A 141,854-nucleotide genomic window follows, 5' to 3' on the forward strand; every position below is an offset into this window, starting at 1 on the left:
ATTTCTGTTTCAGGGCCTTTTCAAAGCCACAAGAGCCTTTTCAGCCCTCTCACAGGCATAGCCTGAAAGTAAAGAGAATTAACACAGCCCTCAGCCAGTGGCAGTATGAGCCAAGGAATAAATGCCCCAGCCTCCCATCCTTCAGATGGACAATTCTGGGAGGCATTTTACACACTTTTCAGAGGTCTCCAAAAATCACATTCCCTGTGCTGGCTTTCCCTCCTAATCCTGCCTCACTCATTCCTCGACTTTAGACCTACTGTTCCCCACACACATCATCAATTCCCAAATACACAACCTGCAGGCAAGTCTTTGTCTCAGGTTCTGTTTTTGGGGAACCCAAACTAATACAACCAATTTCCCGATAATGAGCATTGGGTCATTGCAGGTTTCTGTTATTGCAAAAGTACTACCAAGAACTTTCCTGTAAAACCCACTGGTGCACAAGTGCAAGAATTTCTCTTTTGTATTTATATAGAAATAGAATTGTGGTGTCACAATTATATTGTGAATATTCAACTTTACAAGATAATTTCCAGTGGTTGACCAAAGTGGTTTTGGGATTTGTTTTGTTCTGGTTTGATTCTTTTAAAACCAATTTACAATTCTAATAACATTATATATGAGATTCTGTTGATCCACATCCTCTCCAATGGATTATATTGTCAGGTTTCTTCAGTTTTACCACTCAAATAGACATCAAATGGAATGTAAATGTGGTTTTGACTTGTACCTCTCTGATGATTAAGGAAGTCGAACATGTCCTTATGTATTTATTGAACATAAATCTTTCATACTCTGAGAAATGTCTATTCAAAGCTTTTGCCCATTTTTCTATTGGTTCATTGTCCTTTCTTCATTAATTTTACTGTTTTGGACAATTATGGGCTTTTTCTTTGAACTCAGGTGTTCAGAATTGAATTAATCATAATTTTCATGTAATTGGATTTTTCCCCCCTGGTTTCAAAAGTAATGCATGTGGCTGGGTGTGATGGCTCACTCCTGTAATCCCAGCACTTTGGGAGGCTGAGGCGGGTGGATCATGAGGTCAGGAGTTCAAGACCAGCCTGACCAACATGGTGAAACCCCATCTCTACTAAAAATACAAAAATTAGCCCGGCATGGTGGCGAGCCTTTAATCCCAGCTACACGGGAGGCTGAGACAGGAGAATCACTTGAACCAGGGAGGCAGAGATTGCAGTGAGCCAAGATCATACCACTGCACTCCATCCTGGGTAACAAAAGCAAAACTCTGTCTCAAAAAAAAAAAAAAAAAGAATAATGCGCACATGTTATGAAAGAAACAAGTAAAGAGTGCAGACATGTTGACCATAGAAAGAAAAGTCTTTTTTACTCTCAGCTCCGCTCACCTCCAGGCAAGAATAACTCCCATGGACAATTTGTCATTCCATGTTTTTAGATTTCTGTTTTCACATCTCTCTCCCTAATTAGACTGAGAGTTTCTCAAGAGTACAGACTGTGTGTATTCATCTATGTATTCCCAGCCCTAGGCATAATGCCTGGTTCAGATCAGGAATGAAATACATCGTTGTTGAATTCACTGCTAAAAGATGAGTTAGAACACAGGCTTTGAAGTTAGAAGACTTTGGTTTGCCTGGGGCAGAGGATTCAAGCAGGAGAAAAATGGGAGTAAAGTAAAATGGGGGTAAAGTGTGCTGGGCTTTGCTTACTGAAAGCTTTGGCTATTGGGCCAGAGTATTTGATTTTTATCTTGGAGGCAGTGGGGTGAGGGCATTCAAGACTTTTTAGGTAGAGGAAATTTATTTATTCATATATATGAGTATATATGAATAATTTGTATATATGAATAAATAAATACATATATTTTGTTTGTTTGTTTCAGACAGAATCTCACTCTGTTGCCCAAGCTGGAGTGCAGTGGTATGATCTCGGCTCACTAAAACCTCTGCCTCCCAGGTTCAAGTGATCCTTTCACCTCAGCCTCCCTAGCAGGCATTACAGGTGCATGCCACCGCACCCGGCTAATTTTTGTGTTTTTAGTAGAGATGGGGTTTCGCTCTGTTGGTCAGACTGGTCTTGAACTCCTGACCTCAGGTGATCTGCCTTCCTCTGCCTCCTAAATTGCTAGGATTACAGGTGTGAGCCACTGTGTCGCCTGGCCTATTCTTATGTTTTTACCAGCAGGAGAATTAAAACAAGACATTAACAATCTAGTCATCTACTGGCATTGTACAGGATGTAAGGGGGAGTGGAAGGGGGAAAATGAAACGAGACAGAAAAATGAATGAATCAAGCAGCTGCGGCCGAACACTGTGGCTCACACCTTTAGTCCCAGCACTCTGGGAAGCCGAGGCAGGCAGATCACTTGAGGCCAGGAGTTCAAGACCAGCTTGAGCAACATGGCAAAACCCCATCTCTACAAAATAATAATAATAATAACAACAACAAAATTAGCCGGGTGTGGTGGCACACAGCTGTAGTCCCAGCTACTTGGGAAGATCTTTTGAACCCAGGAGGTTGACAGAGTGATACCCTATCTCAAAAAAGTTATTAACTTTTTATGGACACAGACACCTATGAAAAACTCATGAGAACTGCAGCTTCTTTCAGAAAAGTAGACGTAAACCTAAGCCTCTACACTTCTTGAGAATCTCTGGATTAGTGAGTCATTCTAAGAGTGAAAGAATAAGAACCCACAGCGTGTATTTATTCAGTCAGACATGTTTATTGACCCCTTATTATGTATGAGCAAGGCACTGAGCTGAGTGCTGGGAACAGATGCCATCCAGTATGAGGCATGCAGTGTGGTATGGCATAGCAGTCAAGGGCACAGACCCCGAGCCCAGCTCTCTGGCTTCAAACCCCTGCCAGGTGACCTTGTTTAATAAAACACCTGTACTCCTTTGCTGTTTTATAGGGACACTACTGATACCATACTCAAGGGCTGCAGGGAAGATTAAATGAACGCTTCATGAGAGCTTGGGCTTGATGGCAGAAATGAGGGAGGAGAGAGAGGGCAGTGACTTTCAGGGGAAGTGAGGGCAAGGAAGAATTTTAAAGGATGACAAGGGGGATATAGTAGAGCAGGAGAGGCTGCAGGTGCATCACTCATGATCTGTTCTCTCACTTAAGGGGGACCAAATGGTGGGAGAGGAGATATCTAGAGCAAATGGAGAGGCTGGGTCAAATGGTGGAGGGGGGCATCTAGAGCTAAGGTGGAGAGGCTGGCTTTAGCTAGGAAGATACTTCCTCTTGTGAGCTGGAGGGGAGGAGTCAAGCGTGGGTGCAGGTGCTGACTCTAAAGTAACCGCAGGCAAGAGGGAAGGAATGTCACCAAAGGGAGGGGGGTGAGGAGAAAGGAAAAGTTGTGACAAACAACTTTTCAAAGAGGGATCCAGGAAGATGGAATTGTCAGGGATTATTCGGGACCGGTGAGCTGATAAGGGATACTGATCTGCCTGGTTGGGTAACTGCTGGTGGTCAGGGGAGCTACAGGAGAAAAAGCATTAAAAAAAAAAAAAAAAAAAAAGGAGGTGGAGTGGGGGAAGTGGTGAGTGCAGGATGTCATAGTGGTGAAATCCGGAAGAATAGAGAGATAGGGGAGGCTGGGCATGGTGGCACATGCCTGTAATCCAAGCACTTTGAGAGGCCAAAGCAGATAGATTGCTAGAGCCCAGGAGTTCAAGACCAGCCTGGGCAATGTGGAGAAACCCAACCTCCATAAAAAATTAGCCGGGTGTGGTGGCACGTGCCTGTAGTCTGAGCTATTTGGGGGTCTGAAGTGGGAATATCGCTTGAGCCCAGCATGTGGAGGCTGCAGTGAACCATGATCATGCCACTGCACTCCTACCTGGGTGACAAAGTGAGACCCTATCTCAAAAAAAAGAAAGAAAGAAAGAAAGAAAGAAAGAAAGAAAGAGATTTGGCATGGTGGCTCACACCTATAATCCCAGCACTTTGGGAGGCCAAGGCAGGCAGATCACCTGAGGTCAGGAATTCAAGACCAGCCTGGCCAACATGGTGAACCTCATCTCTACTAAAAAATACAAAAATTAGTTGGGTGTGTTGGCAGGTGCCTGTAATCCCAGCTGTTCAAGAGACTGAGGCAGGGAGAATTGCTTGAACCCGGGAAGCAGAGGTTGAAGTGAGCCGAGATTACCCCACTGCACTCCATACTGGGCAACAGAGCAAGATTCCGTCTCAAAAAAAGAGAGAGAGAGAGAGATTTGCTGCATTTGCCAACCCACTGGTCTTTACTGAAGTATCTTAAGGGTCACTATAGTGTCACAGTAGATGATGCATGGCAGAGAAGAAAAGGGAGAAAGAACAGTGAGGCAGTAAACCACATGCAGTCTGAGATCACTGACTCTGCAATGAAAGGGAAAAGTAAGATATTAACCAGAAAGAATAACAGAGTGAAGTGAGGCATATTTTTCTTTCTAAAGGTCAGGAAAGCTCTCCTTCTCCTTCTTCTTCTCCCCCTCCTTCTCCCTCTCCTTCTCCTTCTCCTTCTCCTTCTCCTTCTCCTTCTCCCTCTCCTTCTCTCCTCCTCCTCCTCCTCCTCCTCCTCTTCCTCTTCTCCTTCTGCTTCTATTTCTCCTTCTTTTAAGGTAAAGGCAGCAGTTTTAGAGCTGGCAGAGGGAGGAGTAGGGCTTCAAAAACTCAGCTGGAGGCCATGCACAATGGCTCATGCCTATAATTCCAGCATTTTGGGAGGCCGAGGTGGGTTGATCACTTGAGGCCAAGATTTCAAGACCAGCCTAGCCAACATGGCAAAATCCCATCTCTACTAAAAATACAAAAAAAGTTAGCCTGGCACTGGATTCCAGACTGGGTGACAGAGCAAGACTCTGCCTCAAAAAAAAAAATTGAGTTGGAGTATGATGCCAGTGTAATACCGTCATAATTAGCTCTCTGGGCCAGATGTTTTCCAAAGAATATGTTATTCCCTTGGAGGAAGCCAAGGCTCAGAGAAGGTAAGTCATTTGCCCAAGATCATGCTGCTAGTCAGTGGCAGAGGCAGGATTTGAACCCAGGTCATACGACTTCAAAACCCAAAGCTTACCTGCATAATACAAGAGACAAGCAGGAAAGTTAGCACTAAGAGGGAGAAGGGATACTTCTGTCAGCACTGAGGAAGGAAGAAAGGATTGGAAGAGACATGTATACTAATGATTTATGTTTATTGTTTAGAATTATCCTCCTTCCCACAAGAATATGTAAGAATTTAGATTTTTAAAATTTCTTTTGATTTGTTTTGTTTTGTTTTTCAGATGGAGTCTCGCTCTGTTGCCCAGGCTGTTGTGCAATGGTGCAATCTCAGCTCACTACAACCTCTGCCTCCCAGGTTCAAGTGATTCTCATGCCTCAGCCTCCCGAGACGCCCACCACCATAACCAGCTAAATTTTTTGTATTTTTAGTAGAGATACCATGTTGGCTAGGTTGGTCACAAACTCCTGACCTCAAGTGATCCACCCTCCTTGGCCTCCTAAAGTGCTGAGATTACAGGCATGAGCCACTGCACCCGGATGATTTTTTAAATTGCTTTTGAGACAGGATCTCACTCTGTCACCCAGGTTGGAGTGCAGTGGTGCAAACAGAGCTCACTGCAGGCTGAGACTACTAAACTTAAGCAATCCTGCCTCAAGTGTGCGTCACCACATACAGCTAATTTTTGACATTTTCAGTAGAGATTGGGTCTCACTATGTTGTTCAGGCAAGTCTTGAACTCCTGAGCTCAAAAGATTGTCCCACCTTGGTTTCCAAAAGTGCTGGGATTATAGGCGTGAGCCACTATGCTTGGCTGAAAGTATATCGATTTTTTAAGTTGGCATGACCTGTTTATATGACCAACTGCTTTAAAAAAAATTGGCAGTCTGAGGTGATGGCTCACGCCTGTAATCCCAACAGTTTTGCAGGCCGAGGTGGGTGGATCACTTTGAAGTCAGGAGTTTAAGATTAGCCTGATCAACATGGTCAAACCCCTATCACTACTAAAAAATTTTTTTAAATTAAAAAATAGCCAGGTGTGGTGGCAGGTGCCTATAACCCAGCTAAGTGGGAGTCTGAGTCAGGAGAATCGCTTGAACCCTGGAGGCAGAGGTTGCACTGAGCCAAGACCATGCCATTGCACTCCAGCATGGGCAACAAGAGCCAAAAAAAAAAGGGGGGGGTGCCAGGCACAGTGGCTCACACCTGTACTCCCAGCACTTTGGGAGGAGTACAGGTGGATCATGAGGTCAGGAGATCAAGACCATCCTGGCTAATACGGTGAAACCCCGTCTCTACTAAAAATACAAAAAATTAGCCGGGCGTGGTAGCATGCACCTGTAGTCCCAGCTACTCAGAAGGCTGAGGCAGGAGAATCGCTTGAACCTATGAGGCAGGAGTTGCAATGAGCCAAGATAGCGCCACCACACTCCAGCCTGGGTGACAGAACGAGAATCCATCTCAAAAAAAAAAAAAAAGAAAAATACAAAAAATTAGCTGGGCATGGTGGCAGGTGCCAGTAATTCCAGCTACCCGGGAGGTTGAGGCAGGAGAATGGCTTTAACCTGGGAGGTGGAGGTTGCAGTGAGCTGAGACTGTGCCACTGCACTTCAGTCTGGCTGATAAAGCAAGGCTCCATCTCAAAAAAGAAACCAACACAAAAAATTAGCATGATCTGGCCGGGCGTGGTGAGTCACGCCTGTAATCCTAGCACTTTGGGAGGCCAAGGTGGGTGGATCACCTGAGGTCAGGAGTTCAAGACCAGCCTGGCCATCATGGTGAAACCCCATCTTTAAGCAAAAAATAAACAAAGAAATAAAAAAAAATTGGCGTGATCCAGAAAGTCTGAAGCAAAGAACCAAGCTGACCTTCTGTGGTCAGAGAATAAACTGGACATGGCCAAGAATGTTAAAGCTGAGTATGTACAACAATGGTGGGGCTTAGTTCACCCAGCCTTCTACCCAAATGGTTGCTTCATAGGAGAATCAGTCCTCCCTTAATACTCCCTTAATTCAAGAGAATGAAAGGGAAAACAGTTCGCACATACTGGCAAGTTGTTTATTGCAACTACAAGGATTTTGTGATGTATGTCTCATCTATCAGTATTATCTGATGAGTGACTTCAAAATATCTGTCTAAAGAACAGACCTCATTTATTTTTGCCAAACTTCCGCATGCAAAAAATGCAGAGAAAACCAAAACCAAACCATAAAGCAAAGGGAACTGTCCAGTTTCATGGGCAGATCACAGGCTAGAACCAGAGACATAAAAACTGACAGCCGTAGTGAGCAAGCCGGGCAGACAGGACAAGGACATGGTGAGCGTTCACTCCTGCTATGACACCAATGCTCTAGTCCCAGGGGTTACACCAAAAGGTGGTGACAAAATGCTAAGGTTCCAGGGCATCTAGTAGACAGGGAAAAGACTGGAAAAGCAGATCTGAGCAGAAAGGAGGTAGCCATCTGACTCAGCCTGCAAATCAACCTCTACATGCCAAGCTCCCCTATTTCTCAGGAAAATCCTGTTTATCACAACATGCTTGGTATAAAAATATACCAAAATGGCCGGGTGCAGTGGCTCATGCCTGTAATCCCAGCACTTTGGGAGGCTGAGGAGGGCAGATCACCTGAGGTCAGGAGTTTAAGACCGAAAAAAAATTTTTTTTAACTAATTGGACCTGGTGGCATGTGCCTATAGACCCAGCTACTTGGGAAGCTGGGCCTGAGGCTGCAATGAATGAGCTTTAACCACATCACTGCACTCCAGCCTGGGCAACAGAGTGAGACTCTGTCTCTAAAAAGTAAATAAATAAGTTATATAAAAAAAATCAAATGAAGTTAATTTTAATAATATACTTTAGCTCAATATAACAAAACAATTATTTGCACAGCAAAAAAAAAAAATCAAAAGAGTGAACAAACAACCTACAGAATGGGAGAAAATATTTGCAGATTATTCATCTGACAAAGGACTAACATCCAGAAACTACAAGGAACTCAAACAATTCAACAACAAAAACAACCTCATTAAAAAGTGTGCAAAGAACATGAACAAACATTTCTGAAAAGAAGACACACAAGCAACTAACAACATATGAAAAAATACTCTACATCACCAATCAGAGTAATGCTAATTAAAATCACAATGAGATACCATTTTACACCAGTCGGAATGGGTATCATTAAGCCAGGCACGGTGGCTCAGGTCTGTAATCCCAGCACTTTGGGACGCTGAAGGAAGGATTGCCTAAACCCAGGAGTTTCAGGTCATCCTGGGCAACATAAGGAGACTGCATCTCAACAAAAAATAAATGTAATTGGCCAGGCATGGTGGCTTATACCTGTAATCCCAGCACTTTGGGAGGCCTAGGCAGGTAGATCACTTGAGGTTAGAAGTTTGAGACCACCCTGGCCAATGTGGTGAAACCGTCTCTACTAAAAATACAAAAATTAGCTGGGCGTGATGACACATGCCTGTAATCGCCGCTACTCAGGAGGCTGAGTAGCTCCGAGAAGAATCACTTGAACCTGGGAGGTGGAGGTTGCAGCAAGCCGAGATTGTGCCACTGCTCTCCAGCCTGACTACAGAGCAAGATTCTGTCTCAAAAAAAAAAAAACATTAACTGATTAATTAGCCAGGTGGGCTGGACAAAGTGGCTCACACCTGTAATCCCAGCATTTTGGGAGGCCAAGGCCAAGGTGGGCGGATCATAAGGTCAGGAGTTTGAGACCAGCCTGGCCAACATAGTGAAACCCATCTCTACTAAAAATAAAAAAATTAGCTGGGCGTGGTGGCACATGCCTGTAGTCCCAGCTACTCAGGAGGCTGAGGCAGGGGAATCACTTGAATCTGGGAATCAGACGTTGCAGTAAGATGAGACCATGCCATTGCACTCCAGCCTGGGTAACAGAGTGAGACTCTGTCTCAGAAAAAAAAAAAAAAAAAGAATTAGCAATCAGGCATAGTGGTTGGCACCTGTAGTCCCAGCTACTCTGGAGTCTGAGGCAGGAGAATCGCTTGAGCCTGGGAGATTAAGGCAGCAGTGAACCATGATGCCATCACTGCACTCTGGCCTGGGCAACAGAGTGAGACCCTATCTCAAAAAAAAAAAAAAAAGAATGATAAGCCAGGCACAGTGGCTCATGCCTGTAATGCCAGCACTTTGGGAGGCTGAGGTGGATGGATCACCTAAGGTCTGGAGTTGAAGACCAGCCTGACCAACATGGAAAAACCCCATCTCTACTAAAAATAGAAAATTAGCCAGGCGTGGTGGCACATGCCTGTAATCCCAGCTACTCAGGAGGCTGAGGCAGGAGACTTGCTTGAACCTGGGAGGCAGAGGTTATGGTGAGCCAAGATCGTGCCATTGCACTCCAACCTGGGCAACAAGAGAGAAACTCTGTCTCAAAAAGAAAAAAATGATAACAATGGGTATTATTAAAAAGTTAAAAAAAGAGAGAGAGAGGGAGATGTTGGCAAGGATATAGAGAAAAGGGAATGCTTATACACTGTTGATAAGAATGTAAATGAGTCCAACTTCTATGGAAAACTATGGAGATTTCTCAAAGAACTGAAGACACGGCCAGGCACGGTGGCTCACTCCTGTAATCCCAGCATTTTGGGAGGCCAAGGTGGGTGGATCACGAGGTCAGGAGATCAAGACCATCCTGGCTAACATGGTGAAACCCCGTCTCTACTAAAAATACAAAAAATTAGCCGGGTGTGGTGGCGCGCACCTGTAATCTCAGCTACTCAGGAGGCTGAGGCAGGAGAATCGCTTGGACCCAAGAGGTGGAGGTTGCAGTGAACCAATATCATCCCAGTGCACTCCAGCCTGGATGAAAGAGAGAGACTCCATCTCAGGAAAGAAAAAAAAACCCTAAAGACATAACTGCATTCTACCCAGAATCCCACTACTGAGTATGTGCCCCTCCAAAAGAAATCATTATATTAAAAAAAAAAAAGACACCTGGCCGGGTGAGGTGGCTCATGCCTATAATCCTAGCACTTTGGGAAGCCAAGGGGAGTGGATTGCCTGAGCTCAGGAGTTCTAGACCAGCCTGGGCAATATAGTGAAACCCTGACTCTACTAAAATACAAAAAATTAGCCAGGCATGGCAGCGTGTGCCTGTAATCCCAAGTACTTGGGAGGCTGAAGCAGGAGAATTGCTTGAAGCCAGGAGGCAGAGGTTGCAGTCAGCAGAGATGGCACCACTGCACTCCAGCCTGGGTGACAGAGGGAGACTCCATCTCCTAAATAAATAAATACATACATAAATACACCTGCACTTGTATGTTTATTGTGGCACTATTCACCATAGAAAAGTCATGGAATCAACTTAAGTGTCCATCAATGGATGATTGAATAATGCAAATGTGGCATATATACACCCTGGAATACTATGTAGCTATAAAAAAGAATGAAATCATGTATTTTACAGCAACATGGATAGAGCTGGAGACCATTATACCAAGTGAAATAACTCAGAAACAGAAAATCAAATAGTAAATGTTCTCATCTATAAGTGGGAGCTGAACAATAGATATGCATGGATAGAAAGATGAAAATTGGCCGGGTGCGGTGGCTCACTCCTGTAATCCCAGCACTTGGGGAGGCCAAGGCAAAATCACGAGGTCAAGAGATCGGGACCGTCCTGGCCAACATGGCAAAACCCCGTCTCTACTGAAAATACAAAAATTAGCTGGGCGTGGTGGTGTGCCTCTATAGTCCCAGCTATTCGGGAGGTGAAGGTTGCAGTGAGCAGAGATTGTGCCACTGCACTCCAGCCTAACAACAGAGTGAGACTCGGAAAAAAAAAAGAAAGAGAGAAAGAAAGAAAGAAAGAAAGAAAGAAAGAAAGAAAGAAAGAAAGAAAGAAAGAAAGAAAGGAAGGAAGGAAGGAAGGAAGGAAGGAAGGAAGGAAGGAAGGAAGGAAGGAAGGAAGGAAGGAAGGAGAGAGAGAGAGAGAGAGAGAGAGAGAGAGAGAAAGAAAAGAAAGAAAGAAAGAAAGAAAGAAAGAAAGAAAGAAAGAAAGAAAGAAAGAAAGAAAGAAAAGGAAAAGAAAAGAAAGATGGAAATGATAGACACTGGAGACTCCGAAAGCTGGGAGAGATGTGGAAGATAAGGAAGGAAGGCGAGAGGTGAAAAATTACCTACTGGGACAATGTTTACTATTTGGGTGGTAGGAACACTAGCAGCCTAAACCTCACCATTGTGCAGTATATCCATGTAACAAATCCATACATAATTCCTTGAAGCTATCATAAAAGAAGAGGAATGGAGGTGTACTTGAGAATAGTGGTTAATGAGCATTATTTTTCTAAATTGATAGTTTTAGAGCAATCCACTAGGATGAGCCCATGTCATATGACCAATTCCCCATCTGTTCTTTTGTTTTGTATTAAAAAAAAAAAAAAGTACTGCTGGGCAGAGTGGCTCGTGTCTGTAATCCCTGCACTTTGGGAGGTCAGGGCAGGAGGATTGCTTGAGGCCAAGAGTTCAAGACCTGCCTGGGCAACATACCAAGACCCTGTCTATAAATTAGCCAGGTGTGATGGCTAATATTGAGTGTCAAGTTTATTGGATGAAAGGATGTAGAGCATTGTTCCTTAGTGTGTCTGTGAGGGCACTGCCAAGGGGGGTTAACTCTTGAGTCAGTGGACTGGGAGAGGAAGACCCACCCTAATTTGGGTGGACACCATTCCTTCGCTGCCAGTGCAGCTAGAAAAAGCAGAAGAAAGTGGAATGAGCAGACTTGCTGTGTCTCCCAGCCTTCATCTTTCTTCAGTGCTGAATGCTTCCTGCCCTTGGACACCTTCAGCTTTTGGACTCCTGGACTTACCCCAGTGGTTTATCATGGGCTCCTGTGCACTGAAGTCTGCAGCTCTTCTACTTTTGAGATTTTGGGACTCAGACTGGTTTCTTTGCTCCTCAGCTTGCAGACGGCCTATTATAGGACATACCTTATAATCATGTGAGCCAATACTCCCCCACCTTTTTTTTTTTTTTTTTTTGAGACAGTTTCGTTCTTTTCGCACAGGCTGAACAGCAATGGTGCAATCTTGGCTCACTGCAACCTCCACCTCCCAGGTTCAGGCGATTCTCCTGCCTCACCCTCCCAAGTAGCTGCAACTACAGGCATATACCACCACACCCAGCTAATTTTGTATTTTTAATAGAGACAGGGTTTCGCCATGTTATCCAGGCTGGCCTCGAACCCCTAACCTCAAGCGATCCGCCTACCTCGGCCTCCCAAAGTACTGGGATTACAGGGGTGAGCCACCACGTCTGGCCTATTTTTACTTTTTTAAGATGGGGTCTGGCTCTGTCACCCAAGCTGAGTGCAGTGGTGCAATCTTGGCTCGCTGCAGTCTCCAACTCCTGGCTCAAGCAATCCTCTCGCCTCAGCCCCCCAAACATCCAGGACATCAGGTGGGTGCCACCACACCGGCTAATTTTTGTATTTTTTTGTAAAGATGGGGTTTCACTATATTGCCCAGGTTGGTCTCAAACTCGAGCTCAAGCAATCTGCCCACCTCGGCCCACCAAAGTGCTGGGATTACCGGCATGAGCCACCATGCCCAGCTGTTTGCTTACTTTTTAAAACCCAGGTGCACAGATTCTTTTGGGAAGATAAACAGGCAGGGGAATGTGATACAGGTGCTGCTGCTGAACACTCTTCTTTTATTCATTTCTTTTTCTCTCTCTTTTTATTTTTGGAGACAGGGTCTCACTCTGTTGTCCAGGTTGTAGCACACCTACCTATTTTTTTTCTTGCATTTTGTAGAGATGGGCCTCCCTATGTTGTCCAGGCTGGTCCCAAACTCCTGGGCTCCAGCAATCCTCCTGCCTCAGCATCCCAAAGTGCTGGGATTACAGGCATGAGCCATTGTGTCTGACCCATTTTTTTTCTCCTAATAGCAGTTACTGAACATCAACTATGGGTCAGGGACTCTACCTCAGGATAGCTTTACAGACATTGCCTGGCTTGTGAAGAGTACAGTTTAGCAGAGGAACCAGACAAGTAATGACAATAAAATGTGACAAGCGCTGTGATAGGGGAAGTATGAAGGGCTCACACTTCATACTTCCATTTTGGGAGACAAGAGAAGGCTTTGGGGGCTGGAGGTGGAGGGAATAATGTCTAAGATGGAACCTGAATATTGAATAAAGAATGGCTAAGCAAAGGGGAGAAGGAAGAGCTAAAGAATGCCAGAAAAAGCAGGTTTAAGGAATGCCCAGAGCCTTTTGGGGAACTGAAAGAAGTTATGTGTGTTTGGGGCCTCCAGGGCAAGGGGTGAGCCTGGTATTGTGCATTCTTCTCTGGGCAGCCTCATTAACAGTGGGAGTTGGGAAGCAGGATGTTGACAAATCTGGAAGAGGCAGGCCCAACACCGGAAGTACTCCACCCCAAAAATATTCCTTCGGCAGTTCAGTTCCAGTTCACCAGTTATAAACCCAAATGTGTTCATGAGCTTTTCTTTAGGACAGCAAGAATCTCTGGTCAGGCACTGATGCCTTATTTTAGATTCAGAAAATTGAACATGATAGAAGTTCCATGTAACAAGGGACATATAAAAGTACATTTAGGCTGGATGCAGTGGCTCATGCCAGTAATCCCAGCACTCTAGGAGGCTGAGGTGGGCAGATCACCTGAGTTCAGGAGTTTGAGACCAGCCTGGTCAATGTAGTGAAACCCCGTCTCTACTAAAAATACAAAAATTAGCTGGGCATAGTGGCAGGTGCCTGTAATCCCACTACTCAGGAGGCTGAAGCAGTAGAACTGCTTGACCTCGGGAGGCAGAGGTTACAGTGAGCCAAGATCATGCCACTGCACTCCAGCTTGAGAGCCTGAGTGACAGAGTGAGACTCCATCTCCAAAAAAAAAAAAAAGTACATATAAAATATAGGTCTTGGAAATATCCCTTGAACTTTGGTTTAAAATAAATACGTGTGTGTGTGTGTGTGTGTGTGTGTGTGTGTGTGTGTACAGGGGCTGGATGCGGGGCCTCATGCCTGTAATCCCAGCACTTTGGGAGGCCAAAGTGGATGGATCACCTGAGGTCAGGAGTTTGAGACCAGCCTGGCCAACATGATGAAACCCTGTCTCTACTAAAAATATAAAAATTTAGCCAGATGTGGTGGTGGGCACCTGTAATCCCAGCTACTCAAGAGGCTGAGGCAGGAGAATCACTTGAACCCAGGAGGTGGCGGTTGCAGCAAGCCGAGATAGTGCCACTACACTCTAGCTTGGGCATCAAGAGTTCTCAAAAAAAAAAAAAAAAGATAGCTAGCTAGAGAGAGAGAGAGAGAGAGGTAGATAGATATGGCCAGGCACGATGGCTCACACCTGTAATCCCAACACTTTGGGAGGCTGAGGTGGGAAGATTGCTTGAACCCAGGAGTTCAAGACAAGTTTGGGCAACATAGCAAGAACCTGTCTCTACAAAAAATAAAAAAAATTAACCAGATGCAGTGGCACCTGCCTGTAGTCTCAGCTATTTGGGAGGCTGAGGTGAGAGGATTGCTTGAACCCGGAAGTCGAGGCTGCAGTGAGCTGTGATCACACCATTGCACTCCAGCCTGGATGACAGAGTGAGACCCTGTCTCAAAAAAAAGAAAAAAGAAAGAAAGAAAAGAAAAGAAAAAACAAGTGTGGAACTAATGAAAAGGCAATTAACTCTGACTTGAAAAGGTCTGGACAGGCTTCACGTAGGACATGACAGCTAGACAGGGTCTGGAAGAGTAAGCAGGAGTTTGTTAGGCCTGTAAGTGGGAGGACATTCTGATAATAATAGCCATGATTCACTAGGTGTCAGGCACTGTTCTGGTGGTATTTTTGTCTTCTTTTGGTTTGTTTTTAGAGACAGGGGTCTTGCTGTATCGCCCAGGCTGGAATGCAGTGGCTGGATCATAGCTCACTGTGGCCTTGAACTCCTGGGCTCAACTGATCTTCCTGCAGGGCCTCTCTAAGTTCTGTGATTACAGATGTGAGACACTGCACCTGGTCTCTCTAGTGGGTTTTATTCATTTGCTCACTTAATTCCTTTTTTTTTTTTTTTTGTTTTGAGACAGGGTCTTGCTCTGTCCCCCAGGCTGGAGGGCTGGAGGGCAATCACAGCTCACTGCAGCCTCAACCTCCCAGGCTCAATGAATCTTCCCACCTCAGCTTCCTGAGTAACTGGGACTACAGGTGCCTGCCACCACACCTAACAAATTTTCGTATATTTTGTAGAGACAGGTTTCCACCATATTGGCTAGGTTGGTCTTGAACTCCTGGCCTCAGCAATCCACCCACCTTGACCTCCCAAAACTCTAGGATTAAAGGTATCAGCCACCGTACCCAGCCTAGCTCGCTTAATTCTAATTAAAAAAAAAAAAAAAAAAGAACCTGGGTGCTAAAATACCTGTTTACAGATGAAGAAACAGAGACATATAGAGATAAAAATAAGTCATCTAGAGTCACGCAGTAAGGATTAGAGCAGTTTGGCTTCAGCGATCAATTCTTTAATCCCTGTGCCATATGCTGGAGTATAGTTGGTTGAGTATGTCTGGATTGTAGGATAAGGAGTTGGCAAGGAACATCAGATATCAAGTTGATGAAAGAGGCAGTAACCTGCTGGGCACGGTGGCTCGTGCCTGTAATCCCAACACTTTGAGAGGCCAAGGCAGTTGGATCACCTGAGGTCAGGGGTTCAAGACCAGCCTTACCACCATGGTGAAGCTCCATCTCTACTAAAAATACAAAAATTAGCTGGGTGTGGTGGTGCACATCTATAATCCCAGCTACTTGGGAGGCTGAGGCACAAGAATTGCTTGAACCTGGGAAGTGGATGTTGCAGTAAGCTGAGATCGGGCCACTGCATTCCAGCCTAGGCAACTCAAAAAAATAAAAAGAAAAGAAAAGAAAGAGGCAGTAGCCAAATCACAGAGATTCAGCATGAGTGCTTTGAAGACAGGCTCTTATGAGCCTCTAGGTAAGTATTTCTAAATACCTGAATGTATATATAAATGATTGCTAATGAATGTGATTATATTCTGGATATTTATATACAGATTTTCACAACCCACATTTCCAGTGGTGATTCACTGCCTTAACAGATTCCTATAGGATCCCTTAATCTATCAAGAGGGATATCAAAAGCCAATTCCCTGTCATTAGCTTTGAGATCCAAAAGCTCAAAGTCAACTCCTTCAAGAGGGAGGAGGTGCAGGCCCAGATAGAAGGGAGAAGCTAAGGGTGTCCCCGTTCTAGATGTTCTACCCACACAACATTCACATTCACAACAGGGATCTGTCCTCTCTAAGGACTCACAAAACAAACAACAAGCTTTTTTCTTTAGCTAAAAAAGAAAGCAGTATAGTATGGTGTGTTCTCCCCAACCCCCATCACATATACACACATACCAACCCAGAAGGCTGGGGCTTCCCTCTCACAGCTGTCCCTGCAGCTGTCTAGGACTTTTTAAAGAAAGCTTTCCAAAAATCTTCCAGGAAGGCTTGGGTGACTCCAGTAATCTCTCTGCACAGAAGGTGCCTTTGATTTTTGAGAATGACATTTCTTTCTGTTACCCCATGCTATGCAGAGCTGCTGAATCTATTAAAACCTTGGTATCTGATGTCCATACCCACTGGGTTGATAGGCAGAAAGTTCCATCTCTGCATCCCCCTGACCTGACCTCAGGCCACCCCCAGCAAACTGAGATAGATCCTTGCAGGAGATGGCACCAGAGAAGAGCCACACCTCCAGTGCGGCCTGTGCACCGGCTTGCTGTGATATGCCTGGGCCACTTCCTTTTCTGGCAGGGTCATAGAGGACCTTCCGCTTCCACCCACCACTTCCTACATTGAGAAGGTGAAGGAGAAACTGGTAAGATTATAATTATTTTTAATGGGGTTTTAAAAACATGAAGTCTACTTTGCTTCTGCTGGTTGACACCCTTGATTTGTACAGAAGTGGTTAGCCAGGGCTCAGCCATAATGATGGACCTTCCTAGCGTAGAATTTGGGTATCAGTTTGAACCCGCTTCTTGTTTTTAATAATTATTAACATTCTTGGTCCATTTACCATTTGTCATTTATTGTGACAACAGCTTTATTTATTTATTTTATTTTTTTGAGACAGGGTCTCTGTTGCCAAGTATGGAGTACAGTGGCACAATTATGGCTCACTGTAGGATCAGCCTTCAGGACTCCACTGATCCTCCTGACTCAGCCTCCTGAGTAGCTGGAACTACGGGCATGTGCACCCACGCCTGGCTAATTTTTTAAATTTTCTGTAGAGATGAGGGTCCCACTATGTTGCCCCGGCTGGTCTCGAGCTGCTGGGCTTGAGTGATTGCCCACCTTGGCCTCTCAAAGTATTGGAATTACAGGCAAGAGTCACCATGCCCAGCCCCCGAGAGCTTTGCTTACATGTTCTATTTTGTTAAATCCTAGAATGACATAAATTCTTTTATATTCCTACTTTATACACCAGAAAACTAGGGATTAAAAAATTGCTTACTGAGTGGGGTGGGTTGTGACATGTGCCTGCAGTCCCAGCTACTTGGGAGGCTGAGTGGGAGGATGGCTTGAGTTTGGTAGGTTTTGGCTGCTGTGAACTGTGATCGCATCACTGCACTTTAACCTAGGCGACAGAGTGAGACTGTCTCCAGAAGCATTAAATTAAATTAATATTTTTGGAAAAAGAGTTAACTTATTGGTCCGAGATCAAACAGTTAGCAATTGATCTGTGATTCAAAACCAAGTGGGTGCAACTTAACCTCTATCCTAAGCTTTCTTCAGCGGGGCCAGCAGGCTCTCTATAAAGGAAAATGCCAGACATACCATTGTGATTGATAGGGCCCAAAGACTTATGTGTGAGAAACACTGGCATCCCAGTTGGCAGAGAAAATAGCATGTCCGAATCCCACGTTTGGAAAATTTAATTCCTTAGGCTTTACATCTATATCAAGTCTGGGATCATCTGTCCTAAAGATCTGAATTATTTTCATAAGACACTGTGTACTACAGGAAACCTCATTAAGCCTTTGCAGATCATCCTAGTTTATATCACTCTCCCCTGGTCCTGTTCCTTTCTCATGCATTCCTTTTTTTAAATTTTTTTTTTTTTTTTTTGAGACAGAGTCTCACTCTGTATCCCAGGCTAGACTGTAATGGTGTGATCTCGGCTCACTGCAACCTCTGCCCCCAGGTTCAAGAGATTCCCCTGCCTCAGCCTCCGAGTACCTGAGACTACAGGCACATACCTCCACGCCCAGCTAATTTTTGTATTTTTAGTAGAGATGGGGTTTTGCCATGTTGGCCAGGCTGGTCTCGAACTCCTGACCTCAGGTGATCCATCTGCCTCAGCCTCCCAAAGTGCTGGGATTACAGATATGAGCTACTGCACCTCACTTAATTTCTTATTTTCAGTAGAGAGGAGGTCTCACTTTTTTGCCCAGGCTGGTCCTGAACTCCTGAGCCCAAGGGATTCTTTTGCCTTGGCCTCCCGAAGTGCTGGGATTACAGGAGTGAGCCACTGCGCCTGGCCTGAGACCCTTTTTAAGCTCCACCCAAGCTTCTCCAACTAAATTGACTTTTGTCACATCTAAACTCCACGGGATTTTATGCCTCTCTTAGGGCTCTTTTCTACACTTTGCAAGAGTCATACTCTTCTGTGAGTTCTTGTAGCGAGAAAAGAGAAAACACATACACACACACCCACACACACACAATTCATACTCATTTACACAGTTGCTGATGCTCACTTTCAGATTTGAATTCAACATTAATAGGCATAGGCCAAGGGCTCTACTGGCCAGAATTTAGACTAGAACCCATATTTAATATTTATTAACAAATACTCTGCTACATGTCTGGTACTCTTACGGGAGCTGGAGATAAAGGGGTGGACAGGACAATGTTCCTGTCCTCACGGAATTCACATGTATTTTCTTCCACAGGTCTTTTTAAGTAGGATAAATTAGCAATTTTTTTTTCATCTTAATAAGTGTGGGGTGCCTAGAGGCAGCAGTTGTTGAAGATAACAAAAACACACACAATTTTAAATTGAACAAGTATTTACTGGGTACATAATATGTGCCAGGCTGTGTGTTCGACACTAGGAATTTAACAGACACCAGTGGTTTTTCTTTCTCTTAATAGCTTTATTGTGATATAATGCACATACCATACACTTCACCAAAGTAAAGTGTGCAATTTAATGGGCTTGAGTATATCCACATAGCTGTACAACTAGCATCCCCTAAAAGAAACTCCATACCATCAGCAGCCACTTCCCATTTTCCCCAACTCTCCCAGCCCTAAGCAACCACTGATTTCCATCTCTACAGATTTGTCTATTCTGGATATTTTATCTAAATGGAATCATGCAATACTTAGTCTTTTGTGACTGGATCCTTTCACTAAATCTGTTTCAAGGTTCATTCATGTTATAGTATTTCCTTTGGTTGCCAAATAATATTCCATTGTACCAGCAGAATTATCAGTACATTATTCCATATACCACATTTAGTTATCCCTTCATTAGTTGATAAACATTTCAGTTATTTCCACTTTTTAGCGAGTATGAATAATGTTGCTATGGGCCAGGTGCGGTGGCTCATGCCTGTAATTCCAGCACTTTGGGAGGCCAAGGCAGGCAGATCACAGGGTCAGAAGTTCGAGACCGACTAGTCTGGCCAACATAGTGAAACCCCATCTCCACTAAAAATACAAAAATTTGGTCGTGTGTGGTGGTGTGTGCCCGTAATCCCAGCTACTCTGGAGGCTGAGGCGGGAGAATTGCGTGAACCCGGGAGGCAGAGGTTTCAGTGAGCCGAGATTGTACCATTGCACTTCAGCCCTGGCGACAGTGTAAGACTCCGCGTCTCAAAATAAATAAATAAATAATGCTGCTGTGAACATTCATGTACAAGTTTTTGTGTGGACAAATGTTTTCAATTTTCTTTGGTATAAATCTAGCAGTGGAATTGCTGATTAATATGGTGATTTCGTCTTTAACCTTTTTTTGTTTTTTTTTTTGAGATGAAGTCTTGCTCTGTTGCCCAGGGTGGAGTGCAGTGGCACAATCTTGGCTCACCGCAATCTCCGCCTCCCGGGTTCAAGCGATTCTCCTGCCTCTGCCTCCCGAGTAGCTGGGATTACAGGCACATGCCACCAGGCCTGGCTAATTTGATTATAGGCGTGGGCCATTGGACCCAGCCCATCTTTTGAGGAACTGAAGCTATTTCCAAAGTGGCTGCACCATTTTACATTCCCACCAGCAGTGTATGTATGAGGGTTCCAATTTCTTCACATCCTCCCCCAAATTTATTGTCTTTTTTTTTTTACAGCCATCCTCCAATAAATTCAAGGTTTTATTCTGGAATGACTTTCCATTTAAAGAAATTCGAGGGTAGTACAAAGAGTTCGAGTATGTCCTTCATTCTTCTTTCCCTAATGGGAGAGAACGATTATATTGAAAGACAGAGAGGGGGGCGGGGAGAGAGAGACGGGAGAGAGAGAGAGAGAGAGAGAGAGAGAGAGAGAGAGAGAAATAATACCAAGTAATCTAGTCTTTGTTGACTGAAGCGGGTATTAGGAGCTTTGGCCAGTCAAAGCCAAAGGTAGCGAAAAGATAGTCATCAAGGTGTCAGAGTTAAGAAAACCAGGAGGTAGAATTCAAGACCATGTCAAATCCTGTCAGCAAAGTAAAGATCGTAAAGGAAGTCACTTCCTAACTACCCACACCACTGGTGTTCTCATCACATTGTTGCACCGTTTGGGTGTTTTCTAATGGTCTCGGGCTGTTTTCTTTCCAATCGAGAGGATTGTAAATTCCTGGCAGGTTCAGGCAGTGCTTTGAAGGTCTCTCATATAGTTCAACCTTACGCGAAAAGCAGTTATTGAAAGGACCTCGTCCGCCAAGTTCGGCGGCTCACACCTGTAAACCCAGCACTTTGGGAGGCCAAGGCGGGCGGATCATCTGAGCTCCGGAGTTCGAGACCAGCCTGGCCAACAGAGTGAAACCCCATCTCTACTAAAAATACAAAAATTAACCAGGCATGGTGACGCGCACCTGTAATCCCAGCTAATTGGGAGCCTGAGACAGGAGAATCGCCTGAACCCGGGAGGCGGATGTTGCAGTGAGCCGAGATTGCGCGACTGCACTCCAGCCTGGGAGACACAGTGGGACCCTGTTTCAAAAGAAGAAAAGAAAAGAGAGAAGAAAAGAAGAGAGAAGAAAAAGAGCACCTCGTCAGCTTTCCGTAGAGCGGAAGACTTGCTGGATCAGAGAACTCATGGACAGACGACCCGTCCATTGCCACACCCATATCCGCCCACACCGGAGAAGTTGCTCGCGATTGGCCTGGCGTGCACAGGGGCCCGCCTTGCGAAGCTGGCCGGGATGCCTCCCCACCTGAACCTGGGTCGCCACCTCGGTGAGGGGCCGCGGGGAAGATCCCAAGAGGTGGGATCCAGTCGGTTCTTGGCTCTCCTAAGAGAGCCAGAGCGGGAGAACCCTAATGTCAAAGCCCTGAGACATTAGACTTGGCGAGGCCAAGCCCTGAGACAGGACTAGCACGGTAGTGAGTCTCTTTGTCCGCTCTCCGCAGCGAAGGGGCGGGACCGTGCCAGACCCTGCCGGTTCCCGCCCCGGAAGCGGAAGTGCAGGCACTGCGGGGTCCTGTATAGTGTGAGCCCGACCCGAGCGCCAGTCGTTCCGCCCGCTGGTCATCGCGCCCTCTCCCTTGCCGGTGTCCTGCTCGCCGTCCCCGCCATGCTGTCTCTAGACTTTTTGGACGATGTGCGGCGGATGAACAAGCGGCAGGTGAGCTTGGCCGCTCTCTTTTTCTCCTGGTTCTTGTCCCTTCGAGGCTGCTGCTGCGGGGCCCGGCTGACCCCAGGGCTGGGGTGTGAGGGTCTGTTCTGGTCTGATGCCCGGGTCGTTCCCTTTCTTTGGAGTCTGTGGCCAGAGGCTGCCTTGCCCGCCTCATTATTTTTAACCCCCAACTGATTCAGGGCCTACCTGGGGCGGGGCGGGAAGCGGTGTCTACATGTTCCATCCTCCCACAGAGGCAGGGGAGCAAATGGAAACCGTACGCGCTTTGAAAGTGGAAGTTGGGGTTGCTTATTGTTTTAGACATTTTAACGCGGCAGACTCTTGATTTCTCCAGTCGCAGCGACTCCAGGTGGATTCTGGAGAGACGAGGTTTAGTCGGTTTCTGGGGCGCTCAGGAAGGCTATTGTAGGCCCCACAAAAGCTGTTTTGCTGCTTTCAGCTCCTTGCAACTCTTGCGTAGAGCTGAGCCGTAGTGACTGCACCGGCTTTGACTTGGACCACTCTGAGCTCCATCCGAGTTGGAACAGTTACACTACTTGCCCTTGTGTCCGCTTAGCACTAAGGTGGCAGCCCTGAGAATCTGTGGTTTTACAGCCCAATATCAGTGCCACGGGCATCTGGAAATGTAGGTCTCCTCATTTTGTCTTTACTGTTTACCTTGATCTTCTAGATCGTACGCCAAATAGTACTGAGAATACTGTTGTAATTATTTAGTCCTTAGAACGGTTGCAGTGTTTTGTCTTCTGCATCGTGTGTCTGTAGAGCCGAGTTTTGCTGCGTTGAACTTTTTTTTTTTTTTTTTTTTGAGACAGAGTTTGGCTCTTGTTGCCCAGGCTGGAGTGCAAGGGTGCAATCTTGGCTCACCGCAACCTCCACCTCCCGGGTTCAAGCGGTTCTCCTGCCTCAGCCTCCTGAGTAGCTGGGATTACAAGCATGCGCCACCGTGCCCAGCTAATTTTGTATTTTTGGTAGAGACGGGGTTTCTACATGTTGGCCAGGCTGGTCTCAAACTCCCGATCTCAGGTGATCACCCGCCTCCGCCTCCCAAAGTACTGGGTTTACAGGCGTGAGCCACTGGGTCTGGCCTGTTTGTTTGTTTGTTTGTTTGTTTGTTTGTTTGTTTGTTTTAAACAGTATTTTGCAGTTATGATTATCCTGATGTCACGATTAAGGATTTTTTTCCTTGGACTTACATTTTGTAGTACTTAAAACTGCCACCTAGGGAAGTAGATGTACCATCTCCCCTTATTTCCCCTTCAGACCTTAGCTAGCTCAGCGTCAATTTCATCAGTCAGAATTGAGCATTCTATAAAAATTGCACAAATGTTACTTTATGTCTGTAATAACACTTCAAATTTTTACTTGTATAGTGTTGTCTTTTTTTTTATAATCCATATGGGTTTCTAGATGCCACAGACATTCCTCTGAAGAAAGTATTTATTTTGAGTCTGCTATTTGTTGTACTCTATGCTAGGTACAATGAGAGAAATGCAAAGATACTTAAGAAAGACTTGGCCTTCAGGGAGTCTAAATGTTTAGAAAAGGACTAAGGCAAACAATAAATAACCTTTTTGAGCTCTTGCCATGTGTGAAGCACTTTATATACCTGTAAGGTAGGTCATGCTGTTCTTATATACAAAGAAAATAAGACTTCGTGAGAAGCAATACAGTGTAGAAGTTACGAGTATGGACTCTAAAGCTAGACTTCTGAGGTTTGAAGTAGTTCTGCTGCATACTGGCTGTGTGACTTTGATTAGATTACTTACCTCTCTGTGCCTGTGTTTACTTTTATTGTGATAAAAAGATATACACCATAAAATATGGCATTTTAACCATTTTAAAGTGTATACTTAGGTGACATTAGTTGCATTCACTGTGTTGTACAAACGTAGGGTCGCTATGAAGGTTAAGTGAGTTAATTCATGTAAAACACTCAGAACAGTATCTGGCACGTGATAAGTATTGGTTGCTCTGTGGTTGATGTCTTGTTAGAGAGCTTTAGTGATTTAAGTAGAAGGTAAATGGCGGGACTTGGATTTGATCTCAGGTCTTACTCCAAAGCCTGAACACTTGAATAAAAGAGGATATGACCCGTTTTAGCATTGGTGGGAAAATTGTGCGAGATTCCAGTCAGGGCATTACAAACAGCTTCAAGGAGAAACTAGCACTGAAGCTGGATCTTGAAAGACCTTGATAGCATCATCTTTGTGGGTTAGTTAGCATTCCTGTAATCAAAAGGGGAGGAATTCACTCAGCACGTGCAAAGCTGTCAGGCACTAAAGCTGGAGAGATACAAAGTACTCTTCCTGCCCACAAAGAGTTTATCAGTCTAAAAGAGAAACAAAGAAAAACATCAAATACTATACAACAGTGTAATCAATCCTCTAACAAAATGGACAGGAAGAGAAAACAGAAACATGAAGATAGAATGAGTAGGCTACTCTGCCCTGTGTTTCTCTAATATCGAGTTATTGTGCTTCAGAATTCATTGCATCCAGGACATTCAGGGTTAGTGGAAGTTTAAATGGTAAAATTATCCCCACTGGCCTCCCAGAGGTTGTTAGGAATGGATAGGAGGGATTGGATATGATGGGGTGAGGGAGAGTTATGAAATGAGGTCTTTATCTGTACATAATATTTGGGGAAAAGAATTGACAAAGCCTGTAGTTACTGAGAACAAATGAAAGAGGGAAACTAGAATTTTGTTTTATTCCTCTAAAAGTTGCTATCATTTGCATGACTTTTCTGCTTATACCTAATTACACGTTACATATATATTGTCTGATTATTTTGTTTGAGTTTTGCTTTTTTTCTTATCAGATCCTCAGACGAATACTTTAGTAAATGAATTCCATCCATTTAAAGTGTACTGTTTGATAAGTTTTTACACTTATGTATACTGATCACAATCAAGATATAGAACATATATATATCACCTGCAAGACCCCTTCTGGCCCACCTCTAATGTGCTTTTTATCAGTATAGAGGGGTTTGCATTTTATATAAATGGAATCATAGAGTATGTATTCTTGGACGTTTTAATCAATTTTTATGCTGGGCACGGGGGCTCATACCTGTAATTCCAATACTTTGGGAGGCCAAGGTAGGCAGATCACTTGAGGTCGGGAGGTCGAGACCAGCCTGGCCAACGTGGCAAAACCCCGTCTCTACTAAAAATAAAAATTAACCAGGCATGGTGGTGGGTGCATGTAATCCCAGCTACTCAGGAGGCTGAGGTAGGAGAATTGCTTGAACCTGGGAGGTGGAGGTTGCAGTGAGCCGAGATTGAGCTAGGGCAAGAATGAGACCCAGTCTCAAAATGAACAAAACAGAAGTTTTAATCAATTTTTTTCCTCTATTTACTTTTTTTAAGACTTACTTTATGTGTATGTAGTTTTAGGTTCATAGCAAAATTGAAAGGAAGGTACAGAGATTTCCTAAATACTCTACCCCTATACATGCACAGCCTTCCCCATTATCAACATCCCCCACCAGATTGGTACATTTGTTAGTTGATGAATCTACATTGACACATCATAATTAGTAAAGTTCATAGTTTCCATTAGGATTCACTCTTGGTTACATTCTAGGGGTTTGAATGAATGTATAATGACATGTATCTACCATTATAGTATTATACAGAGTATTTTCACTGCCCTACAAATCCTCTGTGCTTTACTTTTTCATCCCTTCCCCCTTCATCCCCTGCAACCATGGATCTGTTTACTGTCTCCATAGTTTTGCCTTTTCCAAAATGTTATATACATGACATTGGCTTCTTTGCTTAGCAGTATGCACCGAAATTTCCTCCATGCCTTTTCATGGCTTGATAACTCATTTTTTAAAGTTTTGAATAATATTCCTTTTTGTAGATGTATTACATTTTATCCATTCACCTATTAAAGGACATCTTAGTTGCTTCCAAGTTTTGACAATTATAAATATAAGGCCGCCATAAATATTCATGTTCAGGTTTTGTGTAGGCATAAGATTTCAACTTTGCTGGGTATAAATACCAAGAAGTATGATTGCTGGATTGTATGATAAGAGTATGTTTAGTTTTGGCCGGGCGCAGTGGCTCGTGCCTGTAGCACTTTAGAAAGTCGAGGCGGGTGGATCATGAAGTCAGGAGTTTGAGACCACTCTGGTCAACATGGCAAAACCCCGTCTCTACTTAAAATACAAAAAATTGCCAGGTGTGGTGGTGTGCACCTGTAATCCCAGCTACTAGGGAGGCTGAGGCAGGATGATTGCTTGAGCCCAAGGAGTTCAAGTCTAGTCTGGGCAACATAGTGAGGCCCCATCTCTTAAAAAAAAAAAAAATGATGTTTTCTCACTAATAAAATAAGTATGTTACACCAAATTATTATGTTACATGTATGTCACATGTAATTTTTGGAATCACTTCTCTGCTTGCTAAGATTTTTCTGTTGGCCGGGATGTGACTATTTTATTGGCCCTGTCTGAGCCCTGAAGGGACTAAGCAGACTCTCATAAATGTGTGCTTAGCTTCCCCCAGACCACTTACATTACTTCATTGAATTTTGCATTTCTCTGGGTTTTAATTATCTGTATGACTTCCTGCCTAAATGTAAAGTCCTTGAGACTTAATAGGATCCTTCCTTCTTTTCATATCTTCCTATCTCTTAAGATCACCCAACTCTTAACTGTTATTGCAGTGGTATCTTAACGATTTCTAGACAGCTTTTTCTTTTTCTTTTTTTCTGAGACAGCTCTCGCTGTTACCCAGGCTGGAGTGCAGTGATGTGATTACAGCTCACTGCAGCCTCAAATCCCTGGGCTCAAGCCATCCTCCCACCTCAGCCTCCTGACTAGCTGGGACTACAGGCGCACACCTAGCCTGGGTAACATAGTGAGCCTCCATTTCAGGCCTCGTTAATTTTTGTGTTTTTTGTAGAGATGAGGTTTCGCCCTGTTGCCTAGATATCTTTGATACTTTTTTTTTTTAACAAATTGTCCCTCTAGTGAAACATACAGAAACCTAGGAGGTTTTTCTTAGACATGGACCTAATATGAATAAATGTGAAGCAAATAGGAGGTGTATTCAAAACAGGATAAAGCCACTACTTTTCTTGATTATAGACAAGTAATCTGGTCTTATTTAGGATCATGAAAATATTACTGACAGGGTGTAAGATTTATTAACGAATTGCCAAGTTTCAATGTAGAAATATTGATATCAGTCTCCATTATATGCACAAGAAAATCACAAGTAAAATTTTATTGTAAACTGCAGTTCACATCAACAGGTATATATATATATTGATATGGAGTCTCGCTCTGTCATCTAGGCTAGAGTGCAGTGGTGCCATCTCACTGTAACCTCTGCCTCCTGGGTTCAAGCAATTATCTTGCCTCAGTCTCCTGAATAACTGGGATTACAGGCATGTACCACCACACCCAGCTAATTTTTATTGCATTTTTTAGTAAAGAGAGTTTCACCATGTTGGCCAGGCTGGTCTTGAACTCCTGACCTCAAGTGATTCACCCACCTTGGTCTCCCAAAGTGTTGGGATAACAGGTGTGTGAGCCACTATGCCCACCTGGTATTTCTGAAGAGCTAGAAATTATTCTTTATTCTGTGTAACTAAGTAAAATCTCGAATACAGTACCATAGTAACAATTAAAGATATGTTCCTCCTACCATTCCTTGATATTTTGTTATTTTTTCATAACATTATCTTCATAAATGACATAAAGACAAGGATGATTATTCATTTCCACAACCAGATGGCACAAGCCTATAACAGTAAATATGAGCTCTCCTTAAGCAGAAACTGTGTTTTTAACTCTTCTTCAAAAGGGTTATCTTTTCTACTGATGGAAGAAAGTGAGACGTATAATCCAAACAGTTAGGGTGTTTATAGGGACAAAAAATTTTGTCCGAAAAACATGGTTTATCCATCAGGGTTTAGTCTGGGAAGAAGAACTATTATGAATATTATTGAATAATTGATTTGTCATAGTAATAAAACCTCGGCCAGGTGTGGTGGCTCACGCCTGTAATCCCAGTACTTTGGGAGGCTGAGATGGGTGGATGAGGTCAAGAGATCGAGACCATCCTGGCCAACATGGTGAAACCCTGTCTCTGCTTAAAAGACAAAATGTAGCTGGTTGTGGTGATATGCACCTGTAGTCCTAGCTACTCCAGGAGACTGAGGCAGGAGAATTGCTTGAACCTGGGAGCTGTCAGTTGCAGCAAGCCGAGATCGTGCCACTGCACTCCAGCCTAGCGACAGAATGAGACTCCATCTCAAAAAAAACAAAAAACAAAAAACCTCACACAATTGTGGGAGAAGCTGGATAAGTAAGCATCTAAAAGTGGGAGTTAGAGACCCGGAGGAATGTCACTAAGCAGCTCTTCTGAAGCACTGGTTTGGGTGGACAGATCTAAGCTTGCCATGGAGTCTGGGACAGGATTCCATGTCTAGCTGCTGGAGTGAAACTGCAAAGAGCAGATGGAGAGATCTGCGGGAGGCCATTGCCTGTCTATCTAGTCTCTGAGTCAGCCAGAAGAGCTGGATTCTGCTAGCCCCTCAGTGTCTGTCTCACCACCTCTAACTACAGTGACCTTCTGCCTAATTGCAGCTGCTGCGCTTTACCTTCCAAATCTTGGGCAGATTTATTTTTCGCCAACTCTAATCTAGAACCGTTCAGGGAAGGAGTTTTGGGGAAACCTAGTTCTCACTTAGCCAAGCTGACAAAATACAAAACTGTGAGTCTGCGCTTTGTCCACTTGGCATCTATACACACCTGTTATGAACATATTAGTTTTTGAGTAAAGATAACACAAAAGTTACATTTCTGATATAACTATCCTTTGTTTCTATAATTGGTCACATGATCATAGCTGTTTTCTTTCTCTTCTCTCAGCAAGAACCTAAATTGGTCATAGTTTCTTGCCTGATGGGGTGACCTACCCTTATTTACTGAAGGGTTGTCATAAGAAGTCCTACGTGGGCCGGGCGCAGTGGCTCACACCTGTAATCCCAGCACTTTGGGAGGCCAAGGAGGGTGGATCACATGAGGTCAGGAGTTCAAAACCAGCCTGGCCAACGTGGTGAAACCTGTGTCTACTAAAAATACAAAAATTAGCTGGGCATGGTGGTGTGCACCTGTAATCCCAGCTACCCAGGAGGCTGAGGCAGGAGAATCGCTGGAACCTGGGAGGCAGAGGCTGCAGGGAGCTGAGATCCCGCCACTGTACTACAGCCTGGGAGACAGCAATACTCTTTTTTTTTTTTTTGAGACAAAGAAATTCTACCTGAATTGGGTTGTTGGAGTTTTCACTGACTTTAAGAAGGGCCTCAGAGATCCTCTATATCCAGTTACACTTGCTTCCCGTGGTGTGGTAGCAACCCTGTTTCTCTCTGGTCAGGGTCAATCACGCTAGCCAATTAGAACCCCGCTGCATTTTGGTTCTCTGGCATGAGGAGCCCAGAGTGACCAAACAGCAGTCTTTTTATTATTATTATTATTATGTTTTTTAGAGATGGAGTCTCACTCTGTCGCCCAGGCTGGAGTGCAATGGCATGATCTCAGCTCACTGAAACCTCTGCCTCCCGTGTTCAAGTGATTCTCCTGCCTCAGCCTCCTGAACAGCTGGGATTACAGGCATGTACCACTGCACCTGGCTTACTTTTTTGTGTGTTTTTAGTAGAGATGGGGTTTCACCATCTTGGCCAGGCTAGTCTCGAAATCCTGACCTCATGATCCACCTGCCTCAGCCTCCCAAAGTGCTGGGATTGCAGGAGTGAGCCACCGCGCCTGGCCCCAAGTTGCAGTCTTTTTTTTTTTTTTTTTTAAGAGACAGGGTCTCGCTATGTTGCCCAGGCTGGAGTGCAGTGGCTATTCACAGGCAGAATCCCACTACTGATCAGCACGGGAGTTTTGACCAAGTAGCAGTCTTAACATTTAGTTTAATCGAACCATTCTGTCCCCTGATGGATGGATTAAAACCTTTTAATCGAGTCAGGCGCAGTGGCTTACCCTGTAATCCCAGCACTTTGGGAGGCCAAGGCGGGTGGATCACTTGAGGTCAAGAGTTCGAGACCAGCCTGGTCAACATGGTGAAACCCCATCTCTACTAAAAATACTAAAATTGGCCAGGCGCGGTGGCTCAAGCCTGTAATCCCAGCACTTTGGGAGGCCGAGGCGGGTGGATCACGAGGTCAACAGATCGAGACTATCCTGGTCAACATGGTGAAACCCCGTCTCTACTAAAAATACAAAAAATTAGCTGGGCATGGTGGTGTGTGCCTGTAATCCCAGCTACTCAGGAGGCTGAGGCAGGAGAATTGCCTGAACCTAGGAGGCGGAGGTTGTGGTGAGCCAAGATCGCACCATTGCCCTCCAGCCTCGGTAACAAGAGCGAAACTCTGTCTCAAAAAAAAAAAATACAAAAATTAACCAGACATGGTGGTATGCACCTGTAATCCCAGCTACTTGGGAGACTGAGGCAGGAAAATCGCTTGAACCCGAGAAGTAGATGTTGCAGTGAGCTGAGGTCACACCACTGTACTCCAATCTGGGATTACAGGTGTGAGCCACTGCCCCAGTCTGGAAGCAGAAATTTCACTAGCAGATCATTAGGGGTAATAATGAGAGGAGTCACACCCATTCCCATTCTCTAATTCCTTGACTAATGAATCCTAGGTATAGAAAAAACAGCATCGGCCAGACACAGTGACTCATGCCTGTAATCCCCGCACTTTGGGAGGCCGAGGTGGGCAGATCATAAGGTCAGGAGTTTGAGACCAGCCTGACCAACATGGAAAAACTCCGTTTCAATTAGAAATACAAAAATTAGCTGGGCGTGGTGGTGGGCACCTGTAATCCCAGCTACTCAGGAGGCTGAGGCAGAAGAATCACTTGAACCCAGGAAATGGAGGTTGCAGTGAGCCAAGATCATGCCATTGCACTCCAGCCTGGGCAACAGAGAAAGACTCTGTCTCAAAAAAATAAAGAGAGAAAAGAAAAAACAGCATCAGATGTTGGTTGTCAATTCAGATCATATACAACATACTGGAGGACGTTGGACATTACCTCACAGTGTTGGCACCTAGCTGGTGCCATAACTGAATTCCGAAGAGGCCATTTCTGTCACCCAGAAGACAGTAACCATAGCAGTAATTGAACAGGAAAATCTAATATAAGTAACTGTTGTACTACTAAAAGATGCTTAACTACTAAAAGGGGTAAAAGAGGACTCTTGGCCGGGCTCAGGCTCATGCCTGTAATCCCAGCACCTTGGGAAGCCCATGTAAGAGATCACTTGAGGCCAGGAGTTCAAGGCCAGCCTGGGCAATATAGTGAGACCCTGTCTCTACAAGAAATTAAAATATTAGCCAGGTGTGGTGGTGCTCACCTGTAGTCCTAGCTACTCAGGAGGCTGAGGTGGGAGAATCTCTTGAGCCCAGAAGTCTGAGGCTGCAATGAGCTATGATCATGCTGTTGTACTCCAGCCTGGGCAACAGAATGAGACCCTTTCTCTTAAAAAGAAAGAAAGAAAAAGACTCCAGAAGTAGCATATAACAGAAAATAGCTACTATCCTCCAGGATGAGGGGGAGTGAACAAAGAAAGAACTAAGAAAGCACCTTACCCCAAACCCCTCCCAAGCCTGAGATTCAGACCTTTTGGCAAGGGTATGGCTGCCACAGGAGCATGTAACCTGTCATGGCAATACCATTTGCCAGAGTACTCTCCTGGAGCTGGTTTATAGTCGTGAATTACTGAAAGGTTGAGAAATTTGGCAGAGAGTGAGTGGGCTGGAGTCAACCTTGATGGTCACTGAGGTGAGTACTACCAGGCTTCCAACGCACAGATCCACTGGGTACCAGGTGGAATAAAATCATGTTGGAACCAGGAGGAGAAGCCCTCTGTTGCTTTGCAGTGGCCTTTCAATACCCTTTGTTAGTTAAATCTAACATTAAGCCAGCTGGCAGAGGATTCATATTTATAGGATTCAACTTAACACAAGGAAGGAGGGTGGATTTGTAGTTGAGAGATGATAAATCGAAAACTGGCCTACTGTTCTGTTATTTCAGGCCAACTATTTCAAGGTGTGAGGGACATAGTAAGACTAGGGAATTCCATGCTGCTGTGTTTCAGTTGCCATAAAGTAAGTCCCCCACTCAGAGGCAATGTTGTATGGGATACCACGATGAGGAGTAAGGCATTCTGTAAGATCATGGATGGGGGTTTTTGACAGAAATATTAAGGACATGGAACACCAATCTGTATCCAGAGTCTGCTCCTTTCATGATTGAAATGATTCAGTATGATCAGCCTGCCATCCGGAGTGGCGACAGTGTTGGTTTTTTGCTGTTGGCAGGCTAGGTACTCAATGTTGGCCAGAACCTAATAGGTCTTAGTGAGTGGAAGTCCATGTTGCTAACCTTTATCTTGACTGCTGCAGCCACTTTGGTCATAAGTCCATTGGGTAAGACAGGTGGCTGGGGAAATAGGTTGACTGACATCCATAGAAGAAGTCATTTTTGTTCACCCTGGTTATTAAGATCTTCTGCAGAGGTAATTCTTCGATGAGCATTTATATGGCACACAATTATTTTCACATTCTATATACATATTTGGAGCGCTCCATCCACATATCTTTTCCTCAGACTTCTTGTGTCAACTCTCCAGTGATGTCCCTTCCAAGTCGCTGTCCATCCAGCCAAACTGCTTGTCATTTTTGAATCAATGTAAATCTCCATCTGTAGTCATCTCTCCATCCAGGCAAAATGAACAACCACTGTATTGCTTGAAGCTGCCCATTGGGAAGATTTCTCCTCACTGTCCTTCGTGGTAATGCCACAGCTGTCTGCCTTCAGTTGGTGCTAGATGATTTATGTTGAACCATCACAAATCAGGCCTAAAGTTGTCCTTAGTCAGCTGTCACGGAGAGCTCTTCATGAGGCAGTAAATGCAGGATGAGAGAGGCTGCAGGGTAGCATCGATAGGAGCCATGGGTCTCTGAGTCACTTGCTCATATTTACTTGTGTCTTCAGGACATGCTGGAGCCCAGTCTTCTGTGTACCACTTATACTTGATGATGGAGTACTTACTGCTGCACATGCCCTACTTTATGGCTTGGTGGATCTGACACTGTCCAGGCATCTAGTACATGCCGAGTAGTTCAGGTCACATGGCAATTTGGCCCATGGTCAAGTTTTAGTCTCTACAAGAACTCAGTAGCAAACTAAAAGCAGTTACTCAAGAGGAGAACAATTCTCTGAAGAACAGCATAGCTTTGTCCCCAATTCCAAAGGTCTTGGCTGTCATTTACTTATACTGGATTGCCAAAGGCTCCATATAGCATCCCTGTCCATTACAGACACACCAGTTACCATGAAATCTGAGTCAAGTGGGTACTAATGTAATCCCAGCTACTAGTACAGCTTTCAGAGGTTGGACCTGTTGTGGAACCTTACTTGAAACTGGCTTAAAATTGGCTTACTAGATAGATAGAGTAAGTTGGGGAGTATTAACTTTTATGCAGTTTTCTGGAAGAGTTAGTGTGTAGAATTGTTAACATTATTTTCCTTAAGGCTGGGCATGGTGGCTCACGCCTGTAATCCCAGCACTTTGGGAGGTGGAGGTGGGCAGATCATGAGGTCAGGAGATCGAGACCATCCTGGCCAACATGGTGAAACCCCATCTCTACTAAAAATACAAAAAATTAGCTGAGCGTGGTGATGCACACTTTAGTCCCAGCTGCTCAGGAGGCTGAAGCAGGAGAATCGCTTGAACCCAGGAGGTGGAGGTTGCAGTGAGCTGAGATCGTGCCACCACTGCACTCCAGCCTGGCGACAGAGAGACGCCATCTCAAAAAAAGAATTATTTTCCTTAAATGCTTGATAGAGTTCACTAGTGAGGCCATGTGAGCCTGGAGTTTTCTTTGTGGGAAGATTTTTAATCCATAAATTCAAAGTATTTAAAAGATTTAGGTCTATTCAGGTTGTCTGTTTCTTCTTTAGTGAATTTTGGTATTTTGTATCAAGAAATTGATTTACTTCATCAAAGTTGTCTAATATGTAAAGTTGTATAGTATATTGGCATAAAGATATTTATAAACTGGGCACTGTTGCTTGTACCTGTAATCTCAGTTGCTCAGGAGGCTGAGGCAGGACGATTGTTGAGCCCAGGAGTTTGAGACCAGCCTGGGCAACATATCAAGACCCCATGTCTAGATTTTTTTTTTTTTTTTTTGGAGACAGAGTTTTGCTCTTGTCACCTACGCTGCAGTGCAATGGTGCCATCTTGGCTCACTGCAACCTCCACCTCCCAGTTTCAAGTGATTTTCCAGTCATACCTCCCTAGTAGCTGGGATTACAAGCACCCGCCACCACACCCAGCTATTTTAAAAAAGTTAGCTGGGTTAGGCCAGGTGCTGTGGCTCATGCCTGTAATCCCAGCACTTTGGGAGGCTGAGACAGGCAGATCATGAAGTCAGGAGATAGAGACCATCCTGGCTAACATGGTGAAACCCCGTCTCTGCTAAAAGTACAAAAAAATTAGCCAGGTGTGGTCTTGGGGGCCTGTAATGCCAGTTACTCGGGAGGCTAAGATAGGAGAATCGCTTGAGCCCAGGAGGCAGAGGTTTCAGTGAGCCAGGCTCACACCACTGCACTCCAGCCTGGGCGACAGAGCAAGACTCCATCTCAAAAAAAAACAAAAATTAGCTAGGTTATTGGTTGCATTAGTGTTTAGGATTTTTACATTCTTATTATGAACTTACTTTCCTATCATTATTAAATGACCGTAATTGTCCCGTACCATTATTTGTGGTAAAATCTACCTTGTGTCCAGTTTGCTTTCTTTTTTTTCCTTCAGTCTTCTTTTGATTAAAGTAAGCATAATATGTGTTTTTCTCTTTTTTTCTTTCACAATATTTGTGTCTTTAAAGTGCATTTTTTGTAGGCAGCATATAGTTAAACACTGTTTTATCTATCCAAGTGGACAATATTTACCTTGTAAGATAGTATTTAGATTATTTACGTATTATTTTTTCTTGAGACAGAGTCTCACTTTAAGGCTGGAGTGCAGTGGCATGATCTCGCTAAGTATCAAATGTAAGTATCTATAATGCCTATAATCCCAGCTACTTGGGAGGCTGAGGCAAGAGAATCACTTGAACCCTGGAGGTGGAGGTTGCAGTGAGCTGAGATCACGCCATTCATTACACTTCAACCTAGGCAACAAGAGCAAAACTCTATCTCCAAAAAAATTATTATTGTTATTGAGATGGAGTCTTGCTGTGTTGCCAGGCTGCTGTCAAACTCATGGGCTCAAGTGATCCTCCCACTATAGCCTCTTGCTAAGTAGCTGGGACTATAAGTGCATGACACCATGCCTGGCTCAGTCTATTTTTTTTCCTATTTGCTTTTTCATTTGAGATAATTTCTATTGTTATGACTTTAGGTTTGCTAAACTTTTCTTCTGAGGTGCCTAATCAGCTGTTATTTTCACCTGTCTGGTATTTATTTCAGACATTGTAATTTTTTTGTCTCCAGGAGTTTAAGTCTGGATTTTTTTTTTTTTTTTTTTTTTTTTGAGACAGAGTTTCGCACTTGTTGCCCAGGCTGAAGTGCAGTGGCATGATCTTGACTCACCGCAACCTCTGCCTCCCAGGCTCAAGTGATTCTCCTGCCTCAGCCTTCTGAGTAGCTGGGATTACAGGCATGTGCCACCACACCCGGCTAATTTTGTATTTTCACTAGAGACGGGGTTTCTCCATGTTGGTCAGGTTGGTCTCAAACTCCCGACCTCAAGTGATCCGCCCGCCTCGGCCTCCCAAAGTGCTGGGATTACAGGTGTGAGCCACTGGGCACTGGGCCTCTGGATATTTTTTCTGTCATCCACATCTCTACTTAATATGCTAAGTTTTCCTCTACTTTTTTTTTTTTTTTTTTGCTCTGTCACCCAGGTTGGAATGTAGTGGCGTGATCTCAGCTTACTGCAACCTCCACCTCCCAGGTTCAAGCAACTCTCCTGCCTCAGCCTCCCAAGTAGCTAGGATTACAGGCGTGTGCCACCACGCCTGGCTAATTTTTGTATTTTTAGTAGAGACAGGGTTTCATCATGTTGTCCAGGCTGGTCTCCAACTCCAGACCTTGTGACCCGCCCACCTCAGCCTCCCAAAGTGCTGGGATTATAGGTGTGAGCCACCTCACCCAGCAAATACCCCTTTCTACTAATCCTATAATCTCTGCTATTTTGGGGTCTATTTATTGATTTTTCTCATTATAGGTCATATTTTCTTGCCTCTTTGCATGTCTGGTAGTTTTATATTGGTTGCCAACTTTGTGAATTTTACCTTTTTGGGTGCTGGATATTTTTGTATTTATGTAAATATTCTTGAGCTTTATTCTGGGATATAGACAGGTTACTTGGAAATAGTTTGGTCTTCTCAAGCTCTTGTGAAGCTTTGTTATGTGGATCCAGAGCAGCCTTTAGTCTGCAGCTAATTTTGCACTGCAAGTGAATAATACCTTTCTGAGTACTGTAATCCAAAGCCCTGTGTGTTATGAAGATTTCCGCTCTGGTGGAAACCAACTATTCTTACCCCATATGAGCTGTGAGAATTGTTCCATCTGCTCCTTTTAGATGGTTCTTTTTCCACCCCAGTAGTTCCCTCACATGTGTGCACTGATCATTGCTTTTGCCTCCCTGAACTCCCAGTTCTTTTTTTCTTATGGAGAACGAGAGTCTCTCTATATTGTTCAGGCAGGTCTCAAACTCCTGGGCTCAAACTATCCTCCCACCTCTGCCTCCCTAGGAGCTGGGATTATAGGCATGAGCCACTGCACCTGGCTGAACTCCCCAGTTCTTTATCCTCAAGTCAGGGAGACTGCTAGGCTTTGTCTGCATTTCTCCTTTGCCCTGTGGTCTGGAAATTCTCTGACCTTTAAGTTGAGGCAGTTGTAGGTCTCACCTTTGTTTCCCCTTTCTAAGTAATCACAGTCCTTGCTACCTGAACACAGTCACCTGTCTAATATCTGAAAACCCTTGTTTCATATATTTTGTCCAGCATTTTATTTATTTTAGGCAGGAAGGTAAATTTGGTCTCTTTAACTCATTTTGGCTAAAACAGCATATTTCGGTTTTTGTTTTCTGGTGTTTTTTGGTTTTTGGGTTTTTTTTTTTTTTTGAGACAGGGTGTTGCTCTGTCGCCCAGGCTGGAGTGCAGTGGTGTGATCTCAGCTCACTGCAACCTCCACCTCTCGGGTTCAAGCCATCCTCCCACCTCGGCCTCCTGAGCAGCTGGGACCACAGGTACGTGCCACCACACCTGGCTAAATTTTGTATTTTTGGTAGAGACAGGGTTTCACCATGTTGGCCAGGCTGGTCTCAAACTCCTGGCCTCAAGTGATCTGCCCTCCTGGGCCTCCCAAAGTGCTAGGAGTGTAGGCATGAGCCATCACTCCTGGCCAGGATAGCATATTTTGGAAATTCACCTGTGTTGTATGTGTCAATAGTTAATTCCTTTCTATTCCTGGGTAGTATTTTATTTTATGGAAATACTACAATTTATGTACAGGTTGAGTATCCCTTATCTGAAATGCTTGGGTCCAAAAGTATTTTGGATTTTCTTTTTTAATTTTGGAATACTTGTATTTGCATTTTACTGGTTGAACATCCTAAATCTGAAATATCCAAAATCCAAAATGCTCCAATGAGCCTGTATTCATCTGTTGATGGGCATTTGAGTTATTTCCAGTTTGAGGCTATTATGAGGGAATCTGCTGAACATGTGTTTGCATATGTTAAATATGTTTTCACTTGTCAGATTTTAAAAGATTTAGCAGATTTTTAAAGTAAAACTTGTTTTAATGATATGCTTGTTTAGACTATTAGGGATTTTAAAATTATCATAAGATCCATTCCAAGACTTGCATTGACTTTATTGGATCATAATAATAGTGTCCATCTGAACATATATGAATTTTTTCAGCACCATCAGTTTCACTTCTAGCTGCTCTCAGTATATCTTTCTGTAATGCCTAGCTTCTAATTTCTCCTTATGTGAGATAGAAAGCAGGAGAATTGTGTTTATGGATTAATGAGTACCTTAGTTTGAGTTCTTCAGATGAATGGAATTTAAGACTTGGGCCAACTGCTATTTTGTAGCTGTAAGACACATTTTTGCTTCTGATTTCTATGAACATACCCTATATGTTGAACTTCAAATATCTCTTACGAGAATAGGAAGCACAAATGGTGTATTTGATAATTGTGATAGGTGAATACACAGGACATAGCTTCTAGATTGTAGCCTATTGTAGTATTTAAAATTATTATCAACTTTGATCTTGCTGAATTTTCTGTGTTATGTTTTTCTTAATTTTTTGTTATATATTACTTAGAGTGGATTATAAATTGTCTTGTGGATTATTCTAGTCACAGGACTTTGGGGGAGGGTTCTACACAATACTTCCTAAAAAGAATAAATATACACATACACAAATCCCTATATCACAGCTGCTGAGAGATACTATATAGAACTTCGACTGGTTTTAATACCATTCTTTTTTTTTTTTTCCTGAGACCAAGTTTCGCTCTTGTTACCCAGACTGGAGTACAATGGTGCGATCTTGGCTCACCACAACTCCGCCTCCTGGGTTCAGGCAATTCTCCTGCCTCAGCATCCTGAATAGCTGGGATTACAGGCACGCGCCACCATGCCCAGCTAATTTTTTGTATTTGTAGTAGAGACGGGGTTTCACCATGTTGCCCCAGGATGGTCTCGATCTCTTGACCTCATGATCCACCCACCTCGGCCTCCCAAAGTGCTGGGATTACAGGCTTGAGCCACCGCGCCCAGCCCTTAATACCATTCTTTTCTAGTTTCACCTTGAGCATTGAGGAAATACTGTTCTGGTCATTTCTTAGAAAAAAATAATAAGGCTATTCAGTTCTGTGGTTGTTATTTTACATATGTTGCAATGTCTTTATTAATAGTTAGCTTGGTTCAGTCAGGTGATATGAGAAGGTTAGGTAGCTGCTGCCTTATTTCTGCCAATACAGGAAGAGATAACACTTTTTTCTGCTTATATACATTCCTAAGCATTCAGACATAATGGTAAGAAATGTAGGAGCTAGGGAGGCAGTATGTTTGACTTCTGAGTAAAGATTGTTGGCCGGAAAAGACTGGTAAAAAGAAAGGGAGAAGAGTATGACACTTTTCAAACTTTTGCTCAGAAAGAATGTTTAGGCAAATAGTGTGCTTCTGTCTAGGTTTTGACTTGCAGATTGACTTGGCAGTATACAAATGGATACCTTTTAAGAAGATACCAGTTATACATAATCAGGAACTTTTAACCTGTTTCTCTAACAAAAATGAGGAAGATGATCTTGATTAGATACATTTCACAGTAATGATTCCATAGTAAAAGCATTATATGTCTGAGAAAAAGGAGAAGGATAATTATGGCTGGGTTAGTGACCTCCCTGCAGGGACATAGGAAATCATACATTTTAACTTGTTCGTTATTATTTTATTTTATTATTATTTTTCGAGACAAAGTCTCACACTGTTGCCCGGGCTGGAGGGCAGTGATGCAGTCACGGCTCACTATAGCCTTGACCTTCTCGGCACAAGCAGTCCTCCCACCTCAGCTTCTTGAGTAGCTGGGACTACAGGTGTGTGCCTCTCAGGTAATTAAAAAAAACTTTTTTTTTGAGACGGAGTTTCATTTTTCTTGCCCAGGATGGAGTGCAGTGGCGAAATCTTAGCTTACTGCAACCTCTGCCTCCTGGGTTCAAGCGATTCTCCTGCCTCAGCCTCCCAAGTAGCTGGGATTACAGGCATGTGCCATCACACCCAGCTAATTTTGTATTTTTAGTAGAGACAGGGTTCCTCCATGTTGGTCAGGCTGGTCTCAATTACAGGCATGAGCCTCTGTGCCCTGGCAATTTTTTTTTTTTTTTAAGAGACAGGGTCTTGCTGTGTTGCCTTGGCTGGCACTTTTCTTTTTCCTTAATTTTAAAATTTTATTTATTTATTTTAGAGATAGTGTCTCACTACGTTTCCCAGGCTGGACTCGAACTACTGGACTCAAGCAATCCTCCCACCTCGACCTCCAAAGGTGCTGGGATTATAGGCATGAGCCACTGCACCCGGTGAGCAATTTTTTTTTTTTTTTTTTTTGAGACAGCGTCTCGCACTGTCACCCAGGCTTTTCTTTTTTTTCTTTTTTAGACGAAGTCTCGCTTTGTGTGGTGCAATCTCGGCTGGAGTGCAATGGCGCAATCTCGGCTCATTGCAACCTCTGCCTTCTGGGTTCAAGCAATTATCCTGCCTCAGCCTCCTGAGTAGCTGGGATTACAGAAGCCTACCACCACGCCCAGCTAATTTTTATGTTTTTAGTAGAGACAGGGTTTCACCATGTTGGCTAGGCTGGTCTCAAACTCTTGACCTCAGGTAATCCACCTGCCTCAGCCTCCCAAAGTGCCGGTATTACAGGCACAAACCACCACGCCTGGCCACGTTTTTCTCTTAAATAGCAGTTATCTTATTAAGATGTCTTATTAAGTAACTTCTGACAACTCTACAAATGAGCCCTTTTAAAATTTTTTGGCTGGGCGCAGTGGCACATGCCTGTAATCCCAGCACTTTGGAAGGTTGAGGCAGGCAGATCACCTGAGGTCAGGAGTTTGAGACCAGCCTGACCAACATGGAGAAACCCCGACTCTACTAAACATATAAAATTAGCCAGGCATGGTGGTGCATGCCTGTAATACCAGCTACTTGGGAGGCTGATGCAGGAGAATCGCTTGAACCTAGGAGGCAGAGGTTCCAGTGAGCCAAGATTGTGCCCATTGCACTCCAGCCTGAGTAACAAGAGCGAAACTCAGTCTCAAAAAAAAAAAAGAAAAAAAATTTTTTTTTCCTCAAATAGATGTGAACCAATTGCCATATAGGTTTTATTTTTATTTTTTATTTTTTAGTGTTTATTTACTTCAGTGTGAATTTTTGTTTTGCTGCTGAAATCTTAATGTGTTTGATAATGGGATATTGCCTTAACCCTGCTAAGAATATATGTAACATACGGTACATGCAAGTATTACCTTTTCAAAATCACAGCCATTCTGAATTCTGAAACACATCTGACCCCCGAGCGTTTTGAGTAAGGGATTGTGGAACTATATACATTGTAGAATCCCACAACCCCTTCCTCAGAGGTTCTGAAGTGGGGCCCAGAATCTGTTGGCCTAACCAGTACTGTAGGTGATGTTTCTAATACAGAAAGTTGGAAAATTGAGTCTTAGCTGAATTCTTCACTGTTTACCTTCTGGTTGACATAATTGCATATTAGAAGCTAGTTTTCCTACTTCTATCATCCCCCACTCCACTTCTCCAATTCAGCCTTCAGAATAAAAAGATCCATTTTGTCTTTTCAAAAGCCGCCATCTTGAAGATGTAGAATTTAGGAGACTTGAGTTCTAATAGTGCTACTCTGCCTGCCAGTAGATATGCAGCCATGAGCATATCACTTAGCTGCTCTGTGCCTCAGTTTCCTCACCTGCAAACGTGTCAAAGTAGGTTTCAGATTACCCATGTGCTTAAATCATTCCATTACTCAAAGAACAGCAAGTATTTCTTTTTTTTTTTTTTAATTGCATTTTAGGTTTGGGGGTACATGTGAAGAACATGCAAGATAGTTGCATAGGTACAGACATGGCAGCGTGATTTGCTGCCTCCCTCCCCTTCACCTATATCTGGCATTTCTCCCCATGCTATCTCTCCCCAACTCCCCACCTCATGCTGTCCCTCCCCTGTTCCCCCCAACAGACCCCAGTGTGTAGTGCTCCCCTCCCGTGTCCATGTGTTCTCATTGTTCAACACCCGCCTATGAGTGAGAACATGTGGTATTTCATTTTCTGTTCTTGTGTCAGTTTAGAACAGCAAGTATTTCTAAGTGTTTGTGAGAAAATGTTCATATTTTCTTTTTTTCTTTGTGGAAATTGATTGATTACATTGAGTACACCATGCTTCATTGGAATCCTGGAAAAATAGTTGTGGCCATTAGCATGGACTTAAAAAAATAAATCTAAACAGTTGATTTCTAAACAAGTAATACTTGCATCTTGTAAAAACGTGAAGTATGTATATCGGAAAATATTTTCCTTCCACCCTGACTCCTGGTTCCTCTTGTTGTACCCAAGTGAGTCAAGGAATGCGCCACACTCTGAGATTGAATTATGAGTCCTTTATTATGCCGGCGACCGAGAGGTGGCTAATGCCCAAAATTCTCTCAGCCTCTAAGAAAAAGTTAGGTGGTCTTTTATAACCTAGTTTTGAAGGGGAGGGGGAACCTAGCTGAAGCAAATTTTTCACAAAAGCAGAGTAAGCAAAAAAGTTAAAAGAAAAACTGGTACATGAGAAATAAAACAGTGCCAGGTGAGAGGGGCAAAGTTGTCATGAAAGACATACAACTTATAGATAATGGGGCTCTGGGCGCTCAACAGCACCTGCATTCCCAGGCTCTGCTGGTACCACTTAACTCGGCCCCCTATCAACAAACGCATTCCTGGAGGTGCCCAGTGTCAGCCTGCCCCAGCTACATACTATAGTTACATACTTAATGGTGGGAAAATAACTAAAATGAAGAAGCTAAAATTGAGTCTGTCTGGCTCAAGGAGCTAACATAAACTCTGGCCAGCTTTAGTCTGAGAAAGAGAGAGTTAGTTTTAGCTAGCAAAAATCAGGTTATCACACTCTTCCCCAGTTTCCTGCCTGTCTTTTCAGAGATTAACTGTGCATTTATAAGAATATGAAACTTAAAACTTTTTTTAAACGTATGAAGGATTCTGCTTTGGAGGAGCTGAAAGAAAGAAAAAAAGTATACAGGAAAAACAGGTTAATTGTAAGGAAAAAACAGAAAATTGTACAAGAGAGCTGGATTCCTCATCACAATTTAATTTATTTTTTGAGACACAGTCTTGCTCTGGCACCTGGGCTAGAATGCAGTGGGGCAATAATCATAGCTCAGTTTAGCCTCTACCTCTTGGGCTCAAGTGCTTCTCTTGCCTCAGCCTCCAAGGAGCTGAGCTGAGCTGGGACTACAGGCATGCACCACCACACCCAGCTAATTTTTCTTTTCTTTTTTTTTTTTTGTTGAGACAGAGTTTCACTCTTGTTGCCCAGGCTGGAGTGCATTGCAACCTCTGCCTCCTAGGTTCAAGCAATTCACCCGCCTCAGCCTTCCAAACTGTTGGATTATAGGCATGAGCCACCACACCCGGCCTTTTTCTGTATTTTTTGTAGAGATGAGGGTCTTGCTTTGTTTGCCAGGCTGGTCTCAAATGCCTAGGCTTAAGTGATCCTCCCACCTTGGCCTTCGAAAGTGTTGGGATTACAGGAATAAGTCTCTGTGCCTAGCCCCTCATCATGTATTAACTCCCTAGTATGAAAGAAAAGAAACAATTAGTTTTTAGAACGATGGGGGTAAATATCAGAATAAATAGCTAAAAGCGATGAAAGTGGTTGTTGTAGGTGGCCTGCCATGGCTAGGATATTGCTGTAGTACATATTCTTGAACATATGTGTATATAATGTTTCAGTAGAAATAACAATTTAAAAAGGGAAGAAGCAGAAAATATAGATGATCAAATTGAAATAGGGCTGGGCATGGTGGCTCACACCTGTAATCCCAGCACTTTGGGAGGCCAAGGCAGGCGGATTGCCTGAGGATAGGAGTTGGAGACCAGCCTGGCCAGCATGGTGAAACCCTGTCTCTACTAAAAAATATACAAAATTAGCCGGGTGTGGTGTCAGGCACCTGTAATCCCAGCTACTTAGGAAGCTGAGGCAAGAGAATTGTTTGAACCCAGGAGGTGGAGGTTGCAGTGAGCCGAAATTGCGCCATTGAACTTCCAGCCTGGGCAACAGAGTGAGACTCCATCTCAAAAAAAGAAAAGAAAAAGGAAAAAGAAATAAATAATTGCCTAGTAGTACACCTCCAAATATAACAATTAACATTTTCTTTCTTTTCTTTCTTTCTTTTCTTTTTTGAAAGAGTCTTGCTCAGTTGCCCAGGCTGGAGTGTAATTGTGCCATCTCAACTCACTGAAAACTCTGCTTCCTGGGTTCAAGTGATTCTTGTGCCTCAGCCTCCTAAGTAGCTGGGATTATAGGCATGTGCCACCACACCCAGCTAAGTTTTGTGTTTTTAGTAGAGATGGGGTTTCTAACTTCTGGACTCAAGTGATCCACCCATCTCAGCCTCCCAAATTGCTGGGATTACAGGCGTGAGCCACTGCATCTGGCTTCTTCCATTTTTGCTATGCCTTTTTTTGAACTTTTCAGAAAAATTGAAAGAATATTACAGGAAACACCTGTAATCTGCCACACAGATCCAGTAATTGTTAGCATTTTTGCCATATTTGTTCTGTGTATACTTAATGTGTGTGTGCATTATAGGATTTTTTTTTTTTTTGCTGAATCACTTGAAAATGAGTTACAGATACGACAGTTCACCTCTAACTACAACTATTAGCTAACTACTACTAATATGCATCTTCTGTGATAAGGACAGTGTTCTACATTACCACAACACCATTATCGCATAATTTAATAAATTAAAGGCCCGGTGCAGTGACTCACACCTGTAGTCCCAGCACTTTGGGAGGCCAAGGCGGGTGGATTGCTTGAGGCTAGGAGTTTGAGACCAACATGGTGAAACCCTGTCTCTTCTAAAATTAGCCGGGTGTGATGATGCATGCCTGTTGTAATCCCGGCTGCTTGGGAGGCTGTGGCACGAGAATCACTTGAATTTGGGAGGCAGAGTTTGCAGTGAGCTGAGATCATGTCACTGCACTCCAGCCTGTGTGACAGAGCAAGACCTTGTCTCAAAAAAAAAAAAAAAAAGAATTTCCTAGTGTCATTTAATATTCAAGTCATATTTTAAGTTTCTTCGACTCACCCCAAAATGTCTCTTATAGTTGGAATTTTTTCTTATGTTCTTTGTTTTTGTTTTTTTTTTTTTTGAACCAAGATCCAGCCAGTTTGTGCATTATTAGAACTGAATGAGAAGGAAATAAAAAAACAACAAAGAAACTGAAGTTTGTGCATTTGGTTGTTATGTCTCTTATGTCCTTTTTAATCTAGAATAGGCTTCCACATTTTTACCTGTGGCATTGAATGACATTGGATTTTTTTTTTTTTTTTTTTTTTTTTTTTTTGAGACGGAGTTTCGCTTTTGTTACCCAGGCTGGAGTGCAATGGTGCGATCTCGGCTCACCGCAACCTCCGCCCCCTGGGTTCAGGCAATTCTCCTGCCTCGGCCTCCTGAGTAGCTGGGATTACAGGCACACGCCACCGTGCCCAGCTAATTTTTTTTTGTAGTTTTTAGTAGAGACGGGGTTTCACCATGTTGACCAGGATGGTCTCGATCTGCCGACCTCATGATCCACCCGCCTCGGCCTCCCAAAGTGCTGGGACTACAGGCTTGAGCCACCGCACCCGGCCGACATTGGATTTTTTAAGAGACTAGGACAGTTGTGTAAAATGTCCACAAACAAATCTTAAAACAACAAAAGTGACCAGGCACGGTGGCTCACACCTGTAATTCCAGCCCTTTGGGAGGCTGAGATGGGCGGATTGCTTGAGCTCAGGAGTTCGTGATCAGCCTGGGCAGCATGGCGAAACCTCATGTCTACAAAACATACAAAAATGACCACGTCTGGCTACTTAGGAGGCTGAGGTGAGAGGATTGCTTGAGCCCAAGAGTTGGAGGCTGCAGTGAGCTGTGATCACACCACTGCGCTCCAGCCTGGATGACACATTAAGACCTTAGTAAGACCTTCTGAAATTTTTGTTGTTTTTTCACTTTTTATTACTAATGTTTTGTTGGGTCCATAGTTTCAGTCCTGGGGTTTAAGTTTCTCCGTAACTGGACCTTAATGTGCTTTTCAGGTTTCTCCCAGTCCTTTCCAGTACCAGCTTTTTTCATTCCTTCAGCTCTTTGCCTTGGTATCCAGTCATCCTCTCTGCTTTTTCCAGCATTGGCCCAAAACAGCTCACTTTATTTCTTATCTGATTTTTTAATTTTTTTTTTTTTTGCCTTTTTCCACATGTTCTGAATTTTGTTTATTTGAAATTGAAATGGCTTCAGGTGTTTTATCTGTTTATTCAAGTCACAGAATTTTCGAATTTGTGGAGTCCTGGAAATTTAGTAACAGAAGGCCAACCCTCAAGTCTTGACTATGTGACTGATAAGTTGTAGGACTTAGTGAAGTCTCCTCTTTTTGAGACAATTTCCTTATCTGTAAAATGAGAGGGTAGAGTTATACGTCATTGCCTATCCCATGATTATCAAAGGATAAGTATGGCAAAAAAATAATAGAGGGCTGGGTGACGTGGCTCATGCCTGTAATCCCAGCACTTTGGAAGTCGGAGGTGGGCGGATCATTTGAGATCAGGAGTTCAAGACCAGCCTGACCAACATGGTGAAACCCCATCTCTACTAAAAATACAAAAAAATAGCTGGGCATGATGGCGCATCCCTGTAGTCCCAACTACTCAGGAGGCTGAGGCAGGAGAATCACTTGAACCCAGGAGGTGGAGGTTGCAGTGAGCTGAGATGGCACCACTGCTCTCCAGCCTGGGTGACAGAGTGAGACTCCATCTCAAAAAAAGAAAAAGAAAAGTAATAGAGGAGTTCAGAAGCAGAGTTAGATTACTGTTGGCTGGTAGGTAGCATGGCTGTGATTAAATTTAAACTGAATGATTATGGAGCCCAAATGAAATAACTTGTGTGAAAAGTTCTTAAAATAATAAGGTATTATATAAATGTAACTGATGTTTTACCAAACAAAATGGAGCAGAATGCTTTGGGTGAAAGAAGGGGGACTGTTTTGATATGCTGATGGCATAATTATTATAAAGAATGTCTCAGAACTTTAGTTTTCCTATTAGTACTGCTTGAAGCTTTCAAACAGATAAGGCTCTCAATTGCTTTTCTAAGTGGAGATAATGGTGGATCTGATCTCTTCTCCTTTGTTCTTGCAGCTCTATTACCAAGTCCTAAATTTTGGAATGATTGTCTCATCGGCACTAATGATCTGGAAGGGATTAATGGTAATAACTGGAAGTGAAAGTCCAATTGTAGTGGTGCTCAGGTAACAGTTTTTCTTTTCAAGACATGGAATTTCATGGTATTACTTGGAAGAAAAATTGAGATACAGAATAACTGGTATATCATCCCCTTCGAAACTACTCTTTTCCAGAAAAGGGCCTGGAAGAATAGTCCGTACTTCTCAATTGTAAGAAATTCTCAGGCTGGATGTGGTAGCTTATGCCTCTCATCTCAGCATTTCAGGAGGCTGAGGCAGACGGATCACTTGAGCTCTGGAATTTGAGACTAGCTTGGACAATGTGGTGAAACCCTGTCTCCACAAAAAATACAAAAACTAGCGGTGTGGTAGCATGGACCTGTAGCCTTAGGTACTCAGGAGGCTAAGTGGGAGGATTGCCTGAGCCCTAGAGGTTGAGGCCTGCAGTGAGTTGTGATTGACCACTGCACTCCAGCCTGGGCAACAGAGCAAGACTCTGTCTCCAAAAAGAAAAAAGAAATTCTCACTTTGTTAGGCATTTCCATTCAGAACCCCAAAGGGTTAATGACCTTTCTACAAAAACGTTACCATGTGAGAATTGTTTCTGGCACATCCCTTAAGAAGTTATCTCATTGTACTTTATTTTCCTGAAATTCTTCTGTCTTTTTATATTCCTTACTTTGATACACCACGCCTGATATTTAGTTGTTAGTTCATTAGATGTTATAGTACTTCCACAAATTAAGAATTTTTCTGCAGCATGTTCTCAATGTCAGTACAGAAGCATCACTAATTATTTCCAAGTTTCCTGCTGACCTTTAAATATCACTTCTAAACTAGGCTCCAGGAATTTTGGAGGCATACCACCTCTTACGGTGACAACTAGTACTGAATTTCTTTTCTCTACTGTGCTTCCTTCCCTATCCTTTGCACTCATACTCTTAGTGAATATTTTTGACAGGCTCTTGCTCTGTCGCCCAGGATAGCGTGCAGTGGCATATTCATAACTCACTGCAGCCTCCACCTACTGGTCTCAAGGGATCCTTCCATTTTAGCCTCCCGAGCAGCTGGGACTGCAGGGCTGCACCACCACGCCTGGGTAATTTTTTAAATTTTTTTGTAGAGACGGTATATTCGTCCATTTTCATGCTGCTGATAAAGACATACCCGAGACTGGGCAGTTTACAAAAGAAAGAAGTTTAATGAACTTACAGTTCCACATGACTGGGCAGGCCCCAAAATCATGGTAGAAGGTGAAAGGCATGTCTCACATGGGAGCAGACAAGAGACGAGAGCTTGTGCAGGAAAACTTTCCTTTTTAGAACCACCAGATCTTGTGAGACTTATTCACTATCACAAGAACAGCACAGGAAAGATCCACCCCCATGATTCAATTACCTCCCACACATGTGGGAACTCAAGATGAGATTTAGGTGGGGACACAGCCAAACCATATCAGAGAGGCTCTCACTATGTTGCCCAGGCTGGTCTTGAACTTCTGGGTTCAAGCAGTCCTCCCACTTTGGCCTCCCAACGTGCTAGGATTACAAGCATGAGCCACCATGCCCAGCACTCAGTGATTTTAAAACCTAATTCAGTAACTCATTTTTGGAGAATTGCCGCTTGACTGTTTAGTTGAAACATTATAGGCCGGGCATGGTGGCTCACGCCTGTAATCCCAGCACTTTGGGAGGACAAGGCGGGCAGATCACTTAAGGCCAGGAGTTCGAGACCAGCCTGGCCAACATGGTGAAATCCTGTCTCTACTAAAAATACAAAAATTAGCTGGGCGTGGTGAGAGGTGCCTATAGTCCCAGCTACTTGGTAGGCTGAGGTAGAAGAAGCGCTTGAACCTGGGAGGTGGAGGTAGTAGTGAGATTGCGCCATTGCACTCCATCCTGGGTGATAAGCGAAACTTCTCTCAAAAAAAAAAAAAGAAGAAACATTATAGTTCTGTCATATTTTGGGCTTAATTTGTAAGCCCAAATCCTTTCTGGAGATAATGGAGTGCAGATTTAAAATAAATTGAATTATGAACATTATCTGGAATCTAAGTAATAGTACTTAGATTACTCTTTTTTAACTAAGTTATTGAGATGTGATTGACGTACAGAAAGCTGTACATATTTAATGTATACAACCTGATTAATTTGGAGGTAAGTATATTCCTCTGAAACTGTCACCACAATCAAGTAAATGAATATATTTATCACTTTTGAAAGTTTCTTCCCTCTCTATTTTTTTGTGATAAGAACATTTAAACCAGGGCCTCCCTTCATCGCCTAAACTGGAGTGTGCCATCACAACTTGCTAATTTTTTATTTTTTTACAGAGACTGAATCTTGAATTCCTGATCTCAAGTGATCCTCCTACCTTAACCTCCCACATCCTGGGATGACAGGCTTGAGCCACCATGCCCAGCTCCCTGTTTCTTTCCTTTTCTTTTCTTTTATAGAAAGGCAGGGGAATGTGATGCCTGTGCTGCTGAATACTCATTTATTTTATTCATTTATTCATTTCTTTTCTCTCTCTTTTTATTTTTTTGAGACAGGGCCTCACTCTGTTGTCCAGGCTGTAGTACACCTAGCTATTTTTTTTTCCTTTCTTTTTTTTTTTTTTTTTTTTTTGAGATGGAGTTTCGCTCTTGTTGCTCAGGCTGGAATGCAATGGTGCTATCTTGGCTCACTGCAACCTCCACCTCCCGGGTTCAAGTGGTTTCCTGCATTAGCCTCCCAAGTAGCTGGGATTACAGGCGTGCGCCACCATGCCCAGCTAATTTTCGTATTATTAGTTGAGACTGGGTTTCACCATGTTGGCCAGGCTGGTCTCGAACGCTTGATTTCAGGTGACCTGCCCACCTTGGCCTCCCAAAGTGCTGGGATTACAGGTGTGAGCTGCAGGCTGAGATTTTTTAAAAAGTTCCTTAGGTCATTCCAGTGTGCAGCATTGAGAACCACTGCCATATCCCTTTAGAGGGAGGAAAGTCTTTTAACAAAAGTGTTTAGATTTTGTCCTTATTCCCGCATTGAATTTTTATTTCCTGTCTTTCTATTCTTATCTAAGCAGTTGCTATTGAAAACTGGAGCTTGAGTTCCTGAAAAATACTGATGGGCTACTTCTTTGTAGATAAAAAGGGTTTATAAATTAGTACAAATAACTTAGGACCTTTTTAGGACTTGGCGTAGGATAGAAGAAGTAAGAGGTAAGAAGATACTCGGTAAAAGTTAGTCTCACATTACCATAAAATTAAATCTTTTCCTGGCTTCTGAAATTCTTAGGCAAAAATCTCTGCTTATTCCTTGGTTTTCTTTTTTTCTCTTTTTAAAGTAAGTTAATTGATAACACAAGCGTTATCTCTGTAGCTGACAGTTCTTCTTTGACTTGATGAGCTGTTTTTCCTTTTAAATGAGTTGAACCTATAAGGTCATCTCAGCTGTTATCTTTATAAATGGCAGAGGAAGATGATCCCATTCTTATTTGCATATTTGAATATGTTTAGTGTTTTCAGATGAAGTGAGAATAAGGGCATTATTTTTAAAGTTCATTCTCTTTTATATTCTGTCATTTGAAATTTTAAAAGGTTAAGGAATTAGTAACACTGACCTTTTCAAGATTTAAGCTTCTTTGAATAGTAATGCTTGAATTGCAACTAGTTAGTGAAGGTTAATAATTTTTTTAAACATTAATTATTTTTTTAAAATAATTTTTTTTAAGTTACTTTGGTGTAACTTTAGTCTCAGGAAACCATATTTTGAGATCAATACACATTTATTTTGATATGGTTATTAAGAGTTATTGAGTATACTCCAAAAGTGGTATTTTTAAATTTTGTTGAATATCTAATTTTGAAAGTATATTTAATCTCATACTTTCTTTTTGCTAATATATTTTTCTTTCTCTCCCAGTGGCAGCATGGAACCTGCATTTCATAGAGGAGATCTTCTCTTTCTAACAAACCGAGTTGAAGATCCCATAAGAGTGGGAGAAATTGTTGTTTTTAGGATAGAAGGAAGAGAAATTCCTATAGTTCACCGAGTCTTGAAGATTCATGAAAAGTATGTGCAAATATATCATCTTTCTTTCTAAGTACTTTTGTTTAAGTGTTTGTAGTATTTAGTTTTGATAGCCTAAAGATTGTGACAGAGTGAGGAACCTCTAGGCCCTTCATCCAGTTCATTTTTATGAATGTTTGAAAATTTGATGAACATTTTGAAAACTATAAATAATTATGTATTAGTTCATTTATTTCCCTGAAAGTTTTTCTAGAGGTTCTTCTTGGTTCCCTTTGACTTCCCAACCTGTCAGTGACTCTGTATATAATTCTAAAAAATTATAACATAAAGAGAGAACCTAAATAGAATCTTCTGGTTGGGCACAGTGGCTCACACCCACAATCCCAGTACTGTGGGAGGCCAAAGTGAGGGAATGGCTTAAGCTCAGGAGTTGGAGATCAGCCTGGGCAACATGGCGAGACTCCTTCTCTATTTTTTTAAAAAAGAAAGAAAGTGAAGGATGGGCATGGTGGCTTACATCTATAATCCCAGCGCTTTGGGAGTCTGAGGCAGGCAGAGCACCTGACGTCAGGAGTTTGAGACCAGCCTGGCCAACATGGTGAAACCCTGTCTCTACTAAAATGCAAAAAGTAGCCAGGTGTGGTGGCAGGCGCCTGTAATCCCAGCTACTCAGGGGGCTGAGGCAAGAGAATCACTTGAACCCAGGAGGTGGAGATTGCAGTGAGCTGAGATTGCACCACTGCACTCTAGGCTGCGCAACAGAGCCAGACTCAGTCTCAGAAAAAAAAAAAATTAGCTGGGCGTAGTGGCATGTGCCTGTTTGGGAGCTAATTGGGAGGCTAATGTGGGAGGATTGTGTGATCCCAGGAGTTTGAGGCTGCAGTGAGCCATGTTTGTGCCACTGCATTCCAGCCTGGACAACAGAGTGCAACCCTGGCTCAAAAAAGGAAAAAGAAAGAAATGAAAGAAAAGGGAGGCACCCTAGAGGACACATAGATGGGAAGTGGGAAGTGAAAGAGTAGGCATGATTTTGATTTTTTTTTTTTTTTTTTTTTTTTTTTTTTTGAGATAAGTTTCCCTCTGTTACCCAGGCTGGAATGCAATGTAGCTATCTTGGCTCACTGCAACCTCCACCTACCCGGCTTGAGCGATTCTCCTCCCTCAGCCTCCTGAGTATCTGGGATTACAGGCATGTGCCACCATGCCCAGCTAATTTTTCTATTTTCAGTAGAGACAGGGTTTTACCATGTTGCCCTGGCTGGTCTCAAACCCATGGCCTCAAGTGATCCACCCAACTTGGCCTTCTAAATTGCTGGATCACAGGCATAAATCACTGCACCTGGCAGATTTTAGTTCTTAGATTTGTGTAAGCCTTCTGTAAATAGTATTTTTACCACCCTATAAAATAGTTTTTTTCCTCCGCTTCAAGAAGAGGAAACTGTCAACCATTGCTTTTTGAAATACCTGTAAACATTCTAGAAGAATTCAGTCTTCATCAGTGAAATAAAGATATGACTGCTTTTTTAAAAAAACAAAATCCTATATTAGTATGTATGTGGAAATACTGTAATTTAAAGTAACATTATATTATTGATTGGAAAGGAATAACTTTTAAGTTTTTAGAAATTTATTTTGGGGTCGGGAGCAGTGGCTCACGTCTATAATCCCAGCACTTTGGGAGTCTGAGGTGGGCAGATCATCTGAGGTCAGGAATTCAAGACCAGCCTGGCCAACATGGTAAAACCTGTCTCTACTAAAAATATGAAAATTAGCCGGGCTTGGTGGTGGGTACCTGTAATCCCTGCTACTCAGGAGGCTGAGGCAAGAGAATCACTTGAACCTGGGAGGCTGAGGTTGCAGTGAGCCAAGATTGCACCACTGTATTCCAGCCGGGGTGACAGAGTGAGAATCTATCTCAAAAAAGAAAAAAGAAGAAATTTACCTTGGTACCTTGGAATTATTGAGGTTTATTCAGCATATACAGTGTTTTCCAGATTCTCAACGTGGATTTGTGTTGTTTCATTCTCAGCAATGGCTGTTGTGAACAAAGCTGAATATATCAGAGAGAATATATATTCTCACCAACTTTCCCCTGAATATATCAGAGAGAATCAAATTGAGCCCAGGCCTTGTTTAAGCTGGAGGAGAAATCATTTTTATTTATGATCCTTTGAAATTGAGTGAGTTTGGCTGGGCATGGTGACTCAGGCCTATAATCCCAGCCCTTTGGGAGGTTAAGGCAGGTGGAGTGCTTGAGCTCAGGAGTTCTAGACCAGCCTGGGCATCTAGACCAGATGGTGAGACCCTGTCTCTACAAAAAAAAAATAGTTGGGCACAGTGTAGTCCCAGCTACTCAGGAGGCTGAGGTAGGAGGATCACTTGAGCTCAGGAGGTTGAGGCTGCAGTCAGCCAAGATCATGCTACTTTACTCTATCCTGGGCAACAGAGTGAGACCCTATCTCAAAAACAAAAAAAGAAAGAGAAAGAAATTGAATGAGTTATAGACTTCAGTTTAAAACTTTCTGTATTGTAAGAGCAATCAGGAAAAATAAAAATGAAAATAAAATAAAACTATTTCTGGGTTCATAGACAGATAATATGTTAATTGGAAATTTCTTAAATTTTAAAAATAATTTTATACAGAATTCTGACATTTTAAGATATATGGTACTTGTAATCTGGAATGACCATTTAGGTTTTTTGGTTTTTTATGAGGCAGAGTCTCGCTCTGTCACCCAGGCTAGAGTGCAGTGGTACGATTTTGGCTCACTACAACCTCTGCCTCCTGGGTTCAAGCAGTTCTCCTGCCTCAGCCTCCTGAATAGCTGGGATTACAGGCACCCATCACCATGCCCGGCTAATTTTTGTCTTTTTAGTAGAGGCAAGGTTTCACCATGTTGGCCAGGCTGATCTTGAACTCCTGACCTCAAATGATTCACCCACCTCTGCCTCCCAAAGTGCTGTAGTCCCAAAGTGGGATTACAGGCGTGAGACACCAAACCCAGCCCCATTTGGTTTAATAGTATTAACATTGCTCTTAAATATGGGGCCCGATAATATTCAAAATGTATGTATTTTAGCAAGTTCATCCTATAGGATGTGTATTAGTCTATTCTCATGCTGCTAATAAAGACATACCCAAGACTGGATAATTTATAAAGGAAGGAGGTTTAATGGACTCACAGTTCCACATGGCTGGAGAGGCCTCACAATCAGAAGGCAAAGAAGCAAAGGCATGTCTTACGTGTCGGCAGGCAAGAGAGCATGTGCAGGGGAACTCCCATTTATAAAGCCATCATATCTAATGAGACTTACTTACTATCATGAGAACGGCTTGGGAAAGACCTGCCCCCGTGACTCCACTACCTCCCACTGGGTTCTTCCCATGACACATGGGAATTACGGGAGCTACAGTTCATGATGAGATTTGGATAGGGACACAGCCAAACCATATCAGGAGGTATTATAATTTGACGATATACTCTGACATGTGATTAAGTATTTGGAAAGAGAAATTTTACCACTGGATGACTTAATCCTTAGCTTTGCTTCTCCCATGCAGATGGATACCTTATTCTGTACCCATTTAGCTTTTCGGGTCTTTTTTTTTTTTAAGACGGAGTCTCAGTTTGTCGCCCAGGCTGGAGTGCAGTGGCACAAACTAGGCTCACTGCAATCTCTGCCTCCTGGGTTCAAGCAATTCTCCTGCCTCAGCCTCCCAAGTAGCTAGGATTACAGGTGTGTGCCACCATACCGAGCTAATTTTTGTATTTTTGGTAGAGACGGGGTTTCACCATGTTGGCCAGGGTGGTCTCGAACTCCTGACTTTGTAATCCGCCTGCCTCGGCCTCCCAAAGTGCTGAGATTATAGGTGTGAGCCACCATGCCCAGCTGGGGTTTTATTTTTTCTTAATAGGTCTAATAAGGGCAGGCGGGGGTTGGCTCATGCCCATAAACCCAGCACTTTGGGAGGCCAAGGCATGCAGATTAACTGAGGTCAGGAGTTCTATACCAGCCTGAACAACACAGTGAAAACCCATCTCTACCAATAATACAAAAATTAGCCAGCATGTTGGTGCACGCCTTTAATCCCAGCTGCTCTGGAGGCTGAGGCAGGAGAACGGTTTGAATCCAGGAGGTGGAGGTTGCAGTGAGCTGAGATCACGCCATTGCTCTCTAGCCTGGTTAACAAGAGGAAAACTTGGTCTCAAAAAAATTAAAACATAAGTCTAAAAGAACTGGTTGCCATCAGAGAATATTTGTTCCACCATTAAGTAGATGAAGGATATCTATGCTTTTTCAAAAAAGCTCTAGTAGTGTCTCCTGATTACATCCCAGAAGGGGAAATTGGGTGTGTTAATATGTTTGTTTGTTTTGCCGGCAAATCAAGTCTTTGAGAATAGCCCAGAGACTTCTTTCTCTGGGGAGTTCCCCATTTCCTAGGTTTTCTCTCATATCTGATTTGCCTTTTCTGCATGTGTGGAGTTGATACTGTTGACTGGGTTGAATTCACTTTTCCTTCCTACTGCTCCTGACTTTCACTCTTGCAGCGAGCCCCTCCTAGCACCTGTCCTCTGTTACCCTTCAGGATTTTTCTGTTTCTCTTACTGAATTGTCAACTACAGATTATTTTTCTCTGCATATATTTGCATTTTTTTCTAACTGGAATCTTATTTTTAATGTGACTGTTTGCACTTAACCGTCTTTGGTGTTTGCAACACCTCCCAATTTAGTTTTCTCTGCAGATTTAGCACTAATGAGCCAGTTTCTGATTTAGAATCTAAGTGGATATTAGCCTTTAGAAATCTGAAGCTAATTTTCTTCTTTCTACTACAGTGGTCAATCCGAATGCACATGAATTAATTTTCAGCTAGTCTTTATCAACTGTAAAATACACATTTGCTTTCAGTTAAAGTTTAAAATTACTACAAACTTTATGGTTCTTTAGTAGAATTAAACTAATAATTTTTCGGATCAAGCAAATGCTGTTTTTGTAAACCCTGGCATGTCTGAAGAATTGAGGTATTTCTTCTTTTAAAACTAACATTTTTTCCTAATATAAAAGTAATACATGTTTGTTGGAGAAAAAAAGTAAGAAGATAAAGGTAATCTAAAGAAAGCTATGGACAGCCACTGCTTATCCATTGGTCTTTTTATCCATTGGTCTATATTATTTTAGGTATTGTCTAATACCTTTTTTTTTTTTTTGCTTTTATTTTCTGAATTTGGTGAGTTTCTGACATGCAGAGAAGAATATAAGGAACCCCGGTGTATCTATCACCCCATCCCACTGATGATTAATATGTAGCCAATTCTGCTCCATCTCTACTCCCACCTTTTCCCCTCTCCTGTGTTATTATTACTTGTTATTCAAGACAGTGTCTCACTATCGCCAAGGCTAGACTGCAGCCTCAGTCTCCCTGGGCTCAGGTGATCCTCTCACCTCAGCTGGGACCACAGACACATGTCATCACACCCGGCTAATTTTTTTTGTATTTTTTGTTTTGTTCTGTATTTTTTTGTGTTGCCATGTTGCCCAGGCTGGTCTTGAGCTCCTAAGCTCAAGTGATCCACCCACCTTGACCTCCCGAAGTGCTGGGATTACAGGAATGAGCCATTGCACCTGGCCAAACAATTCTTTAGTGTCATCAAGTTTTTGACATTTGTTCAAATCCCCAGTTGTGTTATAACTTTCTTAAACAATTTGTTTGAAACTTGACCCAGATAAAGTCCTCAGCTACAATTGGTTGACGTGGCTTTATAGTCTCTTGTTTAATCTGTAATTATTTCCCTAACTTTTCTTCATTTCTTGCAAGTCATTGGTTGGAGAAATTTGGTTATTCTGTAGTTTCCCATAGTCTGTATCTTGCCAATTATATCCTGTGAGCTAGTTTATTGTATTCCTTTGCCCTTTGTATTTCTAGAAAATTGGTAGTGTGTATATATTTTAATATAAAAATGAGATTGTACTGTACATGCTATTTTGTATTCTTTTCTTCATTTAATAAAATTTATACAATCTTGTCATTATTCTTCTATACCATTATTTTAATGCTTACATAATATTTGAACTCCTTAGTAGGAGTTGGATTTTTAGTTGGTTATAAACAACACAGCTATTAACATTCTTGTAGCTCCATAAATAATTATTTTGACACAAGAATGGTTTTAAGATACACCAGTTCCACAAACATTTTTGGTTAATAAGAACAGATTTTGTGCTTTAAATGCCATGAAAGTATTTGATGACTTGGATTTCATTTATTCTTTTAAGGCAAAATGGACATATCAAGTTTTTGACCAAAGGCGATAATAATGCAGTTGATGACCGAGGCCTCTATAAACAAGGACAACATTGGCTAGAGAAAAAAGATGTGGTGGGGAGAGCCAGGGGGTAAGTATAGCAGGGAGCATCTCAAACTTTTTATGTCACTTGAAGCGTGGCACTCTCAATTATATTGTTTGATCATATACAGTTGAATGTAGAGATTTGGTTCTGGTTCCACCAAATGACTCTTGTGTCCTTTGAAAATTGTTAAAAAGTATCTAAAACTTCAGGTATACTACTCCAGAGGTGAGGAACTGGGGTGCAATAAAAGAATTGAATACTAGTGATGAGATGGTGAATTGGATGTGACAGTTTAAAAAAATGTGTTCACTTGGATGGGCACTTTGGCTCATGCCTGTAATCCCATCACTTTGGGAGGCTGAGGCAGGCAGATCATCCTGGCTAACATGGTGAAACACCATCTCTACTAAAAATATAAAGAATTAGCCGGGTGTGGTGGCGCTTGCTTGTAGTCCCAGCTACTCAGGAGGCTGAGGCAGGAGAGGTGCTTGAACGGAGGAGGCAGAGGTTGTAGTGAGCCGAGATTGCACCACTGCCTCCAGCCTCAAAAAAAAAAAAGTGTGTTCACTTATTTGGTTCACTCAAGAAATATTGGGCACCTTCCATGTGCTCTGATGTCTATACTGTGCTAGGCTCTGGGGGTCTAGAGCACTATCAGCGCTGTATCAGTCTTGCTTTATGAAACTTACATTTCTTTTTTTTTTTTTTTTTTTTTTTTTTGAGACAGAGTCTTGCTCTGCCACCCGGGAGGCTGGAGTGCAATGGCACGATCTCTGCTCACTGCAACCTCCGTCTCCTGAGTTCAAGCGATTCTGCTGCCTCAGCCTTTCAAGTAGTGGGTTTACAGGAGCCTGCCACCATGCCTGGCTAATTTTTGTATTTTTTAGTAGAGACAGGGTTTCACCAGAAACTTACATTTCTTAAGAATTACTGAGTCAACAACTTAAAGTGTTCATCTAAATTAGTTTTATAATATTAATTTAATCCATAATATTTCTAGTCTTGAAATCGATGAGGTAAAATGAAATTAAAAAGTTATATTAAGCCTGTTTGTTTCAGATTTTATCAGGAGAACAGATCAGTGGAGGACAGGAATTGTAAGTTGTTGGAATTAAGGAAGTATGGCATTGTTGCTCCCTTAATGTTATTAATAGTATTAACAATAACTTACATTTATTAGGGCTTATTGTGTACCAGGGACTCATTTTAAGTACTTTACAAGTATTACCACATTTTAACCTCAGAGCAACCCTAATATTCCCATTCTACAGATGAGGAAACAAATGAGTTAGGTTGTGTATCTAAGATTATACTGATGATCATAAGTGGCTGGCTGCGTAGTCCACCTTAACCATCATAGAAAAATTACTAGCATAACATTTCTGAAATGGATAGTTGCTAATTCTCACTATTTAGATGCTACATGGCACTCCTGCCAATGTCAGAACCTCTGCTCCTTTTGACCTAGGACAGACGATGGATATAGAGTTACTATACCAGTGAGCAGGCCTGAGAAACACAGTTTCCATAGAGAAGGAAGTACGAGTTACTAAGTGAAACCTGCCTCGGTTACAGCATGGGAGGTGCTCAGTTTGGGGCCCAAAAGATCAGATCAGAACCAGTATCATTGTGCTTTGTCTGCTGCAGAGTTGGTTTTTTTTTTTCTTATATGTCCCCACTTTAAGGGAACTTTTCCTGTGATAGATCTGAAAATACTTTTATAATCCAAATTAGGTCATCAGTTCTTCTGAGAAATAATAGTCCCCATCTTCCTCAGTTCCCAAGATGCTGCTAATGTGGTTATTTAAACTTACCAATCTCTTTGAGTCTTTTTGGTTTTCCTCAAATTATAAATGTACAAATTTATGTAGAAACATAAGGAAATACCAATAATCAAAAAGCAAAGTAACTTGTCTCCTTTTTCTTGCTCTCCACAAATATTTACTATTAACTTTTGGTTTACATTCTATTAGCCTTTATGTGTAGAGATAAAAATATTAGTATGTACTTTTTTTGCCTTTTTTTTTTTTTTGAGACAGAGCCTTGCTCTGTCACCCAGGTTAGAGTAACAGTGGCATGATCTCGGCTCACTGCAACCTCCGCCTCCTGGGTTTAAGAGATTCTGTGCCTCAGCCTCCAGAGTAGCTGGGATTACAGGTGTGTGTCACCATGCCCAGCTAATTTTTTGCATTTTTAGTAGAGATGGAGTCTTGATATGTTGGCCAGGCTGGTTTCAAATTCCCAGCTTCAAGTGATCCACCCATCTTGGCCTCTCAAAGTGCTTGGATTACAGACATGAACCACTGCACCTGACCCTAGTATGTACATATTTATAAAAACATAAACTCATTTTGTGTATGAAAGGAGAATGGTCACCCTATCTTTTAACCCCTTTTTTACCCAAAAAATTACTAGTATATTTACAAATCAATATATTTATCTTCATATCATCATTTGCAAAGCCGTGTGCTATTCCACTGTATGAAAAGACCATATAGTCTACCCTATGGATAGACCATGTAGATTTTATTCAGTCTCCTGTTATTAGGTATTCTGATTGTTTCCAGATTTTTTATTGTGAACAATGTTATGATAAATACCCTTGTTATGTATATGTCAACACGTCTACCCAATCATTCTTCAGAGCAAATTCCTAGAAGTGGAATTACTGGGTGAAGGATACTCATATGTTAAGGATTTTGACAAATTTTGCCAAGCCTATTTTAATTATACTCCTGATAGTATAACTGAGTGTTCCTTTACCCGAGTCTTGATTCTTTTTTTTTTTTGAGGCAGAGTCTTACTCTTTTGCCCAGGCTGGAGGATCTTGCTCTGTTGCCCAGACTGGAATGTAGTAGAGCAATCTTGTCTCATTGCAGCCTCCACCTCCCAGGTTCAAATGATTCTCATGTTTCAGCCACCTGAGTGAGCTGGAATCAGAGGTGCATGTCACCACTCCTGCCTAATTTTTATATTTTTAATAGAAACAGGGTTTTGCCATGTTGGCCAGGCTGGTTTAGAACCCCTGGCTTCAAGTGACCTTCCTACTTCAGCCTCTTAAAGTGCTGGGATTACAGGTGTGAGCCACTGCACCCAGCCTGGGTCTTGATTTTTAAGTGTTTACTACAGCTCTGTCTATTCACTCTGGCCCTTTGATTGGGTAAAAGATTCATTATCTATGAAAGATTAGGGGAGCTGTGCTTTCACTAAAATAACTTGTCTCCTGGAAAATTTCTGAAAGAGTCCACACTATTTAATGCTTTTTTTTTTTTTTTTTTTTTTTGAGACAGAGTCTCTGTTGTCCAGACTGGAGTGCAGTGGCACGATCTTGGCTCCCTGCAACCTCTGCCTCCCTGGTTCAAGCGATTCTCCTGCCTCAGCCTCCCAAGTAGCTGGGATTACAGGCATGCACACCACACCCAGCCAATTTTTGTATCTTTAGTAGAGACAGGGTTTCACCATGTTGGTCAGGCAGGTCTCAAACTCCTGACCTTGTGATCCACCCGCCTCAGCCTCCCACAGTGCTGGGATTACAGGCATGAGCCACCACGCCCAGCCCTTTAATGCTATTTTTAAAATCCCAACATTGAAAATAGAGACCATTTTGGGCTTTTAATTAAAAATGTAATAGTCTAATACTCTGTGTTAAGAAGGTTTCCGTATAAATAAACAACTGAGACATGAACAGCAGGAGCACAGAATCATAACTATATAAATTTACTTTCCATTACTTGTACCTCTACTGAGCTTGACACATAATGGAACATATCACTTTCTTTTGTGGGAACTGTGTTCATAAGACACTAAACTGGTATTTCAAAGTCAGGCTGTACCCAAACTTTGAGAATGGAGCTTTTCCACAGGCAAGTCTGTTACTGTAGTACAAATGTCTTTATGCTTTTTTTTCCTTGAGACAGAGTCTCACTCTGTCACCCAGGCTGGAGTGCAGTGGCACAATCATGGCTCACTGCAACCTCCACCTCACAGGCCCAAGCAATTCTCCCACCTCAGCCTTCTGAGTAGCTAGGACCACAGATGTATGCCATCACAGCTGGCTAATTTTTAAAATTTTTGTAGAGATAGGTTCTCCCTATGTTGCCCAGGCTGGTCTCGAACTCATGGGCTAAAGTGATCCTCCTGCCTTGGCACCCAAAGTACTGAGATTATAGGCATGAACCACCCAGCCCAGCACCTTCATGTATTTGTTAAATTTTTTTGTAGGGACGGGGGTCTCCCTATGTTGCCCAGGCTGCTCTTGAACTCCTGGGCTCAAGCAGTCCTCCCAACTTGGCCTCCCAAAGTCCTGGGATTACAAGTGTGAGCCACTCTGCCTAGCCCACTGTGCCTGGCCTCCTTTATGCCTTTAAAAAAAATTTTTTTTTTTTTTTTTTTTGAGACAGGGTTTTACTACTCTTGTAGCCCAGGCTGGAGTACAGTGGTGCGATCTCAGCTCACTGCAACCTCCGCCTCCCAGGTTCGAGCAGTCCTCCTGCCTCAGCCTCCCAATTAGCTGGGATTACACCATGCATGTGCCACCATGCCTGGCTAATTTTTTGTATTTTTAGTAGAGACAGAGTTTCACCATGTTAGTCTGGTCTCCTTTTTTTTTTTTTTTTATTTAACAGCTGCACACTAAAACAATTTTACATTGAGGCCTAAGGCTCTATTTTAAAATAATTTAAATTTTCTTATTGATATATAATTTACATATATTAGAATATAAAATTCACCATCTTAAACAGTACAATTCAGTGGGTTTCAGTATATTCACAAGATTGTGCAATCATCGCCACTATCTAATTCCAGAACATTTCTATCACCCCAAAAATAAAACTCTGTACTCATTAACAGTCACTCCCCATCCCCTACTTCCTGTAGCCCATGACAGCCACTAATCTGCTTTCTGTCTTTGTGGATTTGCCTGTTCTGGACTTTTCATATAAGCAGAAGTGTGTCTGGCTTCTTTCACCTAGCATAATGTGTTTAAGGCTTATTCATGTTGTAGCATGGAATAAAAACAATTTTAGAAAACGAAACTAATACTGAACCAATTAAGTATTCAAGAAGTGATTTCTTTCTAAATTCAGGAAGCTGAAAAACTCAAGTGCACCCATTAGTCAAGAAGGAATAGAAAGCAACAGGAGAAAAAGAAAGACTGGCAGAGGACTGGGGAACAGAAATGCTGACTATGGAAGGAGTAGAGTAGTTGAGCTCTCTGTTGACTGAAATCAGTTTTATGGCTAAGACTTCTTGAATCTACTTTTTACTTAATTTGAAACAAGTCATTCTAGAAACAAGATGATTACTTTCTGGTCATTACATATTCTCTTACTCTCTCATTTAGTTGGCTGCTGGATTCCAGACTTCCCGGTATAAACCCCTTTTGACATTTGACAAAATCGTGCTGGGGTCTCTTCTTAATTGTTGTGGTATCTTTTCTTTACTCTTCGTTTGGCCTCTTGCCTAATGATCTCTATGAGCATCAGGAGATAGTGCTTTCTTCTGAGCCTACTTCCTCACCAGTACCATTCATCCCAAGAATTCCCAGGGAAATGTATTTAACCACATGAAATGCATCTTACGTTCTAGATATTAACTTGGCACAGGCTGGTGTTGGAGTTGGCTTTGTGGATGGCATTCATTTCACTTATTTTAAACCTCCTGCTTTTTAGCGACTCTGCTTTAGCCTGAGTTTATCTGCGCAAAATAGGCAAAAGTGCAAATGGTTTGAATTTAGTATGATGATAGCAGCATTATGCACTTGATTATCAACTCTTTGCTTATTTCTGTCCATGGAGGGTAACAGTACTACAGACACTTAAATCTTTCATTTGACTTTGGACTGCCTCGTCATATTCTGGCATCCTTAGGTCTTGCCTATAATACTTCCAAAGACCAAGTTGCTTTCATTTCACTTAGAGTGGGCAAAGCAAAGCCAACCTTAAAAAGTTTTGGGTTGTATGTGGTGTTTCACACCTGTAATCTCAGCACTTGAAGAGGCCAAGGTGGGAGAACAGCTTGAGCCCAGGAGTTGAGACCAGCCTGAGCAATGTAGTGAGATGCTATCTCTACAAAAAAAAAAATTTTAATTAGCCAGGCATGGTGACATGCACTTGTAATCCCAACTACTTGGGAACCTCAGGTGGGAGGATTGCTTGAGCCCAGGAATTCAAGGCTGTAGTGAGCTATGATCACACCACTGCATTCCAGCTTGGGTGCCAGAGTGAGACCATGTCTCAAAAAAAAAAAAAAAAATTCATGAATTATTTATTCACAAGCAGCCTATGGGCTTGCTGGGAGCCAAGGATTGTGGTTCTTCAGGCATAGATATCATTGCATGGAGGTAGCAAAGTCTCTGTGTATGTATGAGAATGGCTGCGTACTGATCATCCAATCAGAATTAGCAGCTAAATGTTTCAGTAGAAACCACAGATGCTTTTATAGCTCTTAATCTGCACTTTACTGTGAGGCATTTGCCATTATGTTCTTAAATTAGGTGATTTACTTTCACTGAAAGCTATTGCTTTTATGGGAGTGTTAAAAATGAGACAAAAGAAATAGCATTAAAAAGTTATTGCATTTAAAAGGAAAAATTATATATATAATAAAGATATAGAAAATCTTTGTCCATCCTCTTAGAGCTTAGCCATGCCATTCTTTAACGACTGTTAGTTTTCAGCTCTTCAAGATCCCAGGGGTTGATACTAAAGCATGAACCCTGAGGAGGGATTTTATTTGCCATCACATACCTATATGTGCTTCTCACACTAAAATCGTGCTTCTTGGATTTTCATATTTTGGGCTCCACCTTTCAGAAATTCCCTGACTTAGTCAATCTGGGAAAGATATAAGAATCTGGCTGTGCTTGCTTTGTCTCCCCAACTAGATTGGCAGCCTCCTGAAGGTTATGATGATAAACCTAACCCCTAGCACTGTATGAACATATAGCGTTAGAGTCACTAACTGGAGATCTAAGACCTTGGAGTTATCTGGTGCTGGTTCTGCCACATGGAAGCCATGTGCCTTGGGCATGATCATCTGTTTCCTCATCTCTAAAATGGTGATATTCCTAACTTTCCTATCACTTGGGCTTTCAAAAGGATCAAATAGGGCAGTATATAGAAATGGACTTTGTGAACTGAAAAGTTAGTATTCTATAGAAAAGACTGAATGGCAACAGCTGCTTTACATAGGAAATTCTGTGATAATCAGTTTCTTGTTTGTTTTAGATTTGTTCCTTACATTGGAATTGTGACGATCCTCATGAATGACTATCCTAAATTTAAGGTAAGGGCCTATATTGTATGTTTTGTTAAAAATGTGATCTTTTGGGCTATACGTGGTGGCTCACACCTGTAATTTCAGCACTCTGGGAGGCTTAAGTGGGTGGATCACTTGAGCTCAGGAGTTCAAGACCAGCCTGGGCAACATAGTGAAATCCCGTCTCTATTTGAAAAAAAAAAAAAAAACATTATTAGGCCAGGCACAGTGGCTCATGCCTGTAATCCCAGCACTTTGGGAGGTTGAGACAGGTGGATCACCTGAGGTCAGAACTTTGAGGCCAGCCTGGTCACCAACATGGCAAAATCCTGTCTCTACTAAAAATACAAAAAATTAGCCAGGAGTGGTGGTGCACGCCTGTAGTCCCAGCCACTGGCGGGGCTGAGGCACGAGAATTGCTTGAATCTTGGAGGTAGAGGTTGCAGTGAGTCAACATCGCATCACTGCACTCCAGCCTGGGTGACAAAGTGAGATGCTGTCTCAAAAAAAAAAAAGGAAAAATTATTTAAAGAAATATGGCCAGGCGTGGTGGCTCACGCCTGTAATCCCAGCACTTTGGGAGTCCGAGGCAGGTGAATCACGAGGTCAAGAGATCAAGACCTGGTCAACATGGTGAAACCCCGTCTCTACTAAAAATACAAAAAATTAGCTGGGCATGGTGGCGCGTGCCTGTAATCCCAGCTAATCAGGAGACTGAGGCAGAGAATTGCCTGAACCCAGGAGGCGGAGGTTGCGGTGAGCCGAGATCGCGCCATTGCACTCCAGCCTGGGTAACAAGAGCGAAACTCTGTCTCAAAAAAAAAAGTAAAAATAAAAATAAAAAAATAAAGAAGTATCTTTTGCTTAGTTTTGGAAACTTTTAAGTAGATTACAGTTAAAAGATTAAAGAATAATTGGATAGTTTAGCAATATAGTCACAAAGACCAGCTTGTTAATTAACTCTAAGAACCCCTGAACTTTTCAGCGTTTCTCTGACTCATGGTTCTGTGTTTATTTTCTAGTATGCAGTGCTCTTTTTGCTGGGTTTATTTGTGCTGGTCCACCGTGAGTAAGAAGTCTGCCTTGCTGTTCCTGGGAAGATGCCATACTTTCGTTACTGGATGTTTGGAGTAGATACTGGTCTGTGATTGGTGGAATGGAGAACACGCATGTCGGTGCTTCTTGGTAGCACTGGTTTGCATTAGTTTACGTTTCCACGCCAGAGTTTGTTTGGGTGGGCACATGTGCACCACAGAGTGCACTTGAGGGGACTTTCAATCACAGGATTTCATAGTTGTCATTGTCACACTTTCACATTTTTGTACATCAGTGACTTTTTTATATTAAAAGGTTGAGCCAAAGCCCCCAGTGTTTGTATTTTGAAGCCAAGCTTCACTTCTAAAGTGCCTACAGAGACTTGTAAATGACAATGCAGCTCTGCACGAGTTTGAAACCGTCATACCTCCTTCTAATAGGAATGGCATATACTGAGGTGGTCATAAGTCTTAACTTTTAAAATTTTAAATAAAAGACTTTGCACATTGAACCCCTTATCCCTGAATTGTATTTGTTGGGTAAGCTTCTGAAATTTGCCTTCCTTCGCTGGTTCTTAGTACTCCTTGGGGATATAAAGCCTTCATGTGAATAGTCCAGCTAAGAAGCTTGCTGTAATACTAAGAACCAGTTTTTTGTTTGTCCGTTGTGTGTGTGTGTGTGTGTGTGTGAAGCCATTGATATTCATAGGAAATCTCTTAGTCATAAAATAGATTCTTCACATGACTCAGGTGTGTATAAACCCAGCTAGTGTTGCTAAGAGGTTCAGAAAAATCTCACTTGGTTATAAAAAGTCATAACCCTTTCTACACCAAGGAAGTGTGTGAGCATCTAGAGGCAGAGGAAGGGGCTGGGGAAAAGCATTCTGCTTGTTATCTTTACACTCTCATTTGTCTGAACCTGTTCTCTCAAGTACCTGAATTTGCGTTTCTCTATGCAGACTTTAATCAGGCAGTTTAAAGTAGTGAATGCACAGCCCAATTGTATGTTTTCTTTTAATATGAAGGCAGTGAGGGAAAAATGGAGCATAGAGTAAACCAATATGTTTTTAGCACAAAATACTCTTAATTCTATCTGTTCTCTTGTAGTCATGTGAAATCTTTAAGTAAGTGAGTTTTCTGTGCGGGGCTACTTGAACGGTTCCTGTTATTTGTTCGACTGCAGGGGAAGCCAGTCTGTGCTGTAGTGCTAATGGCACGAGAACAGGGACAATTACTCTTCTGAAGCCCTCCCCTGTGGAGAATAGTGCTTTCCTAAACCCATTAACCAGGCTTTAGCCTTCTAACTTTGGATATGGGCTCCTAATATTCTCACAGAGTATGAAACTTGGCAAATCACTGCTAACAAATGCTTTTTTGAACCTGTCTGTGAGACTTATAGAGTACTTATATTTTCTCACGAGCCAGAGGCTGAACATTCCCTGTGTGGAATGGTAGAAAATTGCTGTTTATTCCATATTCCCCTCGTCACCTGTGGAAGATGCAGTTAGTTCACTGCTCGGCCTAATCAGTACACTGGTTTTTGTACCAACTACAGCTGGATGCTCTAGCTTCAAGCAACAACTAAATTTCTCTGAAAAGATAATCAAATCATTTAATAATATTTTAATCACTCCATTAGCCAAAAATTAAAAGATTACTTGTGGGGAGGGGTATTATAATCCCAATTTTTATCTTGTCTTGTTTAGTACTAAATTTAAGACTTGAAATGGGAGATTTTATTAGCAAATATATCCTAAAAGCTCTTTGAAAATGTAAGAAACGCCAGAGAGGTTTCATTTGCTAATTGAATGGAGTGATAAGCTCTTGGATCTGCAGGGCAAGTAGAGAATGGGGAAGGCTCAACCATTGTGAGTGAAGGGAATTGAAGAAGAGTATGAAAACTGTTCGAACTTGACATGAGAAATTGATAATGGGTTACCTCTTTGGCTGTTACTTGTCTGTCCTTACAACTTGGGTGAATAAATCTCTTTATATTATTTCCGGTGCCTGTCCTCAGCTCTGGTTCCATGTCTCTGTTTCCTCTGGACACTTCCACTTGATTGTCCCGTCTTTAAACTCAAGTTCCTGAACATTTCCCCTCCAAATTTCATGTTTTCTTTGAAGACATATTCATTAAGATTTGCCATTTCCCCACCATATCTAGTCACGGTCTAAGTCCTCCATTGACACCACTATTCCATTTTCATTGGCATCACCTGAATCCAGAAATACTTACTCAGTGGCTCCCCATTGTTTGTGTACTGGTCCCCTGCAGTGTGCCAGTCTGCCTATTTTGGATAATTACCACCTGTTATTAATAATTAGTTGTAGCCTGCCTTTTACTTTCAGAAATGCTTTTTTTTCCCCTTCTTCTTTATTTTCTCTTACACAGAAGAACAGAAATGCTTCGTTTGGATGATAAATTTTGTGTTCATCCTACCTTTTGCCTACATTGAATTCAGACTTTAAATCCCACTAAGGGTGAGCATCCTTATGAGTGCAGACATCCATGTATTTATGTCTTCATCTGTCTGATCCCTCCCCTGTATACACTTATTGGGAGGAAGACATTAATACTTTCCCTACTCAGACCAGGCACGGTGGCTCGCACCTGTAATCCCAGCACTTTGAGAGGCCAAGGCAGGCGGATCACTTGAGGTCAGGAGTTTGAGACCAGCCTGGCCCACATGGTGAAGCTCTACTAAAATTGCAAAAATTAGGCAGCTGTGATGGTGTGTGCCTATAATCCCAGCTACTTTTGAGGCAGAGGCAGTAGAACTGCTTGAACCCAGAAGGCAGAGGTTGTAGTGAGCTGAGATTGTGCCGCTGCACTTCAGCCTGAGTGACAGAGACTCCATCTCAAAAAAAAAACTTTCCTCATTCACAACCAGTTGTGTAAAAGTATTATTTTTCCTCCTTTGCTGAGTGTTTCCACTTGTATTATCTCAGTTTATTTCTGTTTATCTGAGTCTTACCATCTTCACAAATTCTGCTGCCACTCAGCATTTGCAGCCTCATACTGTTTGTGTAAGTTTGTGAATATGGCTTCACAGTTCCTGGCATATTGTAAGCTCCTCCAGGACAGGAGCCCCATTTCATAGACACTGTACTGTCTTTCCCCAGTGGTCTGAAATAGCGTATATTAAATGTTCAGTATAATCATGCACTGGAGCCAGAGGCAGTAGCTTCAGTTAGCATTGTTGTTGAGCAATTATTTAGAGGCAGAGCATATGAATCATTAAAGTGATCTGTACTTTCCTGTTATTTAGTAAGAACATTTTCTTGGTTTTGCCAAATAGAATCTGAAAACTTTCTCCACGGTTCCACTTAAACACCATGTACCCTTCCCAGATTTTTAAATGTTAATCCTTCCTTCTTTTTTGTGTACATCCTTAGACTCTTGTGTCTTCTTGATGGGAGAAGTATTGGCATTTATCATTTTTCTTAAGGAGTCACAGGCTTCCTTCTTAGAGAGCCAGGGCTTGGAAGAAAGTCTCTGTTATCCTGAGTTCATTTATTGGTATTTGCATAAGCTTTTGCCAAGTCCAGCTAACCTCTCAGAATGTGGCATGAAGGCTGATTTCAGAATCCGAGGGCCTGGCCTCTTCCTATGACATTTACCACTGTTAAGCTTGAGAGATGACCCAGCTGTTCCTAGCTAGGTAAATGGATGTTCATCAAGCAGCTCTTTCAGTCAGGATGGCCTATTCGGGCTGTTTTATGGCCAGATATATCTTCACCACTACTGTCTCTTGCTAGAACAGTCAGTAATACCAGGCAGGCTTTCAGAAGTAAAACAGCAAATATGACCCTTCACACACAACTGTGGTGGGTCTGGATGTAGAAAGAATGCTGTGTAAGAAGACGTTGTCTTCCACTTGTCATTCTAGGCTCTAAGGATTTTTCCAGCCTCACTTTCACCAGAGATCACATTCTTGCACCCTGGACATTAGTTTATAGTACAGACATTCTGTCTTTGCTTATGCTGGTCACTCTGCCTGGAGTGCCTGGTCACTTCCCCACCTACCAAAAGCTTTCACATACATTTAGCAGACTTTTTTTTTTTTTTTCAGACGGAGTTTCTCTCTTGTTACCCAGGCTGGAGTGCAATGGCGCAATCTCAGCTCACCACAACCTCCGCTTCCTGGGTTCAAGCAATTCTCCTACCTCAGCTTTCCAAGTAGCTGGGACTCCAGGCCTGCGCCACCATGCCCAGCTAATTTTGTATTTTTAGTAGAGGTAGGGTTTCACCATGTTGACCAGGATGGTCTTGATCTCTTGACCTTGTGATCCACCCACCTCAGCCCCGAAAAGTACTAGGATTATAGGCGTGAGCCACCGCACCCAGTCCCATTTAGCAGACGTTATTGAGCATCTACTCTGTGCCAGATTTTGGGCTAGGACCTGGGGATACAAAAATGATGGACAAGACCAGGTTCCTCCTGCTCTGCCAGGAACTCAGTACCTTAACAGGAGCAATGCACATAAACACATTTTTCCACATAGGATCTTAAGTATAATGATATTCCAGCAGTCACACACAAAAGTAAATAAATAAAAATAAGTGCAGTGATAGAAAGATGCTCAGGGAGCTCCAGAGAAGGGTGTTTTTCCTTTTTTTTTTTTTTTTGAGACAGTCTCGCACTGTCACCCAGACTATATAGTACAGTGGCGCTACCTCAGCTTACAGCAACCTCTGCCTCCTGGGTTCAAGCAATTCTCCTGCCTCAGCCTCCTGAGTAGCTGTGACTATAAGAATGTGCCACCACATCCAGATAATCTTTTTGTATTTTTGTAGAGACGAGGTTTCACCATGTTGGTGGGGATGGTCTCGATCTCCTGACCTCGTGATTTGTCCACCTCGGCCTCCCAAAGTGCTGGGATTACAGGCTTGAGCCACCATGCCCGGCTGAGGGGTGTTTCTTATTGCACATGGAGCTTCTGAGCCCGTGTCATGCTTCCTGCACCACACTGCCCCGCACGTTGTTCATGCTCCTCTCGAACATGCCCTTAGAGTGGTTTGCCTTATGTGTGTCTCTCTCCCCACCAGAGGGCCAGCTCCTGGAGGGCATTAAGACAGAGTCAGCCTCTGATTCATCCTTTGCTTTGCATATTTTATTTGTACTGTCTTGTTGTGTAAAGATACCTTCAGTACTATGTGATGAAATAGAAAATAATTGAAGAATTCAGGGTTGAGAGAAATGTGGGATAAGAAAAGGATGAAATCAAGGCCGGGCACGGTGGCTCATGCCTGTAATCCCAGCACTTTGGGAGGCCGAGGTGGGTGGATCACGAGGTCAAGAGATCGAGACCATCCTGGTCAAAATGGTGAAACCCCGTCTCTACTAAAAATACAAAAATTAGCTGGGCATGGTGGCACATGCCTGTAGTCCCAGCTACTCAGGAGGCTGAGGCAGAATTGCTTGAACCCAGGATGCAGAGGTTGCAGTGAGCCAAGATCACGCCATTGCACTCCAGCCTGGGTAACAAGAGCAAAACTCCATTTCAAAAACAAAAACAAAAAAAGGATGAACTGAGAGATGAGAAGGCCAGGTGCGGTGGCTCACGCCTATAATCCCAGCACTTTGGGAGGTTGAGGCAGGCAGAACACTTGAGGTCAGGAGTTCAAGACCATCCTGGCCAACATGGTGAAACGCCGTTTCTATTAAAAATACAAAAATTTGTCAGGTGTGGTGGCAGGCATCTGTAATCCCAGCTATTTGGGAGGCCAAGGCAGGAGAATTGCTTGAACCTGGGAGGCGGAGGTTGCAGTGAGCCGAGATTGCACCACTGCACTCATTCCAGTGTGGGCAACAGAGCAAGAGTCCATCTCAAAAAAAAAAAAGAAAAGAAATCAGAGGTGAGGGTAGTACCCACAGGACATAACAAAAGATTCTTGTCTACTGGAATAGATCCAGAGCTTTGGCTCTCAGCTCCTTAGCAGCTAATGCAAACAGGGAACTAGTCATTTCTATGCTTTATGGAATGGGCATAAAATGACAGTAAAAGAAAAACTTAAAATGGTATCTGAAAACCAAGACATTTCTCTTAAAACCGTGCTATGTGGCTTTCTCTTTTTTTTACAATAACCTCTGTACCGTTTAGCCTAATGACAGAGCTGTTTCAGAGAATGTGCCTTAGTATTGGTATAGTTTGGCAACTTCTGCAGAAAAGCTACTTCACAGAAGACCAGCTACCCATCTAAACTAGGAATCTTCAACTTTCCTGTAGAACTGCATACCTTAATCTTAAAACCCATGGCCTCTTTTGGGAAACAAAAATCTCATACCTCCTCTTCATTCTGAGAAACACCCTTCAACCACACCAGTCTATAATATCCAACCCTTTATCTTCATCAGTCAAGAGTATTTTATCTTGCTTTCTCTTGTTTGTATTATAGAGACAATAATACCTTCTTTCCCATATACAGTTATTATACTGAATATGACTTTCAAACTATATATCCTATCCTTGTACTACCAATCTTAGGCTTTTCTGAAATTCCACCTACTGTTTTTTTTTTTTTTGACACGCACTTTCACTCTTGTCACCCAGGCTGGAGTACAGTGGCGCAATCTTGGCTCACTGCAACCTCTGCCTCCTGGATTCAAGCGATTCTCCTACCTCAGCCTCCTGAGTAGTGGGATTACAGGCATCCACCGCCATGCCCAGCCTAATTTTTTAGTAGAGACAGGGTTTCACCATGTTGGCCAGGCTGGTCTCAAACTCCCAACCTCAGGTGATCTACCCACCTTGGCCTCCCAAAGTGTGAGGATTACAGGCATGAGCCACTGTGCCCAGCCAAATTCCCCCTACTTTTTTTTTTGTGTGTGTGATGGAATCTTGCTCTGTTGCCCAGGCTGGAGTGCAGTGGAGAAATCTCCACTCATTGCAACCTCCACCTCCTTCCATTTTTATCCCTAAGGGAAGGTGAGTGCTCTTATGTCTGTGGAAGTGCTCCCTTGCTGTTTTCTCCCAGGTCCTCAGAGGCCCCTTTTTTTTTCTGTAGTAGGCTGGCAGATCAAATCATTCCAAGGGTGTCTCGGGCCAGCCTCAGAGCTGTGGTTGCAACTGTGAACCCAGGCTGTGTCAGAGGAAGCTTGGCTTAAGTATAAAAAAACCTAGCAGAACTCAGTCAAGGTCCAGTCACCTGTGGAAGAGAGATGAAACTCAAAATGCAGTGCCCACTCCCTCTCCCTCCTGAGATACCTAAACCCAACTTGGTGCTGAAATCTGCGATGCCACAGTGGGAGTGGTTGTGGTTTAGGGGGAGCTGTATCTGCCTTGCACAGGTTTGGGGGCCTGATACAGTGGTCAGGACAGACCTGAAATCTGATTCCAGTGGGATGTCTGGGCAAGTGGCTTAATCTCTTAGCCTGTTCCCACCTATGAAATGAGGAGGGAGAGTAATGCAGCACTCAATAAATATCAGCTTCTGTGTGTTCACCCTAATTTCTGTATCCGTGGACTAGAGAAGACAGGATGGGGCATGATGGATGCAGAGGAGAGGGAGGGGTCATGGGAATGATTACCAGAAGGTGATAAGAGCTATATCTGCACACCAAGGCTAAGCTGTGATGAGAAAGCAGAGAGCTGTAAATGCCAGGGCAGGGGATGAAAAGCAAGGAGGTTGGGGGGAAAGCCAAGGTCAGAAATGAGACGTCCCTGTCCTGTGTCATGCTCCTGGAGGCTGGGCCTCCAGCTGGGCATGACAGCCAGTTTTTCATGTGAGCTTCCCCTTCTAGGATGGCGATCCACAGAGCTAGCAGCTTTGCTGAGCTAGATACTAGCAAGAGTCCCAGAAGCAGGTCCCATTATCAAACCAGTCAGGAGTAGGTTCTGGCACAGCCACGCTGTTCCATGTTCCAGGGAGGTATCCAGAGCCCAAGGGATGCTCTGCACCCCGCTGCTGCATCACCCTCTCCTTTGTGTACTGCCTCTCCAGTGAGGTGGTTAACTCCCATGGAGCAGGGAATTATCTGTCTCTCCTCTTTTTGTGTCTAGCACAGTGCTCTGAACAATGGGTTTCAGTTAATTAAGCAAACATAAATGTGTTATTCTGGAGCATAGTGTCTTCCTCTGCTCATTACATGATGCTGCTGATCCAGACGTTCTTTCCAAGACTGATCCAGACATTCTTTCCAAGACAAATCCAGACATCTCCTAGGGAGAACAAAGTGCCAGGTGTTAGGGCAGGTCCTACAGAACTGTTGCTTCCTGCCACAGAGTACTTACGCTAAAACATGTAAAAGTATAATTAGGGCACTGTGGTTATTCCCATTTTACAGTTGAAGAAAGTGAGGTTATTCAGCCGGGTCACAGCTCCCGGGTCCTGGACTCCTGGGTCCAGGGCTCTTTGCACTTCCGACCCAGAGGTCACCTTCCTGCCCCTAAGCCAGGCCCTATGGCAGGATGCCCATTCCTCAGAAGCGGCCCCTTTCCCACCCTTCATCACTCCGCATTCCCATCCTGAGTACCATGGTGTACCAGAACATTTCCAGATTGTGGTGCTGGCTGTGAGAGGGCAGAGCGCGAGGTGAACAGAGGTCAGATTACTCCAGAGGGTGGAGGTGATGGGGATTCGTTTATGGAACTCCTTTGGTTCCTGGCACTTGGCTGGACACTGTAAAAATGCCTGTGTTAGCCTGGGCAACCTAGCGACACCCGGTCTCTTGAAAAAAAAAGAAAAAAAAAAAAAAAAAAAGCCAGGCGTGGTGGCGTGTGCCTGTGATCCCAGCTTCTGAGGTGGCCGAGGCTTGAGCCCAGCCCAGGAGGTCGAGGTTGCAGTTGAGACGTGATCGCGCCACCGCACTCCAACCTGGGCGACAGGGCCGGACCCTGTCTCAGAAAAAAAAAAAAAGGCTGTTACGGGGGAGGAGGGCCCCTAGCCGGACCTGTACCCTCATGAAGAGAGGCTCAGAGGGCTGAAGCACCTGCTCGGCCAAAAGGCGTGGGAGAGGGGCAAAGCAGGGCCGGGGGAAGCAGCTTCCCCTCCGGGGCTGGGCCTCTGTTTGCCCAGTACCCAGTCCTTAGCCTGAAGGTGGTGGGCTTCAGCCAGAAGCCCCAGGCGGAAGCGGTGCCCGCGTGTGGGCCAGAGTGCGGGTGTGCAGGTCTCTGGGCGGCCCAAAGAGGGTGTCCCTGCCCGGGAACCCAGCAGCTGGGGCGGGAGGGTGGGGACGGCGGCAGGCGCGCGGGGCAGGCTCCGCCCCCAGGGACGCGGGTTTAAAAGAAGCGAAGGCGGGCCCGGGAGCCGAGCTGCAGTGGAGCGCGCCGGAACCGAGCCGCTGCCGGGGCACAGCTATGGCCCAGGGGGCGGGGGGCGCTCGGCTGCTCGGCGGCCTCCTGCTCTTCGCCCTGCTCATTGCCGGCGTCGCTCCACTCAGCTGGGATCTCCCGGAGCCCCGCAACAGAGCCGGCAAGATCCGAGTGCACCCGCGGGGCAACCTATGGGCCACCGGTAAGTCTGAGGGGAACCGGGCAAGCAAGTGTCCCCCACCCTGCTCAGACCCCATTTCCTTCTCAACCCTCTGGCCTTTCCTCAGCCACGGATACTTGTGTCGGAACAGGTGGGGAACCTTGGGGCTCATCTAATTTAATCGATGTGAACTTCAGACCCCGACAGGTCAGTGACTTGGCTAAGGTCGCACAGCCAGTTTAAGGCAGGATGGGGCTAGCTAGATCCTAAATCCCACTGCCAGCCGGTGCCCCTTACCTTAGGCGAGACTTCACCGACTCTTCTAACCACCCGTGTGTTTTTGCTGCACCTCCACTTTCCAGGCCCCTCTACACACTCCACTTCCTACTCTGCCCTTTCTCATCCCTTGTCCAAGCAGGACACACAACTAGCAGAGTTTCTCCCTGGCCCTGGACCATACCACCCTCCTTCCAGCTGTGCCATCCTCTCTAGTTGTTCGGGAAAAGCTGAGGGAGCAGGCTTTGCCACCCCCCAGATACTTTTGTGGCTCCTTGGTGAGGTGGAACAACCAGGAGGAGGAAGGTTAAGTGTCTTCCTGCCACAAGAACAGAACTGTGGGAGAGATGAGGAACTTTCCCACTGGGGTAGGGTCCTCACTCCTTGACTTCCTTGTGCCTGGGCACCTCCTTTCCAGGTCACTTCATGGGCAAGAAGAATCTGGAGCCTCCCAGCCCATTCCCATTGGGGACAGCTTCCCACACCTCCCTGAGGGACCAGAGACTGCAGCTGAGTCATGATCTGCTCAGGAGCCTCCTGCTAAAGAAGGCTCTAGGCGTGAGCCTCAGCCGCCCTGCACCCCACATCCAGGTGAGCCAGGTCCCCACTCCAACGCCAGGATGGCCCAGCTGGGGCCATCCCTGGATCCTGCATGGGTGGAATTACCACCCAGCACTGTATTAGGGTGTGACTGTCTGATCAGGACATTATGGGTGTGGACCCCAGAAAGCCAGGGTTCCAGGCTTTTCTCTCTTGAGGCAGAGCTCAAAGGAGGAACAGTCCAAAGAAAGGAAGTTGACCTTCCCGGCAGACCCCACGGAGCAAGAAGTAGGGAAAGAAGTTCCCCTGACTCATCACCCAATCTAAAGAAACAGACTGGGCTCGTCAGCCTCTTAAAACAGGGCCTTTCTCTCCCAGTGCACACAGCCTTGTCCCACCTGTGCTGCATTAGTCAAGTTCACCTTTGCTGTGCCCTGTGTGTGTTTGTGGCCGGACTGGACCCTGAGGCCCAGAGAGGGAAAGAGAAGTCAGCAGCCAAGACAGAGTCTGGACCTTGTTCACCTTCCAGCTGTGAACCGGTGCTCTCCCCATGCTCTCATCTGCCTCAGTTCTCCCCATGCTCTCATTGGCCTCAGTATCCGGTGGCAGAGTTGAGCAACTTCAATACGTCTGACATCCTGACTTTCTAGGCTGGATTATTCCTTGTTGTGAGGGCTGACCTGCACATCATGGGATGTTTAATGGCATCCCCGGTCTCTACCCACTAGATGCCAGTAGCACCTTCCCCCCGCTTCAAGTTGTGACAACTGAAAAGACCTCCAGACATCACCAGATGTCTGCTGTGGGAGAAGGCCCCAAATCATTCTTGGTTGTCAGTCACTGACCTATGGGATTCAAGGCCCCAAAGCTGGAGCCAGGCCAGCCTTCAGGTCTAGCCCAGTTGGGTGGCAGCTCCTCCATTCCCTGTTCCTGGTGCTGTCCTTACTGCACAGCACCCTCCCTGGTCCTGCTGCTGTGTGCAGAAGGCAGTGTAATGTGGTAGAATGTGGGCTCTGACTACAACGTGCTGGGCTGAGAACCTAGCTACTTAGTAGCTGTGTGACCTTAGAAATGTCCCTTAACCTTTCTAAAGCCTCATATTCCTCATCCATAAAATGAAGATGATACTGAGAGGCTGAGGCAGGAGGAGGATTACATGAGGTCAGGAGTTCAGGACCAGCCTGGCCAACATGGTGAAACCCCATCTCTACTAAAAAATATGAAAATTAGCCAGCCATTGGTGGCAGGCGCCTGTCAACCCAGCTACTTGGGAGGCTGAGACAGGACTATTGCTTGAACTCAGGAGGAGGAGGTTGTAGCGAGCCGAGATTGCACCACTGCACTCCAACCTAGGCTACAAGAACAAAACTGTCTCAAAAAAAAAAATAAATAAAATGAAGACAATAATAAGGCCCATCTCCCATTAAATGAGACAATTGATGTCAAATGCTCAGCATGGTGCCTGGCTCATACAGTCCTTAGTAAATGGGAGCTCATACGAGTCTGTGAGCTCCCTGGCAGCACCTGTTGAGGACTCACCTTCATATCCCCCCACTGTGCCTAGCATATCATGCGTGCATTTTGAAGGGAGGGGCATTCCCTAGAAAAGATCCAACCCCAGCCTCAACCAACATCCCTGACTTCCTGATGCACAGAACCAGCAGCTCCTGAGGACCTCAGATGTAAGGCCTAGGAGCTTGGGCTGGCTGAGACTGAAGGGAGACAGTGTCACCTCTAGTGCGTTGGTTTTGAAGCTCTGGCACATGCAGAACAATTGAGAATCTCAGAAGCAGCAATGCATAGGTCTGGGGGGCTTCAGAGTGAGGCCTGGGGTTGGGGACTGAGGACACTGACTAGCCCCTGCCAGGCACTGTGCTTGGATTTACTTCCATGAGCTCCTTTGACTGTCATGACCGCTCTGGGTGGTTGGGGCTGTGTTCTGAGAAAACTGCTGCCCCTGACCCCTCCAAGGCAATTCAGGGTGCTCTGGGCCCTGACTCGGCTGACAGCCTGCCAGTGCCCACCTCTGCAGACATCTGGCACTTAGGAATGGCAGAATGCCCTGTCATTATCAGGAGCCCCTCCCTGGCTCAATTCTTCTGTATGTTTCTCTTCAGTACAGGAGGTTGCTGGTACAAATACTGCAGAAATGACACCAATAATGGGGCAGACACAACAGCATGGCTTAGATTGTGCCCACCCAGGGAAGGCGCTGAATGGGACCCTGGTGATGGCCCCGTCTGGATGTAAATCCCGAGCTCAAATCTCCGTTACTCCATTACTGTGATTTCTGGTTGGGTCACCAGAAATATCGCTGATGCAGACACAAATTATGTTCGTGCTGTATTTCCTGCTTCCCTGTTGAATTTGTGAATAAAACTTTGCTCTTTACATAAAATGCCTGGTCCTCTCCTTCCACCCATCTTTTAGGGGCTGGGAGGGAAAGGGGGCTGGACAGGGCAGAGTGTTCAGTGAGATAAGGCTGGCTCCAAAAAGTCCAGAATACTCCATGCCATGTGGCCCCAGCCTGGAACTGACTCTGGACTCCTACTCGTTCACTTATTCAGCAAGCAAATAATGCCTGCTGTATGCCAGGCCCTGTGCCAGGTGCGGGGTTCTACTCTCACCTCTGCCACCTACTGGCACAGGCAAGTGTCTCTAGTTTCCTCGCTAGTAAAAGGGGGCTGCAGAAACTACACTGCCCGGCTTTACTCAATTTCTCCGCCGGGCTTGGGAGGGGAGCGCCGAGTTGGGATCCAGACCCCGCCGTCCGCTTACTCTCTTCTCTGGCCGTCAGTAGGATTGCCAGCGTTAGCAAATAAAAATATAGGACGCCCAGTTAAATTCGAATTTCAGATAAACAATTTTATCTAATAAAATGGAACAAATATTGCAAGAACATACTCGTACGAAAAAAATTATTCACTGTTTACTGAAATTCGAATTTAACCGGGCGATTCTGCGTTATCTCTGCTTGAAGCACTAACGGCTCCTCTCTTGGGCTGCAAATATCCGGTCCTAAAACGGGCGATCTTTTGGTCCTCAAGTCCTCCTCGGAGCTGACACCGGGGAAGTCCCTATTTCAGGTCACTTTGCCCGGAGCTTTCGCTCAGAAAACCGGAAAACCAGCCGGGCTGGGGCGCAGCGCTACCTCCTGACCCCGCCCCTAACGGGAGGCCCTGCCCACAGCTCGCGAGAGCGGCGCGGCCCCCGAAGGCTCGAAGGCGGAAGTGGGACGCCGGAAGTGGCCGTTGCCATGGATCCTGGGGACGACTGGCTGGTGGAATCCTTGCACTTGTAAGTTTGTGGGGCTGGGAGACGGGAGTTGGGTCCGGAGCTGGCCCGGCGGGCGGAGGGGTGCGGGCGTAGACACGTTGGGGATCCTGGTGCAGGGTGGACCAGCTGTGGCCTTGGGGCTCGCCGCCGCGGAGGACTCCGCCTAGGCTTAGGCCCCCATCTCCAGGAAATGGCTCCTTCCTGCGTGCGCCAGTTGTGAGACCAGCGCTTATGGAGGAGGAGGAGTGCCCCGTTATTTTGCACCAGCCCGAGTTCAGCTCTGAACACAGATATCTCATTGATTCCTCACGTCAACCTTGGGAAATCTGGGTACCCTGGGAGGTCCACACATGAGGACCGAGGCTCAGGGACATCGGGGGACCGGCCTGGTCCCAGAAACAGGGAGTAAAATGCGAAGCAAACTTGGTCCCACGTCTGCCTGACTCCAGAGCTTGGGTCACTGAACCATGCGGCTGCCATCTTGGAGTTAACTTCGAGCTGGGAAATGCTGTGCATCGTGTGATTTTTGTCCCTTTCATGCAGATACCAGGATTTCTATGCATTCGACCTCTCAGGAGCCACTCGAGTCCTTGAATGGATTGATGACAAAGGTAGTATACCTTCCTGGCCCTAAAGGGGAGGGAATCCCACTCCTGAGCTGGGTTTCGGGGGCTAAGCCTAGAGAGACCCAACCCACACTTCTGGGCATCTGAGTTACTTGTAGCAATTTGATGCCCCATCAGCACTGATAGTCCTTTTATTAAGATCTTTGGCCAGGCGTGGTGGTTCATGCCTGTAATCCCAGGACTTTGGGAGGTCGAGGCAGGCGTATCACCTGAGGTCAGGAGTTCGAGATCAGTCTGGCTAACACGGTGAAACCTCATCTCTACTGAAAATACAAAAATTAGACCGGTGAGGTGGAGCACACCTGTGCACCACCAGCTACTGGGGAGGCTGAGGCAGGAGAATCACTTGAACGCAGGAGGTGGAGGTTGCAGTGAGCCCAGATCGCGACGCTGCATTCCAGCGTGGGCAGCAGAGTGAAACTCTGTCTGAAAAAAAAAAAAAAATCTTCAGGCTGGGCACCTCAGGAGGCTGAGGCAGGTGGGTAGATCGCTTGACCCCAGGAGTTTGAGACCAGCCTGAGCAAGGAAACCCTGTCTCTACAAAAAATAACAAAAATTAGCATGGTGGCCCACGCCTATAATCCCAGCTACTCAGAAGGCTGTGGTGGGAGGATCACTTGAGCCTGGGAGGTTGAGGCTGCAGTAAGCTGTGATCCGGTGATGGGACCATTGCACTACAGCCTGGCTGACACAGTGAGACCTTCTCTCAAAAAAACATAACCAGATACTCAGTTCCCCCATACAAGGCTGCACACCGAAGGAATTTATCCTTGCTTTGGGGGATTGGGTGGGAGTTTATAGACCTACCTGTGGTCTGAAATCTTTTTTTTTTTTTTTGAGATGGAGTCTCGCTCTGTCACCTAGGCTGGAATTTAATGGCATGATCTCAGCTCACTGCAACCTGTGCCTCCTGGGCTCAAGGCTGGAGTGCAGTGGTGCCATCTCAGCTCAGTGCAACCTCCATCTCCTGGGTTCAAGTGATTCTCCTGCCTCAGCCTCCCAAGTAGCTGGGACTACAGGCAGGCGCCACCATGCCCAGCTAATTTTTGTATTTTTAGTAGAGATGGGGTTTCACCATGTTGACAGGATGGTCTGACCTTGTGATCCGCCTACCTTGGCCTCCCAAAGTACTGGGATTATTGGCGTGAGCCACCACGCCCAGCCTGCAATCTAACAATTTGTCATAGCTGCTTCTTTTTTCAGGAGTCTTTGTTGCTGGCTATGAAAGCCTGAAAAAGAATGAAATTCTTCATCTGAAATTACCTCTCAGACTTACTGTAAAGGAAAACCAGGTAACATGAAATATAAATGCCGAATATATATGCTGACTTTTATTTATTAAACATTTGTGGAGCTCCTGTTACCTACCAGGTATTGTCCTGGATACTGGAAAGAGAAAGAAAGAGAGCGCTAGCTAGGCCTACCCTTGTAGTCTAATAGAGAGGCAGATGCACACAGAGATAAATGCTGTAGAATGTCCTGTGGTTTAGAGCTACTGGAGGAGGAGGTTGTTATACTTTATCAGAAATAGACTTAGGGAGTGATAAAGGCTATAGAGGGCAGCTGAAATGCTTAGAATGGTTAAAGTCACCTGGTGAATGTGTAGTATGTAAGGAGTGAGAGGAGAATATAGTGAGGATGGAACCCCAGGGAACACATTTAAGGGATGAGTACAGGAAGATGAACCCCCAAAGAATACTAAGAACAGCCTCTGAGGTAGGAGGAATCTCAGGAAAGGTCAGTGTTTCCAAAGCCAAGAAAAGAGAACATCTCAAGAAGAAGAGTTAGTAGCTGTCCAGAGTTGAAATAAAGTCATTCAGATGAGGAACTGAAGAGTTCATTCATAAGACTGGCAGTTGGGAAGCTCTTGGTGACCTCTGCTGCAGGATTTTTGCTGGTGGTGGTCAGGCCCAAAGACTAAAAATGAAGAGGAAGCCGAGTGAGAAAATGTGAGGCAGGAAGAAGCTAAAACAGTAACACAGGTCTGAGGGAAGGTTTCCTAAACACAAAGGCTTGAACAGAGTTACAGCTGTGGGAAAGTAACCCTTGAAACGGGAGAGGGTGAAACTGCAGGAGTGAGGGAATATCACAGGGAACACGTTCCTGCTTCCAGAAATAGAAGATGAGGATAGATCAGGAGTCCAGGGGATAGGATTGGTCAGAGGACAGCAGAAGAGTGAGGCAGACAGGCAGATGACCTCGAAGGGCCATGTGGGGGTCGGAATTTGAGTGTTTGCTCCTGATTTCCTTTTTGTTTGTTTTGAGACAAGGTCTTGCTCTATCACCCAGGCTGGAATGCAGTGGTGCCGTCCTGTCTCACTACAGCCTGAACCTCCCAGGCTCAAGTGATCCTCCCACCTCAGTCTCCAAAGTAGCTGGGACTACAGGCATGTGCCACCATGCTTGGCTAATTGTTAATTTTTTTGTGGAGGTGAGGTCTCACTATGTTGGCCAGGCTGGTCTCGAACTCCTCGCTTCAAGTGATGCCTGTCTCAGCCTCCCAAAGTGCTGGGGTTACTGGCATGAGCCATCACTCTTGGCCCCAGATTTCTTAAATTCTTTTTTTTTTTTTTTGAGATGGAATTTTGCTCTTGTTGCCCATGCTGGAGTGCAATGGTACGATCTTGGCTCACTGCAACCTCTGCCTCCTGGGTTCAGGCAATTCTCCTGCCTCAGCCTCCCAAGTAGCTGGGATAACAGGTGCCCACCATTACACCCAGCTATTGAATTCTTTTTTTTTTTTTTTTTTTTTTCCTGAGACAGGGTCTTACTCTCACCTAGGCTGGAGTGTGATGGCGTGATCTCAGCTCACTGCAACCTCTGCCTCCTGGGCTCAAGCCATCCTCCAGCCTCAGCCTCCTGAGTAGTTGGAATCACAGGCGTGTGCCACCATACCTGGCTAAGTTTTATATTTTTGGTAGAGATGGGGTTTCATCATATTACCCAGGCTGGTCTTGAACTCCTGAGCTCAAGCAATCCTCCTGTCTCCCAAAGTGCTGGGACTGCAGGTGTGAACTACTGCACCTGGCCTTTTAAAAAAAAAATCTTTAATGAAATAAGAAACAATCCAGGTGAGGTGACTCACACCTATAATCCTAGCACTTTGGGAGTGGGAGACTGAGGTGGGCAGATCACTTGATCTGGTTCAAGACCAGCCTGGCCAACATGGTGAAACCTCATCTCTACTAAAAATTAAAAAAAACTAGCCAGGTGTGGTGGTGCACGCCTGTAATCCCAGCTACTCAGAGGTGGCTGAGGCACCAGAGAATCCCTTAAACCCAGGAGGCAGAGGTTGCAGTGAACTTGAGATGGTGCCATTGCACTCTGGCCTAGGTGACAGAGTGACACTCTGTCTTAAAAAAATATATTATCTTAGGGCATCACCACATTACGGAGTCGAGTTGAATTGTTTAGAATAGAGGAGGCTAGGGCAGGGCATGGTGGCTCACGCCTGTAATCCCAGCACTTTGGGAGGCTGAGGCAGGCGGATCACAAAGTCAGGAGTTCAAGACCAGCCTGGTCTGGCCAAGATGGTGAAACCCTATCTCTACTAAAAATACAAAAAATTAGCCAGGTGTGGTTGGGGGCACCTGTAATCCCAGCTACTTGGGAGGCTGTTGCGGAGAACTGCATCAACCCCGGAGGCAGAGGTTGCAGTGAGCTGAGATCGCACACTCCAGCCTGGACGACAGGGTGAGACTCCGTCTCAGGAAAAAAAAAAAAAGAATAGAGGAGGCTAAGAGGCTAGACAAGGACATAGAAAAACATTGTTCAGCCCAGGAGAGGCTAGATCCCATATTCCTAGTGTACTTCCCAAACATACTGAATTAGAATCTGAAGAGGGCCAGGCATGGTGGTTTATACCTGTAATCCCAGTACTTTGGGAGGTCGAGGTGGGCAGATCATCTGAGGTCAGGAGTTCAAGACTGGCCTGGCCAACATGGTGAAACCCTACCTCTACTAAAAACACAAAAATTAGCTGGGCATGGTGATGGGCACCTGTAGTCCCAGCTACTCAGGAGGCTGAGGCAGGGGAATCGCTTGAACCTGGGAGGAGGATGTTGCAGTGAGGTGAGATCCTGCCACTGCTCTCCAACCTAGGCGACAGAGCAAAACTCCATCTCAAAAAAAGGGAGGGAGGAAAAATCTGAAGAGGGAAAGCTCCGGAAAAATGCCAAGTTTGTAGGTGGACATGGTGGCTCACACCTGTAATCCCAGCACTTTGGGAGGCTGAGGTGGGCAAATCACCTGAGGTCGGGTGTTCGAATCCAGCCTGGGCAACATGGTGAAACCCCATCTCTATTAAAAATACACAAATTAAGCTGGGTGTGGTGGTGTCCCCAGTTACACCAGAGGCGGAGGCAGGAGAATAGCTTGAACCCAAAGATGCAGGTTACAGTGAGCTAAGATCACACCACTGCCCTCCAGCCTGAGCTACAGAGTGAGACTCTCTCTGTCTCAAAAAAAAGGTTTAAAAAAAAAAGGCAAATTTGTACTCATAAAACCCAGAAGCTACAGAAGCTGCAGGGTAGCACCTAGTGTTCTTCATCTTTCCCATCTCCACTCGGGCTTGAGCTGGGGGCTCGCCCTGGTGTGAGAACTGATTGCCCTCACCACCAGCCTTATTTCTTCTATGGCTGCCTCCCTTTCCCTTGCCTCCCTTTACTTGCATGGAGATAGTAGAATCTAGTGGCTAACAGTATGGACTTAGGTTAGACAGACTTTCATTCAAATTCACAACTTAATCCCTGTATGACCTTAGAAAAGTGGCTGAAGCCCCTCTGCCTTAGTTTTGTCATTTGTAGAACAGGGATAAGTGATTGTAAGAATTAAATGTGATAATCCCCTAAGCACTGTGCCTGACACAGTGAGCACTGATAAGTTGTAATTGTTTTATTTTTACTGCTAGAGGAACCCACCTGGCTTCCAGTGGGAGGATGGAGGGACAAATGGGAATGTGTTCGTTGCTTTCTTTGATGAAGATGTTAAGCCTCTCCGGCTTTTCTAGGAAGACCTGGACTATAATGCTTGTGCTATAGTAAAAGGGGCTAGTGAAAAGCTAGAAGGGTTTTGGATGTGCAAAGGAAAAAGGAAGCTGATGTGTAGGCAGCTGAGACCAACATTGCCAGATACCAGCACACCGATGCCCGATCACCAGCTGAGTGGCTTTGTGGCCTCCTGCCAGGCTGGGACCTGACTCCTCACTCAGAGTTCCTCTGACACATTCATTTGAAGAGCTGGCTTTCTCTGATTGGCTACTCCTTTGTATTTTAGGGCTTATTCCCAGAAAGAGATTTCAGAGTATGCCATGGAGGATTTTCAGACAGGTCTGTCTTTGATCTGAAGCACGTCCCACATACCAGGTATGGTCAGTTCTGTGATCCAGACAGTCCATACAGGACAGGCTGGCTGCAAATGCCTGGGGGTATTCTACCTCCTCATCTCCACTTCCACCCCCCCAGCACATGGGCACATGTGAGTGCACAAGTGGGTGCACACAGATACACACAGATTTAGAATACAAAGAAATCACTGATGTGGCTTTACAGTCCCCCACAGCCCTTTGGTGGAAGTAACAAGTCTACTGGAGTTGCTCCAGGGAATAGATATGGGACAGAAGGATGCTCTTCTGTTGCTCTTGGGTGGTAACAGGCCAGGAGTCTCTGGGTCAGTTTGTGTGTTGGGCCCCATACCGATGTCCTCTCTAAGTGACCATCATGACACCTGGAAGCTTGGGCTCAGTCTCCCTAAAGTGAATTGAGCCTGCCCCTTATCTGTGAAGTGAGAGTGGTTGGCCTTGATGATCTTGCAGTCACATTTCCTGATATGGGAGGTGAAGTCCCAAGCTGAGTGGGCTGGAGAGGGGAAGGGGCCTGTGTGGATAAGCTCCCCATGGTCTGGACTGATTTTATGTCTATTCTGAATAGATTGCTGGTGACCAGTGGCCTTCCAGGTTGCTATCTGCAGGTGTGGCAGGTTGCAGAGGACAGTGGTGAGTGAATTTGACTTGATGCGGTTTGGGGTTCCAAGAAAGTGTGACTCATACACCCCTGTTCCCTAATCATGCTGGGTGCGCTCTCATGCCTGTAATCCCAGCACTTTGGGCGGCTGAAGTGGGTAGATCACCTGAGTTCAGGAGTTCAGCCTAGCCAACATGGTAAAACCTGTCTCTACTAAAAATATAAAAAATTATCTGAGCATGGTGGTGGGCGCCTGTAATCCCAGCTACTGGGGAGGCTGAGGCAGGAGAATCATTTGAACCCAGGAGGCAGAGGTTGCAGTGAACAGATATCGCACCACTGCACTCCAGCCTGGGCAACAAGAGCAAAAAGAAGTAGACTCAGAGCCAGGTAGGAATTAAAATGCAGTATCTACTTTAATGCAGACAAGGTGAATTAGCAACCACAGCATGGTATCCAAGCCCCAAATGGAGCTTCCTGTATCCTGCTCCTGGAATTGAGTTCACCCACAGAACCATTCCCCCTACGCAGGGGCAGGGGCAAGGGCAGAGCTAAGGCCACTCAGGTGAGCTCACCTCCTTGGTCACCTCTTTGCAGGCATGCCAGTCCCCAGGAAGGAAAACAGTGAGTGAGCAAGAGGCTGGGCTGGCAAGTCCCCCACTCAGACTTACTCTGCTTCCAGTGGGAGAGGAGAGAATAGCAGTGTTCATCCTGTCCCTTCTGGGAGTGGAGGGAAGTTCCCCCGTGGGGAATAGTGTTCCCTCCAGCTGTGGGTCTGTGGGTCCCCTGTCAGGCAGATACCAGAGCATGCAGCCCTCTAGCTTAATCCAGCCCCTTCTGTCCCTCCTTCAGTTAGGGCTTCCTTGGCCAGCATAGAAGTGAGTCTCAGAGGCACAGGCCCAGTCCCCATGCTGCCTCACTTGGAAGCTTCCCAGAAATTGCCCAGCAGCTGTTGGCTTCCCCTCAGGCTTCACTGCCACAGAGGGGCAGTTCTTGTGCTCATTTGTTCTCTGTGGTCACCGTGGGCTTTCCTAGTTGTCACTTGTCCTGTGCTGTCACTTCTGATCATTTGTTTTACTTACTTATAGTTGTTGGGGTTTTTTTCCATAATTTTGTTATGTTTTGACATATCACATAATTCACCCATTAAAAAAAAAACGTACAATTCAGTGACCTTTTTAGTAAATTTAACAAGTTGTGCAGGCATCACTGTAGATCAGCTTTCCAACCTTTTCCTTACCCCAGTGAGATCCATTGTGCCATTTACTGTTCATCCCATTCCAACACCCTGCCCCAGGCCACCACTAATCTACTTCTGTCTCTGGAATAGATTTGCCTTCTCCGGACATGTATCACTGGCATTATACATACAACATGTCTCTGTGTCTGGCTCTCTGAACTTAGCATCGCACTTCTGTAGTCTGTTCATGTCATAGCGTGAGCCGGCAGTTTGTTCCTGTTTTTGACTGGATAGTAGTATTCCATTGTGTGTGTGAATGCACCACATTTTGTCCATCCATTCACTAGTTGGTGGATCCAGTTTTTGGCTATTATGAATAATCCTGCTAAGAACATTAATGCACAAGGCTTTGTGTGGACAAATGATTTCATTTATTTTGGAGAGACAACCAGAAATGGAATTGCTGGGTGTATTTATTTATTTATTTATTTAGAGATGGAGTTTCACTCTTGTTGCCCAGGGTGGAGTGCAGTGGCATAATCTCAGCTCACTGCAACCTCCATTCCCAAGTTCAGGCGATTCTCCCACCTCAGCCTCCCAAGTAGCTGGGGTTACCCACCTTCATGCCTGCCTAGGTTTTTTTTTGTATTTTTGTAAAGACAGGGTTTTACCATGTTGGCCAGGCTGGTCTTGAACTCCTGACCTCAGGTGATACGCCTGCCTCAGCCTCCCAATATGCTGGGATTACAGGCTTGAGTCACTGCACCCAGCATTGCTGGGTCTTAAGGTAAATTTATGTTTTAATTTTTAGGGACACTTTTACACTTTTCCAAAATGGGTTTATTTTATTTTCTTAAACTTAATTTTATTTATTTTACTTTATGATGGAGTCTTACTCAGTACAGTGGCTAAATCTTGGCTCACTGCAATCTCTGCCTCCCAGCTTCAAGTGATTCTCCTGCCTTAGCCTCCCAAGTAGCTGGGATTAGCAGGCATACACCACCACACCCAGCTAATTTTTGTATTTTTAGTAGCGACAGGGTTCCACCTTCTTGGCCAGGATGGTCTTGATCTCCTGACCTTGTGATCTGCCTGCCTCAGCCTCTGAAAGTGTTGGGATTTCAGGCAGAGCCACTGTGCTCAGCAAAGAATTGTTTATGTTCCCACCAGCAATGTATATAAGGGTTCCCATTTTTCCATGTCCTCACCAACATTTGTTATTATCTGTCTTTTTGAAATAAAGCCATTTTAATAGATGTGTAATTATATATTTAATAGATGTGTAATTATATATTATTGAGGCATTCATTTGCATTAACCCTAATGATTAAGAATGTTGAGGCCAGCACCGTGGCACACACCTGTAATCCCAGCGCTTTGGGAGGCTGAAGTGGGCAGATCACCTGAGGTCAGAAGTTTGAGACCATCCTGGCCAATATGGTGAAACCATGTCTCTACTAAAAATACAAAAATTAGCTGGGCATGGTGGTACACACCTGTAGTCTCAGCTACTCAGGAGGCTGAGGCAGGGGAATCGCTTGAACCTGGGAGGCAGAGGTTGTAGTGAGCCAAGATCACGCCACTGCACTCCATCCTGGCAACAGTGAGAGCCTGGCAACAGTGAGACTCCATCTCAAAAAGAAAAAAAAAAGGCCATGTAAAGTGGCTCACACCTGTAATCCCAACACTTTGGGAGACTGAGGCAGGTGGGCCGTCTGAAGTCAGGAGTTTAAGCCCAATCTGGGCCGGGCGTGTTGGCTCACGCCTATAATCCCAGCACTTTGGGAGGCCGAGACAGGTGGATCACAAGGTCAAGAGATCGAGACCATCCTGGGCAACAAGGTGAAACCCCGTCTCTACTAAAAAAATGCAAAAAAAATTAGCTGGGCATGGTGGTGCACGCCTGTAGTCCCAGCTACTTGGGAGGCTGAGGCAGGAGAAGTGTTTGAACCTGAGAGGCAGAGGCTACAGTGAGCTAAGATTGTGCCACTGCACTCCAGCCTGGGCGACAGAGCAAGACTCTGTCTCAAACAAACAAAGAACTAAAACTTTACTCAAAGCCAAGGATGTTGTTCCATTCAGTGTCAAAAAGATGTGGACCCTCTTGTCCAACTTACATTTGAAGACAGTGGCATCTGTGATGTAACCTGTACTTGCTAGGCTTTAGCAAGTCCCATGAGGTCATGGAACACGTTTTTGAAGAAGTAATACCAGTTCATGAATTCTGTACCTGTTACTTGTCACTGAAGGTGTAAATGACATCAGCATGTTCTTTCCTTTTCTTTGCTTCTACCTGTTCACAACTATTAAAAGCCAGAACTGTTTTTTGGGTTTTGAGATGGTATTAGTTTCCATTTGCAAAAAAGTTTAAGACAAATAATAAAGAAATTGAAATGTAAACATAAGCCAGAGTGGTTATGTCTCAACATCACCTTTTGCCAACTGGCCACTCCTTTTCTTCCTTGACCTTCTAAAGGTATAGCGGACGACAGCTGGCTGGCCTGTCATGTTTCAAACCTTTATTAAAGTTCTAGATTTTGGCCTCTTTTCCTTTTCTCCCAGATGTCATTAAAGCTGTCTGCACCATTGCTGTGCATGATAAAGAGGAGAGTCTCTGGCCTAGGGTGGCTGTCTTCTCCTCGATGGCACCTGGAGTCCTCCACGGGGCAAGGCTCCGCAGTCTGCAGGTCACAGATCTGGAGTCCGCGAAAACCACGTACACCACAGGTACTACAGTATTTTGTCCCTTGCTGGCTGCTGCAGCCGGCATCGCCTCTCAGCCCAACTCAGCCACTGTGGAAACTGAGTTCAACCCTCTGTGCCAGGTGTTGGGGAAGCACAGTGAATAAGAGATGAGCCCTGGCCTCAAAGGGCTCCCATGCTGGGGCAGGATTAGGCAGTCCCAGGTACCAGCACCCAAACAGCTGAGCAGAAAATAGTGAGATGAGTGGGAAGGGAGATGTGATTTATTTTGCCTGGGACTGGTGGGAAGGGACTTGTGACCAGCCAGCCCTGCCAAATCACCAGACCCATCTGCCTCCTTTGCTTTTGGTCTTCTAGATGTCAGTGACAGTGAGGAGCTGAGTAGCCTGCAGGTCCTAGATGCAGACACCTTTGCCTTCTGCTGTGCTTCCGGCCGGCTGGGGCTTGTTGATACCCGCCAGAAGTGGGCACCGTTGGAGAATCGCAGCCCCGGGCCTGGTTCTGGAGAGAGATGGTGTGCTGAAGTTGGGAACAAGGGCCAGGGCCCTGGGCCCAGCATTGCCAGCCTTGGCTCAGATGGGCGGCTCTGTCTCCTTGACCCCCGGGATCTCTGCCATCCTGTGAGCTCAGTGCAGTGCCCAGTATCCATACTCAGTCCTGACCCAGAGCTGCTGCGAGTGACTTGGGCCCCAGGCCTTAAGAACTGCTTGGCCATCTCAGGTACTGCTGAACAGGATTTCGTGTCTGTTACCTGATCTCTTTCTTTCAGGGAACCGTAAGGTGCTCAGGAAGGAGCCTGTAGCACCGTGATAAACCTGGCTCCAGAAGTCAAAGTTGCTCACAGAGAAACTGTAAATTAACTCTCCAGGTTCTTCAGTGGCAGGCCTTTCTCCACTCTGCCTACTAACTTCCACACACTGGCAGCAGGCCTTTCCTAGCCTAGCAGGAATTCAGGTCTCAGGAGGGGCCTGCAGATAAGACACTGGGACAGCCATGGGCTATGTCAGAAGAGGGGACAGGACCTCAAGGATACTTCTCAGCCCATCTGCCTTTTGAAAGGTAGCAAGCCAGCTAGGTCAGCAGGCTCCTGAGTCTAGTCTGATGGCATCGAGTTGCTTGGGGGTATTTAATGTGGGTATCTAAAAGCCAACAGGAAGGATCTGTCGTGGCGGGTGGGGGTTAAAAAAACCAAGAGACTAAGAAAGGATGATTGGAAATGCCAGGATCCAGAAAGAACAGAAGAGCCAAGCTCAGGTAGAGGAGTGGGCTCTTCAGTAACAGGAAGATGGCAGGATGGGATGAGTGTGTGTGCAGCTAGATCATGCAGGGACATGAGACTATTCCTCTCCAAAGGCTTCTGTTACCATGGTTAGCCTTTAAGTGCCTTGATTCCTCATCCAATAGCCTGTTTGGTACCACCAAATAAATTATAAGTCTTTTAGGGGCTGGGTGCAGTGGCTGACACCTGTAATCCCAGCACTTTGGGAGGCTGAGATGGGAGGATCACTTGAGGCCAGGAATTGAGCCCAGCCTGGTCAACATAGCAAAACCCCATCTGTATTAAGAAAGAAAGAAAGGCCGGGCGCGGTGGCTCACGCCTGTAATCCCAGCACTTTGGGAGGCCAAGGCGGGTGGATCACAAGGTCAAGAGATCGAGACCATCCTGGTCAACATGGTGAAAGCCCGTCTCTACTAAAAATACAAAAATTAGCTGGGCATGGTGGCGCGTGCCTGTAATCCCAGCTACTCAGGAGGCTGAGGCAGGAGAATTGCCTGAACCCAGGAGGTGGAGGTTGCGGTGAGCCGAGATCGCACTATTTATTGCACTCCAGCCTGGGTAATGAGCGAAACTCCGTCTCAAAAAAAAAAAAAAAGAGAAAGAAAAAAATATTTTAAAATAAAAGTATTTTAGGGATTCATTGTCAAACCTCTCTTTTCTGTATTCTCAGGTTTTGATGGCACAGTCCAGGTCTATGACACCACATCTTGGGATGGAACAAAGAGCCAAGTAGAACCTCTCTTCACTCACAGAGGTCACATCTTCCTAGATAGAAGCAGGATGGACCCTGCTGCTCTAGTCACCACTCACACCTGGCACCCGTGCAGACCAAGGACTTTGTTATCAGCAACAAATGATGCTTCTCTGCATGTCTGGGACTGGGTGGACCTTCGTGCCTCTTGCTGACACCAGCATCTTTCCATCCAGGCCTCTAGAAAGGGGAGGAGCTGCTGTAGTAGCACCAGTACTGATGGAGGACTCAAGTGACCGCCAGTCCCTGTTACCAGCTGTGTGGCCTTGGGCAAGTCAACCAGCATCGCTTAGCCTCAGTTTTCTTAGCTGCAAAATGAGGACAGTAAGAACCACCTTGCAATGTTATTGTGAAGGTTGGAAGAAATGCCTGGCATAATAAATTCTTATTTGGTAGCTACTGTTAGTTCTGGGAGTGTAAAATGGCAGTGTTTGTCCCTGTCTTCACAGTATCACAGGGAGAATCAGAAGAGCTAACAAATAAAAACATTCTTTGTGAACTTTTTTATATAAGAAAAAATATATAGGGGCCAATAAACAAGAAAAAATCCCAGCCCTAGTAGCAATTAAGGAAATAGCAATGAAAACAAGATTTCTGCTCCTCTTGAGTGGTTCTCATGGGGACACAGGTGTACTTTCCCACACCTGTCCCCCCAGGTCATTAATTCAAGGGACATTTGCTTTTGGTGGCCCCACAAACATTTCCTCTGAAGGGCCCATAGTGAATATTAAAGTGTGCTAGAGATGGTGCCTCATGCCTGTAATCCAAGCACTTTTTGGGAGGCTGAGGTGGACAGATTGCTTGAACTCAGGAGTTCGAGACCAGCCTGGACAACACAGCAAGATCCCATCTCATTTAAAAAAAAATTGGCTGGGCATGGTAGCTCATACCTGTAATCCCAGTGATGTAGGCAGCCAAGACGGGTGGATGACTTGAGTCCAGGAGTTTGAGACCAGCCTGAGCGACATGGCGAAACCCTATCTGTAATGAAAATACAAAAATTAGCTGGGTGTGGTGGTGTAGCCTGTAGTCCCAGCTACTCAGGAGACTGAAGGGAGGACTGCCTGAGCCTGGCAGGTGCAGTTTGAGTGAGCTGTGATCATGCCACTGTACTCCAGCCTGGGCAGCAAAGTGAGACCCTGTCACATACACACACACACAGACACACAAAATAGATGATCAGGTTAAACAAGTTGTTCATTCTGTCAGCATGTATTAAGCCCATGTGCAACACAAGTTACATGCTAGAAATACATAAATGCGAGGCTTCATAAGGTAGCTGACGATGATTCTTAAAAAAAGAGTGTCTTGAATAATGGCAACAACATACAAAGCCCACAGCCCATCAGTGCCTTTTGACAGATACTTGGGTAAGTTAAAAAAAAAAAAAAAATCACAACAGCTGGGCATGGCAGCTCACACCTGTAATCCAAGCACTTTGGAGGCCAAGGTGGGCAGATCACCTGAGGTCGGGAGTTCAAGACCAGCCTGACCAACATGGTGAAACGCCGTCGTTTAAAAAAAAAAAAAAAATCACGACTTAACCATATTTCATGAATCTAATTAGTATACTGATATGTAAATTGTGCTTTGTTTTGTAATTTAGAAAGTTGTGGGAAAATATTTTAAGTCAAACACACAAAAGGAACCATTTTCAGAGGTAGAAACTGTGTTCCATTTATTCCTAAATCCCATTTGTTCTGTACATGTGTCCTTCCAGGGTTTCTATTCTGCTCTGACAGAGGGAACCCACTGGCCAACACATAGCCTCTCCCCAAGGATCTGGAGACCCCAGCCTGAGGATATCTGAGCATAGAGAGGAACTGGTGGGCTTGTTAAAGGAGGATGACACAGAGGTAAGGTCTCCAACTAGGAGACTTTTTTTTTTTTTTTGAGACGGAGTTTCACTCTTGTTACCCAGGCTGGAGTGCAATGGCGCGATCTCGGCTCACCGCAACCTCCGCCTCCTGGGTTCAGGCAATTCTCCTGCCTCAGCCTCCTGAGTAGCTGGGATTACAGGCGCACACCACCATGCCCAGCTAATTTTTGTATTTTTAGTAGAGACGGGGTTTCACCTTGTTGGTCAGGACAGTCTAGCTCTCCTGACCTCATGATCCACCTGCCATGGCCTCCCAAAGTGCTAGGATTACAGGCATGAGCCACTGTGCCCAGCCTAGGAGACTTCTCAATGTCATGGTTCTTAGTTATTGCTCTGGACATATACACACAGAGAAAAGGCTTTATGTACTTCAGTATCCAGGCTCACAGAGCCTAAACCCAGTCTCATGTTTTTAGGATACAGTCTGAGCTGTAAGGCTGTACTGCAAGCCCTGTTTGGCATTTAGAGCAATTCTGCTACACAAATTCTGTTTAGGTTGAATTGTAAAATTGCTGGTTTTGTAGACCAAAAACAGCAATCTTGTATGGTTCAACCCAATAAGTTGAGTAAGTTATGGTTAAAAAGCATAACTTTAGCACTGAACTTTTCTCCTTTCCCCTCCTCCAAAGGATCTAATAAGAATATAGAATGCTTTCCTCTCAACTGACGCCAAGTCAATCCTAAAAGGAATTTGGGGCAATGTAGACATGTTCTGAGCCCCAATCCTCTCACAAGGAGAACGATGGAAGACCTTTATAATGTTATTTAGTAAACCCTTGTCTAGCTGCCAGGTGCTCAGAAGAAACAGCCCACAGCTGACTCAAACATCATTAATGTCATCAGTGCAGTAGGGCAGCCACCTCTGTCCTTGAGGGAGGGTCTCAGAGACAAGAATCTCACTCTAATGTCAAACTGTGAAAATTAAGGCACAGAATCACAGGGAAGACACCCTGAGATGGTGACATAGTCAAGTTCAGAGGTCGTCTCTGAAGTCTCTGGAAACTACCTCCCATCTCAACAGCATGAACAAGAAAGCCCTGAGTGCTATTTCATAAGCCAAGTGAGTGTTTAGTGAGAGAAACGAAGTCTGTCGGACTAGAAGCTTTTCTCTCTCTTATGTGGGTGATTTGGTAGAGTCAAGGGCAAGGACAAACCCTTTCTTGGGATGGATTCCCTAGTGTTTTCAGCCTCAATGCTTTAAAAACATTTCTCCTATATTTAAGGAACATTTAGAGTCTCCTGCATGGGTTCTCTGGTGTGCAATAAAATGGTAACTACTGTTGAACCACCTCCCACATTCACTGCATTCACAGGGGTTTTTTTGAGACAGTCTCGCTCTGTCACCAGGCTGTATGGAGTGGCACAATTTCGGCTCACTACAACCTCTGACTCCCTGGTTCAAGGGATTCTCCTGCCTCAGCTCCCAAGTAGCTGGGATTACGGGCATGCACACCCAGCTAATTTTTGTATTTTTAGTAAAGATGGCATTTCACCATGTTGGCCAGGATAGTCTCAATCTCCTGACCTCGTGATCTGCCCACCTCAGCCTCCCAAAGTGCTGGGATTACAGGTGTGAGCCACGGTGCCTGGCCAGGGGTTTTCTCCCGTGTAATTCACTGATGTATAATGAGACTTGAGCTCTAATTAAAGCTTTTCCCACGTTGCCTGCATTTATAGGGTCTCCCTCCACAGTGAATCCGCTGGTGGGTAATGAGGTTTGAGCAGTCACTGAAACCTATCCCACATTCCAGACACTCACAGGGTTTCTCTGCTGTGTGGATTCTTTGATGGCTGGTGAGAGTGGAGCTCTTACTGAACTTTTCCCCACACTCTGGGCACTGGAAGGGTTTCCCAGCAGCGTGTGTTCGCCAGAGTGCACTGAGGCACGAACGACTGCTGAAACTTTTTCCACACTCACTACACTTACAAGGTTTCTCTCCTGTATGGATTCTCTGGTGCATAATGAGGCTTGAGCTCTGGGTGAAGCTCTTCCAGCACACTCCACATTGGGGCTTCTCTCCCATATGGATTACTCCTTTGAGAGTATAAGACAGTGTACTTATCTATTTTCATAATAATTACAATGATGGTCATAATGAAAGCTAACATTTGCCGAGTGCTAGTACTGTGTGAGGATCCTCAAAACAACCCAGGGAGGTAGAAACCATCACAATGTCCTCTGTCCAGATGAGAAAATGGACGCTAAGGGTGTTTAAAGAGGTTGCCCAAGAACAACAAGCCTTTTAAGTGGCAGCCTGTTGACCTCTATGGGACATTAACTCCTACATTTCTCTCCTCTGTTCCTATAATGTTCTAACTAAAGGCAGGAAGGGAGACTCCCTGGCTGTAGAGCAGAGCAACAACTCGGTGGTCTTGGGGAGCCATCCTGGACTACGGGTTCAGTCGAGGGTTGAGCCAAGCAATATTTGAGAACAGGATATAAACAGTATTCCCTTAAAGTTGTCACCAATTTTTCCCCTGATGAGGCCATTCCAGACCCAAATTAGTCATAGCAGAGCCAGGACAATAATCCTGTCTCCAGATTCTTAGCCTGAATGCTTCCCACAGGACTGCATCACTTCCACTGCTCTGAGGTCCACTATGGGGGAGTGTTGCCATTGGGAGTCTACCGCAAGGCCTGGAGACCAAGGCTCCAGGGTTCCTCTTGAGACCCCTCCACTATTTCATTACCATCCAACCACATCTTCTAGTGCTGTGCTTTGGTTCCCTTTGGAATCCCTTCGATCCTGAAGAAGGCCTCCTGCCACCTCTAAGGCATCAAAGGTGTTTGCAAGTACTCAGGGACTCATCAGGCAATCCACCTCATCATGGAAGGTACAGGTGCCTGGCATGTAGGTGCTCCTGGCTTTGCAGTAGTTGGTCTGAAGGTTTTTAAACCAATATCAACACTGCTCCAGGGTCCACAGGAAGCCACGCTCTTGCAGCTACTCAGCCACAATCCAGTACACTTGGCAGTTTCCATAGCAGGTGCAGAGTTTTTCATGGATCCAGGACTCTGAAAATTCCCAGAAAAATCTTGGTTTCCTTGTATCCCCAGTGCACTCCTGCCACCCTCTCATCCTCTAGGCCCTGTCACTGCAACTCATCCCAAGTCTTTCTCCAGATTAGCACCTGGCCACACCTGATTCCCACCCCAGCCACTAAGCGGCCTCTCACACTTTCCTTTTCTCCAGTGTGTGAAGATCCCAGCTCTGTGGGTTTTCCTCCTGTTCTACGTGGTGAGCCTATGGATTGGAAAATCTCTTTGCAGGCAGACAAAATGGAGAGTAATGGTTTGGTAAATCTAAACCCAACCATTATATGTGCCAGGGAGAGGAGACAGTAATTTTTTTTTTTTTTTAATTCTGGGGGATTCTTGGGAAAGCTCAGTGAAAAGAACAATTAGGAAAAAAAAATCCAGGCCCAAATGCATAACTACATATCCATGTTCATCATCTTAAATAAAAGTCAGACACAAGGAGGAATCCAATGTAGCCAAATGGGAATAGCTCTGAATTGCAGCACCCAGCGAGAAAACAGGGTGAGTGGTCACTGCATTTCCAAACAAATTTTTATTGCCCACAGACCAGCAGATTCCTGGGCGGAAAAGCATCACGAGTCTCCAGTGCAGCCGTTTCAGCCAGCACAGAGGGTCTCCACACAAAAACTCAACACAAATCCAGGCGCCTTTTCAACTGGTGACTGGAACACCTAGGAGACAGAATTTCTCATCCAACTGAAAAAAAGGGGACTGAAACATGGAGCCAGGCCAGGAGATTCCCAGGCAAAAAAGCACCGGGCGCCTTTTCAACTGGCGACTGGAACACCTGGGAGACAGAGTTGCCCTTCAACTGAAAACGGGGACTGAAACAGGGAGCAAGGTGATCTGGCTTGGCCGGACCCACCCCCACAAAGACCAGCAATCAGAAACACTCCGGATTGAGAGTTTCACTGCAAGCACAGCTAAACCCAGGATGGTCCAGCTCTGTGGAGAAAGGGCATCCACCATTACTGAGACAGCCTGCCACTACCAAGGCAGCCCGCCACTACCGAGGCAGTTCTAACTATACCCCTACAAACAAAACTGCAAGGAAGTTCACACAGCAACTGGGCAGAACCCACAGTAGCTCAGCAATGCCTCTGCTGGCAGACTGTGACTAGGCTACCTCCTCACTGGGCAGGGCATCCCTTAAAAATGGCAACAGCATAACAGAAACTGATAAATAAAGCCCTCCCTTCCCAGGACAGAGCACCTGGGGAAAAAAAAAAGGCAGTTATGAGTTCTGCTGCAGCAGACTTAAATTTACCTGCCCAGCAGCTCTGAATGGAACAACAGAGCTCATGGCTCAGCACGTGCACTCCTATAAAGGACAGACTATCTCCTCAAGCAGCTCCCCAACCCCTGTATATCCAAAGAGTCACCTCATAAAAGAGAGCTCAGACTGACATCTGGCAGGTATCCTTCTGGGACAAAGATAGCAGAAGAAGAAACCAGCAGCATCCCTTACTATTCTGCAGCCACTGCAGGTAATCCCCAGACAAGCAGGGTCTGGAGTGGACCTCCAGCAGTCCTACAGCAGAGGGGCCTGACTGTCAGAAGGAAAACTAAGAAACAGAAAAATAACATTATCAACAAGCAGGACATCCACTCAGAGACCCCATCTGAAAGTCACCAACTACAAAGACCACAGGTAAATAAATCTGCAAAGATGGAAAGAAACCAGCGCAAAAAGCATGAAAACACCCAAAACCAGAACACCTCTCCTCCTCCAGGGGATCACAACTCCTCACCAGCAAGGGAACAAGGCTGGAGGGAAGATGAGTGTGATGAATTGACAGAAACAGGCTTCAGAAGGCGGGTAGTAAGAAACTTCTATGAGCTAAAAGAACATGTTCTAACCCAATGCAAAGAAACTAAGAACCTTGAAAAAAGGTTTGGCAAAATGCAAGCGAGAATAAACAGCTTAGAGAGGAATATAAATGAACTGAGGGAGCTGAAAAACACAGCATGAGAACTTCACGAAGCATACACAAGTTTCAGCAGCCAAACTGACCAAGCAGAAGAAAGGATATCAGAGATTGAAGATCAACTCAATGAAATAAAACAAAAAGGCAAGATTAGAGAAAAAAGAGTAAAAAGAAATGAACAAAGCCTCCAAGAAATATGGGATTATGTGAAAAGACCGAATATACATTTGATAGGTGTACCTGAATGTGACGGAGAGAATGAATCCAAGCTGGAAAACACTCTTCAGTATATTATCCAGGAAAACTTCCCCAACCTAGCAAGGCAGGCCAATATTCAAGTCCAGGAAATAGAGAACACCACAAAGATACTCCTCAAGAAGAGCAACCCCAGGGCACATAATCATCAAATTCACCAGGGTTGAAATGAAGGAGAAAATGCTAAGGGCAGCCAGAGAGACAGGTGGTTTGGTTACCCACAAAGGGAAGCCCATCAGACTCACAGCAGAAACTCAACAAGCCAGAAGAGAGTGGGGGCCAATATTCAACATCCTTAAAGAAAAGAACTTTCAACCTAGAATTTCATATCCAGCCAAACTAAGTTTCATAAGTGAAGGAGAAATAAAATCCTTCACAAACAAGCAATTATTCAGAGATTTCATCACCACTAGGCCTGCTTTACAAGAGCTCCTGAAAGAAGCACTAAACATAGAAAGGAGCAACCAGTACCAGCCACTCCAAAACGTACCAAATGGTAAAAAGCATTGACACAATGAATAAAATGCATCAACTAACAGGCAAAACAACCAGCTAGCATCAAAATGGCAGGATCAAATTCACACATAACAATATTAACCCTAAATGTAAATGGGCTAAATGCCCCAATCAAAAGACATAGACCAGCAAATTGGATAAAAAGTCAAAACCTATTGGGGTGCTGTATCCAGGAAACCCATCTCACATGCAAGGATACACATAGGCTCAAAATAAAGGGATGGAGTTAGATTTACCAAGAAAATGGAGAGCAAAAAAAAGCAGGAGTTGCAATCCCAGTCTCTGATAAAAGAGACTTTAAACCAACAAAAATCAAAAGAGACAAAGAAGGACATTACATAACGGTAAAAGGATCAATGCAACAAGAAGAGCTAACGATCCTAAATATATACACACCCAATACAGGAACACCCAGATACATAAGGCAAGTTCTTAATGACTTACAAAGAGACTCAGACTCCTACACAGTAAGAGTGGAGACTTTAACACTTTACTGTCAATATTAGACAGATCAACGAGATAGGAATTCAGACCTGGACCAAGCAAACCTAATAGACATTTACAGAACCCTCCACCCCAAATCCATAGAATATACATTCTTCTCAGCACCACACCAACTCTAAAATTGACCACATAATTGGAAGTAAATCACTCCTCAGCAAATGCAAAAGAATGGAAATCATAACAGTCTCTCAGACCAAAATGCAATGAAGTTAGAAGTCAAAATTCAGAAACTAACTCAGAACCGCACAGCTTCGTGGAAACTGAACAACTGGCTCTTGAATGTTAACTGGATAAACAATAAAATGAAGGCAGAAATAAAGATGTTCTTCAAAACCAACGAGAATGAAGACACAACATACCAGAATCTCTGGGACACATTTAAAGCAGTGTCTAGAGGAAAATACATAGCAATAAATGCCCACATGAGAAGCAAGGAAAGATCTAAAATCGACACCCTATCGTCAAAATTGAAATATCTAGAGGAACAACATCAAAAATACTCAAAACCTAGCAGAAAACAAGAAATAACTAACATTAGAGTAAAGCTGAAGGAGATATAGACACAAAAAACCCTTCAAAAAAAAAAATCAATAAATCCAGGAGCTGGTTTTTTGAAAAGATTAACAAAATAGACCACTAGCCAGATTAATAAAGAGAATAATCAAATAGATGCAATAAAAAACAATAAAGGGGATATCACCACAGATTCCACAGAAATTAAATCTACCATCAGAGATTACTACAAACAACTCTATGCACATAAACCAGTAAACCTGGAAGAAATGGATAAATTCCTGGACACTTACATCCTCCCAAGCCTAAACCAGGAAGAAGTCGAAACCCTGAATAGGCCAATAACAAGGGTTGAAGTTGAAGCAGTAATAGCCTACCAACCAAAAAAAGCCCAGGTCCAAATGGGTTCACAGTCAAATTCTACCAAACATACGCAGAGGAGCTGGTACTACTTCTTCTGAAACTATTCCAAACAATCCAAAAAGAAGGAATCCTTCCCAAATCATTTTATGAGACCAACATCATCCTAATACCAAAACCCGCAGAGACTCGACAAGAAAGGAAAACTTCAGGCCAATATCCATGATGAACATAGATGCAAAAATCTTCAATAAAATACTGGCAAACCATTGCAACAGCACATCAAAAAACTTATCCACCATGATCAAGTAGGATTCATCCCGGGGATGCAAGGCTGGTTCAACATACGCAAGTCCATAAACATAATTCACCACATAAACAAAACCAAAGATAAAAACCACATGATTATCTCAACAGATGCAGAGAAGGCCTTTAACAAAATTCAACAGTGCTTTATGCTAAAAACTCTCAATAAACTAGGTACTGATGGAACATATCTCAAAATAATAAAAGCTATTTACGACAAATCCACAGCTAATATCACACTGAATGGGCAAAAACTGGAAGCACTCCCTTTGAAAACTGGCACTAGACAAGGATGCCCTCTCTCACCACTCCTATTCAATATAGTATCGGAAGTTCTAGCCAGAGCAATCAGGCAAGAAAAAGAAATAAAGGGTATTCAAATAGGAAATGAGGAAGTCAAATTGTCTCTATTTGCAGACATGATTGTATATTTAGAAGACCCCATCATCTCAGTCCAAAATCTCCTGAAACTGATAAGGAACTTCAGCAGAGTCTCAAGATACAAAATCAATGTGCAAAAATCACAAGCATTCCTATATGCCAATAAAAGACTAAAGAGAGGCAAATCAAGAACAAACTGCCATTCACAATTGCTACAAAGAAAATCAAATACCTAGGAATACAACTAACCAAGAATGTTAAAGGACCTCTTCAAGGAGAACTACAAACCACTGCTCAACGAAATAAGAGAGGACACAAACAGATGGAGAAACAGTCCATGCTCATGGTTAGGAAGAATCAAATTGAGAAAATGGCCATACTGCCCAAAGTAATTTATAGATTCAATGCTATCCCCATCAAGCTACCAATGACCTTCTCACAGAGCTGGAAAAAACCACCTTAAACTTCATATAGAATCAAAAGAGACCTCACATAAGTCAATTCTAAGCAAAAAGAACAAAGCTGGAGGCATTATGCCACCTGACTTCAAACTACACTACAAGGCTACAGTAATCAAAACAGCATGGTACTGGTCCCAAAAAAAGAGATATAGGCCAATGGAACACAACAGAGGCCTCATAGGCAACGCCACACATCTACAACCATCTGATCTTTGACAAACTTCACAAAAACAAGCAATGGGGAAAGGATTCCCTGTTTAATAAATGGTGTTGGGAAAACTGGCTAGCCATGTGCAGAAAGCAGAAAGTGGACCCTTTCCTGACACCTTACACTAAAAGTAACTCCAGATGGATTAAAGACTTAAACATAAGACCTAACACTATAAAAACTCTAGAAGAAAATCTAGGCAAAACCATTCAGGACATAGGCATAGGCAAGGACTTCATGACTAAAACACCAAAAGCATTGGCAACAAAAGTCAAAATAGACAAATGGGATCTAATTAAACTCCAGAGCTTCTGCACAGCAAAAGAAACAACCATTAAAGTGAATAGGCAACCAACAGAATGGGAAAAAAATTTTGCAGTCTACCCATCTGACAAAGGGCTAATCTACAAAGAACTAAAACAGATTTACAAGAAAAAAACAAGCCCATTCAAAAGTGGGTGAAGGATGTGAACAGACACTTTACAAAAGAAGACATACATGAAGCCAACAAACATATGAAACAATGCTCATCATCAATGGTCATTTGAGAAATGCAAATCAAAACTACATTGAGATACCATCTCACGCCAGTTATAGAATGGCAATCATTAAAAAATCTGGAGACAACAGATGCTGGAGAGGATGTGGAGAAATAGGAACACTTTTACACTGCTGGTGGGGGTGTCAATTAGTTCAACCATTGTGGAAGACAGTGTGGCGATTCCTCAAGGACCTAGAAATAGAAATTCCGTTTGACCCAACAATCCCATTACTGGGTATATCCACAGGATTATAAATCGTTCTATTATAAGGACACATGCACACAAATGTTCACTGCAGCACTGTTTACAATAGCAGAGACTTGGAACCAACCCAAATGCCCATTGATGATAGACTGGAAATGTGGCACATATACACCATGGAATGCTATGCAGCCATAAAAAACAGTGAGTTAATGTCCTTTGTAGGGACATGGATGAACCTGGAAACCATCATTTTCAGCAAACTGACACAAGAACAGAAAATCAAACACTGCATGTTCTCACTCATAGGCGGATGTTGAACAATGAGAACACATGGACACAGGGAGGGGAGCTTCACACACTGAGATCTGTGGGGGGGAACTAAGGGAGGGACAGTGGGGGGTGGGGAGTTGGGGAGGGATAACATGGGGAGAAATGCCAGATATAGGTGATGGGGAGGAAGGCAGCAAACCACATTGCCATGTATGTAACTATGCAACAATCGTGCATGTTCTTCACATGCACCCCAAAACCTAAAACTCAATTATATATATAAAAAGTCAGGGCCAGGCGCGGTGGCTCGAGCCTGTAATCCCAGCACTTTGGGAGGCCGAGGTGGGTGGATCACAAGATCAAGAGATCGAGACCATCCTGGTCAACATGGTGAAACCCCGTCTCTACTAAAAATATAAAAAATTAGCTGGGCATGGTGGCGCACGCCTATAATCCCAGCTACTCGGGAGGCTGAGGCAGGAGAATTGCCTGAACCCAGGAGGCAGAGGTTGCGGTGAGCTGAGATCGTGCCATTGCACTCAGGCCTGGGTAACAGCAGCGAAACTCCGTCTCAAAAAAAAAAAAGTCAGACACATACCTAAAATGACCATCTCCTTTAAATGAGCTTTCCTTTCTAGGTCAAGAAACTCATCTTTGGTAAAACTGACTATGGTACTAGATTTCTTTCTTTTGAGCAAGATTTAAGGTAGAAATAGATTTGAAACATTCAGCCCAGGGAGAAAGCACGGGAGTGGGGCGTGAGAGATAAAAGCCTACACACTGGGCCAAGCGCAGTGGCTAATGCCTGTAATTCCAGCACTTTGGGAGGCCAAGGCAGACAGATTATTTGAGGTCAGGAGTTCAAGACCAGCCTGGCCAACATGGTGAAATCCCGTCTCTACTAAAAAGATAGAAAAATTAGCTGGGCATGGTGGCACATGCCTGTAATGCCAGCTACTCAGGAGGCTAAGGCAGGAGAATCACTTGAACCTGGGAGGCAGAGGTTGCAGTGAGCCGAGATCACACCACTGCACTCAAGCCTGGGAAATAGAGTGAGATTCAGTCTCAAAAAAAAAAAAAAAGGCTACACATTGGATAGAGTCTTGAGGGATAAAAAAGACTACCCTTGGGTGATGGGTGTGCCAGAATCTCCAAAATCACCACTAAAGAACTTTTCCATGCAACCAAATACCACCTGTTCCCCAAAAACTATTGAAATAAAAGTTTAAAAAAATAAGGACAGGGAAAAAGACAAAACAAATTCAACCTGAAAAAGGTCTGTAGTAGTGAATACTACAGAAAATCCATAGCTAACTTTATGAGAAAAAAAAAAGGCATTCTTACCCAGCATGACCTCATTTTCAGAATTCTGCCAAGTTATTTCTAGGTGGTTCTTCTGTCCGGGATCTGGCTCCCTCCGTGCCTCCCAGGAGACATACACAGCCAAATCGCCAAGTGTCGCTAGCTCCTGAAGAAACATAACACCCCTCTCAGAACACATGGCCTCGGAACAAAATGACTCTCTAATGCCCAAGTCAGGGCAAGTGACAGAACAGACTTGGAAGAAATGAAACAGTGATGATTTTGTCTCTAAATGCAATAAAAGGGGCAGGAGGAGCGAGAAAAGAAACAAGCTGACATTTATTGAACACCTATGCACTAGGCCAGAAGCTTCTCAGACTTACCCAGAGTCACACAGCCAGTCCAGGGTATGTCTGGGATTTCAACTCAGGGCTGTTGGACTCTGAAGCTTTTGGTTTTGTTTTTTTATCTCCACTACACAATACTGCATGCCATGTGAGCAAGACCCCAATATGGAATGAAGTAACCAGTATCTTTAATGCAAACAAGCAGATCAGCAGAATCTGATGATTTCAGGGTCAAAGAAAAGAGTAATTTTAATGCAATCCTCATTATCACAGCCGTGGCACTGGCCTTGTATGGGTAAGAATTTCATCATTGCAGGCTGATGAAATTTAAGAGGCCAAATTGTAAAGTTTCTGGGCCTCCCTGCTGGGTAAAATTCTTTTGAAATTTCTGGGTGGCAAGAGAGTTGGTTGCAGAAGCCCCATTCAAGCAGTAAAGGGTGACCTGAGAGGAGTGGAGCTAAAGGAGGCATAGCATTACGAGAAATATCTAATGTAGATGACAGGTTGACAGGTGCAGCAAACCACCATGGCACTTGTATACCTATGTAACAAACCCACACGTTCTGCACATGTATCTCAGAGCTTAAAGTATAATAAAATATATATACACACACAAAATATTTGAAAAAAAGAAACATAATAAGTAAAAACAAATGACTTAATTGTTTTCCCAAAAGGAGAAGCTTGAGCTGTGCCTCAAGAATTAGATTTCTATTTAAAAAATAAAAAGGGGGGGTGGCCAGGCATGGTGGCTCATGCCTGTAATTCCAGCACTTTGGGAGGCCGAGGCAGGAGGATCACAAGGTTGGAAGTTCGAGACCAGCCTGACGAACATGGTGAAACCCCGTCTCTGAAAAAGAAAAAAAAAAATGTATAAAAAAAATTAAACTAAATTAGAAAAAGGCGATCTGAATAAGAGAAAAGGCAAGCTCACCTGGGAGCTGCTCACTATCCACTGGCCACCCTGCTCTTCTCTGCCGGAATTCCAAGAGCCCGAGGATCAGGCAGGGCTGGGGGAAGAAAAAGGAGGCATTAGAGTGCATGGCACTCAGCTCCTCTTGGGGACTAGCCCAACTGGGTCCAGACACAGAACAGCCTTTCCTCCTCCCCTTACTATCTGCTTTGTCCTACCAAAGGAAGGTTGGTGAAAAACCAAAATGAAACATTTCGAAGATGAAAGTTTTAGGTTTTCCCCTCCATATCCATCTAGGTACTGACTATCAGGGTTTTCTGATTGTTTTTCAGGTTTTGGGGTTTCTTTTTTTGAAACAAGGCCTTGCTCTGTCACCCAGGCTAGAGCGTAGTGGTTACTACAGTCTCAGCTTACTACAGTCTCAACCTCCTGGGCTCAGGCGGATCCTCCTATCTCAGCCTTCTGAGTAGCTGCAACTACAGGTGGCTGCCACCATGCCGAGCTAATTTTTTGTGTATTTTTAGGAGAGATGGAGTTTCACCATGTTGCCCAGGCTCCTCTCAAACTTCTGGGCTCAAGTGATCCACCCACCTCAGCCTCCAAAGTACTAGAATTACAGGCGTGAGCCACTGCGCCTGGCCTTGTTTTTCAGCTTTGATAACACACCTGAGTCATCTGAATTGGTCTGGGGACGCCTAGCTGTTTTAAGGATTACTGAACCTTAACTAGGGCCCTTCCCACCAGCCAGACCTAAAATCTGTCTCCAACTGTAACCTATTGGTATCAGTAATCTCTGACTCACATAAGGAAAGGTGCCACAGGCTCCCCTATGTTGTTTTACAAAACATGCCAACAGAGGTCCTTCTTCCCTTTGGAGGCACCCATTTAGGATCTCAGAGATTCATGCGGTCAGCCTCAGCTCAACATGCCAGTCTTCCAAGCAGAAAGGAGCTGTACCTTCTACCCCACTTCCTACTTTCAGAGAGTACTTCTATGTCCTCCCCACAGAAGTGTACTTCCTTCCTCCCCTCACTGCTACTTCTTACCGCTCTCGTGGACAGGCTGGAGTTCTACTTTGGGGCTGTGGTTCAACCATGCCTCTGGTTCTGGCTGTGAGTTTTTCGCCATTGCCTGGAACAAACACATAGATATTGTCTGTGCTTTCTTCAGATGGATATTTAGAGATCTCAGGACCCACCCTGCGGGCTCCTTCCCCTGTGAGAGCACATCCTGTCCCTATTTAAGGACTGGAAGTGGTCAAAAATTCTGCAGGGACTAAAAACTTAAACATCCCAAAACATAAAAAAGCAGAGGAAGAAGCCAATCTTATAAAAAGCCTGCAACGGCAGTCAAGAGGGTGGACATGTGAAGACTTTATGGAGAAAAGGCCATGGACCACTCCATCCTGGCCACCCAGCTCTCCTGGGGCTGCTCCTACCTGCCTTGCCATCCCTTAGGCAAAAAAAGCATAGGATAATTCAGGGGTTTTACAATAAGCTCAATAATGTGGACTAAGACCACTGGAAGCAGTTTGCCTCTGGCTGGCTGCTGCAGATTGAGATCTCCAAAAAGAGATCCTTGTCATACATGCTCCTCCTTGATCAGAGTGAAGCTCAAGTCATTTTAAGCAATTTTCTTTTTTTTTTTTTTTGGAGATGGAGTTTCGCTGTTGTTACCCAGACTGGAGTGCAATGGCGCAATCTTGGCTCACCGCAACCTCCGCCTCCTGGGTTCAGGCAATTCTCCTGCCTCAGCCTCCTGAATAGCTCGGATTACAGGCACGCGCCACCATGCCCAGCTAATTTTTTATATTTTTAGTAGAGACAGGGTTTCACCATGTTGACCAGGATGGTCTCGATCTCTTGACCGCGTGATCCACCCGCCTCGGCCTCCCAAAGTGCTGGGATTACAGGTGTGAGCCACTGCCGCGCCCGGCGCAATTTTCTTATTTAATGGCAGGGACCGGCACTGAGAGCAGCCAATGTTGTACATTCTCTGAAGCATCAGCCTGGGCTGGCCACAGTGGTTGGCCTGGTGCGATGGCTCACACCTGTGATCCCAGCACTTTGGAAGGCCGATGAGGCAGGCGGATCACTTGAGGTTGGGAGTTCAAGACCAGCCTGACCAACATGGTCTCTACTAAAAATACAAAATTAGCCAGGCCTTGTGGTGCATACGTGTAATCCCAGCTACTCCAGAGGCTGAGGCAGGAAAATCTCTTGAACCTGGGAGGCACAGATTGTAGTGAGCTCAGATTGTGGCATTGAACTGTAGCCTGGGCAACAAGAATGAATCTCAATCTCAAAAAAAAAAACCAAACAAACAAAACAGCCAGAACCAGGAAGGAAAGTTGCAGCTACCACAACCATGAAATAAGCAAACTCCAGTTTAATACAAAGAGTGAAGAACTACACATCACCCACACTGCTGGCAACCCAAGGCAGCTGTCTCTCATATTCCTCTATTTTAACTGTTCAGAACTAAGTTTTTATATCTCACCTGCAGCCCCTACCTTCCAGGTTCTTTCTGCAAGTCTTCCACCAGGGCCATGGCCCTCTCTCCACTCTCAGGATGCTGCTGTCTCACCCAGATCTGGATCTCACGGGGAAGGACAGTCAGGAACTGTTCTAGGACCAGCGACTCCAGGATCTGCTCTTTTGTACACTTCTCTGGGCTTAGCCACTGGCAATGGAGCTTCTGGAGCTGGAGGAGGGCCTCTCCGGGTCCTGATGCTTCTTGGTAATGGAAATGAGAAAAGCTCTGACAGGATGTCTCTGGTCCAGTCATTCCCTTGAAGGGAAATTTCCTTCTCCCAGTGAGAATCTTCCAGTTTCACTATTTGGAGATCTTGTATTGAAGGAGTCTGTATTTGTTGGTCCGCAGCTACAGCCATTGTTCAGGTCAGAGAAGAACCTTGCAACCGCACTCTGAAGCTCAAGCCTCTTCTATCACCTCACTGGGAAGCCATCTTCAGTTAGGAGTCACTAAGTGGAAACTTCTCTTGAAATTCTAGAGTCAGAGACACACATTAAAAAGTGAACTCTAGGAAAAATCTCAAGTGTTAGCCCCGCAGGCTTGAGGAGAAGAGAGCCTTCCTGTCCCTGCCCCGCTGCATGCCCTGGTGCCTGTGGAGTCACTGGTGGGGTGGCAGTTCCAGAAGTTTGGTAAGAGGAGTCAAGGGCTAATGATCTGGTTGAAAAGTAGAGGAGCTTGAAGCTGTGTTTACATAGCAATTAATTAAGGCTGAGAAAACGCCAATTATCCAGTGAAGAATGTGGGTGGGTTGGAGATTATACATGCGACAATAAATTGCCTGCCCTCCCAAGCCACTGGTCTTCAGAACTACAGGGTGTTGCAGAGTAACTGTCTGGTACAAGTCAGACTTCACACAAATAGCAGCATCTTGAAGAGCAGCATCGGGGTGGAGCCAGCTCTAAATTTCAAAGATTCAAATACTCCAACAGCTAACTGCCCTCGCCTCTGGCTGGATTCTCAGCCTCGGGCGCACCGCTCAGGATTTCTCAGCTCTGGCATCCTAATTCTAGCCCAGACAGGCACACTTATCTTGGTTAAGCTTGGAAGCTTTAAGAGAAAGGATAATAGGGGCCGGGCGGAGTGGCTCAAGCCTGTAATCCCAGTCCTTTGGGAGGCGAAGGCAGCTGGATCATCTGAGGTCGGGACTTCAAGACCACCAGCCTGAGAAACCCAGTCTCTTACTAAAAATGCAACAACAGCAACAACAAATAGCCAGGCGTGGCGGCAGGCGCCTGTAATCCCAGCTATTCGGGAGGCTGAGGCAGGAGAATCGCTTGAATCCGGGAGACGGAAGTTGCAATGAGCCGAGATCGCGCCATTGCACTCCAGCCTGAGTAACAAGGGCGAAATTCCGTATCAAAAAAATAAATAAAAAATAAAAGAAAAATAATAACAAAAACAGACTGTTACGGAATGGTAGAGTTGTCAAGTTAAGAGATACTCTGGCTTGAAATCTCTTAAGAGCTGAGGCATTCATGGCTTAGAGACCTTAAGGGACTTGCCCAAGGTCACATAGCTGGTTTGTGGCAGGAAAATGAACAGTAGCTCGGCCCTTTGACTGCAGACTGGGTGACTTACACTAGAAGGCTACTCTGCTCCGCAGACGACCTTCTCTGGAAACTTTATGGGGCAGAGGGGGCCTTGCGGCCAGGGGAGCCTCGGCGGCTACAGGGCCGGGGTCGTCCTTCCAGGCCCAGGGAGCATCGGGGAGCAGGGCGCCACCATCACGAGGATCATATCCTGGCTGAGTCGTATCGCGGGGATTGGGGGCCAGGGCCCGAGGCGTCTGGACCCCGGCTCACGGCCCAGGCCCGAGGTGAGAACTGCTCCCGCCCGCCGAAGCCCTGAGAAAACGGACGGCTCGGCCCCACGACATACTGTCCACAGCTACGCAACGTTTCCAGACGACACTAAAAGCCCGAGCCCAAGCCCGGGTTATTAGGACAGCTGCTGAGCACCGGAAGCGGAAAGCTGACCCCCAGAAAAACTCCGTGTCGGCTGGAACTACATTTCCCAGTGGTCGCCATCCGAAGACAGACAGCAGCGTTAGCCAATAAAATATGAGAATGTCTGGGGCGCCTATTGGCTTCCGACGAATCATTGATGACAGGTGGGACTGGCAAACAACCTGGATAGGTGGAGCCCTATCCAGCTTGCCTACAAGTCCCACCTGTCCCAACGGCCCCACCTATCCAGCTTGTCTACAAGTCCCACCTGTCATCAACGAGAATCGCAGCCAGAGCTCGCGCAACTGTGGGGAGTGTGGGTTCTGCTTCCCAGGGGAGGCGGAGACCTCTCACCCTGCGTGGCCCTGGTGGCACTGAGAGGCTCTTTACAGTTTTTTGTTTTGTTATTCAATTTTATTATTTTATTTTTTTTGAAACGGAGCCTCGCTCTGTCGCCCAGGCTGGAGTGCAGTGGCGCGATCTCGGCTCACCGCAACCTCCGCCTCCTGGGTTCAAGCAATTCACCTGCCTCAACCTCCCGAGTAGCTGGGATTACAGGCGCGCACCACCATGCCCGGCTAATTTTTTGTATTTTTAGTAGAGCCGGGGTTTCACCATCTTAGCCAGGCTGGTCTCGAACTACTGACCTCGAGATCCACCCACCTCGGCCTCCCAAAGTGCTGGGATTACAGGTGTGTGCCACCGTGCTAGGCCTTTGTTTTGTTTTTAATAGAAACGAGGTCTACCTATGTTGCTCAGAGTGGTCTCAAACTCCTGGGCTCAAGCTATCCTCCTGCCTGGGCCTCCCAAAGTGCTGAGATTACAGGTGTGAGCCACAACGCTGGTTTATAAAATATTTTCACTTAGGGCGGAGGGCAACTGTTTAACCCTGTTAGTCCCTATTTACCCCTACTATACAGATGACTAAATCGAGATAACATGGGACTGAGGTCTCTGCTCCTATGAAGATGGGACTCCAATTAAGGTTTCTGCCACTTAAAGTGCTTTTCTCTGCCATGGTTCCTAGCTGTAGTGATGTTCTACCACTGTGTTCCTCCCCTCACCTACCACACACACAATTCCTCATTTCCTACTTGCACAGTCCTGGGTCATTTAAGATTAATACTATTGACTTTCATTGAACAGCTGTGGAGCAGTTTGGGCCAAGCACCAGGTGGCAAGTGTGCTGTGGTGGAACTAAAAAAAGTGAAACACTCCTTCCTCTTAAGGAATGCAATCCAGCAGAGGGTGCATTTTCTAAAACGCTGCCACGGAGTTATGTGCAACCCAGATTAACTCCAATGCAGTGCTATTAATAAATGCTTCGGTAAATGCTATGTGCTAAGTGGAGGTGTGTTCAAAGGAAATGACTTGATAGAAATACCAGGGACTGACCCGGCGTGGTGGCTCACACCTGTAATACCAGCACTGGGAGGCCAAGGCGGGTGGTCCACTTGAGGTCAGGAGTTCGAGACCAGCCTGGCCAACATGGTGAAACCCCGCCTCTACTAAAAATACAGAAAAATTAGCCTGGCATGGTAGTGTGCACCTGTGATCCCAGCTACTCAGGAGGCTGAGGGAAGAGAATCAATTGAACTGGGGAGGCAGAGGTTGCAGTGAGCCAAGATCGCACCACTGCACTCCAGCCTGGGTGACAGAGTGAGACTCCATTGAAAGAAAAAAAGAAAGGAAGGAAGGGACGGAGGGAAGGAAAGAAAGAAAGGAAGAAAGGAAAAAAAGAAAGAGAAAGAGAAGAGCCAGGCACAGTGGCTCAGGCCTGTAATCCTAACACTTTGGGAGGCTGAGGCGGGCAGATCACCTGAGTTCAGGATTTTAAGACCAGCCCAGTCAAGATGGCGAAACCCTGTCTCTACTAAAAATACAACAACAACAAAAAAAAAAATAGCCAGGCATGGTGGCATGCATCTGTAATTCCAGTTACTTGGGGAGGCTAAGGCAGGTGAATTGCTTGAACCCAGGAGGCAGAGGTTGCAGTGAGCTGAGACTGCACCATTGCACTCCAGTCTGGATGACAGAGTGAGACTACATCTCAAAATAAAAAGGACCTGGAATCATTAGCAAGGAATGTCTGGGTTAAGATAAGGGGTTGTGGAAACCAAGGTTTTATCATGCAGATGAACCCTCCAGGTAGCAGGCTTCAGAGCTCTTATCAGATCAAAAATAGTTGCCAGACTTAGTTATTTCTCTCCTGGGACAGGGAGAAGAATTAGAAAGGAATGGGGATTCTCTATAGAATGTAGATCTTCCCCACAGGGACAGCTTTGCAGAGGCATTTAAAAGTATGTCAAGGAAATCAATCTTGTTTTTTTGTTTCGTTTTGTTTTGCAATGAAGTCTTGCTCTGTTGCCCAGGCTGAAGTGCAGTGGTAGGATCTCGGCTCACTGCAACATCCGCCTCCCAAGTTCAAGCAATTCTCCTGCCTGAGCCTCCATAGTAGTTGGGGTTACAGGTGCACACCAGCACACCCAGCTAGTTTTTATTTTTTTGAGACGGAGTCTCGCACTGTCGCCCAGGCTGTGGTGCGGTGGTGCAATCTCAGCTCACTGCAATCTCCACCTCCTGGGTTCAAGCAATTCTCCTGCCTCAGCTTCCCAGGTAGCTGGGACGACAGGTGTGTGCCACTACACCCAGCTAATTTTTTTGTATTTTTAGTAGAGACAGGGTTTCACTATGTTGGCCAGGATGGTCTTGATCTCCTGACCTCGTGATCTACCTGCCTGGACCTCCCAAAGTGCTGAGATTACAGGTGTGAGCCACCATGCCTGGCAGTTAAGAATATATAATTTGGAGTAAAATACTTCTACCTCTTTCCAGGCCTGCTATCTGTCATGTGATGCTATACTAGAGTCTGCCTGGAATTTGGCATTTTATTGCTACAGAGAATCTGCTTTGCCAGTCTTAAGATCTCTTTTAATGTGAATGGTGGTCAGCTGTGCCTGAGTTCCAGCAGGGTGGGGGGTATAATGAGGCATGTCCAGCTTCTCTCCCCATCATGGCCTGAACTAGTTTTTTGGGTTAACTTTAGAATGCCCTTGGCCAATGGGAGGGTCCATCAATTGATTGGGGGGCTATGAATTTTATTTTTGGTTTAGATTAGGAAGAATTCTGAGAAGGCTGACATGGAAACTCGGGCCAGCTCTCCTGGCCTGCACACACATCTACCTTTCTTTTCTTTTTTTTTTTTTTTTTGAGGCAGGGTCTTATTCTGTTGCCCTGGCTAGAATGCAGTGGCACCATCTCTGCTCACCGTGACCTCCACCTCCTGGGTTCAAGCAATTCTCCTGCCTCAGCCTCCTAAGTAGCTGGGATTACAGGTACCCACCACCACACCTGGCTAATTTTTGTAATTTTAGTAGAGACGAGGTTTCACCATGTTGGCCAGGCTGGTCTTGAACTCCTGACCTCATGTGATCCACCCGCCTCAGCCTCCTAAAGTGCTGGGATTACAGGCGTGAGCCACCACGCCCAGCCACATCTACCTTTCAAACCCATCCCCTGGACCAGTCTGGAAATTCCAGAGCTATGTCAGGGCCTAGAGATGTAGAGTAAAGGCCCAACCCAGGAGAGGGCCTTGGGTTCCCACTTTCCAGTCTCCTGGGCAGCTCTGCTTTTACATGTTTGACATCACCTGTGAGCTATGAGGGCCCCAGGCAAAGTATTCCATTGGCATGAGACCTTCCTGTTGGGGGAGTGCCTACATAAACTGGTTATGAGTAACATATAAACCAGGGAACAACACACTGCTGAAGGCCGCAGGAGGCCTCTGAGGAGGAAGGCCTCTCTATGCCTCATGTTCTGGTGCAGGGTGACCTGAGCTCTGTTACCATAAACATTGTGCTCAAGGACCTAAAACCCCTTCATAGCACTATGGCGTAGCCAGACACGTAGGCTCCTCATAAGGCTCCGTCCCACCAGCTGCACCTAGATAATAGGCCAAAGATAACCACATGTTCTTGTTTTGTGAAACTCCTCAAACCACCACTGTTGCTGGTCTTTAGAATGACACACCAGTTCCGGCTCACAGGCCCTTCCTCTCCACCAGGCTCTGAAACTTTCTGCTTTGAAAATCTCATCACGCACATAATTCTACTTCCATTTCCACTACGGCTGTTGTATCAAGGGATATTGTATCAAGAGAGTGAAGAAAGTAAGTCTTTTGTCTAAAGATCTGAAATACTTAACAGGGCCAGGGAGCAGGGAGGCGAGAACGGCCCTCCATTTGACAATCTCCAAGGCCGTCTATGAGAGACTATGGGTACAGCAAGCCCAGGACATGGGGTCCCTGCTGAACTTTCTGATTATGAGACAAGACTCCCTTCAGGAATAAAGGGCCAGAAGGACGATCACAAGTCACATGCAAGGAATGACCAATCACAGTTGTGGATTGTCCTGATACCAGCTAGAGAAAAGACTAAACATTGTAGCTTTTTTGTTTTTAAGATGGAGTCTTTGCTCTGTCGCCTGTGTTGGAGTGCAGTGGCACCGTCTCAGGTCACTGCAACATCCACCTCCCCATTCAAGCAATTCTCCTAACTCAGCCTCCCGAGTAGCTGGGACTACAGGTACACGCCACCACGCCTGGCTAATGTTTTTTGTATTTTTATTGGGGATGGGATTTCCCCATGTTGGTCAGGCTGCTCTTGACCTCAAGTGATCCACCCACCTCAGCCTCCCAAAGTTCTGGGATTACAGGAATTAGCCCACCGTGCCTGGCCACTAATATATCATTTTTTTATCCTAATGTTTTGTTCTTTTATTCATTTGTTCCTATTAGATATTTCTCATGCTTTTAACAATGGACTCCCGGAGTCACGGTTAAGCAACAGGTGTGGGGCAGGTAACTGACCAAACCTCTCCTGAGTCTTCACTTTCTCACCTGTAGTGTGAGGATATTTAACTACCTCCTAGAGCAGTCAGGATTCAATGAGATGGCACATAAAGAGCTTAGCACAGTGCCTGGCGCATGGTAACTGCTCTGTCCATTTTGTCACTACAAGCCCTTCTGGTTTATAGTAAAGTAAATAATGCAACCCAAGGGAAGCAAAATTCCATGAAAAAACAAAAGTCATCTCATTATGACCTGCCTCAAAAATGTAAAGTCTTTAATGAAAGTAAAGGTGTTGGCCAGGCACAGTGGCTCACACCTGTAATCCAAGCACTTTGGAGGCCAAGGCGGGTGGATCACCTGAGGTTGGGAGTTCAAGACCAGCCTGAGCAACATGGTGAAACCCCGTCTTTATAAAACAAAATTAAAAAAAAAGGTGTATTAGGAGAGAAGTTTGTCTAGAACCAGACCTGCCGAGTTCTCAATGCTCTGTCTCCTATACCACAACTTCAGGCCTGGGTTAAAAGGCAGACAAGGTACTGCCTGGAAGGAGAATGCAAAGAGGGACTTTTGGGTCCTGGTAGGTTTTTTGGGTTTTTTTTTGTTTTTTTTTTTTGAGATGGAGCCTCGCTGTGTCACCCAGGCTGGAGGGCAGTGGCGCCATCTTGGCTCACTGTAACCTCCACCTCCTGGTTAAAGCAATTCTCCTGCCTCAGCCTCCTGAGTAGCTGGAACAACAGGGCATGTGCCACCACACCCGGCTAATGTTTATTTTTAGTAGAGGTGGGGGTTTCACCTCATTGTCCAGGCTGGTCTTGAACTTCTGACATCAAGTGATCCACCCACCTCGGCCTCCCAAAGAGTTAGGATTATAGGCATGAGCACCTGGCCGTGGTAAGTTGTTTCTTGATCTGGGTGCTAGTTATACAGGTGTGTGCAGTTTGTAAAAAAATCAATGAACTGTACACTTGTGTGCCCTTGTCTGCTACATATTAATAACTATTTGTTTATTAAGAGATGGAGTTTCACTCTTGTTGCCCAGGCTGGAGTGCAGTGGCATGATAGCAGCTTACTGCAACCTCTGCCTTCTGGTTTCAAGTGATTCTCCTGCCTCAGCTTCCTGAATAGCTGGGACTACAGGTGCCCGCCACCATGCCCATTTAATTTTTGTATTTTCAGTAAAGACGGGGTTTCACGATGTTGGCCTGACTGGTCTTGAATTGCTGACATCAAATGATCCACACACCTTGGCCTCCCAGAGTGTTGGGATTATAGGTGTGAGCCACTGTGCCGGCCCAATAACAATTTAAAACAAAGGGGGCCAGGCGTGGTGGCTCATGCCTGTAATCCCAGCACTTTGGGAGGCTGAAGTGGGTGATCACCTGAGATCAGGAGTTTGAAACCAGCCTGGCCAACATGGTGAAACCCTGTCTCTACTAAAAATACAAAAATTAGCTGGGCGTGGTGGTAGGCTCCTGTAATCCCAGCTACACAGGAAGCTGAGGCAGGAGAATCACTGAACCCAGGAGGCAGAGGTTGCAGTGAACAGAGATCACATCATTGCACTCCAGCCTAGACAACAGGATAGAAACTCCATCTCAAAAAAAAAAAAAACCTAAACACAAAAATAGAGGAATCGCCTCAGGATAGTTATATGAATTCACCGGATTAAAGGATAAGAATAAGGTAAAGTATCTGAGGGTTCACTGCTTGTCCAAACAGGTAAAAAAAAATTGTGAACCGAGAGTGGTGGTGCATTCCTGTTATTCCAGCATTCTGGGAGGCCAAGGTGGAAGGATCACTTGAGCCCAGAAGTCTGAGACCAGCCTGGGCAACATAGCAAGAGACCCTGTCTCTATTGAAAAAAAAAAAAGACGGGGTGCAGTGGCTCACACCTGTAATCACAGCACTTTGGGAGGCTGAGGTGAGTGGATTGCCTGAGCCCAGGAGTTCCAGACCAGCCTGGGCAACATAGTGAGATCCTGTTTCTATTTAAAAAAAAATAGATTGTGTACTACAGATTTGGCTACAATATGCATGGTTTTCCATGGGCTTTTGATTTTCCGTGACATTTCAAAACTGTAAGATGTCATTTTGTTAGAATATTGGCGAGTTCGTTTTTATAAATGTCTTTAGCTGTGTGCATAACTTACACAGGTAAATACTGAAAGGGCACTGAAATAAAACTAATATTTATCATCTGACCAAAGGAAAGCGTAGGAAACCTAATCCACTATCCAGGCCAGAATCACGGGTTCCACCTGCCTCCTGCATGTCTATGTATTTCTATGAAGAGAATCAATTGGCAAATATTTCCTGAGTTTGCATCACAAGCATTGAGCTGGGCACTAGAACTGGAGGTTCCTGGAGCTGGAACCTCAGAATGAGTTATCAACATAAAAAAATGTAAGGGAGGGAGGGAGCAGGATGAAGTAGGGAGGGCATGTAACAGATCAACCTAAGTAGAGTCACGGTGCTGAAGCTGGAGAGTGCAGGAGCGCACAGGCAGGGTCAAGTCGACCAGAGAAGAGCGGGGAGGAGGACTCACGGAGGAGGTGGTGCTCAAGCTGCGTCTTCAAAAATGGGCAGGTGTGCCCCGGCAAACAGGGAGGTCCGGCATTCCAGAAAAGGGAGCAGGGTGAGCAGGGGCACTGAGGCAAGGCTCAGCTGCACATAGTGAGGGGGAGCTGCCCGGGATGAGGACGGTCAAGGGCACAGAGGTGTGGTGACCAGGGCAAGGCAAGAGATGGATGTGATGAGTTCCAGAGAGGTTCCCCATGGGAAGGCCTATCTGCTGTGGAGGACTGTGGCCTTTCTGGCGGTGATGGGGAGCCCCTCAAGGTGTAAGCTAGCTGGTGGATGGTTCTGCTCTGCTGCGAAAGAATGCTCACTCTAGCAGCAACACGGAGAGGCAGGTGCAGGGAGGGAGGGAGCCTGGGGAAGCACCCAGGAAGGGCTGTGGCAGCTGCCAGGCAAAGGTCTCAACTCTGCCAGGGGCTTTGAGGCTGGGAATGCTGAGTAGGGAGGCAGAATGTGCACATTGTGGTTCCCTGAATGAATAGCTCTGAGGGAGGTGAAGGAGGAAGGCGTCTTGGATGATCCCAGGTTTTGGGATTGGGTGAGGCAGGGTGGGTGGCAGTGCTGCTCACAATGAGGACAGGCAAGGAGAGGCAGTCGGGGGACATGCTGAGTTTGAGATTCCAGGCAAACTTCAGCAGGTGAGTAGGTGGCAGGAAGAAGCCAGGACAGTGACTTGAAGCCAAGACAGGAAAGAGCTGATGGGGCAAGGTCCTGATCCTGGAGAAGTGGAGCGAAGGGTCTGGGTGGAGGTTACTGTGAAGCTGAAGGCACAGCTCCAGGCTGAGGGTGGGGTGAAGGGCTTGAGGGAGCGCAGAGAGGTTAGCCTGAAGGTGGGAAACAGAGGGAGTTCAACCTGACAGTTCAAGGTTCTCAGATGTGAGCTGAGCCTGGGAGCTGACATTCTGAGAATTGCCAAAGGGTACAAAGCCATCGTGGGGCCTGGGAGAGGGAAGTGACCAAAGTCAGGTAACAGACTTGCTGAGGTGGACCTGAGGGCCACGCTGAGGGTGAAGCGATTGCGTTTTGGTTATCTCTTGCTTTTTTTCTTTTTCTTGGACAGAGTATCACTCTGTCACCCAGGCAGGAGTGCAGTGGCGTGATCTCAGCTCACTGAAACCTCCCCCTCCCAGGTTCAAGCAATTCTCCTGCCTCAGCCTCCCAAGTAGCTGGGACTACAGGCACCTGCCACCACACCTGGCTAATTTTTGTATTTTTTGTAGAGACGGGGTTTCGCCATGTTGCCCAGGGAGGTCTTGAACTCCTGAGTTCAGGCAATCCACCCACTTCAGCCTCCCAACCAGTGTTGGGATTGTAGGCGTGAGCCACTGCATCCAGTTCTTTTTACCATTTATTGTAGACTTTTTTTTTTTGAAATAGAGTCTGGCTCTGTCACCCAGGCTGGAGTGCAGTGGTGCGATCTTGGCTCACTGCAACCTCTGCCTCCTGGGTTCAAGCAATTCTCCTGCCTCAGCCTTCCAAATAGCTGGGATTACAGGCATGCGCCACCACACCCAGCCTTATTGCAGATTTTTGAGGCTGGTCTCGGTAACTCCAGACTGAAGCGATCCTCCTGCCTCAGCCTTCTGAGTAGCTGAGATTATAGGTGCACACCATAGCACCGGGCTTTACTGTCGATTTTTAATGGTCCAAGGCTGTTCCCATGATTTTAGAAACAGACCAATGACAAAAGCTAGATCTCTAAAGACATGTACACTTAAGGAGAAATATCCTTTGCTAGAGACACAGGTGTAATTGAGTTGCAAGCAAAGATGTGGCAGAGGTATACCTTCCAAAACGATTGGGCTTCTTGAAATGTTTAGGGACAAAGATGTGTCCTTCCACCTGACACACAGCTACACAAAGGCTACTGTGTCCTGACCCCTTTGCCTCTGGGGACCCATAAAGAGGAGGAAGGACCTGAAGTGATGGGCTTGCAACCTTTATTATTTATTTATTTTTCAATTTGCAAAGCAACAACCTCAGGCAACTCTCAACCTTTCAAGAACTGTAATTTGTCATTTTCTCAACAATGTCTTGGTTCCAGGTTAATTTAGCAATTGCAGTTCCAGCTAATCTGGTTTCCTTTTTTTCCTAGGATATTTTGTGTTTCTACTAGGCAAGGAGTTAAAAAAATTCAAAAAGCTTAATATAAACTCTTCTCTCAAGTTGAGACTTAAAAAAAGATCCAGTATTTTCTACAACCCAAGTTGTAGAAATTAAACTCCAGAACCTCATGTCAGGTGGGAAACCATCCGTTTCCCTTACTGCTCAGGCAGCTCTTGTATCTTCCCAGACAGATGGGAATCTCTTTATTTTTTTTGAGACGGAGTCTCACTCTTGCCCAGGCTGGAGTGCAGTGGTGCCATCTCAGCTCACCGGAACCTCTGCTTCCCAGGTTCAAGAGATTCTCCTGCCTTAGCCTCCCGAGTAGCTACGACTACAGGCGCCTGTCACCACGCCAAGCTAATTTTTTTTTTGAATTTGTTTTTTTTTTTTTTTTTTTAAATAGAGACAGGGTTTCACTGTGTTAGCTAGGATGGTCTCAATCTCCTGACCTCATAATCCATCCACCGGCCTCCCTAAATGCTGGGACTACAGGCGTGAGCCACTGCGCCAGGCCGGGAATCTTTCTATTGGACAAATGAAGGGACTTCTTCACAACTCCTAGAACCTGTTGGCTGAGTAAGTGAAGGAATGGCACTAATGATGGGGATTTCATAGCCTACTTGATTTTTTTTTCTCTTGGTTTAACAAACATCACTGCCTAGAATTTCCTCCTCATGTCTAAGTTGATTTTGGACAGAGATGACTCCCAATGGCCTCCTCAGGATGCCATCTGGATCCTTAGCCAAAGCTATGGCTCCAAGTCTTGGATGACAGATTCCATGTAGAGTTTGTAAAAGGCAGCGAGCGGGAAGGTGGCACACACAGGTCTAGGTTCACCCACAAGTGGGGTGGGGAAGTGAGGTGTGAGTTTGCTAACAGTTCAGGTTTTTGTTTTTTTGTTTTTTTTTTGAGACAGAGTCTCGCTCTGTTGCCAGGCTCCAGGCTGGAGTGCAGTAGCTTGACCTCGGCTCACTGCAACCTCCCCCTCCCAGGTTCAAGCAATTCTCCTGCCTCAACCTCCCGAGTAGCTGGGTCTACAGGCGCACGCCACCATGTCCAGATAATTTTTGTATTTTTAGTAGAGATGGGGTTTCATCATGTTAGCCAAGATTGTCTCGATCTCTTGACCTTGTGATCCGCCCGCCTCGGCCTCCCAAAGTGCTGGGATTACAGGAGTGAGTCACCGCGCCCGGCCCAGTCAGTTCAGGTTTTTAACACACAGTAAAAGACAGACTCCGGAAAATAATGGAACTTTATTAGGGAATAGGGACCCAGCCCATTCTGAGCACAGGCCCCATGTGCAGGAGGAGGCAGTTTCCCATGTCCTGGAAACGCCTTATCTCCTTTTCCTTCACAGCAAAGCCTTTCACCTGCCGTCACTCCCGTCTTCACTCTCTCCAGGCGCAAGGATCTAGAGAACAAAGCCCTGATAGCGTCCCGAGATCAAGGGCGACACCTGTAGGAAAACCTCATGATTCAAACCCAAATATCTCCAGGGAACAGATATGTCCTCAAAGTTAGCACTTCTTTAAAAATAATGTTCTTCATATACAAAAGCTACCCGACAGGACTCTAGGTCTGCATATATCAAGTTAAAAATAGAAGAGGGAAATAAGTGCACAGAATAATTCAGAAATGGTTATGGGACTATGTATCTGTTGGGGCAAAGGCACACGCCCACCCTGCTGTGTTACTCTTGATGAGACGGAAGTTACCATCCACCACAGGTTGGCAGCTGGGGCTCTCAGACTTTACTCCACTCTCCAGAAGGAGACCCCACGAGAACAAATGTGTTATCCTGGTAGCTGACTTATCACAGGACACTAGACAGAGAAAAAGCAAGCACTGGAATGTCCTCGGTTTACCCCTTTCCTGCAGGCCCTGACTCTTGTCACTGGAAAGGACACTGGGGCACTGGCTCCAGGCCGTACTTCCTCATGTTTCTGTGCTCCTGACACTTTCTGGAAATAGAAAAGGGTTTTATCTTCATGTGGGTGACTCAGAACTGGAGAAGCCCCTCCATCTTGACCTGAAATCAAAGCCCAAGACACTGAAGCCAGAAGAGCAGATTCTAGCATGGGCAGGGAGCCCGGGGAACACTAACAGCTTGCAGGGAAGGCACCTGAGCCCAGCACAGTGGCAGCAAAACAAGAACCACAGCAATGGATTTCCAGTACTTCTCTGAGGACTTGGCCCACATTGTGGGCCATGCTGTCTTCCATCCACATGGAGAAACACTCCCCCCCGCCACCACTTTACTGAAGAAGAAACTGAGGCACAGAAGAATCACAAGAGAGGGGGCCAATCAAGTCACACAATGTAAGGGAAAAGAAGACCCAAATTTCCAGACCTTCCACTCCTACACCCTGTTCTTGAACACATATGGGGCTTGACTCAGACCACTACAATGATTGCGTACTGGAAATGAGGATGAGCAAGGGGAAGATTCCCGCAAAAACCCCCAGAGCGTTTGGGAAGCACAGCTCTTTCAATCACTGCTGAGCAGTGTGGCAACTTCCGCTCCAGAGCCAGCCCCTCACTTTCGCTCTTGGCCACGTCAGTAAAGTTTCTCTTTCATGTGAGTTCTCTGATGTGTGATAAAGTTAGAGCTGTTGCTGAAGCCTTTGCCACACTCGGGGCATTTGTAGGGCTTCTCCCCTGTGTGGATTCGCTGATGTATAATGAGGACTGAGTTCCAGCTAAAGCCTTTCCCACACTCGGGGCACCTGTAGGGCTTGTCTCCCAAATGCGCTCTCTGGTGCATGACCAGAATGGAGCCCCGGCTGAAGCTCTTGCCGCACATGGGGCATTTGTAGGGCTTCTCGCCCGTGTGGGTCCGCTGGTGCACTACGAGCTGGGAGCGCTGGCTGAAGCATTTCCCACACTCGCTGCATTTGTAGGGCTTCTCGCCCGTGTGGATCCTCTGGTGCTTGAGGAGGTTGGAGCTCCAGCTGAAGCTCTCCCCACACGTCAGGCACTCGTAGGGTTTCTCCCCTGTGTGCATGCCCTGGTGTGCGATCAGACTGGAGCTCTGGCTGAAGCTCTTCCCACACACCCCACACTTATAGGGCTTCTCCACCATGTGGGTTCTCCGGTGCGTGGCCAGGTTGGAGCTGCGGCTGAAGCTCTTCCCGCACTCGCCGCACTGGTAAGGCTTCTCTCCCGTGTGAGTTCTCCGGTGGGTGATGAGGGCTGAACTCTGGCTGAATCTCTGCCCGCAGTCGGTACATTTGTAGGGTTTCTCCCCTGTGTGGATTCTCTGGTGCCTGATTAGGTTGGAGTTGTAACTAAAGCTTTCGCCGCATTCTTTACATTCATAGGGCTTTTCTCCAGTGTGGATCCCCTGGTGCGTGTTGAGGCTGGACCGGTTGCCAAAGCTCTTTCCACACTCGGGGCACGAGTAGGGTTTCTCTCCCGTGTGGGTGCGCTGATGTGCAATGAGGTTGGGGCTCCTGCTGAAGCTCTTGCCACACTCAGCACACTGGAAGGGCTTCTCCCCCGTGTGGATCCTCTGGTGAGTTATGAGGTTGGCGCTCCGGCTAAAGCTCTTCCCACAGTCCCTGCATTTGTAGGGCTTCTCCCCGGTGTGAGTGGTTTGGTGTCTACTAAAGTTTGAACCGTCACTAAAGCTTTTTCCACATTCGTCACATTTGTAGTATTTCTCTCCTGTGTGGGTCCGCTCATGTGTGATGAGGTGGGACTTCCGGCTGAAGGTCTTTCCACACTGGGGACATTCATAGGGCTTCTCCCCCAGGTAGGTGCCCTGCAGGCCTATGAGCTGGCCAACTTCCTTGTCCTGGGAGAGCACCTCCCTGAGGTCCTTGCCTGGGGTGTGTCCCTGGGGCCTCCCGGTGCCAGCATCTCTCTCAAAGTCACTTTCCCCATCGGAGTGCTGAGCACTTTCCTCTTCAGGCACTTCCGAGAATATCTCATGTGATTTGTCCTCAAACATGTCTTGATTACAGTTCTCCCCATTTTCACTCTGTATCTCAAAATCTGAAACAATGAAGAAAAACATACAATGTCTACTCAACTCCCTGTCATGATGGCAAAAGAAAACTGAGGGGGAAATGTATAAAAATTAAACTTCGGTCAACACAAAGAGGCTAGGAAATCCTCAAAGCCTTTGATACCCAGGTTTATTATACCCAAAGGAATATAAACCATTCTATTATACAGATACATGCATGCGTATGTTCACCGCAGCACTATTCACAAGAGCAAAGACATAGAATCAATGCAAATGCCCATCAATGATAGACTGGATGAAGCAAATGTAGTATATATACGCCATGGAATATTATGCAGCCATAAAAAGGAACAAGATCATGTCCTTTGCAGGGACATAAATGGAGTTAGAAGCCATTATCCTCAGTAAACCAACACAGGAGCAGAAAACCAAACACTGCATATTCTCTCTTATAAGTAGGAGGTGAACGATGAGAACACAGACATGGGGGGAACAACACACACTAGGGCCTGTGTGGGACATAGAGGAAGAGCATCAGGAAGAATAGCTAATGCATGGTGGGCTTAACACCTAGCTGGTGGAATGATCTGGGCAGCAAACCACCATGGCATACATTTACCTTCGTGGCAAACCTGCACATCCTGCCTATGTACCCCTGAACTTAAAAGTCGGAGGAAAAGAAAAAAGCAGGCTAATTTCATTCTAACTGGTTACTTAATTGTCAGGTCTCATAATCTTTGTAGCAATCACTCAGAATTTCAAAGCCTTAAAGATTTGGGTTCCATGTTCCCACTACCTGTGTTTTTACCCAGGAAATGAAGTCAGGTGGGAATTATAAAGGACATCACCAGAGTACCTACCCAATTACCCCAACACTCACTATAGTACCTCATGCTTGATTCAATGTAATGACTGAATAAATGAGTGTAGGGATTATGGGTGTGAGCCACTGTACCCAGCCTTTTTTTTTTTTTTGAGACAGAGTCTCACTCAGCCACCTAGCCTGGACAGCAGTGGCGAGACCTCAGCTCATTGCAACCTCCACCTCTTGGATTCAAGTGATTCTCCTGCCTCAGCCTCCCGAGTAGCTGGGACTACAGGCACCCAGCTAATTTTGGTATTTTTAGTAGAGATGGGGTCTCACTATGTTGGTCTGGCTGGTTTCGAACTCCTGACCTCAGGTGATCCACCCGCCTGGGCCTCCAAAGTGGTGGGATTACAGGTGTGAGCCACCATGCCCAGCCTCTTAGTGATATTTCTATTATTAAAGCTAATAAACTTTATTTAAAGTTAGATGCTCAGCCAGGTACGGTGGCTCACGCCTATAATCCCAGCACTTTGGGAGGCCAAGGTGGGTGGATCATGAGGTCAAGAGATCAAGACCATCCTGGCCAACATGGTGAAACCCCATCTCTATTAAAAATATAAAAATTAGCCAAGTGTGGTGGTGGGTGCCTATAATCCCACCTACTCAGGAGGATGAGGCAGAAGAATCACTTGAACTCTGGAGGTGGAGGTTGCAGCAAGCTGGGGTCACACCACTGCATTCCAGCCTGGCGACAGAATGAGACTCTGTCTCAAAAAATAAAACAATAAAGGTAGATGCTCAATTAATTAAGTTTCTGTAAGTTAATGTAAACTTCCACATAGGAGCATGATAAAATTGGACATGCCCCTCTCAAGCAGGACCTGGGCTCCAGTATTGCCTTCAGTTAATTTAAGATCACATTTTTTTTTTTTTTTTTTTTTGAGACAAGGTCTCAGTCTGTCCCTGAGGTGGGAGTGTAGTGGTGGGATCACAGCTCCCAGCAGCCTTGACTTTCTGGGCTCATCTGACTCTCCCACCTTACCCTCGAAGGTAGCTGGGATTACGCAGCTGTATGCACCATGCCCAGCTAATTTTTATGTATTTTTGTAGATGGGGTTTCACCATGTTGCCCGGGCTAGTCTCAAACTCCTGGGCTGAAGTGATCCTCCTGCCTCAGCCTCCCAAAGTGCTGGGATGACAGCCATGAGCCACCGTGCATGGCCATAAGATCACATTTAAAGTTGAAAACAGGGATATAATTACACTCCATGCTTCCACATGTTGCTGGTAATCTGCGGGTTCATAGAATTGCCCTCCAGCCCCACCCCTCATCCCTAGGGGACAGATACAGGCATGAGGGGCACAAGGCATACTCTGACTCGGCAGGGCCAGGAATTCTGTGCTTCTTCAACTTCCTGCAAGATAGTTGTTTTTTTTTTTTGTCTGAGACAGAGTCTCACTGTGTCACTCAGGCTAGAGTGCAGTGGTGCAATCTTAGCTCAGTGCAACCTCCGTCTCTTGGGTTCAAGCAATTCTCTTGCCTTGGCCTCCTGAGTAGCTGGAATTACAGGTGCCCACCATGACTCCTGGCTAATTTTTGTATTTTTAGTAGAGATGATATTTTACCATGTTGGCCAGGCTGGTCTCAAACTCTTGACCGCAAGCAATCCTCCTGCCTCAGCCTCCCACAGTGCTGGATTACTGGAGTGAGCTACTGTGCCTGACCCTGGAAGACAGTTTTTTGGCAAGTTTTGAGCACAGAGCCCTGCTATCATCTCTATTCTAGAAGGACCTGCAGGTCAAGGCCCCGATTTGTTTTCAGCAAACTAACATGCCCAAAAACATTTTTGGTGGATGATTTTAGTAATTTTCTCTTCTGAATAGGTAACATTAGCTACTAAGGGGTTTTGCTGTTTTAAAATCAGAACTGGTTAGCTCTCAAAGGAGCTCAGAAGCAACAAGGAAAACAAGTAAAAATCCAATTTTATTTTCAGTGAGATCAGAAGATAAAATTTGCAGACACCAAAATACACGTCAGGGTGTCCCAAAACAGTGGACTGGGAAGAAGCAATGAGGAAGGAAGCTCCATGAATAAGCATGGAGAGCACTGGGGTGGGAGGGAGCAGATCTCAGAAAGCTCAGGCAGAAAATCACTTCCTGTGTTTGGGAACTGGGGTAAGCAGGGCTGGCTTCTTTGGTTCAGAGAGGCAAAGAGGTGAGACTGCAACTGGAATCACGCAGGGCAGCCATGTATACAGGAAGCTGTTTCTGGAAAGCAGAGAAGAAAAGAGCCTTTGACCCATGCACATTAATCCAAGATTTTTTTGTTTTGGTTTGGTTTTTTTTTTTTTTTTAGATGGAGTCTTGCTCTGTTGCCCAGGCTGGAGTGCAGTGGCACAATCTCGGCTCACTGCAACCTCTGCCTCCTGGGTTCAAGTGATTCTCCTGCCTCAGCTTCCTGAGTAGCTGGAATTATAGGTGCATACCATCAGGCCTGTCTTATTTTTTTTGCATTTTTAATAGAGTTGGGGTTTCCCCATGTTGGCCAGGCTGGTCTCAAACTCCTGACCTCAAGTGATCCACCAACCCTGGCCTCCAAAAGTACTGGGATTACAGAATTGAAGCATGTGGCCTGGTCCGAGGAATTATTATTACTGAGAAAATTTCCACCCACAAAAATAATTAAATGAAGCGACTGTCTTTGTAAAGGAATACCACAGAGTACAGCTCGAGGAACGGATGGCGAGACGACAGGAAGAGATGAAACGTATACTGGCAGAACTCAGGAAAGGAGGGAAAATCACCCAGAGACGTGAAGACAACATAAGAAGCAGCACAACAGGAACAGCCATCTTGGAAAGCACAGAATTGGAAAAAGAGGACCAAAATAAGAAAGCGATGCCAGGAAACAGAAACAATGGGATAGGTTAAAAGGATTAAAAAGAATGACAGAGAGCCAGTGTGTTGGCTCAGGTCTGTAATCTCAGCACTTTGGGAGGCCAAGACAGGCAGATCACTTGAGTCCAGGGGTTCAGACAGCTTGGGAAATGACAAAACCTCATCTCTACAAAAAAATACAAAAATTAGCCAGGTGTGGCTGCACATACTTGTGGACCCAGCTACTTGGAAGGCCAAGGCAGGAGGACTGCTTGAGCCCAGGAAGCAGAGGCTGCAGTGAGCCCTGTTTGCACCACTGACTGCAGCCTGGGTGACAGAGTTGAGATCCTGTCTTAAAAACAAACAGAGTCCAGCACGGTGGCTCACGCCTATAATCCCAGCACTTTGGGAGGCCAAGGCGGGTGGATCACGAGGTCAAGAGATCGAGACCATCCTGGTCAACAAGGTGAAACCCCGTCTCTACTAAAAATACAAAAATTAGCCAGGCATGGTGGTGAGCACCTGTAATCCCACCTACGTGGGAGGCTGAGGCAGGAGAATCACTTGAACCTGGGAGACAAGAGGATGCAGTAGGCCAAAATCGTGCCACTGCACTCCAGCCTGGGCAACAGAGCAAGACTCTGTCTCAAAAACAAAAATAAAACCATTGTGGAATCTTAATAATTAAAACATTAATAGGCAATCAGACCAAAGAAACAAAATAAAAACTCCAGAAATAGATTCAATAGACATGTGAATTCAGAATACAAGTGGCACATGGATAGACAGGCCAGGAGAACAGAAAAGAGAATCTGTATAATAAGAATGAAAATCTAGCATACAATACGGTTGGTCTCTTAAATCCATGGAGAAAAGACACAACATACAATAAATTATGCTGGAAGAACTAGTTAGGAAAAATTGGAAAAATTCAAGCTGGACTCAGAAAAGGACAAATCCCAAAAGGATCTAAGATTTAAATGAAAAACAAAACAAAGGAAACCCAAATAGCAGCATCAGACTATTATACAGAAATATGAAAGAATTTCTTTAAAATCGGGAGCCTTTCAGTGTGATACTTAATCTGTAGGGCTATCTTTTTTTAAATGTTAAGTCTTTTGAACTCCCAGGTATTATAGATGAGACAATTAATGAACGTTTCCTATAAATCACCTTATTCCTCCCAACCCCAATTTTAGTTAGAATATCATTTCTACACTGCTGTAGAAATATCATAAACCTCACTACAGAGGTCCCTAAAGTAGAACTGAGGCCAAATAACCCCCTCACTATACTGCCCAAAGACCAATCCTGTTCTTATGAAGACCGCTGTAATCCAGCGAAGACCAAAGGAGGGTTGGGAGTTCTTCATAAGTTGCCCTCTGAGAACAAAGAGACACAGGAGCCATTCTACTGGCCAGAAAAGAGTGGCCCCCTTCAGGTGATCTGCCCGAGAAGGATCTCCAAATGGGAAAACATCACTGAGCTGGGAAGAATGAGGAATCCCTGGCCCCCTGGAGGGGACTGCTCCCTGAGCAAGGCCGGCCCCCATGAGATCCAGAGCACAGAGCACAGAACGTTCAATGGCAGACGAGTCCCTCCTTTATTTACTGTGGCCAATTGAGAAAATGAAAACTCTGAAACTAGTTTTGGACAGATACAAAAATAATATTCTCACCATGTTGTGAATGGAGATGAGATGGTGGCAGCTAGAATTTTTTTTAAAGGAATTTTACTGGTAGAAATGGCACTGGCTACTCCAGGATGCCCAGAGGAGCATACTCTGTGGATATGACTGGATGCAGGCAGGTGGCTTCTGGGGAAGCAGGCTTGTGAGCAAGAAGCTGGATGGCCCAGACACCCACTTTTTTGTTGCTGTTGTTTTCTGTTTTGTTTTGTTTTGCTTTTATAAGTCTCACTCTGTTGCCCAGGCTGGAGTGCAGTGGCACGATCTCAGCTCACTGCAACCTCCACCTCCCAGGTTCAAGCGATTCTTCTGCCTCAGCCTCCGAGTAGCTGGGACTACAGGCGTATACCACCACACCCAGCTAACTTTTGTATTTTTAGTAGCAATGGGGTTTCATCATATTGGTCAGGCTGGTCTTGAACTCCTGACCTCAGGTGATCTGTGCACCAAGGCCTCCCAAAGTGCTGGAATTACAGGTGTGAGCTACCACACCTGTCCTGATACAGTAATTTTAATTCTAGGTATATAACCCCCCAAAATTCAAAGCCCAGACTAGAACAGATATTTGTGTATCATGCTCATGAATTATTCACAACAGCCAAAGGTACAAACAACCCAACTATCCATCAACAGATGAATAAAGTAATTATGGTATATACATACAGTAAAATATAATTCAGCTTTCAAAGGAATTAAATTCTGACCCATGCTTCAACATGGGTTGACCTCAACCTTGAGGATATTAAACTAGGTGAAAAAAGCCAGACACAAAAAGACAATACATTATGACTCCTCTTATACAAGGTATGTAGAGTCTTCAAAATCAGAAAAGGTGAAATGGTCCTTGCCAGGGGTTGGGGGAGAAGGGAATAGAGAGTTCTTGTTTAATGGACACGGAGTTTCTGCTTGAGAGGAAAAAGTTCTGTAGATGGACACCAGCGATGATTGCACGACAATGTGAATGTACTTAACGCTACTGACCTGTAGTCTAAAAATGGTTGAAATAGTAAGTTTTATCTTATATTTTGCCATAATAAAAAATAATATATGGGCTGGGCATGTTGGCTCATGCCTGTAATCCCAGCACTTTGGGAGGCTGAGGCAGAGGCCAGGAATTCAAGATGAGCTTAAGCACCATAGTGAGACCCCATCTCTTTCTCTTTTTTTCTTTTTTTTGAGACACAGTCTCACTCTGTTGCCCAGGCTGGAGTGCAGTGGCATGATCTCTGCTCATGCCTCTGCCTCCCAGGTCAAGAGATTCTCTGCCTCAGCCTCCTTAGTAGCTGGGACTACAGGCACATGCCACCATGCCCAGCTAATTTTTGTATTTTTAGTAGAGATGGGATTTTACTATGTTGGCCTGGCTGGTTTTGAACTCCTGACCTCAGGGTGATCCATCCGCCTTGGCCTCCCAAAGTGCTAGGATTACAGGTGTGAGCCACCATGCCTGGTCTAGAAACACTCTTAAATCTTATGTCTCCTAGGCACAATGATAGTATCTTGCCTTAATTGGTATTTCCCTGATAATTCCTGAGGTAGAATATTTTTCATAATTTTAAATTCTTCATTTCTAAATTGCTTGTTCATATCTTCTACCTTTTATTCTACTCAGTTGACTTTTCTTATGAATTTGCAGAGGCGACTGTAGACCAAGGATTTTAACTCGTAATCTGCTACATTACAGACTTGGATGCAAATATTTCCTCCTACTGTGTATGCTGTTTTTTTTTTTTTTTTTTTTGAGACAGAGTCTTGCCCTGTAGCCAGGCTGGAGTGTAATGGCATGATCTTGGCTCACTGCAACCTCCGCCTCCCAGGTTCAAGCAATTCTCTGGCTCATCCTCCCGAGTAGCTGGGATTACAGATGCCTGCCACCACACCTGGCTAATTTTTGTATTTTTAGTAGAGACAAGGTTTCACCATCTTGGCCAGACTGGTCTTGGCCCTTGTGATCCACCCACCTCAGCCTCCCAAAGTGTTGGGATTACAGGCGTGAGCCACTGCGCCTGGCCTAGTATGTTACCTTTTAACGTGATTCACAGCATCATTTTTTGTATGAAAGACTTCTGTTTTAAGGAGTCCAAGCTAGCTTTGATGATTTCTGTACTGCTTATTCACAATTCGTACTTGAATTGTGAGTGCCTAGGGGTTCCTGTCAGACAAGCATGGAAGTCCTTCCCGAATGCTAATGTTATAAAAATATTCTCTCACATTATCATTTCAGATCCTGTCTGGCACAGATCTATAATCTGTCTGGGATCTATTTCTGTGGAACTTGTAAAGCAGGGATCTATTTCTTTGTAAGCTGCAGAGTAGGTATCCAATTTTAGTTTTTTCAAAATGATTTGACTACTTCCAAAAATCATTCAGTGGAACAGTTCCTGAAGGGCCACAGGACCTCTCCCCTTATCTGTCAGTGGACAAAAGCTGCCACCGTAGCTCGATCTAAGCCAATGGGCCTTGTATTTCTCGCACTCTGGCCTCACGTGCATAGCACACATTCCCATGGCCATTCACAGGGCCCTGTGTGTTCTGACCCGGCCACAGACCTGCTCTTTCTCTCCCGTACCAGAGAGCATACCAGAATGAACATGGGGAAGACTCACGTCAATAGGAGGATAGATCTGAATTTGCTGTAACTTATTTGTAACAATTAAATAAACTGTTTACAATCTTTGGTGCTCTGATGTGTTTAGCTCAAAATTCTTCTCCAGCCCCTTCCTGCCTCACTGTGACCTAGCCCTGTGTCTCAGCACTATGCTCAGAGCCCCTGGTCTAAAATAAGTGATTCGGATACGGGTTATGCCCAGTTCCATTCTCACTGGGGCTCTCCGCATTAGAGTGCTGCCCTGGCAAGCCCAGTGGAAACCTGAACATCCCTGAGAGACTGGGAGCATCATTCCCCCTGAACTCTGGCTGCCTGAAAGACTAACAGCTGATAAAAACACCAATGGACTGTTAACAGGTGAAATGAATGACTGCCAAACATTTCACAGTTATAACATTATCTTTCCCTAAGAGTTCTGTCTGGTATACTTTTCAAATATTTGAGTAAATTAAAAGTAATTTTGGGGGGCCTGTAATCCCAGCACTTTGGGATGCCGAGGCGGGCAGATAAGGTTGTGAGTTCAAGACCAGCCTGGCCAGCATGGTGAAACCCCGTCTCTACTTAAAAAAATACAAAAATTAGCCAGGCATGGTGGCAGGCGCCTGTAATCCCAGCTACTCGGGAAGCTGAGGCAGGAGAATCCTGGGACATGGAAGCTGCGGTGAGCCGAGATCGCGCCACTGTACTCCAGCCTGGGCAACTAAGCGAGACTCCATCTCAAAAAAAAAAAAAAAAAGGGGGGGGGGACTGGCTGAGCACAGTGGCTCAATCCTGTAATCCCAGTGCTTTGGGTGGCTGAAGCAGAAAGATCCTTGAGGCCAAGAGTTAGAGGTTATAATGAGCTATGATCACACCAGTGTACTTCAGCCTGGGTGACAGAGTGAGACTTTGTCTCTCTCTCTCTCTCTCTCTCTCTCATACATACACACACACACACACACACACACACACACACACACACGTATATATGTAATTTTGTTTTGCAGCTAAGAATTGTAGCTTATATACTTTTGCAACCCTCTAACACTTTCTATTCCCTTGCTAGCTGAGACAAATTAATGTATGTGTTCACTTGTGGTCATTAAGGGAGCATTTTGCTGGGGCAGCAAGCTCAAAACAAATCACCTGTTGCTTCTATGGCCAGATGATGCTGAGGATGGCTGGAGACGTCAGCTATGACTCACTCAACTGTTGGACAAGAGTAGGCTTGAAGTTCCTAACCTCTATTCCTCTCCTGGGTAGTGCTTCTCAAACCTCAGAGCACAGGAATCACCTGGAGGTCTTGTCAAATGCAAATTTGCTTCAGCAGGGCTGGGTGAGATTGACAGTCTATCTAACAAACGCCCAGGTGAGCCCTGGGCCGCTGCTGGCCCACTGACCATACCCTGAGGAACAAAGGTCTTCACACTTTGCTGCATAACAGAACCACTTGGGGTGCTTTCAAAAATCCCTTGCCCAGGCCATACCCATACCAATTAAATCAGAAAATCAGAATCCCTGGGAGTAGGCTCCAGGCCCCCAGGTAATTTTAATGTGTGGCTGAGTTTGAGAACCAGAGGTCTCATGCAGATGTTGTCATGCTGGAGTTTGAATCAGGATCACTTAGAGGAATGCTGGGCATCACCCTCAAAGTTTCTTTTTTTTTCTTTGTTTTGAGACAGAGGTCTGTTGCCCAGGCTGCAGTGCAGTGGCGCAATCCCGGCTCACTGCAACCTCCACCTCCCAGGTTGAAGCAATTCTCTTGCCTCAGCCTCCCAAGTACTTGGAATTATAGGTGCACACCACCATGCCTGGCTATTTTTTTTGTATTTTTAGTAGAGACAGGGTTTCACTATGTTAGCCAGGCTGCTCTCGAACTCCTGGCCTCAAGTGATCTAACTGCCTCAGCCTCCCAAAGCACTGGGATTACAGGCATGAGCCACCATACCCAGCCACCCTCAAAGTTTCTGATTCAGGAGTTCCAGGGTGGGACCCAGAGGTTCATGATATTGAAGAGAGAAGGAGAGGGAGTAGGGTGGGAGGGAAGGAGGAGGGGGAATGAAAGAGGAAAGAAAAAAGACAGGTTCCTTGTCTTCTGGGATTTTACACATTCCTAGAAGAAATAAGACAAGCATTCATATAAACGGAAAACAAAATGAACTATGATATAAAGCCAAGAGAGAGAATCCAAATGTTCTGGGGGAGATGACTTCTAGCAGAGGTGATTAGAGGTGGTTCCAGGTAGGTAGAACTGGGGAGGGCTTGGTGGGGGGAAGGGACAGAGTTTAAGGACAACTTTTATAAAGACGATCTCCAAGGGTGTGCACTCAAAGAAAAACTGGGATTTTATCACATAGATATGGGACAAGGCTATTCTAGGCCACAAATCCAGGAGCAAGGGCCAGGTGCAGTGGCTCATGCCTGTAATCCCAGCACTCTGCGAAGCTGAGATGGGCAAATCATCTGAGGTCAGGAGTTCGAGACCAGTCTGGCCAACATGATGAAACCCTGTCTACTAAAAAGACAAAAATTAGCCGAGTGTAGTAGCACATGCCTGTAATCCCAGCTACTTGGGAGGCTGAAGCAGGAGAATCACTGAACCCAGGAGGCGGAGGTTGTGGTGAGCCCAGATCGTGCCACTGTTCCACTCCAGCCTGGAGGATGGAAAAAGACCCTGTCTCAAAAAAAAGCACTGGCTGTGTTTAAGAAACAGCAAGACTGGGTCTGAATGGAGTGGGGGTAGAGCATGGTCAGGGTAGTGGGTCAGGGTGGAAGCAGGCTGCAGGGGAAGGCTGGGCCAGGTCCCACAGGGCCCCAGATTCCAAGCAGAACACAGAGGTCATGTTTGATTGGGTAGATACTGGGAAACTCATGAAGTTTTTTTTTTTGAGACAGAGTCTCGCTCTGTCGCCAGGCACCAGGCTGGAGTGCAATGGCACAGTCTCGCTCACTGTAACCTTCGCCTCCAGGGTTCAAGCAATTCTCCTGCCTCAGCCTCCCCAGTAGCTGGGACTACAGGCATATGCCACCACACCCAGCTAATTTTTGTATTTTAGTAGAGACGGAGTTTCACCATGTTGGCCAGGATGGTCTCAATCTCTTGACCTCGTGATCTGCCCGCCTTGGCCTCCCAAAGTGCTGGGATTACATGAGTGAGCCACCTCGCCCGGACGCTCATGAAGGTTTTTAAGCAGGAGCACCCTATCACTCTGGTACGAGTGGAAGAACTGCGATGAAGGGGCAGAGGCTGAAGACAGGTTCAGTTTGGCAGCTGCTCCAAGAATTCGGGTGAGAAACTCCAGGCAGCTGGATTAGGGCTGGGCATGGGGAGTAAAACGTCCTCAGGAAACAGTCACACAAAGAGAGAAGCTCTGCCACTTAAACTATTAACATAGGTCTGATCTTCATTAGAATCAGAAGATATTTGAATCATGAGTGCCTAGAGGTTCCTGTTAGAAACACATTAAACAACCAATGACTAACCAGGCCTGGAAACGTCCTGTGCTGAACGAATGTGTCCAAAGGTCCCAAGCTGGACATACAGAAGAGGTTAAACAGCCTTATGTTGAATAAATGTTTGAGAAGGGATGAAGACAATGCAGGGACTCCTGTGACAATCATGAGGAAGGTCAGGGGTGTTTGTTAAACAAAGACAATCTCAGAGGCAGAAGTCAGGGGACAGACAAACCCACACGTCTCAGATGGTCCCCATCTCAGGTGCCCAGTTAAAGATGAAAGGCACAAGGCTGGGTGCTGTGGCTCACACCTGTAATCCCAGCACTTTGGGAGGCAGAGGCGGGCAGATCACAAGGTCAGGAAATCAAGACCATCCTGGCTAACACAGTGAACCCCCAACTCTACTAAAAACACAAAAAATTAGCCAGGCTTGGTGGTGAGCGCCTGTAGTACCAGCTACTCAGGAGACTGAGGCAGGAGAATCACTTGAACCTGGGAGGTGGAGGTTGCAGTGAGCCAAAATCATGCTGCTGCACTCCAGCCTGGGTGACAGAGCAAGACACCGTCTCAAAAAGAAAAAGAAAAAGATGAAAGGTACAAAGCCCCTGCTGCAAACCAGATGAGAAGAGCTGTAGTCACCTCTGACACCTGCTGAGAACCGAACCTCTGCTCTGTGCCTCCCTAGCCAAGTAACACACAGCCTGAGGCTTCTCCTCCACCCTCTTCCACTCTCTCCTCCTTAGCATCTGACTGCAGATCTGCAAGTTCATTACAAACTGGTCACCTCCACCCAGAGGCACGCAGACAGCTGTAAAATAGGAGGACTGGTTTGCTTATTCTAATAGGAGAAATAAAATTCAGTTATTTTTCAGGGCCAAAGAAAATCAAGTACTTTGCTTCAAGCAAAACTGAGATCTCTATGCAGAAAGAGACAGTTCTGGGCTGGGAATGGTGGCTCACTCCTGTAATCTCAGAACTTTGGGAGGCTGAGGAGGGCAGATCAGAAGGTTAGGAGTTCAAGACCAGACTGGCCAAACATGGTGAAACCCCATCTCTACTAAAAATACAAAAATTAGCCGGGTGTGGTGGCGGGCGCCTGTACTCCCAGCTACTTGGGAGGCTGGGGCAGAGAACTGCTTGAACCCAAGAGGCGGAGGTTGCAGTGAGCTGAGATCGCCCCACTGCACTCTAGCCTGGGTGACAGAGCAAGACTCCATCTCAAAAAAAAAAAAAAAGATCTGAGTTTGAATCCTGGCTCCACCGCTTCAGCTGTGTGAACTTCCTGGACTTGCATTTCCTGTGAAATGACAATGCCACCCACTTACATGATTCTTAATGAGATGGACAGTTATGAGCATGCCCAGAGCACGGTTGGGTCACTGCAGACCTTCGCTGTCAATCCCTTTCTCCAGAGGGCAGCTTTCCTCGTTCTCCCAGTCCCTGGCGGTTGTCACAAGTCTCCGCCCCAAACCCCCTTTAGTTTCTTTCTCTTCTCTTCCCAGTCTTCTGAATCCTCCAGGCCAGACGCTCTGGACACTGTTTTAATTCCACCTGCATCCCCTCCTTTCAACATCCACTAAGAACTGTCACTTAGAATCATAAATCTTGCTTCTGCCTGGTACAAAGGCACATGATTTTAAGGGATCTCTGGGGATCATAATCCTGCTCATCTTCCAGGGTGGTGACGATTACGTGAGTTTTCCATATTAGATGCTAAACATATTTCCTGGCTTGCAGAGCTAGCTTGGGGAATGCTAGCCATTGTGACTATCAGTTCTTTCTCACATGTCCCATCTGGGGCTGACCCCCATCGCTGCACACCCAATGACAAGGCAGCTTCCTGGCTGCTCTCCTGCCCCAGCCTCTCCTTACCCTAATCAAACCTACATCCTGTTGCCAAACTCTGCTTCCTCCCATGCCCCTTGGGCACTAGGTCAAGAACCAGCTGAGGCCAATGACATTCAGTCCACGGCCTCACCCACCCTTCCCCCAAACTACTTCCTATCACTTCCTAAAAACACACTTGCCACTCCAATCAGCCAGCCCTCCTGTCACCGAGAGGTATAAACTACCTTGGCTCTGCCCTTCCGAGCCTCTGCTCAGCACAGCTCCTCTCACCTGCCCCACCCTACTCCCTTCTGTAACCTCCTGCTTAGGTGTCACCTCCTCCAGGAAGCCTTCTCTGACCTGACCTCTCCTCTCCACATTCCATTCTCTAAATTTCTGTAGTTCTCGTCAGCACAAAGGACTCAACTATATCCTATGAATCCTGAGGCAGCCTTTAAGGCACAGGCACATCTGAAGCAAATATCTGGTAATCAAGTGAGTCCAGCTTACAACGGAAAACCAGGCGGGAGACAGAGTGGTTAAATGGCATGCTAGGATCCCAACGCTTTTGAGTAACACAGGAGACAAATAGAGCAACAACTGCAAAGAGCTCAGGTTTGAAACGACTATTTTAAGAGCCCAGGATGACTTTATACCACAGAAAGTCCCTAGTTATTAGCTGGTTTGTCATTTCTCTTGGTTTCATAAAAATAATCACATTGAGGCCGGGTACGGTGGCTAACACCTGTAATCCCAACACTTTGGGAGGCCAAAGTGAGCAGATCACAAAGTCAGGAGTTCGAGACCAGCCTGGCTTACATGGTGAAACTAAAATACAATTTCACTACTAAAAATACAAAAATTAGCCAAGCATGGTGGCACGTGCCTGTAATCCCAGCTACTTAGGAGGCTGAGGCAGGAGAACTGCTGGAACCCAGGAGGTGGAGGTTGCAGTGAGCCAAGATAGTGCCACTGCACCCCAGCCTGGGCAACAGAGTGACATGGAGTCTCAAAAAAAAAATCATGGTGAAAACATCAGATTGTTTTCTCTAATTGCCGGAACTATTTGGATGTTTCTTGCATGACCTAGTGAAGGTGCCAGGGGGTGGTTTGTATGGGTCTCCAGCTCCTCCCCATGATAACTTCCATCAGCTTCCCAACCACTCCAAATAAACACAGAAGTAAAAACTGTGCTTACTATGCAAATGTAGCTCTCAGCCCCCTCCCCTACTGCAGTTCAGGAGCTGACACTGCACACAGTGAGGACACTAAAAGACACGCCGACTACCTGCAGACAGAGCAGAGGGATGGCGCTGGCCCCCACTCTGTCTTGAACACCACTGTATCCTCCTCTGAAACACCACACTCCTCCACCTCCTGCCCTCTCCCTATGAGGTTCTGTGTCTCACCACTGTCCCGAAGGGTCTGGGTCAAGTCTTCCACCAGGGCCACCGCCTCCTCACTGCTTTCAGGCCGATGCTCTTGCAGCCAAGCCTGAATTTCCTTTGGCAGCATGGTCAACATCTGCTCCTTCGTGTGTACCTCTGGCCTCAGCCAGCGCCGACAGAGCTCTCGGAGGCGGCCGAGCGCACCCTGTGGTCCCCCAGTTGCCTCCTCCTGGGGGCTGCCCTTGCTGGCACTCTGGGGAAAGGGCTCAGACTCAGGGCCATCCTCCTGCAGTACAGCTTCCTGCACCCAGGAGTCATCCTCCAGGATCATGGTGGTGACCTCTTCCTCCTGTCTATCTTCCTCTTGAGGCACCAGGACCACGGGGCTCAGTGGAGTGGTCACTCTGGGGATCTCTGCAGCCATCATCCGCAGTCCTGGGGCAATCACTTAGGCTTTAAGCCTCGACCCTCAGTCTTCTCCAGCCAGGTAAGACACTTCCCTCCTCAAATCTCAACAAGTAGTCCTGCTGAGAAACAAAAAAGAACCATTATCAATAGTAGACTGTCCTAAAGCAATCTAACTCACAAGTGCCCAGGTCAGCTGGTCGCGGTGGCACGTGCCTGTAAGTCCCAGCTACTTGGGAGGCTGAGGCTGGAGGATCTCTTAAGTCCAGGAGTTCTGGGCTGTAGTGTGCTATGCGGATAGGGTGACCGCACTAAGTTTGGCAACAATATGGTAACCTCCCGGGAGAGGGGGACCACCAGGTTGCCTAAGGAGGGGTGAACCGGCCCAGGTCGTAATGGAGCAGGTCAAAACTCCCATGCTGATCAGTAGTGGGATCGCACCTGTGAATAGCCACTGCACTCCAGCCTGGGCAACAAAGTGAGACCCCGTCTCTAAAAAAAAAAAAAAAAAGCACAGGTCAGACCACCAAGTGGTCCTTACATAATCAACAGATGTTTCCTGTTCCTCTTAAAGGGAAAATGGCTTATTCCTGGAAACATCTCTCTGTGGTAAGAGAAGTTAAGAAGGCTGATTGTGGTGTCTCACACCTGTAATTCCCAGCACTTTCGGAGGCCGAGTTGGGCAGATCACCTGAGGTATGGTGAAACCCTGTCTTTACTAAAAAATACAAAAAAAAAAAAAAAAAAAAAATTGACCGGGCATGATGGTGGGTGCCTATAGTCTCAGCTACTTGGGAGACTGAGGCAAGAGAAACTTTTGAACCCAGGAGGTGGTGGTTGCAGTGAGCCGAGATTGCGCCACTGCACGCCAGCCTGAGTGACATGGGCGACAGAGCAAGACTCTGTCTCAGAAAAAAAAAAAAATTATCCCAAGCACAATAAAACACAGCGTTCTTCTTTCCAAAACACCAAAGAATGAGTATCAGAAATGCAAAGTTCCTGGAAAAACCCCTGACTGCAATGCTGAGGACTCTCGTAAGTCAGTCCCGACTTGCACTGTGTGACCGAGACCTAACAAACAACTAAGTCACTCAATCTCGGCAACCACCTAATGAATACAGATAATAACACTCAAGTTTCTGTTGTTACAGGGGCATCTTAGGGACTGGCAATGGATCAGAGGTCAAAGCCCTTTGAGCTTCATTGGAAGAAAGGCAGTATCTCAATAGCATTATTACCGTACTTTAAGCATGAAGTTTAAAGCATGCCCATACTCTCCAATCCAGCCTCAGCCCCTCAGTAATTTATCTTAATAAACATCTTTGCAAAAAGAAATTTATTTGCAAGGACACAAAACCATTAAAAAACAAAAACATTATCTCTAATGCAAAAAAATTGAGTCCTTAAAAATCCAGCAGCTGGGGCAGCGTGTGGTGGCTCAAGCCTGTAATCCTAGTACTTTGGGAGGCTGAGGTGGGTGGATCACCTGAGGTCAGGAGTTCAAGACCAATCTGGCCATCATGGTGAAACTCCATCTTTTAAAAAAAATTAAAAAAAAAAAAATCCAGCAGCTGGGGAATGGCTAATAAACTATGACACATCCGTAGAGTAGCATGTATCAGAAACTGGGCTATAGGCTGGGTGTGGTAGCTGGAATCCCAGCACTTTGGGAGGCCAGGGCAGGCAGACCACTTGAGGTCCGGAATTCGAGACCAGCCTGGCCAACATGGTGAAACCCCGTCTCTACCAAAAATACAAAAATTAGCCAGGCATGGTGGCGGGCACCTGTAATCCCAGCAACTCAGGAGGCTGAGGTAAGAGAATCGCTTGAACCTGGGAGATGGAGGTTGCAGTGAGCCAAGATCGTGTTACTGCACTCCAACCTGGGCGACAGAGTGAAACTCAAGTCTCAAAAGAAAGAAACAAAGAAAGAAACTGCGCTATAATAATGGTTACCTTTGGGTGGTCATGACAGGGAAGGGGCTCAAAGGAGCCTTCTGGGATGATGGAAATTTTGAACATCTTGATTGGCAATGGTGGCACAAGGGCAAACATATGAAATATAAGAACTGTGCATTATGCTGAATGTTTTCAATATTTTAAAAATTATACAAAGATTATTATTTTTTTTTTTCCTTTTTTGGAGACGGAGTTTCGCTCTTGTTACCCAGGCTGGAGTGCAATGGCACGATCTCGGCTCACCGCAACCTCCGCCTCCTGGGTTCAGGCAATTCTCCTGCCTCAGCCTCCTGAGTAGCTGGGACTGCAGGTGTGCAGCACCACGCCCAGCTAATTTTTTGTATTTTTAGTAGAGGCGGGGTTTCACCATGTTGACCAGGATGGCCTCGATCTATTGACCTCGTGATCCACCTGCCTTGGCCTCCCAAAGTGCTGGGATTACAGGCTTGAGCCACCACACCCGGCCTACACAAAGATCATTAATCATTAATGATTTAAAATAATCCTTTTGACATGAAAATAATGGATAAACAAAATCAGCAGGGCAGAAAAACCATAGACATAGTAAGTCCCCAATTCCCTTTAAAAACGAACTCATCGCTGGGCTCAGTGGTTCATGCCTGTAATCCCAAAACTTTGTGAGATGAGGTGGGCGGATCATCTCCGGTCGGGAGTTCGAGACCAGCTTGACCAACATAGAGAAACCTGTCTTTACTAAAAACCCAAAATTAGCCAGGCGTGGTGGCACATGCCTATAATCCAGCTACTCAGGAGGCTGAGGCAGAAGAATCACTTGAACCCAGGAGGTGGAAGTTGTGGTGAGTGGAAGTCACTCCATCGCACTCCAGCCTGGGCAACAAGAGCGAAACTCCGTCTCAAAAAATAAAAATTAACTCACAGGGAAAAAGAACAGGGCGGCAGCTACAAAATACTGAGAACAGTAGAATTGCAAACGACTTAAAATAAATATTATAAAAGCAATACAAAATTATTTTTTAGGCCAGGCGCTGTGGCTCACAACTGTACTCCCAGCACTTTGGGAGGCTGAGGAGGGAAGATGGCTTGAGGCTGGGAGTTCGTGACCAGCCTGGGCAACAGAGTGAGACCCCATCTCTACACAAAGAAAAAAAAAATTTAAAATCATTACTACATCATAAAGACTCAGATAACAATCCCCCTCAATAAAAACGGGGGAAAAGTTGACAAAAGCTAAAAACAAAACAAACAAAAAATACACAAAAAGAAAACAAAAGCTAGTGGGAAAACCGAAGCTCTCAACGTGTATTTTCTCAAATGACTAGAAGAAACACTGGCATACGGTATAAGAGAACTCTTCCTACTTCGGAGCCGGGGAAAACTGTGCCGGGTCAGCTAATTTGCCATCTGTCTTGGGGCACGACACGT

The 141,854-nt window shown here is 45.2% G+C and overlaps 4 protein-coding genes and 1 long non-coding RNA gene across 14 annotated transcripts in view; 3 read left to right on the top strand and 2 right to left on the bottom strand.

Annotated features, from left to right (window-relative positions):
- The first annotated feature begins 21,674 nt into the window (after window positions 1-21,674).
- SEC11A (SEC11 homolog A, signal peptidase complex subunit) lies at window positions 21,675-66,050 on the top strand. Of its 3 annotated transcripts, none has more exons than XM_008998466.4 (7): window positions 21,675-21,789; window positions 39,835-39,946; window positions 46,839-46,948; window positions 50,788-50,937; window positions 57,170-57,289; window positions 64,474-64,531; window positions 65,527-66,050. In XM_008998466.4, exons 3-7 carry the CDS (start codon window positions 46,866-46,868, stop codon window positions 65,575-65,577), a joined length of 462 nt encoding a protein of 153 aa, XP_008996714.1. In that variant the 5' UTR covers window positions 21,675-21,789; window positions 39,835-39,946; window positions 46,839-46,865; the 3' UTR covers window positions 65,578-66,050. The 3 variants fall into 3 exon arrangements, with proteins under 3 accessions (XP_008996714.1, XP_008996713.1, XP_002749212.1); XM_008998465.4 differs by lacking the exon at window positions 39,835-39,946 and adding an exon at window positions 58,304-58,341; XM_002749166.5 differs by lacking the exon at window positions 39,835-39,946.
- Window positions 66,051-74,790: 8,740 nt separating this feature from the next.
- Window positions 74,791-78,167, top strand: NMB (neuromedin B). Of its 2 annotated transcripts, none has more exons than XM_035303925.2 (3): window positions 74,791-74,995; window positions 75,648-75,820; window positions 77,887-78,167. In XM_035303925.2, exons 1-3 carry the CDS (start codon window positions 74,839-74,841, stop codon window positions 77,920-77,922), a joined length of 366 nt encoding a protein of 121 aa, XP_035159816.1. In that variant the 5' UTR covers window positions 74,791-74,838; the 3' UTR covers window positions 77,923-78,167. The 2 variants fall into 2 exon arrangements, with proteins under 2 accessions (XP_035159816.1, XP_035159815.1); XM_035303924.3 differs by having other exon boundaries at window positions 77,892-78,167.
- An 848-nt stretch (window positions 78,168-79,015) lies between these two features.
- On the top strand, window positions 79,016-92,043 carry WDR73 (WD repeat domain 73). Of its 2 annotated transcripts, XM_002749167.5 has the most exons (8): window positions 79,016-79,066; window positions 79,589-79,656; window positions 80,875-80,963; window positions 84,946-85,034; window positions 85,599-85,663; window positions 89,374-89,538; window positions 89,872-90,234; window positions 91,464-92,043. In XM_002749167.5, exons 1-8 carry the CDS (start codon window positions 79,026-79,028, stop codon window positions 91,697-91,699), a joined length of 1,116 nt encoding a protein of 371 aa, XP_002749213.1. In that variant the 5' UTR covers window positions 79,016-79,025; the 3' UTR covers window positions 91,700-92,043. The 2 variants fall into 2 exon arrangements, with proteins under 2 accessions (XP_002749213.1, XP_078183014.1); XM_078326888.1 differs by lacking the exon at window positions 89,374-89,538.
- Window positions 89,760-105,571, bottom strand: LOC118154487 (uncharacterized). Of its 2 annotated transcripts, none has more exons than XR_013518768.1 (5): window positions 105,495-105,571; window positions 105,320-105,410; window positions 104,256-104,379; window positions 92,435-92,525; window positions 89,760-91,852 (listed from the first exon to the last, which is right to left on the bottom strand). It is a non-coding gene; the product is annotated as an uncharacterized LOC118154487 (long non-coding RNA). The 2 variants fall into 2 exon arrangements; XR_008482041.2 differs by having other exon boundaries at window positions 104,597-105,410.
- Window positions 105,572-108,307: 2,736 nt separating this feature from the next.
- ZSCAN2 (zinc finger and SCAN domain containing 2) overlaps window positions 108,308-141,854 on the bottom strand; it is a 34,006-nt gene continuing 459 nt past the window's right edge. Inside the window, exons 2-4 of one of the 5 annotated variants that reach the window (XM_078326867.1) lie at window positions 138,933-138,983; window positions 138,108-138,610; window positions 120,721-123,482 (exon numbers count right to left, since the gene is read on the bottom strand). In XM_078326867.1, the coding sequence (XP_078182993.1) occupies window positions 122,044-123,482; window positions 138,108-138,513 (1,845 nt within the window). In that variant the 5' untranslated portion in view covers window positions 138,514-138,610; window positions 138,933-138,983 and the 3' untranslated portion in view covers window positions 120,721-122,043. Of the gene's footprint in view, window positions 108,483-120,720; window positions 123,483-126,231; window positions 126,533-138,107; window positions 138,614-138,932; window positions 138,984-141,854 lie in introns of those variants that run through there. The other 4 variants (XM_035303921.3, XM_008998469.5, XM_008998468.5 and 1 more) reach the window with 4 other exon arrangements.

The sequence above is a fragment of the Callithrix jacchus genome, chromosome 6 (assembly GCF_049354715.1).
Source record: "Callithrix jacchus isolate 240 chromosome 6, calJac240_pri, whole genome shotgun sequence".
Taxonomy (NCBI): Eukaryota; Metazoa; Chordata; class Mammalia; order Primates; family Cebidae; genus Callithrix; species Callithrix jacchus.

Excerpts from the sequence above, each read along its gene's own strand:
- NMB (XM_035303924.3), top strand. The coding sequence starts at position 74,839 with ATGGCCCAGGGGGCGGGGGGCGCTCGGCTGCTCGGCGGCCTCCTGCTC. Across the intron at positions 74,996-75,647 it reads GGGCAACCTATGGGCCACCG|GTCACTTCATGGGCAAGAAG; the intron begins GTAAGTCTGAGG and ends CCTCCTTTCCAG. Across the intron at positions 75,821-77,891 it reads GCCCTGCACCCCACATCCAG|GAGGTTGCTGGTACAAATAC; the intron begins GTGAGCCAGGTC and ends TCTTCAGTACAG.
- SEC11A (XM_002749166.5), top strand. The coding sequence starts at position 21,739 with ATGCTGTCTCTAGACTTTTTGGACGATGTGCGGCGGATGAACAAGCGG. Across the intron at positions 50,938-57,169 it reads GTCTTGAAGATTCATGAAAA|GCAAAATGGACATATCAAGT; the intron begins GTATGTGCAAAT and ends TATTCTTTTAAG. Across the intron at positions 64,532-65,526 it reads ATGACTATCCTAAATTTAAG|TATGCAGTGCTCTTTTTGCT; the intron begins GTAAGGGCCTAT and ends TTTATTTTCTAG.
- WDR73 (XM_002749167.5), top strand. The coding sequence starts at position 79,026 with ATGGATCCTGGGGACGACTGGCTGGTGGAATCCTTGCACTT. Across the intron at positions 80,964-84,945 it reads TTACTGTAAAGGAAAACCAG|GGCTTATTCCCAGAAAGAGA; the intron begins GTAACATGAAAT and ends TTTGTATTTTAG. Across the intron at positions 90,235-91,463 it reads GAACTGCTTGGCCATCTCAG|GTTTTGATGGCACAGTCCAG; the intron begins GTACTGCTGAAC and ends CTGTATTCTCAG.